The sequence below is a fragment of the Peromyscus leucopus genome, chromosome 6 (assembly GCF_004664715.2).
Source record: "Peromyscus leucopus breed LL Stock chromosome 6, UCI_PerLeu_2.1, whole genome shotgun sequence".
NCBI classification, from domain to species: domain Eukaryota; kingdom Metazoa; phylum Chordata; class Mammalia; order Rodentia; family Cricetidae; genus Peromyscus; species Peromyscus leucopus.
The window spans coordinates 117,817,302-117,939,197 of record NC_051068.1 but is presented as its reverse complement, the minus strand read 5'-3'; the positions used below and the strand labels follow the sequence as shown (position 1 = coordinate 117,939,197).

At 39.5% G+C, this 121,896-nt stretch overlaps 1 protein-coding gene across 4 annotated transcripts; it reads left to right on the top strand.

The window, feature by feature from the left end:
• Positions 1-3,782: 3,782 nt before the first annotated feature.
• Prkacb (protein kinase cAMP-activated catalytic subunit beta) lies at positions 3,783-103,202 on the top strand. 4 transcript variants are annotated; one of them, XM_028876854.2, is made up of 10 exons: positions 3,783-4,359; positions 71,971-72,032; positions 73,355-73,483; positions 77,408-77,506; positions 78,508-78,590; positions 81,502-81,628; positions 82,834-82,929; positions 85,545-85,667; positions 94,999-95,163; positions 100,044-103,202. In XM_028876854.2, the coding sequence occupies exons 1-10, from the start codon at positions 3,798-3,800 to the stop codon at positions 100,167-100,169; spliced, it is 1,572 nt and encodes a 523-aa protein (XP_028732687.2). In that variant the 5' UTR covers positions 3,783-3,797; the 3' UTR covers positions 100,170-103,202. The 4 variants fall into 4 exon arrangements, with proteins under 4 accessions (XP_028732687.2, XP_028732688.1, XP_028732689.1 ...); XM_028876855.2 differs by lacking the exon at positions 3,783-4,359 and adding an exon at positions 43,813-44,087; XM_028876856.2 differs by lacking the exon at positions 3,783-4,359 and adding an exon at positions 57,594-57,767.
• Positions 103,203-121,896: the final 18,694 nt, after the last annotated feature.

Here is a 121,896-nt window from a genome sequence, read left to right as displayed (position 1 = left end):
TCCTTTTCAGCATCTATTTATTTGAAAAAAATTCAAGTAATATGTATTGTATTATATATGTATTTTATATATAAATAAGCTCCTTTGCTTTGGTAGGCTTTGTTGTGATGATACAAAAATGACAAAAATGATTTTACAAAGAATTTAAAAAACAAGGAAAACAATTTCCAAAGCAGTTCCCTACTACACAGCACTGCATGCTCACAGGTTAGTAAAAATATGATATGGATAGAAGTAGTCTTTCTCTGCACAACCCATTTCCTACTGTGATGGCCCATAGAGAAACAAAGTACAGGTTTACCCCATGCTTGACTATGGTATAGCAAAGTGATTGGTAGCCAAAGACAGTATTCCATTCTTCAACCATCCAAAGACAGCTGGACTGCTAAAGATTTTTGCCATTTGTAGAATTCATAAAAATATGATTATGACATAGCACATGAATAATGGATTCCCATAGAGAATGCTTTTCTAATAATCAAAAGCAACATGTATGCAATTATAAGTGATCATTAATATTAACTAGCAAGTAACCATACTTTACTTGTAAAGCCTATTTACCTAGAATACTCCACTGTCCCTATAAAATATGTATATACATCCATTGACTAGCTGGAATGATAAAAGTAACTATGTATAATTTGACAATTTCTTTACCATTATTTCCAATCATGGGTCTCTCATAATAGGGCAGACAACTATTTATTAAATCATGATAACTAAATGAGCAGTGTAAACAAACAATGATGATAAAGAAATATGACAAAACATTCAAAATTGCTCATCATATTTTTTGTATTACGAACAAATAATTTACTATTAAAATGGACAGAAAAAAGGGAGATGTCGCCGGGCGGTGGTGGCACACGCCTTTAATCCCAGCACTCGGGAGGCAGAGCCAGGCGGATCTCTGTGAGTTCGAGGCCAGCCTGGGCTACCAAGTGAGTCCCAGGAAAGGCGCAAAGCTACACAGAGAAACCCTGTCTCGAAAAAAAACCAAAAAAAAAAAAAAAAAAAAAAAAGGGAGATGTCTTTTTTTTGTAAAGCTCAATCTTTTTGATTTACTTAGGGTATGCATAACTTCATTTTATGTATGTGTGTATGCATATTCACATGTATGGGACACACCTGTGTGTGAAAGTGTGTGCACATGCGTGCATGTGCAGATTCAAGATGGACGTCAGATGTCTCCCTCCATCATTTCCCTCTTATTATAGTTCATAGTTTCCACCCTCTGGCTACCCTAGTCTGGCTAGTGAGCTTGCTCTCAGGATTCCATCCCTACCTCCAGCACTGGTAGCTAGCACACCCTCCTGACTTTACTTATATTTTAAAAAACACATTTTTTAATTATTTATTTTTGTTCATGTGCACTCATGTTTTTGCTTGCATGTCTATCTGTGTGAAGATGTCAGATCACCTGAAACTGGAACTACAGTTATGAGCTGCCATATGGGTGCTGGGAATTGAACCCAGGTCCTCTGGAAGAACAGCCAGTGTTTTTAACCGCTGAGCCATCTCTCCAGCCCTTCATCCAACTTTTAAGCATTCTCTAGAAATTGAAATCTGCTTCTCAAGCTTGCCAAGTAAAAGCTTTACCTGATGAGCCATCTTTTAAGATCCTACGTTTCTAAGAGGTGTCAATGGTCTCCTTTCCAAATGAATGCTTTCCAAATGGATGCCTTCTCTCTTATTAGACTCATGACTGAAAATAATGTTAAGGAAAGAGACAAATTGCATACACTTTTATCATTTAATTTAGCCTTAAGACATGAACACATTTTAAAAGTCAGCATGAGTATTCTAGGAGTCTAGGAAAGTCCTCAGAATAACATGCATAAAATTTGATGTGTGTGTGGTTTGTTACTGCATTTTTAAAGTATACAAAACAAAACATCATACCCACAAAGCTAAATGTAGCTGGAAAAGGGTGTGAGATCTCTGCATGCTAACACCAAACCTCACATCACATTGTCTACTTGCCTCTTGCGCCCCCCTCCCCCTCCTCTCCAGACCCTTTCTCTCTGAGACAGGGGCTGGGTAGCCTTGGTTGTGCTGGAACTCACTATGTAGATCAGGCTGACCTCAAACTCACAGAGATCTCTTTCTGCTTCCTTAGTGTGGGACACCATGTCTGGTCCACTTCCTTCCTTATTATTGTTATTTTATTTGTATTTAATGGAAACTCAGGAAACAATAGTAAATATTCTCAAGTAAACTTGTTAACTATCTACCGTTTCAAGTCAGTGGGATTTCATATGGAGGGAATGTAATTCACCACAACATCCAGTGTCTGACTTACAGTATAGATAACAAGTCACACCATGGAGCCCAGCTGTCTAGCAAAGGGACAGGACACTCTTGCCTACCCCACCTCAGATCTGTGTGGCTTCTTTGGTTGGACCTAGGACTATAACAGAGCTGACTGACAAGAGAAACTGGAAAGTTATTAACTTTACAAGTACATGAGGATCATTGCAGAAAGTGAAGTCTAAAGAAGTGACGGATATAGTGCTTTCATACTTCTTAGACAAATACAAAATTTGGGAAGGTCTAATTGGACTAACGTATAAGTTGATGATAGTGCAGTAAGTTCCAGGGATGTCCTTCAAAGATACATCTGTGGGAGTATGTTTGAGAGTTATGTCAGAGTACATTTATTCCAGTTCATTGTGGCCCCAATTAGTAGTGTCAGTGATTAACATTACTTCTTGTTCTTGGTATACAAAGGATGTCTTCCCAAAACAGTATGGCTTGCTATAATGAAAGGGGACAAATGGTCTGTTCTGAGGGTATAACTCTTCAATTTATTTTCAATTGAAATAATCAATATGCCAATCTGGCATTTCTGATATGGTATGTTTTTAACCTTCTTCATTTCAAAAGCTTCTAACTAGGCAATAGTTGTGCAACCTAGGATAAGTCCTTTAACGTCTCTGGGCCTCAGTTGGATTGTAAGTAAAACAATAACGGTAATACACTTTCATAGGGACCTTATGAGGATAAACTAGTTATTATTTGTGTAACTCTTAGAATGCAACATACCTGGTGTGCATGTTTGGTAATTTAACATAATTGACAGAAAAAACATAGAATGAATTTGTTTAGAATCTTCCAGTCACCGCTGCCTTTTTTTTTCAGTAACAAAACTTAAAAAACACTGAGAAATCTCCTCAGCTTACTTTCAAGTCAACAGCCATCCACCCATTAAAGCCACCCCACAACTGTGCTTGTGCCCCGAAGACAAAAAATACATTTACATGTTTTCTGCCCTTTCAGAAGTTAATCTTTCTGTTCTAAATTTGGAATGTGTGCTTACATAGAAAAGCTCAAAAGAATACAGAACAAAAACGACTAGAGGGGTATGTAATTACCTAATAGGCTCAAGTATTCTAAGATGCATACAAGCACAACAAACAATTGGGAATGTGTTTATTTTGAAATCTGCACATGAAGTTGGTAACTGCGATGATGCACAGAACAGTACTTGAGTAAAATTAGTAACATTTCCACTTAGGAAATCGGTGGGACCATGGAGTGGGAAAGGAATAACCTGTCAAGAAGTAAGTGGACCTGGTGTGCTGGGAGAATAGCTTTAAGAGCGAAGGAAGAAGCTCCAGTGACAGTTGGGAGCTGATGCTGACCTGAGATCAGCAGGGTCTGCAGGACGCAGAGGGGCGCATGCAGGTTCCTCCTGCTACCTAGAAGAAGCTCTCTCGTGCGGAACCCATGCCACCCGGAAGCAGGAGCAGGTCGAGCCCGGGCTCTGTGCCCCCCGCCCGGCTCTAGGGCACCGGATGCCACGCCGAGGAAGGATTCGCGGTTCTTCCAAGCTAACGGTTTCCATGTCTCCCCGCTACCTCGGGATTGGCCTCGGAGCTCAAGTCAAGCAACCGCGGAGATCGATCGGTCACCGCAGCAGCCGAGCAGAGAGGGACTCGGGCCCGCCGGAGGGTGGGTGGGCTCGCGCCGACGTCACTTCCGGCGCGCCCGCCGGCCCGCGAAGAGGCGCCGGGCTCGAGGTCGCGCTGCGAGTGTGCGGCTGCCGAGGACGCGCGGTGCCGGGGGCGCGCCTGGAGGGCGGGCTCGGGAAGGGGGAGTGTCTGCGCGCCGCCGCCGCCGCCACAGTCTCTGTCGCTGCCGGCGAGCTCTCCGCCGCTCTCTTCCCGACACCCGGCTGCTCCGTGCACCCTGCCGCCGTGCTCCAGGGTCTGTGGGAGCCGAACAGAAGCGGGAGCTGCTGCAGACTGCGGGGCGGCGGGACGGCCCCGGTCCCCTCCCCTCCGTCACCCCTGCTTGCCGTCTCCCGGGTCATGGGGAACACCGCGATCGCCAAGAAAGGCAGCGAGGTGGAGAGCGGTGAGTGGAGTTGAAGACCGGGGCTGGGTTCCCGCCGGATGGGCTGCGGTGCAGCGCCCCGGGCCAGAGTCCTCCAAGGCCTCGAGGCACCGGCCAGGCCTCGCAGCGGCGCCCCTAGCAGTTCCAGGGGCCCCGGAGACCGGCCGCCTTCTTCTCTGTCCCCTCCCCCACTAAGGCCTGGGGGTGAGGGCCAAGCGCCGGGGCTCACTGGAAAGAGGGAGGGCGGACAGAGCGGTCCCAGTGATTCCCTTTCTTACTAGAGCGTGGAGAACTGCCGCGGTCTGGAACGCTTCCCCAAATATGGTCCTTGGAAAGAAGTCCCTTTTGTGATCGCACCCTTTGGCTCTTTCTCCCTTCTCCCAGCGCCCCCAACACCCTGCCCTCTTTTAGGGAGCTACAGGTAGTGCTTTTGGGTTGAGTTGGCTCTTTTTCCTCCATCTCCTGGATCCATCCCAATCTTACCACAAGGTGAGTGCTGGTGTAGGTCTCCAAAGGTGATGTTAACTCTCGATGTTGAAGGATCTTTCTTAAATCCTGTTGATTGGAGCTGACAGCCATAAACACAAGCAGCAACTTTATTCATTTGAGAAAAAAAAAAGTTAGGTTTGCTTTTACTCTAGACATCCAGGAAGGAATGTGTCAGGGTGCCTGGAAAACTTAAAGGTCTTTCGGAGTTGAAATGCTTCCAGACAGGGTTGGTTGGTTTCTTTTGAGAGCAAGCATTCAATGCAAGCATTTAATACTTTACAACAAATCTCAAGAAAAAGATTGTGGAAATTGAATTTCTGTTTGGCAATATGGTTTTATATATAAACACACACACACACACACACACACACACACACACATATATATATATGTATAGTGTAATAGGTTGTGAAGGAAAAATTGTGTGCCATTATAGGGTTCAATTCGATTTTATAATTCAGAATAATTAAAGGTACTTGCTGTTTGTTACATTGCCATAGGTAAATGGCGTCTCAGCACTTGAAGTAAGCCTGACAATTAGTTCATGTTTATGTAAATAATATCTTCCATTGTGTCTGTGTTTATAACAGAAGAATGAAGCTAACCTTATAATTATCTTGAAGCAAGCAGCTTTTGGTCTATATGAATAAAGCAGAATTGAATTGACTGAAGAGGGTCTAGCTATTCGTTTCGTGTAATGTAAAAAACAAAGTCAGATTTTATGGTTTATATTTCATCAATAAGGTTTGTTCCAGAAAAGTTACATGAACAGTGTACAAACTGTTAGTGTACATGTGACACGGAGACTTTGAAAAGCCAATGTAGAAGTAGGACTTCCATGTTCTTTATTAATTGTGCAAATGTAGTGCCTAATTGTACTGATTCACAAAGGATGATGACAAAGTTTTATACCCACTTGACATTGCTATTTCCCTATTTATCTTTTGTACAATGTGTATAATTGTGTTATGAAAATGTGCTTGATAGTTGAATCAGCCCAATGATTTGCTTAGCAAGTGCTTATACGGTTCTTGTCTTTTTAATGGTAGTGCTCTCTCCTGTTGTCTATACATTTCTGCTATTCAGCTTCCAAACCAGTTTTCCCCTAGACAGTGTTAATTTAAACTGGTAGCTATGACAAAATCTTGTGTAAGTTTATAGAAACTAAAGATCATTATACTAGTTTGAAAAAAATGTGGAGTGTCAAACTAAGATAGCAAATATTATCTCATAGGAAGATCATATGAGACTTGTGGATTGGCTTTTGTGGTTTCCTTTGGAGCAACATTAGCTGATGTGTGTTGGTGTTCTTGTGTAGCGAAGAAATTGTGTTACGTTTTAAAGCTTAATGACAGAACATGTCTGATCATTATGTACCTCACTGTTCTGTGTATTTTTCAAATGAATTACTCTTACAATTCTGTGGCTCAAAATTTGAATGTAATTATTTAAATTTCTCTTGATACACAGAATAAACTTTTAGAAATATACATGATCTTAAGAGTTCAGTCTATGCATTCTTCCCGTCTTAAGGCTCAAGTGCTAGACCTTGAGGAAGGTAGGGTTATGGTCCTGTTATTAACAGTAAAGCACAGCTCTGATGCTCTGACTACATCCTGCATCCCTAAATAATTAATCCATCTTCTTTCAGAATATTTACCAGGTGTTTGGAGTTTAGTTTTGGACCCTGTGCATAAAACATTAAAATTTTACTATCTAGTGTCAGCTGAAAGGTAAAATGTAAGCACTAACATTCTGAAAGTAAAATTAGAACTCAGAAAATTATCAGTAGGGAAGTATTTGATTTGAAGAGCTAATTAAAGATATGAAGGTAAGATTTTCAGTTTGATGAGGAATAAGCCTCCCACAGACAGGTAATTCTAGAGCTTAGTTCTAAAAATACTCCCAAAGAATGAAGCTGGGCATAAAGATAAATGAGAAGGGATTATTTTGGTGTTTCGTTTTGTTGGCTTTTTTGTTTGTTTGCTTGTTTGTGTTGGTCTGGGGGCCTGTGTTGCACTCATTAAAATCTTCCCCCTATACTCACAAAATTAAAGGACTCCATTCTGATCTCTACAACTTCTACAGATAAATTAATTTGAGTTCCTCAGGGAATTGGGGTGTTTCAAAGAACAACTTTTGCCATTATATATTTCTCCTATGTGATTTTAAAATTACTCTTGAAATAAATGTCTTTCAGAATTTGAGTGTAGTTATTTAAACATCCATTAATACACAGAACCATAAACGTTTAGAAACAAGGCCTAGAGTCTCAGAGATGTTTTCAGTCCTTGTAATTCAAGACTGTTTTAATTTGAATTAAGTATATTACTCACATAGCCTTAACATTACAAAACCACACATGCTTTTCTTTTAATCTGGGAGGTGTTTCTTTTAATCTGGGAGGCGTAGAAAGTTTAGGTGAGCAGTAGTGCCATTGTGAGACTTTGCCTCAAAAGAAAGAAGAAGAGAAAAAAGACCTTGAAAGTCAATAGAAATTGATCAAAGAAAGTCATTAAAGGAAGAGGTTCAGCAAATGCAAACTTCCTAACATTTTTTGAGAACTAGTGAGTGTCTATTTCTCTAGGTGCTTTGCACTGTCATACATATCTTTTCAAATCCTATGGAGTGGTTCAGTATTTTGTCATTTTCAAAATTGCATAAAGAAGTGATGTATAACTTGTTTAAGGCTGCATAGTAGCTGATAAAGGAGTGACATTTGAACTTAGGCAAGCTGATCTCAGAACCTTGATCCCAAGGGGTTATGCTGAGCAATCTGAGTATCCAGTGCAAAGTGAAGTTCAGGACCCACAGAACAGCTCACACTTTGTTTCAATTTATCAGTTACATCACATTGTGGCTGCTTTCAATAATGACTTTATTTGGATCTTCTCACTGTCTGAAATAAGAGAGATGATCTTCCCTGCCCCATTCTCTGGACTCATGTCATCATCTGTAAAATGAAGGGCTAAATTACCTTGCAGGTATTTCATTTGCCATGTGGTAAAAATTCTGAATTAACCATATATAACTTTATACCCTTAGATCATTGCTGTATGTTTGTTTATTACTCATTTCTAAATGTGTACCTTACATTCCTGTTAGGTAGCAAGCCAAAAAGTCATTTGAAGTTACATTGGTATTATTAATGTGTTTAGAATTTTGCATCTTACTATGATTTCAAATAGTTCTATCTAATCCAGCTCCTATAATGATAGGCATGCTCTCCACTTACAATGCTAAGTGAAGTGGTTTCTACCCAGATGTAGCTACTGAGAACTTAAAATGCAGCTGCTGCCTCTGAAGAACTGAGATTTTACCTTGTACCTATCTAGTTGGTGTTTGGTGTATTGACAGGCCATGCTTTTGACAGAGAGCTGTCTTTACATATAATAAAAATGCTATCCCTTCTTTCTCTAATTTGGTAATTTGGTAATCATGAGTGTATTTAGAGGAACAAAATTCTAGACTTATGTTTTCCTCAAAACTGTCAACATTTCTTCTAAGTAACAATTTATAAAGTTGGTGAACATAATAGGGTTTAGTAATTTGTATATACTCATGAAATTCCTTGAAATTCCTTTTGTTGGTACTTAGTAATGAATATAAGAAAGTATACTTAAGTTGAAAAATTTGTCTAGGATCAAATGTTGACAAGAAATGAATTTAGTGTTCTCTTGTATTTTGCTTATGTCTTAGAATTTTTTATTTATCAGATCAATTTTTAAAGAATAATTAGAAGCAGATTCTCAGTATATTGTCAGAGGTATTTGGGAATAGTCTTGGGGTTGAAGAAAAAGTCAAAATATTGAACTCAGTTTTGATTGATAACACATATCATCTCATTTAGTTCTTGATTTTTAATTTTGCATGGATTACTGTTCAACACTACCTCCTGTTTGGGAATCATTTTTCCTGTTCTGTGAAGGCTCCTCATACAGGACATAGATTGTTGTTGCCTTTGCTGGCAGCAGGATAATTGGGAAGCATGAAAGCCAGCTTAGAAAAGTCAGCCATCGCGAAGAGGCAGAGGCAGAGGCAGCCCTGGAGAAGAGTGTAGGTAAGCCAGAGTAGCTGTTAAGATCCTCACAGGCAGTTACAAGTTAACCACAGTTAATTCTGATACTTAATTAACAAAATAAAGTAATTATTATAATTTATATGATTAAGAACATAGGCAGAGACTAATAAATGCTAGCATAGATTTGTGGCCAAATTTCCTCAGGTAAATATATCATAAATTTCATTGAAAACTTATTTTAAATAGAAAAATATAGAATTTATAGAAGATAAATATATGTATATCAGTACTGTATTATTTACAGCACTTAATCTTTCTTTAAAAACATACTTTTTCTAGGGCTGGAGAGTCAGCTCAGCGGATGAAATGTTTAGTCAAGCAAGCATGAGGACCTGAGTTCACATCCCCAGACCTCATGGGAAGCCAGGCACAGTAGTATAATTGCAGTTCTTTATGGTGAGAGGGGAGGGGGGCAAGACAGGAAAAACCCTGGAAGCTTCAGCTTATCTGGTGCACTCTGCTGCAAACAATAGAGACTCTAGGTCCAACAAGGTTGCTGAAGACTAACAGCTGAGGTTTTCCTTTGATCTTTATATGTGTAGCCATACTCACATACATATCACATTCATGTACATTCCTCCAACAGAAGTGGTGGCACACACCTGTAATACAGTAATAGATAGACTGGGGCAGGAGAATCATGAATTACAGGCTAGCCTGCCTCATATCATGAGAAACCTGAACACAGACATAAAGCCCTGTATATAATACTTTCCCTTATCCTTCCATTCATTTATTCAGTACACAGAGGTGAGCCAATATGTGTTAAAGTGTATGTGAGACTGTAAGTAAAAGGCTTGGTTCTATTCTCAAAAAGAAAGACATAAAGCAATAACAATATTATTTCATAAAAGATTAGTAGGGGAGCCAAGAGAAGGAATGGTCTCTTCCACTGGGATGAGGTAGATGAGATTCAAAAAAGACTTTCAAAGAGATGGACCTATAGTGGGATACTGAAAATGAGAAACATCCACCAGAGGGATTATAGGGGAAATTCAAAGGAGAGGAAGAGCATAATGTCAAGCTTAGGAAGTAAATTGTTATAACTAAATGGTAGTTTATGTATGGGCTTGGTGATAGAGGTTGTCTAAGGAAAGAACTGAAGATAGGGCAGAGGCCCCTCATGGGAAGACTCAGAATGGGAGCCTAAAAACAACTGTTATAGACTTTGAAGTCAAGGAGGGAGAGAGGTGTGATACAATGTGGGTTTTCAAAATAAATCGTTGGCCTTGACTTGGTCATTTAGCTCCAGTGTCCTGTAGTGTGTTTTAGTGTATGGGGTTCAGGCAATGAGTTGCTTTATGAAAGACAGTATTTTGTCATAAATTAGATTGATTGTTCTGTGTTTAAGCAAATGGTTTTGGGAGTTAGATTTGGGATTCTTTTAAAAACAGAAAAGCACCAGTTGAATTTACTGCACTAGCTTAGTTGAAATGAGTTCTGCCTTAGAAATCCAATATAGATGCCATGTCTTACTGGGCTTGTTACAGCAAGCTAGGAATGTCACACTTTATGGTCATTTCCAGATTCACATGCTGATTCTTTTGGTGACTTCTGAAATTTTTGTTTTCTTTTAAGGCATTTGTTGAATTTCAGTCTGAAAGTTTATGGTAAACCTGACTTTTCTTTTTCATTTTTTTATTATTAAGAGATTTTTCTATTCATGTTACCTACCAATCACAGATCCCCTCTCCTCCTTCCTCCTACCCCTCCCAGCTTTCCCCCACAGCCCACCTTCCATTCCTACCTCCTTCAAGGCAAGGTCTCCCATGGAGAGTCAGCAGAGCCTGGTACAACCAGTTGAGGCAGGTCCAGGCCCATTCTCCCTGCACCGAGGCTGCGCAAAGTGGCCCACCATAGGCACTAGGCTCCAAAAAAGCAGTTCATGCATCAGGGACAGTCCTGATCCCACTGCCTTGGCGGTCCTCTAAACAGTTCAAGCTAAACATCTGTCTCGCCTATCGAGAGGGCCTAGTCTAATACCATGGGGGATCCTCATCTATTGGTCTGCATTTCATGCGTTTGCAGTAGTTTGGCTGGAAAAACAAAAAAAACTCAGGATAGCTAAAAGAATCCTGTACAATAAAGCAACCTCTGGAGGCATCATGATCCCTGACTTCAAGCTCTACTATAGAGCTATAGTAATAAAAACAGCTTGGTACTAGCATAAAAACTGACATGTGGACCAATGGAATTGAATTGAAGACCTTGACATTAATCCACACACCTATGAACATATGTTTTTGACAAAAAAGCCAAAACTGTACAATGGAAAAAAAGAAAGGTTCTTCAACAGATGGTGCTGGCATAATTGGATGTCAACATGGAGAAGATTGCAAATAGATCCATCTCTATTACCGTGCACAAAACTCAAGTCCAAGTGGATCAAAGACCTCAACATAAATCACGTTACACTAAACCTGAGAGAAGAGAAAGTAGGAAGTAGTCTTGAAAGCATTAGCACAGGAGATCACTTCCTAAATATACCACCAATAGCATAAATACTGAGAGCAACAATTAGTAAATGGGACCTCTTAAAACTGAGACTCTCTTGTAGGGCAAAGGACACAGTCAATAAGACAAAATGACAGCCTACAGAATGGTAAAAGATCTCCACCAACCCCACATCTGGCAGAGGGCTGATCTCCAAAATATATAAAGAACTCAAGAAACTAGACATCAAAATACCTAACAGTCCAATTAAAAAATGGGCTACAGAGCTAAACAAAGAATTCTCAACAGAAGAATCTCTAATGGCCAAAAGACATTTAAGGAATTGCTCAACATCCTTAGTCATCAGGGAAATGCAAATCAAAATGATTCTGAGATAATATTTTACACCTGTCAGAATGGCTAAGATCAAAAACATTGAAGACAGCTTCTGTTGGAGAGGATGTGGAGCAAGGGGAACCCTCCTCCACTGTTGATGAGAGTGCAAACTTGTACAGCCACTTTGGAAATCAGTATGGCAGTTTCTCAGAAAATTGGGAATCAGTCTTCCTCAAGACCCAGCTATACCACTCCTGGGCATATACCCAAGGAATGTTCAACTATGTTCATAGCAGCATTATTTATAATAGACAGAACCTGGAAACAATCTAAATGCCCCTCAACTGAAGAGTGGATTAAAAAAAATGTGGTACATATACACAGTGGAGTACTGTTCAGCAAACCTGTCTTTTCTATGTAGATTTCATCCTTAAAAATTAAGACAGTGTTTGAGGTTTGACTATTTTATGGTCTCACTTTGTCAAATTTGTCGTTATTTTTTAGTAGGTGCCCAGAGAGGAGCAGGAGACTGTGTAAGCCACAGATTTGAAAGAGTGTGCTAGTCCAGGTAGTCCATAGCTCCTTTACAGGGGCTGTCTCTGCTGGTAATGTAGCTCCTCGAATACCAGTTCAGCTTCCCTGTAGATCAGGCGTCATGTGTGTTCATAGGGGAGATTATGTTGCATCTTCAGCTGTAGTTCTGAGATAAATTACCCTGCAACTCAGACTTCGACAAAAAATACTCATATATCTGTCATTCATTCAGCCCTTTGATCATTCTCAGTCAGTTCTTACTGTCTGTTTCATACCAGGCACTGTGCAAAGCATAGATGCCCAAAAAAGTGAGACTTGATTCTTGTTCACAACTGTTTATGGTAAGGTGTAGGACACACGGGCCTGGCATTGGTACTAGGGCAGAAATGAAGCCTGGAAATTTATATAGGAAGAGTGCAGAATTCCTGAGTAGTCTACAGATGTCTGTTGAGTTCTGTAGCACTCCAGCTACCTTGTTTTCCCAGTTGTTTTCTTTACTGGACAATGTGATCTGTGGGACATAGACAGTATCTGTCAGTAAGTATGCTTTTAAATACAAATCTATTTTATTTTAAATAAAAAGACTTACACAGCTTTCCCTTACAAGCAAACTAATTAACTGGATTGCTGAGCAAAAGCAAAGCTGAAGCAAGACTCCATTCTGTTTTGATTTGTATTTGAGGGCACATGGAAAGACATTACTTAAAACAACAGCAGCAACAACAAAAACTTGACCTTCCCTGAGGCCTATTATAGAAGTGTAAGCAGTGTAAATGAAGCCATCATTACCGGGTTGTTATAGGTCATACCATGCTACCTGTACATTCTGAGATTACACACATACCTACCAATATACTTGGGAAGGTTGCTATAACATAGTTGCATGTGAGCCTGTGACAGGCAGGTTGATGGAGGAAGAGTAATTTAGAATGAGTTTTACAGCCAGTTTAGAAGAAAGCACTAGCATCCATTAAATTACCGTGTTATGATCGAAAGACACTGCCCAGGAGTCCTCCTTTTCACTTTGGTTCATTTCAGCTTTGTGAGTGCATAGCTGTTTGATCCATCTGCTTATAGAGCAACCCTACCAGAGAGCATTAACGCACAGATACCCATCCCTTCAACGTCTGCATTATCTACACCATATTTTGAATATTGAATAGAAACACAAATGGGCAAAAGTCTTCTGAAACTGCCACCATCTGTAACTATAGTAGAACTAGATGGGAAGAGACAGCGAGAGAATGAAAGTAAGCAAATATCCATGTGCAAGGGATGTAGTTCAAGCCTCTGGACTTAAAAACAAGTCCCCACAAAAGCTGCTGCCATGGAATTTCCAGGAAACTTACTGTGCATCCCAAAAAGTCCTAATCCAAATATCTGAAAACTGCAGTTATGGGATACTATAAATCAACGGTTCTCAACCTTCCTAATGCTGTGATCCTTTAATACAGTTCCTCATGTTGTGGTGACCCCCAACCATAAAATTTCATTGCTACTTCATAACTGTATTTGCTTCTGTGAGGAATCGTAATGTAAATATCTGATATGCAGGATACCTGGTATGCTACCCCCAACATGGTCTGGACCTACAGGTTGAAAGCTGCTGCTGTCAATGCTCACAGCAGTCAGAAGGAGAAGGAGGAGTGTCATCCTCTACACAAACTAGTTTGTAGTGTAGTCTCCTTTAGCAGCTAAGGGATCAGTAAAAGCCACGGAAGTGCCAGAAGTGCTAAAAAGTGCTAAACAGATGCTGTGTACAAAACAGTTACAGAACTTCATGGCCAGGAAACTTTCTAGATAATAAAATGACTTAATAGATTGGTTTAACATTACATGTAGCAGATTTTTTTTAATATTTACACGTATTTATCACATACAGTGATAACAAAATTACAAGGCAGAGAACAAACACAAAGTCAAGACTTCACTGTAGTTTCAACAGTATCTATCCTACAACACTAAAAGATGTTAACTTTTCTTTAAATGGCTCTCTTCAGTTTATTGCATGATAGACTAGCCCATGTTAAAAGTAGACTCCAAATGGTTACATTACACAAGCTGTGAGAGTTTTAAACCCATGGCAAGTGACAGAAGGGAAGATTTACTCATTACAGGAAAATCCTCACTTAAGCATCAGAGTGCTACAGGCACGTGAAACCCGTGTACATCCAGCTGGGCATTCTTAGCCTGCCCAATCTATCAGGAGCTGACATATGTTCTTAATCTGGTAACCCCAAAGTTGATTTACATTTCTGGAGATGCTCAATCACAGTACCATTGCAGGCAAATTTCCTCTTAAACGCCTTCACTAGTTTCTTTTTATTGTAATCATCATCAATTCCTTGGTCAGTATCGAGGTCTTCCTGATGTTTCTCTGTTGAATTCTTACATGGACATAATCCTCAGTGCCAGCAGGAAGCAGGACATCACCCTTACTTGCATCAACAAAGGCATTGAAAGAAGAGCTTCTTTATAGTGGATGTACCACATGATTCCTTTTCGTTGGTGGAAACAGCCTGCAGAAGGCTGCTGTGGAGAAGGGGGTGGGCACAGCATCAGCAAGCACGTGGACTCAAGTGGAAGGCAGCTGAGTTCTAGGAAACATAGACCTGTTAATTTCGTTAACTAGGAAACTGTCACTCATTGTTTAGAAGTCACTTACTCATTGTATGATCATACCATGTTGAATTCTCTTCTTTTACATACTGGAGATACCTACATAGTCAGCTTTCTGCACTCTGATTTTAAAAAGCTCCTTGGTAGTTTGGACTTCATTAAAATCACTTATTGAATCCCATACCTCTATATGACTAAAATTGCCATCTTCATCATATAGAACCAGAATCCAGCTACCAGAGCTGTAGATAGTATAAGTGATGAACTTCCACTCTGACCATAAAAGTAAGAAGCTTTATGCTGAAACTTGTGGCTTTTAGTCGCTGCTCTAGTAGTCTGCATCCTGTTCATTTTAGAATAATTAGTAGAGGAGCCATTGATGTAAATCTTTCACATGGCTCTTAAAGCACTGTCACAAATCCTGTCTGAGAATCATGGCCCCATCTACATCCTCTGGCTTGCTCACTTGCTTCCTTCTGTAAGTGATCAAACTTAAAGGAGGTTTTGTTTTATAGAGGTAAAACTCTGAGATCGCACACATCACTATGCTCTGTCATCCAAGCCTGCTCTGCATTTTCCCTCTATCTTCATGGGTGTTAACTGACCCATGTTATACTAGGCATGTGTGCCCTTTTCAGGGGGAGATTGTCATGATTAAGTAGGAGCTAGACATTGACTACTTCACATTTCATTAAACTCTGGGAGTGCATGGGTGATGAGGCTAGCAGCTGTGCCTAAGGTTCCTGAGGGATGGAGTCCATCATGGTGGGAAAGGAATGGTATGGTTGGAGGTCCAGAAAAATGGCTGATGGCAATTTCATCCATACAGGAAGCGGAGAGCCTGTTTAGTGTTTTGACTCCAGGGTGTGCTAGGGTTGTTAGCTCATGTTATGGTGAAAACTAAAATCATGCATGGTTTAATGGGTAATAGAAATATGAAATTCAGGGACTGGAGAGATTGCTCAGTGGTTAAGAGCACTTGTGCTCTTGCGGAGTACTTGAGTTCAATTCCTAGCACCCACATGCTGTCTTAGAAACATTTATAACTCCATTTCCAGAGGGTCTGTCATCCTCATCTAGCCTCCACAGGCATGAGGCATGCCTATGGTGCACAGACATTCATGCATGCGAAACACCCATGTACATACAACTTTTAAATTAAATTCTATTTTGGAAATGTTTATAACTCCCACCTGTTACCCCCCACCCCCATTGGGGGGTACTCTACTACATTGACCATTTGGGGATAATAGCTACTTTACCTGATGTGATTGCCTTTCTTTGATACAGAACAGTTTAATGTATCAAAGCCATATCACTTCTTTTAAAGGTGTGTGTGTGCCTGTGATACCCAAAAAATGTCAGATCCCTCTGAACTGGAGTTACAGGCAGTCTTGAAATGGATGCTAGAAACCTAACTCGTACAAACTCTTAACCACTAAGCCATCTCACCAGACCCCAAATTAACAACACTTGAATTGGGAGAAGAAAATTGGTCTTAGGGAGGTAGGTAGATACTGGATTAGAACAATTGTTGCCTTTTGAAAACCCCTTCATTTTAGGCATCCATCACCCATCTGTACTACTGCTTGTGGTGGTATTGTGTTCCCCAAAATATTTTGTACCTTAATAAACTTATTTGGGGTCAGAGAACAGAAAAGCCACTAGTCATGCAGTGATAGCACACGCCTTTAATCCTAGCATTCCAGAGGCAGAAATCCATCTGGGATCTCTGTGAGTTCAAGGCCACATTGGAAACCGCCAGGCATGGTGACTCACGCCTTTAATCCCAGAAAGTGAGCCTTTAATCCTAGTGAGTGATGGTAGAAAGCAGAAAGGTATATAAGGCGTGAGGACCAGAAACTAGTAGTATTTGGCTGGTTAAACATGTGGCTGGTTAAGCATTCAGGCTTTTAAGCAGCAGTTCAGCTGAGAGCCATTGGGATGAGGACACAGAAGCCTCCAGTCTGAGGAAACAGGACCAGCTGAGGAATTGGCAAGGTGAGATAGCTGTGGCTTGTTCTGTCTCTCTGACCTACCAGCATTGACCCCGATAACTGGCCTCGGGTTTGATTTTATTAATAAGAACTTTTAAGATTCCTGCTACAACTGCTACCTCTTGTTGCTGTTATTTTACCCTTTGTCTTGCTTGCTTCTCATTTACCAAAAGCACAGACATCTCACTTAGAATCTCTTCATTTCTTAAGGCCTGCATTCATTTGAGTGGTTTCAAAATCTGTGTGGATAACCATCCATCATCATTGGTCTCACAAATCTGGCTTTGTTATCTGTAACCTCCTTCTTTGTCATAATTTGGATACCTCATCTCATCAAGAACCTTGTCATATTCATGAACTCCATGGTTGCCTGTCTGTGTAGCTATCATTCTCTGAACGCAGTGCCTTTTTTCTGATTGCCTTTAAAAGGTTCTTACCTACTCATCCACTAGGCCTCTCACTTCATTTTCCTTCTTAACCAGTCTCGATAACAGAGTACCCAAAAGCCTTTGCCATTCTTTTTATCAGCTAGCCTCCTTCTCCATGCTGTCAGCCAAGAGTTGAGCACTTGAGAAAGCCATGCAGAAGGGTGCTGTAAATCCATTGTCATCTTCAAGTGTGCTGTCAGCATAATGACAGTTTACCACAGTCCCTGAACTACTCTCTCATTCTTAATGGTTTCTGTTTCAGTCTTCTGTCTGCCTTTTTCACTGTCTCCCTCTTCTAGTAATAATCATGTTTCGTATGTCACAGTGGAAATCAGATACCAGATGGGAAGTCATGTATGTTCATAAGGGAGAATATGTTTCATCTTCTGCTTGAAGTTCTGAGATATTTTATACTGACCTATCTAGGAATCTTGGTAATTCTGTTAATTATAAGTTGCATATGTGTGTGTGTGTGAGAGAGAGAGAAATCAGATTAATTTTTATTGTTACTGTTGCTGTGACAGAATACCTGAGAACTTACAAGGAGGAAAGATTTGTTTTGGGTCATGGTATCAGATGTGGTAGGACAAAACTTCACCTTGTGATAGCCGGAAAGCAGAAGGCTATAGGAAGGCTCAGGATCTCAATGTCCTTTCAAGAGTGCTCCTCTAATGACACCTTTATCTGATTAAAGAAGGTCTGTTCTTTGTCTGACCCACACAGATTGTATATTGTGTATCTATCATGTACATAATATATGTATATAATCTCATGTACACATGTGAGTATACAATATTATTACTTATATGTATAAGAATCTGTACATATATAATAGAGAATGGGTGTCCTAGTTAGCTTCAGCTGTCAGACATAGCCATTGGGGGTTGCCCAGATCTGATTGTCTTGTGGCTTATTTGTAGAAGATTGTCTTGATAGATGATTGATAGCTGTGAGGGTGCAGCCTACTGAAGGCGGCAGCGTCCCTGAGCAGATGGGGCGGCGCTATAAGAAAGCTGGCTGTGCACAGCCAGAGAGCAAGCTTGCAAGTAGTAGTCCTCCATGATTCTTCCTGAGGAGCCATGCCTTGAGTTCCCTCGGCCTGCGCCCTGCCAGTGTAAGCCTGGAAGCCATTGCTTTCCAAGTCGCCTTTGGTCACGGTGTTTACATAGCAACAGAAAACAAATTAGAACACTGGAGAATCTATTCAAAGTTACTTTTACAGCTATGAGTTTTGAATGTTAAACCAATATTTCACATCTAGGAAAAGCTCAGCTTAGTTGGGAAATGCCATTTTGCATCCTTTATGTAGAAGTGAGTTTAGTTTGCTGAAGTTTTCCTATATATTTAGATTTTTATGACATTTTCTTTGACTAATGTCTTCCAATATTTTGTTTTCAAATGTTTGTGTGTGTATGTGTGTGTTTTAGTTTAATTTCATTGAGATGAGAATGTATTTTGAAAGACTTTCATTCTTAAAATTTTTGGACTTGACATATGAGCCACTCTATAGGGTATAATTATTTCTGGTAAATATCCTGTTGATTTTGAAGAATGTATTTGCTGTACTTACTGCTTACATTCTTCTCTCAATCCTCAAACATTGCACAGTTTTAGACAAAGTTGGTCACTATGTGGGTCAGTATTATTTATTTTTATTGATTATCTTTTAATCTGTTAGTTATAGCTAAACATTTAAAGTATCTCACTGGGTCTGTGTATTTCCTGCCAGTCTACCACATTTCATTTTAAATACATAAATTCTGTACTTTAACATGGTGATTTTAGGATTTTTTTTCCTATGGCAGTTATTTGGTGTCTTTATAAATTTCCTTCTTGAGTTTGTCAGGCATTAGTTTTGTTCATCCCTTAATTCTTACTAGCATATATATGACATACTTTTCCTAATAATCTTAAGCATCTCCATACTTATATATAAGGACTTTGCTAGAATAATTGAGGTTTTGCTAATCAACTCTAACAATTTTGTTTTCTGCTGTAGTTTCTTTATAGACTGAGGTATCCGCTGATATATTTGGTTTTCTGTTTGTCACTTGTTTCTGTGGTTTTTGTCACACAGATCATTTTCTCACTTTGTTTCAGATCTTCCTGGTCAACACTTTGTGTTCACTTGTTGGTTTGAAGTTGTGCTCTTCTCAGTTTCTCTAGTCATTATATTTGTCCATGACTTAATACACTATAATGTAAGACTATTACTTTATAAATTCCAATAAGTATTGGAATATGTCATACTGTTGGTCACCCATTTCTAGACTCTTAGCTGTATTTTTAAATGTATTTTAATTCTACATATAATCAGAATTCCATCATTATTATGGTTATTCTTTGCCGTTAACTGTTTGGATACTGAGGATAAAACCTGTAATAACAAACGTTGGTCCCTCAGGTCCGTTTCCCGAGCAGCAGCTGTCTGTCAAGGTCACGGAGCAGCAGAAGATACTGGCAGTGACCACAGCAGGAAGATCCGGGACTCTGCCGGACAGATCTTAGGGTCCCTGTGTTTTATCAGTAGGGTGCAATGTCAGTGGTCTTGAGTCTAACACTAGTTTGCAGCCATTTTTGACACCTTTGCCGCCCTCTTTTGTTCATTATTCACAACGTGATCTGTTAAGTTTGCTCATGAGTGATTTCAAACCATCCATAATACACATTTCTTTGATTGGAGAAAGTGACGTAGGCTTTTTTCCCCTCATGACTTAAAAATAAACTTATAAACAGAAAGCAGTTAATACATATAAAAGTAGAATAATGTAAATTATTCTTGGTTTTGGAATTAGGGTTTTGTTGTTACTGTTTTTCATTTCAAGTTGCAAAAGCTTACTCAAAGGACTGAAGCAGATGGTGTAATTCTGTCACTAGGGAGACAGGAGGCAGGGGGACCACAAGTTCAAGGTCAAGTGAAGTTACATAATAAGATCTTGTCTCAAAAAAAAAAAAAAAGAGAAAAGAAAAGAAAGAAAAAATAATTCTCAGAAATTTGAGAGCAAAAGTAGTAAGATTGACTTTAGGCATTACAGTGTCCAGAATCTCAAATACTGTAATTATACTTTGTCTGTCTGTCCCTGCCTCTGTCCTCTGTCACCTTTGTCTGAAGATACTAATGTGACCTTTTCCGTTACTCAGAAGGTGCAGCTAAAGTAACTCACATACTGTGCTAACCGAGTTCAACAGACAGTATAGAAGTGCTCGTAGTAGGTGGCTTAATTTGTATCTCAAACTTTAGCAATAGAGTCCAGGAAATGTACTATATAGCTTTCCCTCTTCTACCATCACAGGAGAAGGGAAAGGTGTGGGGCATTCACTGTATGCTCCACCTCAGGCATGCTACCATTGTTCATATAAATGAAAACACAGCTTTGAACCCAAAAGAGACACCCCAGATACCATCCGACCCTTTTGTCAGTCTCTAGAGTTGTTCATGTCATTTCCTCATGATACTCACCATGATTTCTTGAGTTCTGGTAAGTTGAAGCTTCCATAATCATACCTTATGTAAAATTATTGAGGAAAGCAGAAAAGGACCTTGGTATTTATATAAATAAGCAAATAAGTACATACACACAAAACTGAGAAAGTACTATTTATAGGTAGCTAATATAGTCATCTTGTTTGGGAATTGCTGTTATATTTATAACTTAATCATTGAGCCTATGTTCCCACCAACAGTGTATAAGATAGAATGGGTGCCTGAGGGGCCCCAACTGGATCAGGCCCCCTGAACGGGTGAGACAGTCATTTGGCTTGATCTGTTTGGGAGGCAGCTGTGTGTTGGTGCCGGGTCCTGGGCTTGTTGCATGAGTTGGCTGTGTGAATCCTGGGACCTATGCAGGGACACTTGGCTCGGTCTGGGAGGTGGGGACTGGACCTGGCTGGACTGAGTCTACCAAGTCGATCCTGGTCCTCGGGGGAGACCTTGATCTGGAGGAGGTGGGAATGGGGGGTGGGTGGGGGGAGGGGGAGGGGGGGGCGAGAGTGGGAGAACAGGGGAATCTGTGGCTATTATGTTGAACTAAATGATGTTGTAAAATAAATTTACTTAAATAAAAAAAAAGAAAAAAAAGATAGAATGGGTGCTTTGTCATAGTAGTAGTTCAGACGGCTACTCTTAAATCATCAAGAACTTGGTAGTGTTTCCTGATAAATCCATCTTAACCTGAAAATATTTTAAGTAAGAATGTGTTGAGCACTGTGATCACTTAGCAACACAATGTATGAGTATCATGTGGTGGATTGGAAGCAGGACCTCACTTCCATTACCCAGTATCTCAAGAACGTATCTTAATGCATATTGCCAGCCTGGGAAACAATGAAAATTCAAAATGTAAAGTATCAGTTTCTACTGAGTGTGTGTTACTTTTACACCCTTATAATTTGTACCTTGGTAAATCAAGGATCATCCTATTGGACTGCTGAATTCATCTGTTTTTGTCATCAATATGGATACCCTCAAGGTTGCATGGATCTACAGCATGCTGCACACCTCCTGCGTCTTATAGCAGGAGATGGTGCCTCACTTCTGAGTTACCCAAAGATAGGACCTCCTCTAGCCTACTATTTCAGTGAAGTGAGGCATCCAGAACACCCAGGTGGCACTCTCAACTTTGTGTCAAGGAATTTATTATATCTCCATGATAGAAGCCATCTCTTCGGAGGACTCAGCTTTATAAAACATCAGAGCGTATAATTACAGGGCAGAAAACACTTTTTTCAGTAGATAAGTGTATTTGGTGCTATATTCCAGTGACTCTAACATGCATTTTTTTTAGCCTTAGGTGTTTTGGTATTAGACTGCTTTCTAAACCTCAGTTTCATAGATATGGTCAACCAGGCATCTGTGACAGACTTGTCATTGTTGTATACACAGATACTGAATCAGTATCCACAGCTAGGAAGAAAACATAGGAAGTGCTAATAAAGCCGTGCAAGAAAAACTTCAGCAGAAAAAAAAAGAAAGAAAAGAAAAGAAAAGAAAAACTTTAACACTGAATGTTTATAATAGTTTCATGTCATAAAAGATAATAAATGATGTAAAAACTTAGTAATGACTGAGTCACAGAGTGATTCAAAAATTAGATTTTGAATGTAAAGGGATTTGGTGAGTTCTTGAGTATTTTTGTTGAATGTTTTTTCATTGTATATTCTAGAGCAATATAAAAGTTATATCAAAGTCTAAAGAGTTCTCAGTAACTGGCTATAAAATTGGAATTAATAAATCACACCATGGTTAAATCACTAGACTCTGTTTTCTCTTAGCAGTGCATGAAGTAATAATTCTTAGAATTTCCAATCTTAACTTTAGTGATAGAGTATCTGCCATTTCCATCTCCACCCTGTAGTCCCCAGATGTATTTTTGCATTTGAAGAAACATCACTATTTTCTGGTCTTTGGTAAGTTTCTTTCTTAAGTGAGTTTCAAGATTTCAGAGCATGTCAGGATTTTTTGGTAATAACATGTTTTAAATTAATTTTGAATTATAGTGTTCATTAATCCTTATCTTTGTTGTTCTACTGACCATTGAGGTTTGTGTATCTTTGTCATTGTTAATCATCTGTGTCTGTTATCAAAAAATATAAAGATGAGTCCCGGTGGCAGCCGACAGGGACATTCAGGCCCAGCAGCGGCCCGCTGAGGTAGACAAGCCCAGCGGCGGAGACAAGCAGACGCAGGTAGGCCTGCGGGGCGGCCCGCAGAGGTAGCCAGCCCAGCGGCGGCCCGCAGAGGTAGACGGCCCCGTAGCGGAGACAAGCAGACGCAGGTAGGCCTGCGGAGGCGGCCCGCAGTGGTAGCTGGCCCAGTGGCGGCAGCCGACAGGGACATTCAGTCCTGGCGGCAGCCGGCAGAGACATTCAGTCCCGGCGACAGCCAGCAGAGACATTCAGGCCCAGCGGCGGCCCACAGAGATAGACAGGCCCGGCGGCAGCAGCCGACAGGGACATTCAGGCCAGGCGGCAGCTGGCAGAGACATTCAGGCCCAGCAGCAGCCCACAGAGGTAGACGGGCCCAGCGGCGGCAGCCAACAGGGACATTCAGGCCCAGTGGCGGCCCACAGAGGAAGACAAGCAGGCGCAGCTTGGAACAGGGAAGCCCCTAACCCCAACACCTGGGGAAGAAGCTATCTCCGTGGGTCGGAACCAGAACGAATCTGAACACTCCGTCTGAGGACAACCCAGGGCCCAGCTGCTGATCCTGTGAAACCCAACAACTTGGAGGTGTTGGTGAGACTACCCTGCTCAGCTGAAACCCATCTGGGAGAGGATTCAGATGCCTACAGTTTAAAGTCTGAAGAAACAAGATCAGCTGAGGAGTTGACAAATGAACAAAACGTGACCTGGGAACACAGAAGAAGGCGCTACCCAGCCACCAAACCAGATCACCAGAATCATAAGTATATAATTCACCGATTGAAATCAGCTGCCCCTGAAGAAATAGCCCAATAGCACCAATTTAACCAAGAACCCCTACTAAACCAAGACTAAAAATTAGAACAAGAGAGGCACTCTCAGACACAGACACCACCTGCACCGCACAGAGAAGAGATGAGTAGACGCCAGTGCAAAAATACAGGCAACAACTATAAAGACCTATATGGCAACATCAGAACCTAGTGATTCTACACCTGCAAGATCTAAACATACCATGACAGAAGAAACAGAAGAAATCAACCCTAAAAATGACTTTAAGAAGATGATAGAGGCCCTTAAAGAAGAAATAAAACATTCCCTCAATGAGGAAATAAAAACTTTCCTTAAAGAGGAATTGAAAAACTACCTTAAAGAGGAAATAAAAACTTTCCTTAAAGAGGAAATAAAAAACTCCCTTAAAGAGGAAATAAAAACTTCCCTTAAAGAGGAAATGAAAAACTCCATTAAAGAGGAAATAAAAAACTCCCTTAAAAAAATGGAAGAAACAACGAACAAAAAATGGGAAGAAATCAAATAAAGCCCAGAAAAAGCAATTAAACAGATGAAAGAAACATTCCAAGATCTGAAAAATGAATTTGAGACAATAAAGAAAACACATGCTGAGGGAATGCTGGAAATAGATATCCTGACAAAACAAACAGAAACTACAGAAACGAGCATAACCAACCGATTGCAAGAGATGGAACAGAGAATCTCTGACACTGAAGATATGATAGAGAAAATAGATTCGTCAGTCAAAGAAAACACTAAGGACAAAAAAGTCATAACACAAAATGTCCAGGAAATTTGGGACACCATGAAAAGACCAAACCTAAGAATAATAGGGATAGAAGAAGGAGAAGAATACCAACTCAAAGGCACAGAAAATATATTCAACAAAATCATAGAAGAAAACTTTCCTAACCTAAAGAAAGAAATACCTATGAAGATACAAGAAGCTTACAGAACACCGAATAGGCTGGATCCAAAAAAAAAAGTCCCCTCGCCACATAATAATCAAAACACTAAACACACAGAACAAAGAAAAAATATTAAGAGCCGCAAAGGAAAAAGAACAAGTAAAATATAAAGGCAAACCCATCAGAATAACACCAGACTACTCAATAGAGACTATGAAATCTAGAAGATCATGGACAAACCTCATGCAGACACTAAGAGACCACGGATGCCAACCCAGACTATTATACCCAGCAAAACTTTCAGTCACCATAGGCGGAGTAAACAAAATATTCCAGGATAAAACCAGATTTAATCAATACCTGTCCACAAACCCAGCCCTACAGAAAGCACTAGAAGGGAAAATTCAACCCAAAGAAGCTAAACACATCCATGAAAAATCAAGCAATAGATAATCCCACACCAACATACACCACAGAAGGACAACACAACACAACCACAAAAAATGACAGGAATTAACAACCACTGGTCATTAATATCCATCAATATCAATGGTCTCAACTCACCTATAAAAAGACACAGGCTAACAGAATGGATAAGAAAACAGGACCCATCCATTTGCTGCATACAAGAAACACACCTTAACTCCAAAGACAGACACTACCTCCGAGTAAAGGGCTGGGAAAAGGCTTTCCAAGCAAATGGACCTAAGAAACAAGCTGGTGTAGCTATCCTAATATCTAATAAAATAGACTTCAAACTAAAATCAATCAAAGAGACCAGGATGGACATTACATATTTATCACGGGAAAAATCTACCAAGATGAAGTCTCGATTCTAAACATTTATGCTCCAAATACAAAAGCACCCACATTCATAAAAGAAACACTACTAAAGTTTAAAACACACATCAAACCCCACACATTAGTAGTGGGAGATTTTAACACACCACTCTCACCAAAAGATAGATCTACCAGACTGAAACTTAACAAAGAAATAAAGGACCTAACAGATGTTATGACTCAAATGGACCTAATAGATATCTACAGAATATTCCATCCTAACACAAAAGAATATACCTTCTTCTCAGTACCCCATGGAACCTTCTCAAAAATTGACCGTATGCTTGGACACAAAACAAATCTCAACAGATACAAAAAAATTGGAATAACCTCCTGTATCTTATCAGACCACCATGCCTTAAAGTTAGACCTCAATAACAACAAAAATTATAGAAAACCCACAAACTCATGGAAACTGAATAATGCCCACCAGAAACATCAATGGGTCAAGGAAGAAATAAAGACAGAAATTAAAGAGTTCCTAGAATTCAATGAAAATGGAAGTACAACATACCCAAACTTATGGGACACTATGAAAGCAGTGCTAAGAGGAAAATTCATAGCTCTAAATGCACACATAAAGAAGATGGAGCAATCCCATACCAATGAATTAACAGCACAACTGAAAGCTCTAGAACAAAAAGAAACAAACTCACCCAGGAGAAATAGACGTCAGGAAATAATTAAATTGAGGGCTGAAATCAACGAAACAGAAAACAAAAGAACAATACAAAAAAATCAATGAAACAAAGAGTTGGTTCTTTGAAAAAATCAACAAGATAGACAAACCAAATTAACCAAAAGACAAAGAGAGAGCACCCAAATTCACAAAATCAGAAATGAAAAGGGAGACATAACAACAGACAACGAGGAAATCCAGAGAATCATCAGATCATACTTCAAAAACCTGTACTCCACAAAAATGGAAAACCAGGAAGAAATGGACAATTTTCTGGATAAATACCACATACCAAAATTAAATCAAGACCAGATAAACCATTTAAATAGACCAATAACCCCTAAAGAAATAGAAACAGTCATCAAAAGTCTCCCAACCAAAAAAAGCCCAGGACCAGATGGTTTCAGTGCAGAATTCTACCAGACTTTCAAAGAAGAACTAATACCAATCCTCTTCAAAGTGTTCCACACAATAGAAACAGAAGGAACACTACCAAACTCTTTTTATGAGGCTACAATTACCCTGATACCCAAACCACACAAAGATGCAACAAAGAAAGAGAACTACAGACCAATCTCCCTCATGAACATTGATGCAAAAATACTCAACAAAATACTGGCAAACCGAATCCAAGAATACATCAAAACAATCATCCATCACAACCAAGTAGGATTCATCCCAGGGATGCAAGGATGGTTCAACATACGAAAATCAGTCAATGTAATACACCATATAAACAAACTGAAAGAAAAAAACGATATGATCATCTCCTTATATGCTGAAAAAGCCTTTGACAAAATCCAACACCCCTTCATGATAAAGGTCTTAGAAAGATTAGGAATACAAGGAACATTCCTAAACATAATAAAAGCAATTTATAGAAAGCCTACAGCAAACATCAAATTAAATGGAGAGAAACTCAAAGCGATACCACTAAATTCAGGAACAAGACAAGGCTGTCCACTCTCCCCATATTTATTCAATATAGTACTAGAAGTTCTAGCTAGAGCAATAAGACAACAAAAGGAGATCAAAGGGATACAAATTGGCAAGGAAGAAGTCAAACTTTCACTATTTGCAGATAATATGATAGTATACATAAGTGACCCCAAAAACTCTACCAGGGAACTCCTACAGCTGATAAACTCCTTCAGTAAAGTGGCAGGATACAAGATCAACTCAAAAAAATCAGTAGCCCTCCTATACACAAATGATAAAAGGGCCGAGAAAGAAGTCAGAGAAACATCACCCTTTACAATAGCCACAAATAATATAAAGTACCTTGGGATAACACTAACTAAACAAGTGAAGGACCTTTTTGATAAGAACTTTAAATCTCTAAAGAAAGAAATTGAAGAAGATATCAGAAAATGGAAGGATCTCCCATGCTCATGGATAGGTAGGATTAACATAGTAAAAATGGCAATCTTACCAAAAGCAATCTACAGATTCAATGCAATCCCCATCAAAATCCCAACACAATTCTTCACAGACTTGGAAAGAAAAATACTCAACTTTATATGGGAAAACAAAGGACCCAGGATAGCTAAAAGAATCCTATACGATAAAGCAACCCTTGGAGGCATCACCATCCCTGACCTCAAACTCTACTATAGAGCTATAGTAATAAAAACAGCTTGGTACTGGTATAAAAACCGACATACGGACCAATGGAATCGAATTGAAGACCCTGACATTAATCCATGCACATATGAACACCTGGTTTTGGACAAAGGAGCCAAAACTATACAATGGAACAAAGAAAGTATCTTCAACAAATGGTGCTGGCATAACTGGATGTCAATATGTAAAAGATTACAAATAGATCCATATCTGTCACCATGCACAAAACTCAAGTCCAAGTGGATCAAAGACCGAAACATAAATCCAGTTACACTAAACTTAATAGAAAAGAAAATAGGAAGCACTCTTGAACGCATTGGCACTGGAGACCATTTCCTAAATAAAACACCAACAGCACAGACCCTGAGCACAACAATTAATAAATGGGACCTCTAGAAACTGAGAAGCTTTTGCAGGGCAAAAGACACAGTCAATAAGACAAAAAGACAGCCAACAGATTGGGAAAAGATCTTCACCAACCCCACATCTGACAGAGGATTGATCTCCACAATATATTAAGAACTCAAGAAACTAGACATCAAAGTACTGAACAGTCCAATTAAAAAATGGACTAAAGAGCTAAACAGAGAATTCACAAAACAAGAACTACAAATGGCTGAAAGACATTTAAAGAAATGCTCAACATCCTTAATCATCAGAGAAATGCAAATCAAAACGACTCTGAGATACCACCTTACACCTGTTAGAATGGCTATGATCAAAAACACCAATGACAACCAATGTTGGAGAGGATGTGGAGCAAAGGGAACACTCCTCCACTGTTGGTGGGAATGTAAACTTGTACAACCACTGTGGAAATCAGTATGGCGGTTTCTCAGAAAATTAGGAATCGAACTACCTCAAGACCCAGCCATCCCACTCTTGGGCATATACCCAAGGAATGCTGATTCATACCATAAAGATACATGCTCAGCTATGTTCATAGCAGCACTATTTGTAATAGCCAGAACCTGGAAACAACCTAGATGCCCATCAACGGAAGAATGGATGGAAAAAATGTGGTACATATACACAATGGAGTACTACTCAGCAGAGAAAAACAATGAAAGCATGAAATTTGCAGGCAAATGGATGGAACTAGAAAAAATCATCCTGATTGAGGTAACCCAAACACAGAAAGACAGTTATGGTATGTACTCACTCATAGGTGGATTCTAGATATAAAATAAAGAACAATCAGACCACAACCCATAGAACCATAGAGGCTATATATATATAAAAAAAAAAAATATATATATATAGCATGGAGGTCCCTAGGACGACTGTGGCATATAATAAATTTCAGTTTTACTCAGTTATTGAAAAAAAATAGCCAAATGAATGGAAACACATGAACTATGAACCAAAGGCTGAGGGGCCCCCAGCTGGATCAGGCCCTCTGAATAGGTGAGACAGTTGATTGGCTTGATCAGTTTGGGAGGCAACTAGGCAGTGGGACCAAGTCCTGTGCTCATTGCATGAGTTGGCTGTTTGAAACCTGGAGCTTATGCAGGGACACTTGGCTCAGTCTGGGAGGAAGGGACTTGACCTCCCTGGACTGAGTCTACCAGGTTGATAGCAGTCCTCGGGGGACGACTTGTCCTGGAAGAGATGGGAATGGAGGGTAGGCTGGGGGTAAGGGGAGGGCGTGGGAGGGGTGAGAATAGGGGAACCAATGGCTGATATGTAGAACTGAATGGTATTGTAAAATTATATATATATATATATATATATATATATATATATAAAGTAATATAAAAAAAAAGAAAAGAAAATGATGGAAAAAAAAAACAAAACCAAAAAACAGAAAACAACAAATAAACCTTAGCTATATTGACATTAAAAAAAATATATATATATAAAGATGTTGTTCTAACATGTTCATATTATTTTTCTAAAATTGAATATGTAACCAAGTGTGTATTCTGTTTGGAATTTTGCCCTACTTAATACTTTGATATGATCTGCAAACTTCTTATGATTAGCTTTTCTGTGTAAGAATATTGATGGTTTATTGATCTGTGGCTCATCTTTAATAATCTGACATTTCATTATGTTTTTAATTTAAACTTTTATTTGAGTGTTTTAATATGTAAATTATACCCATGCACATTCAAATCAGCAGTTCCAAAGAATCTTCTCAGTTAGAGCTCAAATAACCTCTTCCATATCAGTTCCCTGCAGAATGCTTTAGCTCTTCCCTTTGTACCTGAAAGAATGGACAGTGGGAAGCAAAGAAGTCCAGTTAAGTATTGTGTGTTACCAGGAACTACTTTGAACACAGTGCTAGAGTTAGAGGAGACCTGAAGTTTCTTCTTGAGTTGTCTCTGCACCAGTGTTTCTGTCTTCCTTGTAGAGGCAGCCTCTCCTCTGGCTGCCCTCCCTCTATCTCCACATGACACACTTGTCTCTCCCTGTGACTGCAAGTGGGCCCTACCAGCTCTTTGATTCCACCACTAGGTAGAGACTGCTTTGCCCTCCATGTAGTGCTTAAGTCTGATAGATTTGGTGAATCCCCTAACACAGGCCCTGGCTCCTGTGGCTCTGGAGGTCACCATTGCCCTTTGGAGCCCTCATGTGAGACCTGTTGAAGCACCTGCTCCCCTAAATACTGCTGCAGACCTCACAACCACCCCTGTCTAGTTAAGGTTTCTATTGCTGTAAAAAGACACCCATGACCACAGCACCTCTTGTAAAGGAAAACATTTAATGGGGGTGGCTTACTTACAAGTAAGAGGTTTAGTTCATTCTCATCATGATGGGACATGGTAGCATGCAGGCAGACATGGTGCTGGGGAAGGAGCACATCTTGATCCCACAGGCAGCAGGAAGTGGTCTGAAACACTAGGTGTGGCTTGAGCATATATGAGACCTCAAAGCCCACCCCCATAGTGACATACTTCCTCCAAAAAGGCCATACCTACTCCAAAAAGGCCACACCTTCTAGTAGTGCCGCTCCCTATGAGCTTATGGGGTCCAGTTACATTCAAACTACCACAACCCCCCACTAGCTGTTTCCTTCTGGACCCTTCAGTCTGGCCTTCTTATATAAACTAACTGCTGTTGGCAGGTCTAGTTTTAAATTCTCCCAGTTTGTCTCTAGGTGGTTCCATCCCTACCTGAGAGCTGTTAGCACCCGTGTTTTATTTTCCGATGAAAAAATTCCGTGAACTACTTTAATACACACTAGTGTCTTAGGTATCTGTTCATTGATTTTCAGTCTTAGTTTTCACCTTGATGTTGTTTGCTATTGATCAAAAGCGTCTAGTGTTTGTGTGTTCTAGGCCCTGTAGTAGGAATCAGCATGCAAAGACAGATAGTCAAGTGGTATTTGAAGAAAAATACAGTTAACCTTATTAAAACACTCAATATAAAATCAACTTTTCTTAATAGGAAATTTTATAAAGGATTTCACCTTGCTCTTGCTCATACCCACTGTCGGCCTTACCAGGTACAATATGTTAAATGGCATAGCCTTTGTAGTAATTCGCCAAGGAGTTTTTAGTGAGTTCAAATGCCATGTTGGAATGATATGAAGGATGTGAGAGGGCCTTATTTTTCTTAGCATTGTGTAAATAGGTTTCTGGGAGCAGGAAAATGGAGATTAGCCTTTTGATAGGATGCTCTGTGTGAGAGTTTTATAACCTGATTTGTGTATATCAAATAATGTTCTTGTGTATTCCTAGCATATCATCTGGATAAGGGTCTAAAATTTGTGTTTTTCATCTGTTGTTCAAATCTACAGAAATGACAAAAGAATTTTTGTGGATTTGAATTTCAGTTCTTCATAGCCCCATTCTGCCACCTTCTGGTTGACTCCATTTCTTTTAGTGCTGTGAGCTAAGTGTCATCTAATTATTCCTATCATGGTACCAGGTTTTTTATTTGGGGGCTGAGATACTTCAGATGGGGTCAGTTTAAGGTATAACCTCGTTCTCACTGTGAGCCTCAGAGCCTCAGACTCACTTATTTCTTGGTTGTAAAATGTGCCAGAGGTTTTGGGAAGAGAATATATGGTAACATGTGGGGCTGTTTAGAGTATAGTATATACTCATAACTACTTTTGATGTTTCCATAAACCCAAAGTTCCTTCAGGTGTCACCTGATATGAAAACCATGTCAAGTTGGTAGCCATTTATCACAGTCTCAATAACAAAATAACTTGGAAATAATATAGAAATGAAAATTAGTAAAGTCATTATAGCCTTCTCCTAGAGAAACTAACATGGTCATTTCTTGTTCGAACTTTAAAATAAAATGAGAATAAACTTAGAAAATCTTAGTGCTTTTTATCCCTAGTTTCATGGCATGTTAATGTGTTTTCACATTTCCAAAGTATTTCCAAGTTACTAAAACATTTGGGGAAAGAAAAGCTGGGGGCTTAGCTTTGTGATTAAAGAACCTACCTAGCAAGTGGGTGACATAGATAGACTTTGTGAGTAGAGTACTTACCTCGCAAGTGGGTGACATAGACTCAGTCTTCAGTCTCCAACCAAAAAGAAAAGAAAACTTTTGAAAATGTTATTTAAAATAAATTGAAAATAGTGGAATTACTAGAACCCTAAAGTAGTTGAAAATATATATGCTATAGTAAGGACTAATAAATGTCCTTTGGGAGCTGAACAGATAGTTCACTCTATCAAGTTTGAGGACATGATTTCAATCCCCAGAATGAATTAAAAAATAAAAAATAAAAAAATAAAAACAGGACGTGGTGATACATGCTTGTAATCCTAGCCCTGGAGAGATGGTTGTATCCCTGAGACTTAGTGGCTGGCCAGTCAACCTAGCCTGCTTAGATAGTTCCAGGCCACTGAAAGACCTTCCTGTGAGTGACACTGGAGATTATTTCTTGACCATCACATGTACACACACATATGTGTACACGTACACACACATATGTGTACACACATACAAACTTGCACTACCAGTCAAATACCTAAGTCTAAAGCTCGCCCTTAGGCACATTGTCAGGAGCTCTCCTCTGCTGCCTTGTTTCACTAGTGCTACAGGGGTTTGGGGAGAGAAATTTTCCTTTCACTTCTGTTTCGGGTATTTAGAGAACCCCTCCATGGTGCTCCCTGGCCATAGTCTTGGCTGTTGAGTAGGTAAATGAGTTATAGAAGTTTCTCACCAATGTGAAGGGCTTTAAAATGTTTGATGAAGATAATCCTGTGTCTGCCATAATCTGGAGTTTCAACTTTCCATACTTTATTGTTCTGATGCTAGAATCTCGTTTTCCCAACTCCTCTCACTTCATTGCATTCTTGATTGTTCCCAGGCTTGGAAATGACTTCTTGCCATGTAATTGCTCTTCTGCTTCCAATGAAGAACATTTTCCAGTTAAAAGCCAATGTGATCAGCTCAGGGCATCTGAATAATCCGTCTGTTTTAGGGTCACTTGTCAGTCACCTTAATTTCATCTGCAAAAGCTTTTTGCCAAGCACTGTAACATACTGACAGGTTCCAGGGGGTTGGTGGAACTAGTGGAAGAACAGAATATCCTACTTTCCAGAAGTGTGCTGTTTAAATCCCAAGTATGACTTTGAATCAAAGCAAGAAATTGAATTTACAAACATTAAGAAAGGACATGTTCAGATATGGCAGATCTGTTCATACTGTTGTTTTAAGATATGAGTAGGTAAATTGGACTAGATGGAGGCCTGCTGGAGGTTGGTGACAATGCTTGATTATTGTGCTTGGATTTTGGAGGCCATTGGAAGTCACTTGAGTCTTCCCTTGGAATGAAAGAATATTAAACAAGATTATAAACTGTTTTTAGACTACTGTACTTCGAGATTTATTGTTGTCTGTTATGCTAGGCATTAGGGAGATGAAAACTATAGAGTGATCGTGAAAATTTGTTTAGTTGAAAAGTCTCTTGCATGTTAAATAGTAATTCTTCACTAGTAGCAGCATTACCTTTGTTCAGAGTGGTTGCAATAGAATTTATATAAAATTACATTTTGAAAGGAATATATTTGTGTAACTTTTTTAAAAAGAGATTTTGTTGCGTATGTGTGAATATTTATATGCATGAGTACCATGTGTGTGCCTAATTCCCACAGAGGCCAGAAGAGGGCATCAGAGTTACAGGCATTTGTGAGCTGCCCTTGAGTTCTAGAAGCCAAACCTGGGTCATTTGCAAGTACTTTTAACCACCTGCCCTCTCCAAGCCTGTGTGTGCAACTTCCTGTACATAGCCTGTGACAAAAACACTGCCACTTGATTGGGTTTATTTTCAAAAGTATGTATGTTAATTCTACACGGAAATCATGCTGAAAGTTGAGAATTTTTAATTTTTTTATTTCTAAATCAGTTACCAATTTACTAAAAGAAAAGATGAGATTGGCTTCTAGTGTTGATTAATAAGATGAAGTAAGTTCACATCATCCTGTGTCTCCCACCAGAATATATATAGTAGCTATGGAAACACTTTGAAGAGTAAATGACAGCAGGCAATTGGGCAGGGAAATGAAACATGCCTGGAAAGAGACAGGTATGGTGGTGAATTTCGTGGTTTTAAAATCTTCCCACCCCCAAACACACCTTCCAGTTTATACTCTAGGCAACTTGGTCCCAGCACTGTGCAGCGGGTTTCTACAGAATCCACTCCAGAAAAAAGGGAAGGATAGGGTGAGTGAAGTATTGTATGGTAGTTTTCTTCTGATCTCACCTCAAGCAAGGCGCACACTGAAACACATGATTGAAACTTCTGTCTGGAGTAGCAGTGCACAAGTGTGTAAAACAAAGAGAATGGAGTTAACACAGGACTCAGTGCAGTAGAGGACATTTGTTATTGCCAGTAATGGAAAAATAGTGCAAACAGGGAGAGACTCTTAAGAACTGTGATTCATTGTAAAAAGTTGTAGCATATTTGGGCGCCAGTGTCTGCAAGGGAAGATGGCTAAGCACGGGTCCAAGTTTGTGCTGTCCATATGTCTGGTTAAGATCTGAAATATATGCCTTACGTTCATGTGTTAAAGGCTTGTTTTCAATGTCACCATATTGGGAGGTGAGTGGATCATGAGGGCTACGACCTCATCAATGGATTGATGAGTTCATAATTTAGTAGGCTGTTGGGAAGTGATGAAAACTTTAAGAGTTGGACTTTAGGAACTAAGAAATTAGGGGATTGCTTTTAAAGGGTATATTTTCCCCAGCCCCACTACACCCCTCGAATCTTTCTTTCCTTCCTGGCTACTGTAAGTTGGCTTTGCTCCACCATGTCCCCCACCTAGATGTTCTCCCTGACCTCAGGCATAAAAGCACTGAACCCAACTGTCTATAATTGAACCCCCCTGAAACCATGAATCTGTATATGTTCCTTTTTTATATAATATATTCCATATATGTATACACATACACATACATACACTTATTCCTTTACATTGCTTATCTCAGTAATCACTGTGGTTTCTGTGACCTCTTTATATCTGATCATTTTTAACACCTTTAGTGATGGAATATGGACTAACATAGCACCTTACTAAAAGAGAGCGATATGATGTTTTTGAAACTGAACTTAGATTAGTTAAAGATGTAAATTGAGAAATCTAAATCAGCCAGTGTGAAATCTTTCTAAAAATTGGAGAAATCGTGTTGAGAGGATAATGAATAAAATTATGTGAAATTAAAGTTAAAACAAAAAGAGGCTGAAAAGGAGGGGGGAAACAAGGTAAATGCACTAAAATAGAAATAGTTACAAATAATAAATATGAATCTATGTCAAGGGTCACTTTTAAGAATGAGTCAATACATCAATTACAGGACAGAACATTATCAGGATAGATTAAGGTGAGACTCAAATACAAAAGCAAAACCAAAATCCAACTATGTATTTTAACTAGGAAACCCACACTAAATAGAGTCAGATGGCTACAAGGGGAACAGAAAACCTGCCTTACAATCACTAACATAAAGGAAGTATTAGCTTCAGAAGTTAACCTCAGAACATGAGATTGAGAATGATCAAGGGCAAAGGGGATGTTATATACTTATTATCAGTCAGCTTTCTGAAAAATAATTCTAAGCATTTGCATTTCTAAGAGAACTGAAAGGAGCATCACAAATCCTTGATCACAGTCAGGGAACTCCAGCACTGCTCTTAAAAATCTCTCAGGCAGGTTGAAATCACTCAGTGTATTGATCACCTGAATAGTGATGACGGTCAGCTCTATTCAGTTGACGTGTATAGACTGACTTAGTAACAATGGAATATCAGCCCACCCCAACCCACTATGTGGAATGTTCACCAAAAGACCACATTTTACGCCAGAAATCAGTTTAGCAAACTACAAACGAAGGTTACACAAACTATTTCATCACACTACAGTGGACTTTAACTAGAAATCAATACTAAAAAGCCTCTAAATATTTGGAACTTAAAGAGCAAACCCCAGTAATAATGAGCATACCCATTTCCCTGTCTTGGTTTCAAATACTGTAGTCCAGTAATAGGGAAACATGGGCCTTCGAGAAAGTGTTGAATCTAGGACTCGAGCAGGGGTGAACATGGGACAACTGAGTGCTTGGGAAAGTGAGGAGGTGTTCAGACACATGTGCATGCTTAAGCATACATACACAAGATGAGGGATATGACAGGGACACAGAGGCAATCAAAAGAGCGTCCAGTGGCAGAGTATGAATAAATAACATGGTGTTGAATTAGAGCCCAAAATGTAAATATACAAGTTAATGACTTAGTACATTAATGGGGGCAAAGACTCGCATTGTCCACGCAGGAGAATTGTATTTAGCACGTAGGGAGGTAGAGTGTAGCTTCTTAAGTGTGTTGTGCACAGTGACTTCCTTGTAGAAGAGTACAGTATAGAAAGCATGGGTGAGAGAAGTATTCTAACTGTTTATTACTAGCTGCATCCGATGGTCAAAGCTTCTGAAGTGCTAAGTTATATTGATGCATAAACTTGATATGATATAAATAGCTGAGTGTCTTAGCCATCACTACAGACTAATCACAAAAACAAGAAAATTCTGATGAGGGACATTTTACAGTATAGGTGATAAATGCTTCCTAAATTTGTGATGGAAAAAAAAAATCTCAAGATTGTTACAGCCAAGAGAAGCATAAAGAGACATGAGAACTAAGTATAGTGTGGCATCCTGGGTAGAATCCTGGAGGAGAAAAAGATACTATGTAAATCAATGAACTTTAATTAACTGGTTATCTTTAGTGTGTCATTATTGATTGACTAATATAAAAATACACTGTAAACGGATGATTCTCTCTGTCCACCAGTTCCCAAATAACCACGCTTGGTACTTTTTCTCAGAAGGGCATTATCATCTTGCTTCCTGTGCATCTGGCTGGTGATTCCATGACTCCACCCTTCCCATCATTCTCAGTTTGGCTTTCCCACCTAACTTCCTGCCTAGTTACTGGCCAATCAGCGTTTTATTAAACCAATTTGAGTGACAAATCTTTACAGTGTCCAAGAGGATTATTCCACAGCAATCCGCTACATAAAAGCAAAATGTCAGTAAAACTGGAGAGTGAGAATTTATGCAACATTATACATTTCAATCTGTTATAAAAATAAAATCCTACTTTAAAGAAAGAAACTCTGTTTATGTAAAAGTCTGTAAAATGCAGATTATCTGTATTGTATAAAGCACTGCTTGCCTGGGGATTTTGAATGGCATGAGAGAGAAATAGTGAAGAAGCGTGAAAAAAAGTTATGGAGGTGATGGATACACTCTTCTTTGTTGTGGATCTGATCTCACTGTTCTATGTGTATATCAAGACAATTGAAAGTAATGCATTAACCTCAAAGATGGGTAATTTCCAGCATGTCAACTCTATTCATTAAAGTTTAAGGGGTAAAACAGAACAGAAATTTTAGATCTAATTCCAGTTATGCCAATAATTACATTAAATGTAACTGGTCCATATAAGATCCAGCATTGTGCTGTTTTTTTCTCCATTAAAAATATATATATATATATATATATATATATATATATATATATATTTGGTTTTTCGAGACAGGGTTTCTCTGTGTAGCTTTGTGCCTTTCCTGGAACTCACTTGGTAGCCCAGGCTGGCCTCGAACTCAGAGATCCGCCTGGCTCTGCCTCCCGAGTGCTGGGATTAAAGGCGTGCGCCACCACCGCCCGGCTTCCATTAAATATTTTGAAGATGATTGTTTAAAATTAGGAGAACTTGGGAGAATATACTGTATAAACACTGGCATGGTTAACCATAACTTGAAAGAATCTAGCATTACTTAGGTAACAAGTCTTTTGTCATGTTTTTGAGGAAGGCTCTAGTTGATTCTATGCAATCCCCATCAAAATTCCAATGGCATTCTTCACAAAACTAGAAAAAATAATATAGAAATTTATATGAAACAAGAACAGGGAATAGCCAAAATGCTCCCTAGAAGAATATCTACACGCTGGAATTGACTTCAGCTCTAAAACAATCAGATATGTGGAAAAATATATGCATCTAGAAACTATCAAGGTCTCAGACAAATATTGTATGTTCTCATAAGGATCCTAGCTTCCAACGTCTCAATGTATATTTGTAAGTAGGGATGAGTGTGGGTATAGGCTACGAAACTAGAGAGGCGACCAGGAGATGTGGGAAATGGTGAGAGAGTGAGGAAGAACAGAATGTGACAGGAAAGCATGGAGGTGAAAGGGAAAGGAGATGTAAGATGGGGTGGTGGGTGTAGAGGAGGGAGGAGAATCAGGAGAGCAACCTTTGTTTGAAAGTGCCATAATGAAATCTAACTGGACATGCTGATTCATTTTAAAATTAAAACAAAGACCAAATAATTAAACAAAATCCAGGCTATAGATGATACTAAACAGCACTCTTTCATTAGTGCTCCCTAGAAGAACAGAACCAATACAATGTGTATATATACTTTAAAGGATATGTGTTTGATTGGCTTACATGAGAGGGACTGAATCAACGACCATCTGCACTGAAGAAAAACAGCCAGATTCACTGTCCAGAAAGCCCTAGGTCTCAGCCACCCCACTCCAGGGCTGGAAGCAGAAAGCTGCCTGAAAGTCAGCGGTATTAAGTCCACACTAAATGGCTACAGAAATAGGCATCTGATGTGAGCCAGTAGGTGCGCTCAAAAGGAACTTTGCTGGTCTGTGCTCTTCCTGCAACTCCTTTCTCATCTGGCTGTCAGCTTGTGGGAAGGCACTGCCCTATCCCCTGAAGATCTTCCTGCCAGGCACTATTCCACATCATTTCTGTAGAAATTCCTTCATAAATGCACAGGGGACTTCAGTAGTGTTAGACATCTCTTAATTAATCCAGGTGTGTACACGTACACAGAGAAATAGACAGTTCAGTTGTACTATAGCTATTTAAGAAGTTGTATTGGTATTTGTAATCTTTACATGAAAACAAAACTTTCCTTGCCTGTATAGAAGCTTTCACAGGAAAGCTTCTCCAACTTTTAAGGGGAAACATGAGTTTTTTTCAGAATCTTTTCTTGAAAATGGAAGACATACATCTCAACTTACTTTATGAAGTCACATCATCCTGCTTCCAAAAACATAGACAAAACTGAAAATAAAACTTAAGCAGCGTTGGTTATAAACATAGACACAAAAATCCCTAAAGAATTATTAGTAAATTAAATCCAGTAGTATATATAAAGAATAGGGGTTGTTTCTCCTAGGCTGGTTCAGACAAAAGAATTGAAATCATGTGATCACATGAAATAGTTTATCTTCAAGTCATCCTTAAAAACAGGAGGAAATTTATTAGCTCAATAAGGAACAGCTACCAAAATTATATCTAGAGTTAACATAGTAAATGAAGAAAAACTTTTTTCCTAAGACATGAAGGAAGACAGAGTTATCCTGTGCGCTCCTCTCTTGTTGAGCATTGCCTTCAATATGGCAAGGAATGCAACGGTTCAGAAATCTTAGGGGAGTGCCATCCAAAAGTGAGTAAATCTATATGGAAAATTCCAAGAAATCTACAAAAAGAAAAAAAGGAACTGGGAAGGTTAGCACAGGTCAACTATTTTGTGTCAATATATAAAAGCCAGCAATGAACAATTATAAAATATTTGAAAGTATCACAAAAACATTCAAAATTGATATATTATGTTCTATTTTAATACACCATAGTGTAATTCCATGTTTTTATACACCAGTTAAAAGCAAATTTAAACCTTAATAAAGGCTTGAGTATAAATCTACCAAATTATGTGTAAGTTCTCCGTATAGAAAACTGATTTCAAAAAAAAAAAAATTATACACCCAGGTTAGTGCCAGGAAACTCTGGGATCACAGACTGATTTTACAGAGTTAAGATGTTATTTCTCTCATTGAGCAAAATTTCAATAAAACCTTAGCATGATTACGTTTCTAAAGATGAGTAAATTGATTTAGCCCAGGGTTTACACACACACACACACACACACACACACACACACACACACACACACAAAAGGTGTAGAAACAGGGGATGATGGGCTGGGAGGTGGGAGATTTACACTGTACGGTTTTTCGGTTGACTAGTAGTTCTGCAGCCTCCACGTCAGCGTGACACAGGTGAAGGACCCGGCACGGGTAAGTCGGGTCACAGACCGGGGCCCAGAGGTCGATGTGCACAGAGGTGACCACTTGGTTTTGACAGGTGCAAATGCAGTTTAGTTGTTAGTGGAGGTGTAAACTGTGGTCAGTCCACACAGTGGAATACTTACTCATTGAAGGTGACATATTCAGATGATATGGATATATGTCAGTTACTATGCTATGCTAAATGAATTTCACAATGCGCTGCATAAAGCCACTTAGATAACATGGTAGAAAAGACAGCTGTACTCTCAAACTTTCATTTGAGGAACAAGATCACAGTCATGTCCTTTGTCCTCCATGTGAAGGCAACGTCATTACATATTAAGTATGATTCCATGTCTTCCTTAACCTTCAAACTTCTGTGCATACTTTTGCTTGGCCCCAGCATGGCTGTAAACATAGATATGGACAACAAAACTGAAGGGCTACAAGGTGACCATCTGAAGGAAAACATGCCCATGGCAGAGTCTCGGATCCCTGACAGGAGATCCAGCAACCTGCCATGTCTGCTACTCTCTTCTCCCCTTCCTACCCATGAGAGACTGCAGCTGACTTGAAAGGTGTTTCTGGAGAATCATGCTCATGCCACCCAGCACCTCAGAAGTGAGGCTTAAAACATTTGGGTGACTGGGCAAGTTGCTAAGGTTTGTATGTTTGTTTCCATCTTGAAATGGGTGTTGGCAGCTGAGCACAGTGCCATAGTGCTGCAGCCCCAGCACTCGGGAGTCGGAGATAAGGGATCTCAAATTCCAGGCCAGCTTGAGCAACATGGCAAGGTCCTGTCTAAAAATACAGTTTTTGAAATATCTGCGAATATGTCTCAGATGGTACAGTACTTGTTTGGAATAAGTGAGACCCCAGGTTGAATCCCCTGTTTAGGGCACTGGGGTGGGTAGTGGGAATCACATAATATTGGTGCTATTACTCATTTGTAAAGATTTAATGGACCTTAATGTCACAATGCAGATCTTGTGTATGGTAAAGTGCTTAGCAAATATATCATTAATATTTGATAGTAAATATAAGAAACATGTGTGTGTGTGTGTGCGCGCGTGCGCGTGCACGTGTGCATGCGTGCTTGTGTGTATTGCATCTCACAGCAATCAGAGCAAGTTCACCTCTGAAAACTGTTGTTGTTTCTTGTGGTTCCATTTTGGTTGGAGCTGCAGTTGTTTCTTTCAGGCAGTAGATGCCAGTAGAGTTCTTTTTCAATAAAAAGCAAATCCTCTGAGCAACCCCATAGCAATAGCTTCCTGGGCACATTACCAAGAGAAATAGTTCAAAAATTGAATATTCTACATTCTGCATGGTTTTTCAAACAAAAGGAAACAGTTTTATTTAAGTAAAAGAAGAGAAAAGCTTTCAAACAGCATTTTCAAGATTCTTAGTTTGTGAATTTTACTTTTTTGCTATAATAATTTTATATCTTATGTGTTTTAGTTAAATGAATCTTAGTGTTCTTGTTTGAAATGTAGGACTTCTGTATTTAATCAGCATCAACCGTAAGTCTGGCTAGTTGTCTGTTAAAAATGAATATGGGCCAGCTGAAATGTTATACTTAGTTGTGTTCGACAAGGAAACACCATGGGTAGTATCTAGGGAGGCCAGAGAAGCCGAGATGAGTAATTGTTGGTGCTGATTGAAAGCAGGGACAACAGGAGGATTTGGAAATCTGCGTTTGCACTTAATAAGCACAAAAGCATGAGGACAAACTTTGATTGTACAAAACTATGAGGAGTCCAATAAGTCACTTCCGTTGTTATCTCTACATAAGCTACTTAGTGCTTGCTAGTTTATTTACAAATATAGTCCTATTGTAAATAATATTCTCTAGTATCCAGTGATTTTACTTGGACCTTTAGAATGCTAACAGTGAATACTGCAGCTACATGTTTATTGATCTTGTAATAATGTGCATTGCACTTCACAAATCCAGGTAAGACAGCAGGGACGTGGGTTGATAAACGGCAAATATTAATATGAAATGATAAGGGCAGTGGAAACAGGAGAACAGTTTACTTTTCTAAGAGTTGTGTAGAAATGCTATGCTGACAAGGTGACATTGGTGGTGAGCTGATAATGAATACAATTCTGTTAGGAGAGCAAGTCAAAGGAAGTCAGAGTTTTTATCCATGTTTTGCCTACTAGTCACTGTGTGCTCTCGACACTTTTAAACTCTGCAGGCTCCCAGCCGTCTGTTTTGTGTAAGACGTTACCAGGTGTCAATAAGTCACTGATTATACACATTTGATGATTTTTAGAGAAAGATACACGTGTTAAGGTTAATCCTATGGCCCTATCTATCCTGATTCTATTACACTAAACCCAGCCACTGCTGAGCTTTCCATGGCAGAGTTCTTAGCTCAGTTTCCCCAGCAGACCTGCTTGTGAGCCTGCATGTGTGTTGCCATAGTTTAGTTCCATTATTTTTTCTGCTTATTTGATTTACCTTTTTGGTTCCTATTCATTGTGTTAAAACAATTAATGGGAAATATGGACTAAGTTATTTTCAGAAAGATTTTTTTTAAGTCTTTCCCTTTATTTTCCCTCTTTCCTGTATTTGAACTTCCAAAGGGAAAAAACCACACATCCCTGACACAGATGTTATCAAAAGGCAAACACTCCAAATCCTTTTTAAATGCCATTGAGTACCCGCTATCCTGCAGACTGGAGAGTTAAAATTTTCTTTGTTGTAGGTGATGTTTCTAAGAGATCATTGAATCAGAAGATGAAGGAAGCAGCAGTTTAGTAGGAGTTTAACACTCATTAAACAATTGGAAGGAGTTCTTTTTCTCTGAATGAAAATTGCTTGATATGGCTAACAGCCTATAAAATTATAACTTATAGTTGCTATATATCTTACATAATTTAAATCTGATTTTTCCCCAAATGTTAGAATGTTTTGAAATTTACTATTTATAGACAGGCACATATCCATAAATAAATTTGATAAGCAAAACTGGTATGCTAAATTTCTGTAATTCCCATATGTATTAAACTTAAGTGCATAAATTAGCAACTTTGAGTTCTTTGAAATTAGTTCAGGTTTTTTTCTTAGTTATGACATGTTATCAGTTGTTTTTTGAAAGAATCTTGTCACATCTATTCATACCAATTTTGATGGAAAGTCAACTGCTTATGAAGATTCATAAAGTGTGTATACCAGCTGACTTCCTGTAAGCTAATTCTAGCATGTTAATATTTGGCCTTTGGTTACATGGGGTTGTAATACATGTTTAACTAGTTTCCCATATTTTGAAAAATACTTTTTACCCTGCTCTATATGTAAACCTTTATAGTTACTATGCTCATTCTTATGCATATTACTATCAGAATAGTAAAAACCTAGAGCCTTTTAGCAGATATTGTAAGTTTTAAAGTGGGCATCTCTAGCTGAGATGAGAAGTTTCGCAAAGGAAGGCTCGGTACTGTGCTGTTTTATATTAACAGGAAGCAGCAGCAGTAGTGGTTTGTAAACCCTGCAGACAGGAAGTTTAACACATGCATAGCTCTTAGCTTCTTGATAGGAAGTTGAGCTCCTTCTGGAAACATTTGCAGTTACTTTAAAGTGTAAATGCACGTGAATGGCAGCTTACAAAGAACTGTCCTGTAGCCAGCACACGGGCACATCCACCGCCCTCCAGAAACTGGAAGGTTTTGCTAGCCGACTGTTTCACAGGCACTCCAAAGGCGCGGCACATGACCAGAGGGCAGCTTTGGAGAATGACAGCCTCCGGGGCTCTGAGCAAACTGCCTTATGGGACAGATCAAGTAAGTGGTTTTTAACTGATACGCAATAATTAGCAGCTAAAGTACTTGAAGTTTCAGGATGAAGCACCCGGACCCAGTTTTGTCTATTGTTTTATGATTTGCAGAAGGACATTTTTCAAGGTGGTGAGAAATTCCATAAAAAATTAGTAAGTTGTGCTGAATCATGTGTAGTTCATTTTTTAAAAATTTTATATGACTACCTAGGTCAAATATCAATGATAAAATTGTCAGTGATATTCTTATATAATTTCTAATATATGTCACTGTGTTTTTTACTTTTTATTCTAAGATTAAAAACAAATATAAACAATAATCTGCTTACTTTTCAATTTTTTTATTTATAACTTTATATTTTGAATGTGACAAAAATTTGCTTACAGTTATATTTTATTGGGTTTGTTGCCTGTTTTTTAATGCATATGTGAAAGTTATTTCAGTTGTTACAGACAAACCTTCTAAAATAAAAGTAAATTATTAATCTATGTAAAATTTTACATTTGTTACATGATAGACATTAAAATCTTTCATATTTGCATTTTACATCATGCATAAATATGACTATAGATTAAACAAGTTGTGTATTGTATTACATTTCTTCAGGACCTGTTAAAATGCTCAGAGTTACTGTTTTGCTAAAATGATTTAGCAGCTTTGATGGCATGAAGTTTAAAGGCTGAGTTTCACATATACACAGCACTGGTACCTCCATTTCCCATGTTAGCTAGGGCCCTTCCCAAGGAAAACGAAAACCGCCCTGTGGTTAAGGACAGAGGCAGTTGCCCTTGGCATTACAGCCTTTTCTGGTGTCATCAAATAGAACTAGAATTTGCCTCTTTGTATTCTTGGATTCCAAAGCAGTTAAGGAAGAAAACTCATTTTTAAAATAAAAATATACATGTAGATGGCTGTGGAGAAGCTTAGGCTATGTTTTACTGCATCAGCATTTTTTTTAACTCCTTGAAGCTACTCTAGGGAGAAAATGAAAAAGCATGTTTTTGTACAAAACTACCTTCATTCAACATATTCTCATTCTCTCTCTCCCTCTCTCTCTCCCCCGCCCCATGTGTGTGTGTCTATGTCTGTCTATCTGTCTGTCTGTGTGTGTGTATGTGTGTTTTCACACAAGATCTCCTGCCTCAACTTCCTGAATGCTATGATTATAAACCTGTACCATCATGCCCAACTTCTCAAAAGATCTCACTACTTCGAATTAATCTTCACTACATAGGAAGTTAGCAGGTGTAAAGTCTCCTATGTGTCTAAGTTCATGAACTGCTAAGAACTGGAATAACAGCACAGGATTACAACCTTCTTTGTGACAAAATCTTGATGGCCCTGCTGCCTGCTCTGTAAATTACAGTCTTCTAAACCCTTTTGGAGATAATTTTTGTTCTTTAAAGGTATTTTTAATTTCAAACAAGGAACAGGGGCAGAGTTGATTTTCTGCTTTTGGAACAAATACAAGGGGATTTAAGCATTGGAAGTTATGTTTGAACTGAAGGGCTGTAAATGTACAAGACCTGTATACTTTCTGTAACGTTTTTAAATGCAACAATAGAATACAGTATTGTGACATGATTTCTTGTAGAAAAAAAAAGACTCAAAATGCTGTTTTTTTTCTCTATTGAGAAGAAAAAACAAAGAAGGTGGTAGGATCATGGCATACAAATGCAGTTATGACCAAACATTGTAGCTCTGAATAATGAGCTTGGGTAAGAAATGGTTAAGAAGCAACTGAAGTTCAGTACATGTTCCTCCACCCTCTTCTCCTTTTCATATCCTCAAAATATTCTAATAGTCCCCGTGATTTTATGTGTAAGAAGGAACACAGTAAGCATGCACTCTTGTCTGTCGATGTAGATGAGAAAATTCAGAGACTAGAAACTGTAATCCTGTCATTTCTGTACTCTGCATTTATTTATTTTGTGTGATGAACACATTTTTTATTCATTTGTGTGTGTGCTAACAGAGCTTTAAAAAAAAAAAACTTGTTTCGGGGTGTGGGTGGAAACGCGAACGTGCAGAAGTCGGGGGACAGCTTGAAGGAGTTGGTTCTTTCCTTCCGTCATGTGGGTCCTGAGATTCAGCTCAGGTCAGCAGGTTCAGGGACAAATACCTTGTTCCCCCTGGAGCCGTCTCACCCGGCAAAGGAGGAGCTTTGGACAAGAAAGAGTTCAGGCAAAAAGCACTGTTGGCAGCTGCTTCTATGGAGTTCACTTGAGCGGCTAGTTTGAGCAGAAAAGGGAAACCTGGGTCTCCTGATACCCCAGGAGAGCCTTACCCCATTGTGCTCTAGTAAGAAACAACCAAGTGTGGAAATCACACTTGAAGAATTAGGTTCATGGACTATTGGGTCAAGATTGAAGGCTAATTTAGGCAAATATGGTTTTGGTTTTTGAAACAGGTTTTTTGTTTGTTTATTGGTTGTTGGTTTTTTGGGTTTGTTTTGTTTTGTTTGTTTTGTTTTAATGTGGCGGCTCAGGTTGGCTTATAGGACTCACTATGTAGCCTAGGCTGGCCTCAAATGTGCTGAGATCCTGCTTCAACCTGAGGATAATAGTCACGTCCCTTTCATTAGATGGCAGATATAAAATGTGATAAACTTTAATCAGAGTTTCTCTCTTCTCCAGGAACATAATCTGTGGAAGTAAATAGAGAACATAGGCTACATAGTCATTTCTACAAGTTTCAGTTTTAACTACCAAATTAACATTAATTCCTGATTAGTAACTTAAAATATAGAACAGCTATTTCCGTGCACACTTAAGTACATCAAGTTCAAAGTAACAATGCAGAGGAATTCTTCTTTCTGTCCTGACTCAGAATAAATGGGGTTATTGACATTCATTGACTTGTCTTCCTAGAAAATTTACTGTATTTCCTTTTAAATCTTTTTTTTTTTTTTTTTTTTTTTGGTTTTTCGAGACAGGGTTTCTCTGTGTAGCTTTGCATCTTTCCTGGAACTCACTTTGGAGACCAGGCTGGCCTCGAACTCACAGAGATCCTCCTGCCTCTGCCTCCCGAGTGCTGGGATTAAAGGCGTGCGCCACCACCGCCCGGCTAAATCATTTTTATTATAATTGCAGTTACATAAAATTGAAAGTAAGTGAAGGTTTGCATATTGTGAGCATTGATTTTCACACTTAACAATGTTTAAGCTGCAGCATTTTTAAAGAGCAAATGTGTTGATACCATCCAGCTTATTACCTGTCCTTCCTTCCCAAGAAATGCTTGTCAATTTCTATGATGTCTACAAGTTCATTTTAATAAGTGTATATTTAAATACTGTAGTGAATAAGTAAATGATTTAGGATATGAATTTCCTCAAAACTAGATAGCTGGAGTGACTGTAATAGACTAATATATCACTTTTACTTTTTTTTTTTTTCTGTAACAGGGTTTCTCTGTGTAGCCCTAACTGTCCTGGATCTCACTCTGTAGACCAGGCTGGCCTCAAACTCACAGAGATCTGCCTGGCCCTGTCTACTGTGTGCTGGGATTAAAGGCATGCACCACCACCACCAGGCTTCTTCTGAAGTTCTTTAAACTCAATATGTTAGTTCTTTGAATTTGTATAATTGTAACTTCTAAATTGCTTTTTATCTCTTTTTCATTCAGCAACTATTTTATGAGCTGACTGATTATAATCAATTTCTACTCATATGAAAAATCTTTTTGAATATTTATGTTATCATTGTTTGTAAGCTTTGATTATAGGGGTCATAGATACTGCTCCGGGTTAAGAGCACTTGCTGTCCTTGCAGAGCCTTCAGTTCCCAGCAGCCACATGAAAGCTCACAACTGCCTGTAATTCCAGTTCCAGAAGATCCAAAGACCTCTTCTGGCCGTCTTAGGCACTAGACACACATGTGGTGCTCATACATATATGCAGGAAAGCATTCATACACATAATATAAAAATAAATCGTTTTTAAAACTATGAATATAAAGATTTTGGGGGAAATTAGATGATTTTTATCCTCAGAAACAACAGTAAGAATAGCAGCCAGAAGCAATGTAATATTTAAGGCACACAAATATGTAGAATGTTGGTCTGTAATAAAAGGAAGCCAATACAGAGTCTCTATTTCTCACCCCGCCCCATGTCTGTGTATGTGATGCTGAGCATATAACTCAGGGAAATGAGCATGGTAGGTAGGCAAGCGATATTTCCAGCCCATTTACATCACTTTTTTAAATGGAAAATCAGAATATAATGACACCTTAAGATAATAGAAGAATTTGAAACATGCAATTCAAAAGTTGATTTGCTTATTCTTCTAAAAGGAAGTGCATATAGCTAGCATAGTTTTCTGTTTTCTATAATGATGTTTGTAACATCATTACAACGGTGAGTAATAGCCAGATAGTGAATTTATTCTCTCTCTCTCTCTCTCTCTCTCTCTCTCTCTCTCTCTCTCTCTCTCTCTCTCTCTCTCTCTCTCTTTCTCTCTCTCTCTCCCTTCCTCCCTCCCTCCTCCCTCCCTCCTCCTCCCTCCCTCTCTCCCTTCCTCCCTCCCTCCCTCCCTCCTCCCTCCCCCTCTCCCTCCCTCCCCCCTCCTTCCCTCACCCCTTCCCCCACAAAACCAGGTTTCTCTGTGTAGCCCTGGCTGTCATAAAACTAGCTTTGTAGACCAAACTGGCCTGGAACTCACAGAGATCCTCCTGCCTCTGCCTCCTGTGTGCTGGGATTAAAGACGTGCCCCACCACTGTCCAGCTGTGAATCTTCTTAACAGTATTTGTTCACAATACTCTGATGAGAATTTCCTTTTAGATTTCTTCCAGTGGTAAGATTTGTTCATATTAATGTTTCTTTCAGATAACAGCTCGTAACAAGACTTCCAGGGCACCATGTTCCTCCATCTTTCATTCTTACTAGCATTTACGATTCCTTTCTTCATATTCTCTTCATCATCCTCTCTCACTTTTAGTAAGACTTGGAGTTTTAGGAGTTGGAGTTGTGTGTCTGTTCATCCTTGTATTATGTCTGTCTGTACAGTTTGATTTTTAACTCCCTGGAGGCATAAAGAATGTGGGTTTATTCTGACATTGCTACCCTGTTCTCAATAAATGCTTTATTTGTTATCTTAACATTTTATAGTCTTTAGACTTGTGCTAATGGATTCTTTCTTTGTTCTATTATGATTTTTGCACTGTCTTTGAAAGGTTTATGGTTATTCACTAAAAATATGAAAATACTCACCCGACCCTAGCAAATACTGTATTTCAGAGCCCAGGCACTTTCTGCTGTTACCTGTGTGTTTATATTATGATTTGTAATAAGAGTTCAAGTAATCAACAATTTCATCACATCTCTTTGTGTCTAATCTCCCACTCTTCCCTCAAACTCATAAATACTCAGGTACTTCCTCTTTCTATTAATTTCTTTTCCTAGATGTTTTTGTATCACTGGACTTATATAGCATTTAGCATACTGCTTCTGATGTCTTTCATTTATATGCAGAATGTATCAATAGTTGCTTCCTGTTTGTTGTAGAATCTACTGTGTTGTGTGACTCTGTGATTGACTAACCCAAGCGTTGTTTCTTGATTTTTGGCTATTTGGATAATATCATAAACATTTTTTAAAAAGTTTGTGCAGACAATTCTTTTTGTTTTTGTTTTTGTTTTGGAGTAGATATATAGGAGTAGACTAGGTATAAAATAGTTGTCATGCATTTTTATGTTTTTAAGAAATAGCCAGCATCCTTTCCCAAAGTAGCTGTGCTATTTATTACTTCACTTGTAGTGTAAGAAGAGTCCAGTTTCTTCATATGTTCATCAGGACTTGGTATGGCCAGTCTCTTGGAGGTTTGAACTGGTATTTTACAGGGTGGTTTGAACTGGTATTTCACAGGGTGATTTCATTTTCTGTATGCATAATAACTAGTGGTATTGGTTTATTTTTATAGTCTCAGAAGCCATTTATGTATCTTGTTTGGATACCTGTATATTTAAATATATTTTTCACTTTCAAAATTAAATTGCCTTTTCTTTATAAGTCTTAAGAATCCATTATATATTCTGAATCCAGATTCTTTTGAAGACTTGTAATTTGCAGATATTTGCTCTCAGCTTCTGACATGTCTCGTCCTTTCTTAAAATGATGTAGTTGAGGAGGAAAAGTTTGTCCCTTTAATGAAGCCAGTTTTATCTATTCCTTTCCTTTGTGTATTGTACCTTTTGTGCCAGGCCTTATGAAGTCTTTGTCTTACCAAAAGTTATTCATATTTTAATCTGTGCTTTCTCCTACAAATCTGTCTTCAGTTTTATATTTGATGTGAAATATTGGTTGTATATGTGTCTGGTTTTTATTACTTCATTTGTTACAAAAACTATTTACTCCATTGAACTATTTCAATTCCTTTGTCAAAACTCATTGACTCTCAAAGTATAAGTTCCTCTGTGAATCCTTAGCTCTGGGCCAGTGAACTATGTATGTTTGTTTTTATGCTAGCCACATTGATTTGCTCACTATGAGTTTAAAGTAAGTTTTGAAATTAAGTAGTATAATTCCTCTAATTTTGTTATTTTACTAAAATTATTTTAGCTACTCATGGGCTTTGTCTTCCCATATAAATTTCTGGATTAGCCTGTCAGTTTCTAAAGAAAAGCCTGCTGAAGTTTCTGTAGATACTGTGTGGAATCTACAGGTTAAATTGCGGAAAATTGTCGTCATAACAGTAACATGCCTCTCCATCTCTTTAAATGGTCTTTATCTTCTGTGGTCCACTGTAGCTAGAGTTTCCCTGCCTTGCCCACAATCAGGACAAATCTTTGTCACCCGCCAGTCCCACAGCCGCTCAGACCCAACCAAGTAAACACAGAGACTTATATTGCTTACAAACTGTATGGCCGTGGCAGGCTTCTTGTTAAATGTTCTTATCGCTTAAATTAATCCATTTCCATAAGTCTATACCTTGCCACGTGCCTGGTGGCTTGCTGGCGTCTTCACATGCTGCTGGTCATGGCGGCGGCTGCAGTGTCTCTCTGCCTCAGCCTTCCGCTTCCCAGAATTCTCCTCTCTCCTTGTCCCACCTACTTCCTGCCTGGCCACTGGCCAACCAGTGTTTTATTTATTGACCAATCAGAGCAATTTGACATATAGACCGTCCCACAGCAGTCCACACGTCTCTGTGAGTTCATATCTAAGCACTTTAGTTCTACTAATGCTATTGTGAATGAGAAATTATTAATTTCAATTTTGGATTCTTTCCTGTTCTTTAAGTTATTTTTATAGTTTCCGTTTAAAATTCTCTTTGGGTCATGTTGTCTTCACGTAAAGCTTCTTACATATGTGAATGTCCTTTCCTTCATTAGTATTTTCCTTCAATTTTGTGGCTAGCCATAGTCTATGCAGACAAGTGCTTTGTGCCCAGTCTTACAGGGAAAGACTCCATCTCTCCCTGTCAGGTGTGATAGGAATCATTGCATTCTTCTCTCCACCATCAGTCTGAGAAAGTCCCTTCTAGTCTGGCTTGTTGAGAGGATTTTATGAGTGCTGAAGTTCATGGAATGCTGCTACTGCACACGCTCGTGGTCATGTGGTCCTTTGTTCTATTAATGTATTTTAGTAATTGATTTTCAGTTTGGAACTATGTTACTTCCTGAGATGAGCATACATGGTCATGGAGTATAATTCCTTCAACAGACTTGCAGGCCTGTGGGTAGAGATCTTTGTGTCAGTGGAGGATGCTGATCTGTAGTTATGCTTAGGTCTTTGCCCAGCTTTGCTTTCAGCCCTTATAACATGAGTCACAAGTGCTCTTTGCTCTGAATTCTGTATATTCTGAATATTCTGTGCTTGTTAAAATTGGTATTATATTTGATAACTTCATGGTATTCATTCTTGAACCCATTTGAATTTCAGCTTTAAGTTATGGGAGAAAAACTTAACTATTTTAATACTTTTATGTGTCTATTCGTGATTTCTACTTCTTTCTGGGTTAGTTTTTGATAATTTGTAACTTTTAAATATTTTATCCATTCATTCAACTTAGTTCTGGTAATACATACTTTTTACTAATTTATCTAAGTCATCTTATATGCTTGGCACGTATCTTAGTTATGGTTTCTGTTGCTGTGAAGAGACACCATAACCATGGCAACTCTTATAAAGAAGACATTTAATTTTAGAGGTTCAGGCCATTATCATCATGGTGGAACATGGTGGCATACAGGCAGACATGGTCCTGGAGAAGCTGAGAGTTTTACATATCAATATGAGGGCGACAGGAAGTAGTCTGAGACACTGGGCATGACTTGAGGGTATGTGAGACCTCAGAGTGACATACTTCCTCCAACAAGACCATACCTACTCTAAAAAAGCCACACCTCCTAATAGTGCCACTCCCTTTGGGGGCCCTTTTCTTTTAAACCACCAGAGAATGAAATTGCGATAATGTTTTCTTATCTTCTTGTTTCTCTAGGCTTTGTGATGATATTGTTTTTTATTCTTTAATTCAATAATTAATATTTATGTCATATTTAAATGTTACTCAGTCTAGCATTACTGTAGTTCCATATTGTTGGTGAGACCTGCATTTTTAATCACTTTTGTATTTTCAATTTTATTAATCATTTCTTCCATTTTTGTTAGTTTCCCACTTAAAAAGCAACAAAATGGAAGAAATTACCACTTTGGGACCTGTTAGTCAACCCATGATCTTATATTATCACAGTTGGTTCACAGCTGGCAACAGAGTTCTCTGAGGTTGTGGGACCTCTTAAACATAGGAAGCATGTGGCCAGCATGGATCCCCAGGAGCATCTCAGAAATGGTTGTAGGTTGTTTCCTTGCTGTGCAGAATGTTTACTCATTTCCCTTGGGAGTTCTTTGTGATTTGAGGATTTCCAAAATCTTTCTGTTGTTGATTCTTTAATTATGCTCTTAAAAATTATTAACTGTATGCATTTATGGTATGCACGTGCGTGCGTGTATGGTATGTGCATACTGTTGCACAGATATGGAAGTCAGAGAACCAACCAGTTACAGGGAGTTGGTTTTCTCTGTCCACCTTGTGGAGCTTGGGGATAGAACTCAGGTCACCAGACTTGGTACCAGGTGCCTTACCCACTCAGCTATCACGTGAGCCCTTAATTATACTTGGTAAAAGAATGTATTTTAAAAAATTGACTAAGCCTTTTGAATTAACTCACTTACTGTATTGTCTTACATATGAATACAGAGCATTTCCATCTACATGGTAAAAGAATCACATTCTGCTGACTTTGGATGCTGAATTTTATGGATTGTGCAAATTTGGTTTGTCCTTCTTCACCTTCTCTAGGTTTTCTATGATTTATTAAGAAGAGAGTTTTGAAATCACCAACTCTAGTCATGCTTTGCATTGCTGAGTTTCAGTGACTAGTGACCTACCTCTGTGGTACTATCTCCATTAGATCATAATGGAACTGAAACATTCGTATTGCTTAGTGATGCTATAGCTGTCCTAATTCCATAGTCCACTGCATTGTTCCTGTGTTTATAGAAATGCTGCCATCAACAAATCTCCTGCTCCGACAGTTGTATAAAGGGGCAACACATATAATTGTAGACCTACACAATGCTTGGTCATGGGAGTAAACTGACTTGTTGCTGGCTTATGTGATTTTGGTGCTATGCGGTTTATCATTATTTTAGAACATACCCTCTGTTTATGTATTAAAAGAGTCTATTCTGGAGCAGTAAACCAGGTTATATGAAAAGCAACCTCATATGGCTCACACTGCATTTCTGCAGCTTTTTTCTCTCATGTTTGATTCAATCTCGTATCACTGTGCTCATCAAGTGCCTTAAACATATGGAATATGGAATACCTTGCCATGTTGCCAGTAAGAGACCACATCAACTGACCTGGGAGTGAACGAAGCAACTCAGGACTACATATGTGGAAAATCAGTGAGAGTCATTGCTTGTTTGTTGGGCGTGTTCCATTCTGTTAAGACTCTGCTCTTGAAGAACAAGAGCAGAGACAAAAACTATGGAAGGATGTGCTTCGTTGAAAGAGATTCCAGAAAGAACTATCTCACTAATATTTATTTCCCTCTCAGCACCATAAGGTTAATAACAATCATATTTGCGATGTAGAAAGGAAAGCCTGATTTTACAATGATGTTAGATTGTCTAGTAGTTCTGGGTGTTTACATAATTAAGAATCATTATTCATTAGAAAATTAAAAGTGAGTGGTCTGTGGGTATAGACATGAAGACAACTGAAGCATTGGGGAACCCCACAATGAGCTAATTGGAGAGGGAAACTGCTTGCCAGATGTCTGGGAGAGCAAATCTGGCAGAGCAATAGGCTGCCCCAGTGGCTTAGGTGTGTCAGCGGCGGAGGAGGGGCATCTGCTGTCTAGGTGTATGAGCACACTCTGATGTTTGCACAGCACAATTGCCTCCAGACACATTCTGTGTACTGTATCCTTGCTATGAACAGCACACGGTTGTACAGTTAGTAAATGACCTAATTCTCCTTTCAGTTCTGCCAGTGTCTGTTTTCATATTGTAGGGGCTCATCTGTTCCATCAGATGTGTGCTCAGTGGTTACTTCCCTAGTTGTGTTGGATTTATAGTGAATGGCCTTTTGTTTCTTTAATAGTTATCAGTGAAGTGTTTTGCCCAATATCAGTGTAGGCACTCCAGTGTCTTCTGGCTGTTGGGGTGAGGGCCTTTCCCCCTTTTCCTTTTTTCCTGTTTGTGTTTACAGATTCAGAGTGTCTCTTACAGGTGCCATTTATTTGGACCTTGCTTTTTAATCTGGTTGATAATTACTGCTTTTCATTTGTGTTTATTTCATTACATTTGATGTAATTGTTGACATGGTGGGTTTATATCTTGTTTTATTGGTTTCTATTTCATAGATTTTGTTCTTTGTTGATCCTGTCTCCCCTTTATAATGCCTTCATATTTATTGAGCAAACACAACTTACACTATTTGAAAGCCTCTGTTTTTTTTAACATAAATATTTTTTTTTTTTTTTTTTTTTTTTTGAAAGTTCTCTTTCTTGTTTTTTTTAACATAAAATATTTTTTATGCTTAATAGACATTATTTTTTTTTTTTTTTGTTTTTAATGTTTATCTGATAACAATCTACTTTAGGATATAATTGACATAATTTCTAGTAAATTAGAACTTCTTTGCACTAATATAATAAATTTATTGTCTTAATATGATGTTTTCATATATATTGCATTTGTACATTTTGTAAACTCATACCTAGCAGGTTTAAAATTGGATACTCAGCACCACACATACTCACATATGTAAGACTCACATAACCATGATGTATATCTATGCACATATGTATATATATATATATATTTCCTTACTGGTTTGTCATTTCCTGTCCTTAGTTTCTTCCTGTCAGCTTACCCTGTAGTGGCATTTCACTGCCATCTGAAGACTCCATGTGCATTTGCACTACGGCTCATGTCCTCTGCTGTAGTTTTCACTGCCATCTGAAGACTCCATGTGCATTTGCACTACGGCTCATGTCCTCTGCTGTAGTTTTCACTGCCATCTGAAGACTCCATGTGCATTTGCACTATGGCTTGTGTCCTCTGCTGTAGTTTTCTCTGGGAATGTTCTGGTTTACTTTGTGGAAAGTAGTTTTCCTTGATATACAGTTCTTAGCTGACAGTTCTGTTTCTTATTTCTTCTAGCATTTTCTATGTATCACTTTACTGTTTCCTGGTCAATCTTACTTCTAAAGAGAAGTTAACACTCATTGTATTGCTTCCCCCTTGTACATGAGCACTGATTTTTCTCTTCCTGTTTTTAAAATTGTTTACTTTATCTTTATTTTTCACTTGAATATGAAGTGTCTAGATGTGAGTCTTTTTGCTTGTCCTAGTTAGCATTAGCCTAACTCTTTGCTTCTCTTGGTTCATGGACTGTAAGTTACTCTTTTTTCAAATTAGGGCATTTTTAGTCGTTATTCCTTTCAACGTTTTTCCATTCTTTCCTCCTGGCTCCTGTTAGATGTGTGTTGGGCCTTCAGTATTAAGTACATTTCTAAGACTGTTCATTTTTCTTGGTATTGTTCATATTTACAGTCTGTCTTCAACTCACATTTACAGGTTAGATCTTTTTCTTTCTGAAATGTGATGTTAGCATTATAGTGAGTTTAAATTTTTTGTATTGACTTGTCAGATCTCTACTTTCTATTTTTCATATTTCTCTTTCTGTATTGAAATTTCCATCTGTTGTATCGTTCTCATCAAGTCTTTAAACAGTTCCCCTTCATTTCATACAACATTTCACTAAATGTTTGCAAATATTTTCTAAATTGTACATAAATCCCATTTCTGGGACACTTTCTGTTGACTGCTTATTCTTCTCATTATGAAGCATATGGGTTTGGGCAAAAATCAAGTCCTTAAAATGAGATATTTGAAGTAGCTTGTATTTGGCTTAATTTTTTTTTCTCCAAGAATTGGTTTTTCGTTTTTTTTTTTTTTTTTTTTCTACATCTTTAGCCCAGTTTGTGGATTTAATGTCCTTCATAGTTTGTGTCCTGAGTCCCAGAACTCAGTTGATTTATACTATCAGAGGTCATACTGGTGGGACAGTGTATAGATGAGAAAGTACACGTTTGACCCACAGAAGCTTCAAGTTTTGGATCTCAAATGGGGTTATGATGTCCTGTGCATCCGGGGACTTTGAGAACATTTAGCTCCTTTCTGTCTTGTTGCCATTTCCTTCCTAAACCTCTTGCTGGACCCTCAGTCTGCTGTCCATCCTGCATGGCATCAAGCTAAGGGAGCTGGCAGTTTCCCCCACCAGTTCCTCACAGTTTGCTTTTTTACTGATAGTGTGACATTGTGGAACTTTGGCTTCCTCTGACAGTGCAGCCCCTAAGCCTTCCAGACCTAACTGGAGGGATCTGAGTGGACAAGGAGAGCACAGATTTCAGTGTTCTCACCCAGAGCCTTGTGGTGTCTCCGGATACCTCTCAACATGTCTGTGCTTGATCTGTACCAGAGCAGTGAACCTCCTTCCAACAGTTCTGTCCAGCTTGCTAGTTGTGTCTTGGGGAAAGTCCCTAACTGGATGTCCATCACCGCAAGTCCTGCAACTTTAAAGGAGCAGATTCATCTGCTAAAGTTCTGCCACACAGACATGGTTCTCTAGGCCCTTTGTGTCATTAGTGGTACAAATCTTAGGTCTGTTGAGAATAGAACCCACTCATCATGCTATCCAGCCTAGCCACTTTACCGTACAATCTATCCTCAGAGTCCTGTTTAATAGGAGGAATGTCACAAGTTGCCAGTAAATGTTACAATGGTTGCCAGCAAATTTGTTGTGTTGTCTTTAAAAAAAAAAATACCTGGTTAATATCAGATACTTAATGCTGAATTTAATGGAAATTTGCAAGTGTTATTCCCTGATTTTCCTTTATAAAAGCAGGTTATGTATGGCATTATATTATGCCTCTCCCAGATACAGAATGTTGAAATGGTTAACATTTGTGCTGCAGTATAGCTTTTGGCTCATGAAAAATGAAAGCTGTCAGCGATCTGGGCAATAAGATTCATCGCCAATAGTCACTAGCAACAGCACACAGCACTTTAGTCTCAGTGAGGTCCGCAGCTAGCACTAGGAGCTGCTGTAATGAAAGGCGTTTAGGTGCAATCATTCTGCTGTTTGTTCCTCACCGGATTCAACATGGGATTGTGTGAGTATTTAAAGAAAAAAGCATTTTAAAAATATCTTTAAGAGGTGTATAAAAGGGCTAGTTCAGTGCTTAAGTGTATAGAATGTCGTCATTTGGAGATCATGTTGCCCTAGAATAAAAAGGCATTTTGTTTTGGTTCATTAAAGCTTTAGGAAAGCTACCTCCTGGTTAGAAGGAAACTGATAATGCTGGTCTAATGTTGCCGTGGTAACAACTTGTGCTGTTACAGTTGAGAATATCGTATACATCCTGGTTCACATTTTCTCCCTGCCATTTTGAGTTATTCTGGAGGTATAGGAAGGAAGCTAGGATAGCTAGCCTAGAGGGGGAAAAAAAAACCTAAACCTGGTTACATAAACATCTTTGGCATTACTCTGTTGTCTAGGGGTACCGCCTACTGGGCATTAGGCTTTGCTTCTGGGGGCTTTTCTTTTTAAAACAAAAGAGAGCTCTTGATTGTCTGCTCCTGCTCCAGCATATGTGTTTACACCATCGGCTCTGCCTCCAGAGATTAGCATAACTCCCTTTGCTGCTGGGCTGTTGTTCTGAGCAATATGCTCTGGAGAGGTTGGCTGTCATCATGAATGGTGAGTATGGTCTCGGAGACTCTTCAGCTATATATGTATATATTTTTTAAATATTTAACTCGGAAGGAAAAGGTATTTGTGTAGAGGTGGTTATAAAAGTCAAAGCTGTGGTAAATGGCATTTGTGTTGATGTTTTTAAAGCAGGCATTATTGTAAAATGCCTTTAAAAGCCATTATGAACTATAAACAATAACAGTATTGATAGCACCAGCATTCCATTTCTGATTTTCTTTATGGTTTGATTTCTTGTATTCACTACCAATGTTGTTGTTGACTGTGTTGTAAATTAATAAGTAGAAGACCCATACACTACAAAGAGGTTTTTATTTTAGTATATGATGCTCGAGATAATTATATTTAACTTGACTTTAATTAGTTTTGTCATCTAAATACTATTTTTTGTTGGCTTCTTTTGGGCTCTATTTTTAAAATACTTATCCTGAAAATAAGATGCTGCCAAAATTTTATTGATTTTTTGGGGGGTGTTGCTTTTAATTATAATTGGTTTAGAATAGTGAATTAAGGATGAAATAAATATATGTATTTTGGCTTTGGTCTTTGTTAGTATTATTTTGGGAAAATGATTTATGAGACTAAATACATTTGTGAAAATTAATCTTTTGCTATGATTATTCATTTTTCAAGCATGTCCAAAAGTGCTTTTATTTATTTTTTCGTGAAAATCTGCTGTAGTATGTACTGCAGCTTATCACAGAACAAGAGCTGTTCACTTCAAGCAAACCTACAGCTAAAAATAGACATGCTGCTGTCAGAGTGAGTGTTTGCTCAGAGCATCACTCATTAGCATCTCTGCTGAGGCAGAAAGGGCTGGTCCAGGTGTCACTTATAGGGAGCCTTATGTGCCCTGTGATAACAAGGTTCACACTTAAGACCTTTGGGATTAGACTCTGTGTCAGAAAGATGTGAGATTTTATGGTATAGTGAAGAAATTCAAAGCCAAGGAACCCTTCTTCCATAAGTAGTGATGACTTCATTATAATTAGGAAATGCTCCTTACCCTGTTGCAATAAAGCTGTTCACATTCTAGAGTGGCATTTGACACACAAGGGGCTGTTTTATATGCAAAATGTTAAAAATTGACTGGACAATTATGTTCTTGTTTCCAGAGTAGATATTTATGATCTAGCCCTTGAAATTTGGGCTGATACTGTAAAATCAGTATGTTGACATTTCTTAGGATTTCTACAGATATGAAACTGCATAGACCTGGTTATCTTGCTTTTTATTTAGTTAAATAAAGCTGTTTCCTTGGAAAGCTTGCGTATAACCTTAGAATCTTTAGCAGCCCCTGTAGTGTTGTGGGGATCTTAGAGTCTGATATGTTTAACTGGAGACATTGCTGCTGTTTCTTGCTTGTTTTCTTTTTCTTTCAAGAAAGCTATGGGTTAAAGAGTAGTTCATGGACTTAATCGTAGCTGCCTTCCCTTCCAGCCTTTCCTGCCGCACTAAGTGTGGTAAAACAAATAGATGTTGGCTTTTTCAAGAATGTTCAACCTCAAATGATTTCACTCATGCTGTGACTGAATTATCTAGCTATTTCAAAATATGAAAAATTACAAGAGAATGTGGCTTCATTAGTAAGGCTAATCAAATGTTGGGCCTTTTTTATCTGAATCTGAAATTACAGTGTATTTATGTCTGTTGTACACACACAGCTATGTTTATGGAAATAGCTGTAAATCTGTCCCTTTCTACTTCCTGATAATTAGATAGCCATCTTCTCTGGAGATCTGGCTTTGGTCCTCTCAGTGCTGCGTTCTCTGAGTGATCTCATCCATGCCCACGCCTCAGTCACTACCTGAAACGTCCATTTCAAGAGACAGTTTTCTCTTTCTCTCTTAACATCTGTTCGTTCCTTCATCTTGGGTGCGTATTTCTGTTAATGACCCCATGATTCATACGGGAAATAAAAGCCAGAATCTTAGGGTTGTTTTCAACTTGTCACCCCTAGTTGTATATTGAATCATTTAGTTCTATTGATTGTACATCAGTTGTCTCCTCCAGACCCGGTATCACCGCGAACACCTTTGGAGCTAGTCACTCTGTCTTCTCTCCTCAGCACCATTTTCTGACTGGTTAGCTGTTCTCCTCCCAAGCCTCCAGCGTCATGTCTCTTCAGATGACTTTCCACACAGATTCTTAAATTGAAATAAGTCCATTTCTTAACCCACTGTGAAACTTGAAATTCTGTAATTGCCACTGAACTAAAGATTGAATTCCTTAGCAGGCCAGAAGAGATCCACAGTCTTCCTTCCTGGCCTGTGAATCAGGGATGAGTAATGATCTTCCATATTTATATTCTTTGTAGAAATCATGATAATCCCCATAGCTTTCAGTACATCCATTACAAACTCTGAAGGTGCAAATGTGTGATATCTAACAGTATTTTATTAGACGTGAGTTTCTGATCTCTAGATCTGGAACTCCCAAGTGAAAACCTTCATTTGGCCATATGTATGCTTCTAATAGTTACTCCAGTATCCCAAGTGAAGCAAGGAAGCCAAGTTAGAAGGCTAAGTGAATGACCAAGTAATATTCATTTGTTATGAGTCTGAACACTTTGCTTACATTACCAGTGAAAAATATCAGCTGTATGAGCTGTTTCAGAAAATACATCATCACAGTGTTCACATGTCCATCTTGAAACATAAAGACAAAAATGATCAAGAAGCTATAATGACCTCATCTACTCTTTCATCTTTCTAGCATTTAAAAACTGCTTGTAAATGTAAAAAGAGTCTTTACTGCCCCTTCTAAATTTTTTCATTTGGTGAAGATTTTCTCTTACTAAGCAAGTTTTGTGAACAAATTCTAAAGGAATTTTCCCAAAATTCTGTTGAGTTCCATAAGGCCCTTTGACCAGAAGACATAGGAGCCTATTCAGACAGACAGAAACATACAAGACACAGGTGTTGTCAGAATGCTGAGCTGTTGAGTTCCTAGGCAAAGGTGGAACTAAGCTTTGATGAGGCCCAGCATTTGGGCTGGTGAAGGAGCCTGGAATCATAACACCTTTCTTAGTTTTGCTAAGATCACATGACTTTTTCATTTTCTCTGTCTGAAATGCTGTCATCACAGCATATAGTGTAGGTTTCTGTGCTGTTCGTGCAAGATGGAGCTCATCTGCCACAGCCAGTTACTGCGCACCCTTGGTTCACATACCTGTCAACTGAAGCAGCGTCACACTTTTAGAATCCCATGTGAAGAACAGGGCATGAGGAGCATGCAGAAGTGAGCTAACAGGTGCTTGGTTACAGCTACATAAGGGAAGCAAGAGCTGGTGTTCTCTTCCCAGGAGGGTGGCAAGAGATGATGATTCCGTATTATGTTAGTTCAGTGTGAGAAGATTCCTTATGTTCTCATTGCAAAAAGTAAGCCAATGAGGAGACAGATATGCTCACCCTGACTTGCACATTATACATTGTATCCATAGCAACATCACATGGCACACTGTAAATATGTACAAATTTTACGTTTCAGTTTAGAAAGGTGTTCTAGGTGAGCTTGCTCCTTAGTCCAGCTTAATTGAGGGTGAATCTGAAGAAGAAATCTTGATCTTCTATGGCTCCCAGAAATGCTGCAGACCTGGACAGGAATAAGCAGCTGGTTAATTTCCTTTACTTATGTTTGACTGAAAATGTAAGAACAAAATTATGAAAGCAATGTAGCAGCCCTCCAGTTGAGGAAGGGCATTTTCTCAGAATGTACTAGACCAGATGATGACCACGCTCTAAGTCTGTTTTACTCTGGATTACTTGCCTTCAAGAAAGAGAAACAGCCATTCACCCTTACCAACTTCCCAGGATGAGGCTTGTGGGAAAGAATACCCTTTGCTTTTGTACTCAAGCAGCTCTGTTGGGATGACCAAGAATTTGTTAGGTCATTGCAAATTGGAAAGATGGCCTTTTGTTTTCCTCATAGGACAGGGCTCTCCCTTGATGTGCCTGGCATCAGTACAGCAGGTACCCTGTAGTCCTGAATACTTACACATTTTTATGTTGTTGTTGTATGAGTGTTTAGCCTTATGCATGTGCACTATGTGCATACAGCGACCAGAGACCAGAAGAAGGCATTGGATCCCTGGAAGCTGGAGTTTAGATGGTTGTGAGCCTTCATGGGGGTGCTGAGAACTGAACCTGGATCCTCTGCGAGAGCAGCCAGTGCTCTTAACTGCTGAGCCATCTCTCCAGCTCCTACAAATTGCTGGATTATTTGATAATGTGTGTGCATACAGACAAAAATATGAACTTAATTCTAATAGCACCTACAATAGAAGGTGGGAGGTCAAAAGAAAAATCAGCTACCTTATTTTAGATCATGTGTGAAGAAATTAAAAGCTTCCTATAGTTTATGGATAAACAAGCAAAACAACAATGTGGAGCCTATAAAAGGGGGGGAGGGTTATATAGTATTAAAGGATAAAGTCACCGCCTTCAAGAGAAAAAAATGAACTTATATTTAGAAATATTTGTTTAAAAAAATACAGAGATTGTCTGAACTAATTCTTCAATATTTCAAGTGAATACAAAAAAAGGACAGAGGAAATCAAATAAACACCGAAGGACTGGAGAGATGGTTCAGCAGTTATGAGCCTTTGCTGCTCAGTCATAAGTACCTGAGTTCAAGTCCCAGCACCCATATCAGGGCATATGATTTCACCTGTGACTCCAGCTCCCAAAGCACACTTATGTGTACATGTACTCATACATACACATTTGCATACACATTCATAAATAAAATGAATCTTTAAGAAAACAACAGAAGACTAGGATGAAAAGAAGGGGCTGTTGGTGCAGTGGGAAGGGCCTTGGACCTGCCTAGGCTCTGTGCTGGGCTCTGCTGACTCCCCATGGGAGACCTCGATTTGGGGGATATGGGGATGCAGGGTGGGAGGAGGGAAGAGGGGGAATCTGTGGATAGTATATGGAGTGAGTAGAAAATTTCTTAATAAAGAAAAATGAAAAGAAAGTAAAAGTAAAATACAGCAGCAGTACCTATTGCTAAAGGTAAAAAAAAAAGAAGAAAGGAAAAATAAAAGAAAAGAAGGGGCTGAAAATCAGGCAAGAATAGAAAATAAGCATAGTGTTGTGATAAGGAAAGATTATAAGAAAACGCACCTGGTGCTTGCAAAGTAACAAACAGGCTGCATTAGATCAGGGGATCCCACAACTGGTCGTGGTCGGAAAATAAATTAACTAGTCTGATAAGCCCTTCCAGGATATGGAGGAAATGAGCAAGATCAAACATTTTTGGTGTACAGGCTGAGGGGTTGTTCTGTGAGTTAAGAGACCTTGTGCAAGCATGAGGGCCTGATCCAGGACCCACATCAAAGCTCAGCATGGCATCGCGTGCCTGTAACCCCAAAACTGAGAGCAGAGACAGGTGGCCAGCCATTATAGCCAAAGCAGCTTCCTTGTGGTTCGGAGAGTGACTCTGTCTCAAAGCAGTAAGGTAAGGCTGACAGCCTCCACATGCACCTGCATTCAAACTCACACACATACGCATTCACCACACACATAGACATCTCTCACAAATAAATAACAAATACGTGAAATTATGAGGTGGGGAGCCAGGTGTGGTGGTGCAGTCTGCAACCTAGGCTCAGACTCTACAGCCAGAAACTGCCTCAAAATGTGCAGAACAGCAGCTGTGCAGCCAAGTGAGATTGTCTCTGAAGACAAACAAGGAAGCCTGTGAAGTGAGTGCTATGTTACATACGAGTAGGTCGGTCGGTCTACAGATTCACTGAGCAGTGTCCACACAGGACAGTCGTGATGATAGAACAGTTTCTGTTGTTGTTTATCTGTTTTTAATTAATGGAGAAAACAAACTTTTTGTTTTGGTGCCAGGGACCTCCAGCACTCACTACTACCACCATGCTAATAAATCTAGCACATAAAACTTAAAAGCCTGAATGTACCAATCAGGAGCAGTCATTGTGCTTTGACAAAATTAACTAAGATACCAGCACCATGTGCTTACTGGTGGCAGTTTTGAATTTTAAGGGAAACAAATCAATCTTCAAATACCTAGGTCTGTACATCTTAAAATCTCTTGTGAAGCTTTTCTGATGAGGAAAAACAAACAAACAAAACAACAACAAAAACTTAGAATTGGAGGCCACACAACTTAGAGCTCCTTCTAAGGGAGGAAAAATGAAGATCCAGTACTTTAGAATGCTGAAGACTGTAGCAAGCATCCCTTAAGTCAATTCTAAATTGACAAGAATTAAAAGAAATTCCCAAGGTGGAGGAAAAAAGGTGGGAAATGGAAACAAGATTTTCATACCTTGTGGTCCAAAGAGCTTTCTTTCCTTATTTCATTCTTTCTTTTTGGGGGGTTTGGGAGGATGAGTGGTGAGGCAGTCTCATTATGTAGGTCTGGCTGTCCTGGAACTGACTGTGTAGACCAGGCTGGCCTCGAACTCACAGAAATCCATTCCTGAGTGCAGGGATTAAAAGTGTGCACCACTATGGCCAGCTGGGGACATTCATGTTAAATGTCCTCACAAAAGAGAAGCCAAGTCCTTCCATCTGTGCAGCCTGGGATTGTGCAGTTAGGACCCTGGAAGGGTCTTCCCAGTGTAGTATGAGGTAGGAAACCCAACTCAGCTCACATCTCTCGGCTTGAGTGCCTGGGTCAGGGCTGGGATATGTGTGTGCGTTCATTCATACGGGATGCCTCTTCTGAGAAGTCATCATCAACCCCTTCCCCTGAAGGAGGCTTCAGGATTTAATGTATGTTAATTTTGTGGTCTAAGGACTGCTAATAAAACACAGAGTGCAGAGCCTCTGCTAGGAAGCGTGCTCCTTCACGTTTCCTCCAGGTAAAGCAAGAGTCAAGCTTTTGTTCACCACCTTAGAACAAAATGCCCACACATGTGAGAATCTGGGCCTTCACGAGAGTATCACATGGTAAAATCTCAGAGATTAGAGTCATTGTGTGGATCACCATTTACCATTGATGACAAGGAGAAATGAAAATCATATATGCCTGAGTCTCAAAATGCATAAAACAAAACTGGCCTATTTGGGAGGAATTATAAAATATAAAATTTATAGATTATACAGAGACTTCTTACCTAGTAAATCACAGAATAAATATAAAGAATGATTATAAAATTGATTCTATACTTAAGCATATTCAACAAATTCCAAAGACATGAGATATATTTATTTACTTACTTACTTACTTACTTGTAGTCTTGGACATGAAGTAATTGAGTTCAGACAATAAAGGCTCATTCATAAACACAAATGTGTTTGCTTATGGATTTACAAAATTCTGATAACTCCTGGACCAAGAAGTAACTTAAATAAATTAAAATTTAACTATATATTGATATTTATGAAGTGTGGCTGAAGTGGATTTTGAGATACATTTTAAGATAGATTGTGAAGCGTTCAGGAGAAGAGCTACAGAAGCAAGTGAGTCTGTGCAAGTCCAGCACAGGTAACGAGCACAGGAGAAGGAACGACAGTCATGAGTGAAAGGCAGTAGAACAGAAATACAGAGAAGAGCTACATCTTCCGATGGGAAGCAATCTTACTTATTTAATTTACATCCCAACTGAAGTTTCCCCTCCCTCTTCTCCTCCCTTTGTCTCCCCCTTCTTCCCCTCCCACCTCAACCCCCTTCTTCTCTGTTTCTGTTCAGAAAGGGGCAGGCCTCCCGTGGGTATGAACAAAGCATGGCATATCAAGTTGTGGTATGACTAAGCTCCTCCCCTTATATTTAAGTTGGGCAAGGCAATCCAGTATGAGGAGTAGATTCCCAAGAGCCAGCCAAAGCATCAGCCCCTGCTGATGGAAAGCAGTTTTAAAGAAGAGATTAAAACCATATTCATTTATTTAAGCCGAGATTGTGGATTCTAAGATCACAGTGAGAGTCTTGAATTTTCTGTGTAAACAACTGTACATCCCTATGCATAAGGAGAGTTCTGGCCTTAACCTTCTCCTTGTCCCACTGCTGTAACTAAGAGTGCAATGGTGTAGAGAAGCAGTGGGAGTGGGAGCCTTTCCCCTGTTGTCACTGAAGGAAGGATGCTCCCAGGTTCATTCTCCTTGCTTTCTCTCAAAGACACTGGACAAGTGAATTTCATGCCTTTTATACAAGATCACCTCGGCCTGGAATGTCCTCTCTTCCAACCTCGCCTGTCAGAGTAACTCTGTCCTTGGAGATTGAGCGCAAGATGTCTCCTCCACGGTACTTCACCTCTGTCCAAGAACCTCTGGCAAACTCTAACAGAACTGGATTTTTTTCCAAGACAGTTTCTCTGTCTAACAGCCCTGGCTGTCTTGGAACTCGCTCTGTAGACCAGGCTGGCCTCCAACTCACAGAGATCAACCTGCCTCTTCCTCTGCCTCCTGAGTGCTAGAATCAAAGGAGTGTGCCATCATGCCCAGCTAACACTTATAATGTTAGGAAAATTAACATGAAACAAATTTTGGCGTCAAATAGTAATTGTTAGTTTTATTTCTTGATACTTTAAAGTGTATTATTTGAATATGTGCAGTCAAATAAATGAGTTTTTGCATTAACTTTTTATTTCTACAAATATTGTTTTAGAAATGTATTTCAGAAAATGTTTCAGAAAATATATAGACATGACTTTATTCTAACACACTACTTTATGAGGGTATTTTAATCATTTATTTTATTTTTTTGTACACAAGCTTCCTCTTCTTCAGACATACCTGGTAGGCAACTCCTTTTTAATAAAACAAATGTCTACTTTAAAACTTTCTGTTCAGTTGTTTGTAAATTTTTATTATTCTCATAGTTTGATCTTATTATTTTGGCCTAATAAAAATTTTTGTAAGGAATGATTTAATTTTATGTTGGATTTTTATAAGATCATACAGGTATTGTAGTCTTTGTATGGTACTTTATAGACAATAAATAGAACACCATGAAACAGAGAAGGTTGTAGTCAAGACCAGAAGACATGAATGTGTATCACTTAAGATTATCAAGGTTGATGAGTGGCTTTTGTAAAGATACAATGTTACAAATTTGAGTGAAACAATATTGTAGTTGTACATTGGTCCAGGAAGTGTATTTTCTGTTGGTTCTGTTTTCTAATATATTTGGACTGAAAGTGGTCCTTTAGTTGTACAGGTGTGATGGGGGAGATGAGATGCATCTACTTAGAGACTCCAGAGTTCAACATCTATAGCAGTGTTGTTGCATTTTCAGTAATAAAGCTACACATTCTGCACATGAGATGCACTTGATAACATCTGGCAGTTAGACCTTGGCATAGTGTGACTCACAGTGTGTCACAATAGATAAGCAGCTATCAAGTCTATCTAACAACGCCTTGTGGGTTTGTTCAGTGTCGTCACTGAAACATTCTTGTTCATTGTAGAGCTATGTGAATTGCATGAATAAAATGGCTCCGTACTTGAAGTTTTAGTTAAATTTCCTCTTTAAAATGAGCTTTAATCTGACTTTCAAGTTGTGGCTTGCTTTCAAGTAATGTACAAAAACATCAGTGTGGGAGAAAAGAGTGATAAGAAATGAGTATATTTTTCTGTATTTGTGGAAATGCATGATTTTCCTTGGTTATGATAAAAGATAAATTAGATATGAAACTTTAGACTCAAAAATATAGGATAGATAGAATATTTTCTTTAATTTTGCCAAATACAAATAGACTAGATATTATACCTGTAATTCTTGCTTGATAATTGTTTTGTTATATGTAATTTTACTATATTAAAGTTAAACCCTGCCTTTTTGATTGTAGACAGAAAAGAGGAGGTACTGTGGGATGTTCTGTATGCTGTGAATGTGTTGCTCTGATTGATTGATAAATAAAACACTGGCCAGTAGCCAGGCAGGAAGTATAGGTGGGGCAAGGGGATGAGGAGAATTCTGGGAAGAGGAAGACTGAGTCAGGAGATGCCAGCCTGCAGTCCAGGGAGTAGCATGTAATGGCACAAGGTAAAGCCACGGAACACATGGCAACATATAGATGAACAGAAATAAGCTGAGTTTAAGTGTAAGGGCTAGTCCATAGTAAGCCTGAGTTAATGGCCAAACAGTTTTAATTAATATAAGCGTCTGTGTGTTTTACTTGGGGGACGTGAGTAGGAGAGATTTGTCCTGACCGCCATCTGGCTGGGGCACAGGAAATTTTCCAGCTATAGACTTGCTTTCAAGTAATGTACAAAAACACCAGTATGGGAGGAAAGAGTGATAAGAAATGAGTATATTTTTCTGTATTTGTGGAAATGCATGAGACCTGTCTCTTGTTGCGTCTTTCTTCATCCCTTGGAAAGGCGAATGATGAGAACAAAGTCTGAGTGAACATATAGATTCCTTTGGTATGCTCTTCTAGAGTGTAACACGATAGACTCTAGATGACAAAAATTGAAGAGAAAATCATTTCATTTGGGTGATAAGTGAAATTGTAAATGAATAAATTGAGGTTTAGGTGTGCTCTCTTTTCTACCTAGTTTGCTCCATTATTAAACACTACAGAACAAAATACACTCGCAGAAAACCCTTCCTTGAAGTGTTTTTCCTAAGGGTAACTGTTAGACACTGTTTGAAGTTTTGCTGAAGGTTCCTGTGATCACACAGCTAGAGCTGCTAGTCTTGTTATGTACCAAGTTCCAAAAACTATCAGCCTATTGCTCTGGTTCGAATGGTTAAATTTCTGTATGGATTATATAGTGCACAGAAGAAAACTGAAGATTGAGAACCCCACAGTCAGTGCTCTATGACATGTTGGATTGAGTGGGGTACAGTGTGTGAGTCTGCCTGTCTCCCCACCTCTTGTTTTGTTACCTATTAATATGTCAGCAGGTAGCAATGTTGAAAATAACCATAGAAAAACAGAACTTAAATCCACCCATATCTGAAAATAATAAAATCCAAGACAAATACATGCAGTTCTGGATTTTCTATTGCTTAAAAGATATAAAATATTTTATTTTGTCATTTTTAATTTGTAATATATATGTATATGGCAGCTGTTTTATCAAGAGCTGATTATATTTGTCTTTGTATCTAAGTAGTGCACGTATATACTAGTGATTCCATATTTGTACATATTGTGTATGACAAAAGCATGTTTCAGGAACAGAGTCTTCCTCATGGTACTATACTAATAATACCATGTTATAACTAATGCATCCCTAATTCCAAAGGGAAATGCCTTTCTATGTTAAAATGTTACTGAAACTTACTATTTTTAATCAGTATGTATTGTACATATTGGTAATGGTTTTCCCACACAACTTTTCTGAGCTGTTTGCTTCCTCCAGTATGACTTGTCAGTGAACTCAAAATACTGATGAATATTTCCAATCACTTCAATTATCAGATTATCAAGAATACTGAGTAGCATCAGAGGTCTTTCTCCTAGCTCATCACCAAGAAAGGAGTTGTTTTTCAGCTCTGATCTTTGTCCTGTACTCTCACTTCGCCTGCTGACCGATCAGTGCTGTTTACCTTCAGATCTGCTCACTGTAACATGGCTGGAGCTGCTGGGCCAGGACACTCGAGGGCCACTCTCCAGTTCTCTCCTTTCCCCAGTCAGTCTGAACTCAGGCAGGGATCGGGAGAGTTTACACCATAACTTGCACAAGTTCTATATATAAATGAGAACTAAAATATTTTTCAGAAGAAATGAGAGATGTATTTTCAGAATCACCAGTGTAGTTTCTCAGAAGTCACAGTTGTATGTTCCAACTTATTTTGTTTTTCATTTAACTTACAGCCATCATTTCCAAGTCATGGCCATGTGCAGACATCTCTATTCCATGCAAAAATAAAATAAATAAATAAATCTTACTTATAAAACCAGCTTTCCTGAGCCTCGGATGAAGCTCAGTGGAGACCTGCCAGTTATATGCTCCTGGTTGGAGTCCTGGGGCACGCACAACAAACCACCCCTCCTCAGGTGCAGCCAGTATATTCACTTCCTTAAGATCATACTGCATCCCAAACCAGGATCCAAAACCTTTTGACTTTTCCAGTCCTGGAATGAATTAGGTCCCATGCTGATAATTAGGTGCAACAGTTGATTTACTGTTGTGGTACATGAGGATCCTAACTTTGAAAGTTAATTTTCTCTAATTTTTTTAAATAGATTATTTTAGAAATACTATATAATACAATTCTTAAAACCTAATAAAGTAATATTCCCAGAAATGCATAAGCCAGTATTCTTTTTAAACAACCGTCTACCATTGATGCTTGTCATCATCGTATTGAAATAGCAAAACAGTTAGAATGCCAAGCACCATTTTGGTTTTTGCTGGGCCACAGGCATACTATAGAAAAAGTGAGAAAGAATAATGCATACCACAAGATGCCTCAGTTTCCCACTGCTCATTCTAAATCTGTTTTGTTTTATTTTGGGTTTTGTTATGGTAGTTTTGTTGTTTGTTTGCTTGAGACAGAGTCCTCTCCCTGTAGACTAGATATGCCTGGGACTCACCGTGTAGCTCAAGCTGGTCTGAACGTACTACAGTGCACCTGCCTCAGCCTTCCCATGCTGGGATTGTAGACCTAATCAACCGTGTCTAGCATAACTATGGCTTTAGTCCAGGCCATTCATTGTTTCTAGAGTCTTCCCCAGCATCTTACTGTTCCCGTGGCTTTCAGTCCTGTTCTCTAGCTGTTGCTGCTCCATTGAGTCAGACAGGGAAATATCAGGAATCTATTGAACAAAGAGAAATAGGAAAGGGATCTTGTAGGATCCAATTGTATTTTCATTTTTCACAGAAAACATAAGACTATATCAAACTCTTTAAAATGTTTACAATTATTTGTTTCTAAAACATGGAAATTTGTTTTAAAAACAAAAGCCCTTGTTAGTAGATTTGTGGGAGGAGTGTATAAACAGGGCATACTCTGAAATGACTCATCTTTAGTTAACAAATTTAACAATATAAACCACAGTGCTGTACAAATACAGCTATTACTAACCATTATGTTAACACCAGCTTTTGTTGGGCTTTATTTTCATGTAAATTTTAAATGAGACATTCAGATAATTTTCGATACAAGTTCAGAGCTAGTTTTTAAGTAGTTTGGATTGTTAGTGGTGTTTTGTTCCATTTGGGTTTTAGGGGTTTGTGGATCCTGTAGCTGTTAGTCTGTGCTTTCTCCTTTGCTCTCTGCTGGTAGAGACCACAGATGTAAAGCATAAATCCTGTATCGGGAACTGCCCTTCACCACAGCCAACTGTTCTCGAAACCCATAAACCAAGACATGTGAATATCCTCAGCTTGTGTTTCAGTCTCCGTTAATACCACTTCCAGCTTATTAACACTCACGATTTTGTCCTTGATTGATATCTTTTAAACGACTTTCGGATATGTTTCCTGGGGCATGGTGTTATTAGGTTTGAAGTTAGCAGAGTAGTCCCTATGTAGAGTGGTATTTGAGACTCTTGAGGTTGGAGACACTCAGTAGCTCCCTGTGCACGACATTGATGGACACACTTGTCCTTGCTTGTCCTGCGGTTGCTCACATAAGGATATATAGCCATATAACCACATGTCATGTGTCTTTTTTAACTTGATACAACTGTTCTTACCAGACACCATCTATATTCTTTTTCTTTTTTTTTCCAGTGAAAGAATTTCTAGCCAAAGCCAAAGAAGACTTTCTGAGGAAATGGGAGAACCCTCCCCCGGTAAGGAAACTGTGTTTTCTATGATTGGCAATACCTGTGTTAAGTGAAATCACAATTCTTGTTTACTTATGCTACTCCAGAAAGCTTAGTTTTTAAGTGTTGTTAGCAACGATAATTCAATCAGAATTATGAAGACTTTTTCTTCTTTGAGTTCCCACAAATGTGAAAAGAACAATGTCATAACAATTTTGTAAGCAAAATCTACTGTTCTTTTCCTTCTGTAATGACGCAACTAGAAACTAGGCTGTATCTCTAAAGCACCATTTCCTTTGCTGTGGAGACTCAGTTACTGTGGTGCACTCCTGCAGCTGTCCAGATCTGTCACTGTAGACGAGCCACACCACATCAGGTTTGCTCAAGCTAAACACTGCAGATGGAGCCTCGAAAATACTTTTCCGAGGTTTTCATGAGTGTCTTCATAGTGAAACTATTAAATAGATGGGTCAGCAATTACTACTTGTTGCTAGCACATAATTTGTTCCTGGTAATTTTCGTTTTATTGTGGCAGCAACAAATTGAATGGATTGATGCCTCTAATTTTTTGCTTCTATGCACTAGTCACAGCCAAACAAAATGTTTGCTTATAACAAAACAACTGTTCAAGGAGGAGAAGGATCTGGTTACTGTTCTGAGACTTTAGCTTTGCTTCTTTGTGGGATGAAGACTCCTCTCCTTCCTGATGCAGGTGGTGCTAGGTTATTCCAGCATCAGGAGAAAGCCTGGGACTGCACAGTTCTGAGGATATTGCCTGGTTCTGTGACTCTTCCCTCAGGCTGTTATCTAGCTTTACAGCTGCTCTATAGTTCACTGGCTCTTATTTCTGTGGCTGATGTCTGGTTGTTGGGCTAGCATCTCATTCTGTAACTACATATAAAGATACAAAGAATACCACTTTCCCTGAGGCATGAAAACTGATCTCTCAGTTTGCATTTTATACAACTATTTCCAGTGTTCTGTGACCATATTCATTGTTTGACTGTGGGTTTGTAATTCTTAAAATGTACAAGTAGTTCATTAGATGTGTTAGGAAATTACAGTGGAATTGAAATATGAACATTTATGTTTTAGTCAAGGCTTTTATTTACTTCATTATTTTTATACTCCATTTTAAAAAATTATTCTCCTATTATTGGACTTTTGTTATTCCAAGAAGAATATAGAATGAATAACCTGAAATATGAAGAGTGTGTATATGTGTTATTTCTACATGGATAAGCTACAAATTAAATTATCCACTACGATTATATGACACTGAGTGATAATAATTGTAGTCCTGTGGAATTTCTAACTTAAAAGTTTATTGTTTTTTTATGCTTGTATAGAGTAATGCCGGCCTTGAAGATTTTGAGAGGAAAAAAACTCTTGGGACGGGCTCCTTTGGAAGAGTCATGCTCGTGAAGCACAAAGCCACTGAGCAGTACTACGCCATGAAGATCCTGGACAAGCAGAAGGTGAGCGTCCTGAGCCTAGTTGCTGTTTGCACCACAGATGACACCGAGCTTGCTATTTGCATTTTATTACTTCCTGTGACTGTGTGATGTGTGGTCCCTGGAGGCTTTAGTCTAGGGAACATGTCATTGCTGTGTCCATTGAGAACACATATCATGCCCCTAACAAAATAGAGACTTCCATGTGTGCAGAGCAAACACCTCTTACACTGCATCCACAGACCGATGAACAGAGATGTGGTGACTTCAGTTCATGTCCCATTTTAGTTTATAGCAGAAGCTTCCATGCTTGACATAACTGGGTTTGGTCAATGTAAAATATCACTAAGTCATGGAAAAACTATAAAGCCTATGTTCTGTATAAAATGACTTCTAATTGTTTCTCTATCAACAGAATAAACCAGGGTATCTGAAGTATTTAATACATTAAATAGTAAGCATTTTTTTGTTTGCCTAGCAATCACTAACAATTTAAGGAAAGACATGGGTAGATGTTGCTCCATGTTACTTAGTTGTTAGCTGACAGAGACTGGCTTCTTGGTCTCCTGGGATCCAGGAAACTGATGGCAGCATCGTGGGGCAGTAGCAGGAGACAGACGGGATGGAGTAACTGTCCTGTGGGACCAGATTGCCAGGGGACAGATGTGGCAAGGTAACTTGCTCTTAATAGGCTCCTAATAAAGAAGCTGGACTTGTAACTCTACATTACCTAATAGCCACATTTTAAGAAATAAAAAGTAGTTGAAATTAATTTTTGAAGTCTAATTTATTTAATAGCCCAGTGTTTAGTGCTTAACAAATATAAAATTATTGTGGTTCATACTAAGTCTTCAAAATCTGTTCTTTTACATTTCGATTAGCCACATTTTAAATGTTAAATAACCACACTTTGGGCACCATAGCACCAGGCTGTTCCAACCTTCATTTTACTGGAAACCCAGTAAATCTTTCACACGAAAAGGAGATGATGGCTTAAGTGCCTCTAAAATTAAAGATCCTAATACATACTTTTATTTGACATCTCTGGCAGCTGTCCTCATTCACGATTTTCTAACCATTCTTCTTGAAGCAATAGTTTCACTAACTCCCTTCCTGTTGATTCTAACCCCACGGTTTCACTGTTCCTTAGCCATCCCCTGCCTCTCACTGCTCTTACTGCATGTTTCTGACAAGGGTCACTCATCCGATAACCACATCACCAACTCCAGTGGACTCTGCTCCTCTTATTTTTTTGTTTGTTTGTTTGTTTGTTTGTTTGTTTGTTTTTTGAGCGTGTGACTGGGATAGCCTTTCCTTCTAGCATGGCCGTGCCTCAAGCATCTGAAAATCCCACTCTCCTGACCCTTCCCTATTTCCGTGGGTCTTCCTTTTGTTTCTTTCCTGTTTCATTTTGTTTCTCTATGATCTTTAAGGACTCCTTGTCTCTAAGCTCTAGGCTCTGGCTCACTCACTCTCTCACTTACCTTCCAACCCACCCCCATTGGTTCTTTCAGATTTTCTCCACATTGGTTCTTATCCACCAACCTCAACTCTTTCTCAGGCTGTTCCTGTGCTGAACGGTCTGAGCATTGAGCTTTTCCACATCATTTAATCCCTGTCTTCATTCGGTAGATGAGGTAAATGGATCTGGAAGGGGGTTAGCAACTCACTTGCTCATGCTGGCAACAAAAAGACCAAGGCTTCGGTTTCCTCTTGTATTTGTAAACCTGCCATTACAATGTTTATTAAATGCTGTCAGGATAGCTTCTAAGATTATGTCATCTTTCTGAAGAATTTATGAAGTTCTTTACTTCAAAAATATCGAGAAGATGGTGATATTTACCATCTTAAAATATTTGGAAAGACATTTTTAGCTTCCAGAAACCTGTTAAGTAATTACCAAGGTGGCTACCTCATGGATAAGTCATGGTAATGGATATTTCACAGAAGAATAACTTAGAGTTTGATGTACTTTCTGTTACTATAGAATACTGGGTGTTACATAAATTGGAGTGAAAGATGGTATATTCTGATTTTTTTATTTAATTTGCTTGAAATAGGTAATAAAATAGCAGACCATAATAACTCGTTTTGTCAGTAAGTTCATACAAATCATTCAGTTAGGCAAGCTTAGCTTCTCCAGTCTTAGTGTACAAGGCAGGGGGAATCAATACAGAAACTAAAGAGATCCCATTACTACAGTGTATCAGATATTGCTAGGATATATATAAACATGAGCACAAGCAAACATACATACAGATATGCAAATATATATATATATATATGCACATATACACACAAGTAACAGCTATGCACCTGTTGTATCAGCGAGTCTTCACAACTCCCTAGCCCATCTCAATTTCTCCAGTATCTGACAACTAGTAAGTTAAGCTGATATGTTGGCCAGGGTTTGTCTGACTTCTGTGCCTGTGCCTGTGTATATTCCTTATACATTTTCCCTTCAAAACACACCTTGTCCCCAGGATCTTTTCTTCCAGTCCCTTCTTTGATGCTCAGTTAACGTTAGCCAGTCTTTAGAGTAACACCATGATTTCCATGATACCAGACTTTGACTTCTACTCTTCTTCCTCTAACCACAGCTTTCTTACTGTCCCATAGCATTTCTCTGACTCATCTGAAAGGTTTTGACATTCATTAAAGGCAGACAGAGCTCAGCTTGTCCCTCCTCCTTCCTGACCTGTCAGAATTGAGTCTCTTTCCTCATGCTGTCCATACATGATCTATACCTGCATCTCTGGCTTGAAGCTGACTCTGAAAAGGATACAGTGATTTCCGGGGCGGTGAGGGGCTCTACAGCCTGTCTCGTTTATTACTAACTCCTCTAATGTTTTACTGGAGAGCCAGCTGGTGATCTGCCAGTGCTTTTACACCAATGTATTTAAGCTAACATATATATTAAAAGTAAATATAAATTTTATATGAATTTTGAAGATAAAATGTGATTTATTGTGATAATTATGCACTACCTGATTCTATAACTAGTTAATACGTGAACAGTAATTACCAAACAGCTTCATTGTATGGACTTTAAAGAGTTGAACTAGCATTCCAAGAAGCCCAAAGCTACTTGAAGGTCTAGGCTGGAACACAGATCTTGGGATTCCCAGTCAGTTATTCTTTGCTTGGTAGTCCATTCTTACAGAGGGTGTCAGTCTCTGTATGGTGTCAGTACCTTCTTCTTCAAGTCCAGGTGACTGATGTCTGTGACCGCCTCACCATGGTAGTAGAAATCCCTGCCACTGATATACTCATTCATTCTGTCTACCTCCCTAAGACCATCTGTTGTATGGCCAATCTGGAGTGTTTGATGAATCCCAAGTAGTGTTTGTTATAAAGATCATATTTCTTCCATATTCTGATCTATGGCTATGTAAATTGAATTTTTAGATTTTAACTCTATTTCTTCAAGTACAGTTTGAACAGCTTATCTTCTTTTGCCCATTGTTACTTTTGCAGTTTTTTTACTTTTCATTCATCTTTAATTTCCTGCTACTGACTGAGGTGATAAGTGATTTGATCATGTCATTAGCAGCAAACATCTTCACATAGTAACATTTAAAGCAGTCTTATAGGTCTATTTCCATTCCCATTTAAATTTTGTTTCTTAACTTGATTTATAGCTGACTTTTTGGGGAGGGGCAGTAGTATCTCACTGTATAGCCTAGGCTAGCCTTGAACTTAATGGTAGTCTTGATATTGGGATAACGGACATGCATCACTGCAACTGGAACACTGACCTTCTGAAGACCAAGGCTAGAATTCTCTGTTAGGCTGTAAATGTTTGACTCTTATTAGCCTGATTGATTAATTTGTTTATTGAAGTCTAGTAATTCTGCTTATCCATTATAAGTAGACTTTTTCTTTAAAATGATAATAGCTTTTAAAATTGTTTGAATACACTAAAGTGTATCTGTTTTTCACTCGCAGGTGGTTAAGCTGAAGCAGATAGAGCATACTTTGAATGAGAAACGAATACTGCAGGCGGTGGAGTTTCCGTTTCTTGTCCGTCTGGAGTATTCTTTTAAGGTTAGTTGCACTGCTGTCTAAGGAAGATATTTTCAATCAAATATGTACCTTTTGACATAAGAAACTGTAATAGAATTCTAGTTAAATGATAAAACTAGACAGTGAAAATGAACAGAAAAGAAATGCCATTAGGTGTTTTGTTATTAGTCCCATTGTGCTCATTGTGGACACTGGGGGAGTTCTGCTTCTCCCTGGAGCAGCTGTTGATGACGACCTGTGTGATTTTTCATGGGAAGGCAACCAAAGCAGATATTACAGTGATGCAGAAACAGACATCTTACTAGTCAGTCTTATACTCCACTCAAATGAAGATACTGAACACACTTTCTACATCGCTGAGACCCTTCCTGTTATGACCTGAATGTTTTTCTTCACCTAGTAATTTGTATTCTGGACTTCGGTGGGTTTGGTTTTTTGCTATTGTTATTTTGCAACAGGGAGGGCAGCCTCCGTGTAGTGCTCATGAGTCAGATAAAGTGGAAAGGTTGATCCTTAAAATCCAAGCCTCCTTGGTTCTTTGGAATGATGGATAGCTTGACATCTCTGCACTGCTGAATCATAGGCAGCATTTTGGTTTTGCTTAGTCTTTTGTTCTATAAATCTAATAAAGCCCTATATGCTTAAAATATTAAAACCATCCATCTTGCAAATGTAAGATGTCAATATTCTTATTAGCTTTTCCAAATTGTTTTTTAACTTTGTTATTCCTTTGCATGTACTTTGCTAGTCTCTCATTGCTACAGTAGTCCATTGTTCAAAAGGTAAATGTTCTCTGCAAGAGCAGGAACAGCCAAAGTCTTGGGCTTTCTTGTGACTGGAATACTAAGGGAGTAGAGATGGGTGTGGAAAACCCAGAGCACATTTTATTTAGTACCTTTCCCCTCAGTTTTTTTGGTCTGTCAATGGACTTGACTTTGCCCTTTCTAATTTAACATGGTGTCATCTCAAAATGTTTTTTACCCAGATTTTACAATTGTTGCTAATTTGTTATTTGTTCATAGGATAATTCTAATTTATACATGGTTATGGAATATGTCCCTGGGGGTGAAATGTTTTCTCATCTAAGAAGAATTGGAAGGTTCAGGTAACTGCTGCTCCTGTCTTCTTTCCTTGAGTCTTCACTTGCTTGTGTTTACTTTAAATCAGAATACACTTGATCTCATTAACCCCTGTTTTATCCATAGAAAGTTTTAGGTAGAAACAATAGGAGGCCATACCACATATGAGCTTTAAAACCAAATGAGAACACTATGAAACCAATTTAAATATTCTACCACTGGTAACTATTATGAGATGGTTTGAAGAATTTCCAAAAAAATACAAATATTAAATTTTAAAATACCAGCATGTATTGAACAAATAATAGTATTTGAGACATAATAACAATATATGCCATATGATTTAATTATTTAATGACAGTATCATTTACTGGAGAAATTTGAATAAAAGTGAATATGAGGAAGGAGATGTAAAAATAATAGTGATAAGGCACTCAGGAGGCAGAGGCAGATGAATTTCTATGAGTTCGAGGCCAGCCTAGTCTACAGAGTGAGTTTCAGGACAGCCAGGGCTACACAGAGAAACCCTGTCTCAAAAAACCTAAACAAACAAACAAACAAATAAATGTTGCATCCTGATATATTATAAAGTCTTTTATAATATAATTAAAGCTTTTTTATGTTGAGTTTCTTAAATATATACACAATTTAAGGGGTTTGCCATGTACTAGGTTATTACTAACACAGCTTTTCTGGGATTGTACAAGGCTCATAGCTACTAGTATACATTAGTAATCCTTCATAAAATGAATCTAAAATTAAGACCATAACCAGTTTCACTCAGTATTCAGAATTCAGTGAAAACTTAGGTGTGAGTTCCCCTTGGACTGATGACTCATAATAAGATTATCATAGAGTTGGGTTATCACAAGAGAATAACAGATAGACAGCCAATCTTTGAGTTGCCTGAGGCCTAAGCCAAGATTTCATTTATTGATCTTTAGTGTAAGGTGAACCTAATATGTATAGAGACTGTGTAATGAAAAGTGGCTTCTATTTGTTTTTGATAATTTCATTTTACTTCCTGTTTCATCTCTTTCCTATCCCCCGTCTAAGTAGGCCCAGAGTCCTCATGTTCCCCTGTACATATCCCATGCTTACACTAAAATGTCTTACCCAAACCTATCCTCAAACACATTGCCTCCTTTTCTGCAACCACTTATATCTTTGACTGCAGCTACCCACATCTGTTCCTTTAACACCCCCACATAATGCTGTAAAGAAAGCAAGTTGATCGAAATAATTCAGTGGGATGTTATCTTTCCTGAACTCTCACAGTTGCTGTATGTGAACTCTAAGACCCAGGGAATGCCAGAGGATTTAAGTAATTGCTCAGTGTGGCTTTTCATCAGTCTAGTCGATCACTTGAGTCTTAACTTCACTGATGTCTACACTAAAGCTGCTTTAATTTTAGATTACAGATCAATATACTCTATTTCTTCTACCAAACGTCAGCTTGGGTAAACAATTAAATGGGATACTAAGCAGATCTCATATTTACACATGAGGAGAAAAATATAAAGGGCCTTCCAGATGAAATTCTCATAGCTTCTGAGGTTACATGCCCTCAGACCAGGAGGAATCTCCTATATCTGCTCCAGAGCCTCCCTCATTCTTTAATACAGTGTTTGGACCTGGCTGAAACTGAAGGGGATTATAAAATATGCTGCTAAGAGTGGTTTATCATCTTCCTGAAGTCAACAGTACTTACTGAGCTTCTGAAGTGAATGAGGCATGGACCTGGGGAATGTGATGATGGCCATAAAGAGCAGCATGTGTCAAATTCTTTCTAGATAGTTTTGGTTCTGGCCATCCATTGAGGGAAATAATATTAATAGTTGAGGTTGTTCATCAGAGACCCAAATTTGAAAGTCATTAAAGTCAAGCAAATTAGCAAACATTCAATGAATGTACTAAAAAAGTAACTAGAAATCCAGATTAGAAATTGGTACACCATTTTCAAATAATACTAAGATTATAGCATGAAAATTACACAAATTTGTCAAAGTTAGAGCAGTTTATAGATATATGGCCTGTGTATAAGAACCTCACCTGGTTTTTACAAACATATAGATCGTATGTATGTGACTATAAACATACCTAGTACAAGATTTGGAAATACACTTGACAAGATGGCCTATGGATTTCTAGATGTGATTGTGTGTGCTCCTCTTAATCTGTACTTTTATATCATGCCTTTTCTCTGGTGAGTGTATGTCAGCCATTTTTATAGCAGGAACTACTTCAGAATAGATGAAACAATTTTCATCTTTGATAAATACAATTAAGAGATTCTATATAATGAAATTCTTTTTTGTTTGTTTTTTGTTTTGTTTTTTTGAGGCAGAGTTTCTCTATGTAGTTTTGGTCCCTGTCCTGGATCTCACTCTGTAGACTAGGCTGGCCTCAAACTCACAGACATCCACCTGGCTCTGCCTCCTGAGTGCTGGGATTAAAGGCCTGCGCCACCACCACCATTAGGTCCTTGAAATGTCTGAGAAAGAAAATGAAGCCTATGAGCTGGTAACTATAGTGGTGGCTCTTACAGACTGTGGAATGGGCACATTTGCTTTTCCATCCCTCTCAGGCCAGCTATAATTATACTGGCATTACCAACTCAGTGTGGGCAGTGATGATTTGCAATGAGATGACCATTTTAAGGTTATATTTTCCTCAGTGTGAAGTAAGATCTGAATGTATCCTGTATTTACTATTATATAAAGGAAGTGTGTCCTGTAAATGTGCAGCAATGTTATTTGAAGGCATAGATATTTTGTAAAATGATGAGTTAGTTCTTCACCAACATTTGATTGAAAAACACCTCGCCCCAAATGCCTCCACCCCATTCGCATTTAGCGTACAATCTACTAGCATTGGTAGCATTTAGTGAGCATTCGTTACCGTTTTACAGAAAACCATGGTTTTTCTCTTTTCCAGTGAACCCCATGCTCGTTTCTATGCAGCTCAGATTGTGCTAACGTTTGAGTACCTCCACTCCCTTGACCTCATCTACAGAGATCTCAAGCCTGAAAACCTCTTAATTGACCACCAGGGTTACATCCAGGTAGGATTTGAATAGATCGCTTGTGCGTATTTGGGAAGGAAGCACTGGGAACAGCCTCACACATTTTGCCTCAGTTGTCAATGTTTAATATTTTTTGTTGTTGTTTGAGGGAAAAAATTGTCTCTATCTAAAATGCTTAACGTATTCATAATTCTGCCATTGTGGAGAAGTAATTATCACGTCATGGAGGAGCCTGTTTATATCTCCTAAAATCAGATTCCTGCTAAAAGAAACAATAATAGCTAAACGTGGGAGTAGTAATGAATGCCAGGAAGCCCTATATGTACAGACAGGTTGAGCAACCCTCACTCAGAAAATCCAAATAAAGAGGATTGCAGTGTGAACCCTTCCTCCGGTGACTTCACGTTCCGAGTACAGTCAAAGCGCATGTGCACTGAAGACAGTGTTTGGAGTCCCTTCTGGCAGGGACTAAAGTGCTTCAGAAAGGTCAAGTTTTGTGTCTGGATTCTCACCAGCATCTCACTGGACATTTGGAAATATTAAAAAACCTGGAAAAACGCAAACCCTTTTGGTCCCAAGTATTTTGGATAAGGGATACACAAGCTGTATTGCCTCTTTTAATACTACCCTTTAAATTATAAATACTCTTGTTGTCATGATTTTAAAGCTAAAAAGACTCAGTCATGGCCAGGTACACAGCCGGAAATGGAAGAATTAGAATTTTAACCCAGACAGTTGAGTTCCGAGTCCAGGCCCTTTTACCACTCACATCTGTTGCAGGATGAGACCTAACTGCAGAATGCAGTTGGTGGCTGTGTCTCCTCCAGTCTTTCGATAGCACAGGCCCCCAGCTGTCCGTGGCTTCCATGGCAGAGGAGTGCTGCAGAGCCCTCCCCGATGATACACTGCCGGGCCGGAAACACGTTGGACTTGAGGGATATTTTCATCAGCGCTTACTTTGTAGTAAAACTGTTGCTTTTACCCTTCATTTTCACTTTTTAAATTACATACATTTAGGATCTGTCACCCAAGATTTGTTTATTTGTTTTGAGAAGGGTTTCTAGCTTCACTGTTCTGATCTTCATTCACTAAATAGTTGCCTTCATGAGTTACTGTCAATCACACTGACTCTTTTTTTTTTCGTGGTATTTATTTTAATTCTGAAATTTTAACTTTGAATTTCAGTATAGGTTCTCTCTTCTCTGTCCAGTGATCACTTAACATGATTCTGTTTCCTGTTATAGGTCACAGACTTCGGGTTCGCCAAAAGAGTCAAGGGCAGGACTTGGACACTGTGCGGCACCCCAGAGTACCTGGCCCCAGAGATCATCCTGAGCAAGGTACTGGGTGCTGTTGGCATACACAGAGGCAGAGCTCTGTGGACTTCTGATAAAACAATTCCTTGGCAGGAGCTGGAGGTCTTTTACGTTACGAATTTAAGTCTACCAGTGCGTGATTCCTAGACAGCAATCCATCTAGAGCTTATCATAGATTCTTATTTGTGTTAGTTTTGACTCTGGGTCCTAGAGAAGCAGAGGAATGACCTAACCTTCAGACTCTGGCTTTGAAGCCCCCAGTTAGGACCCTTCCCGAGCAGGCCAGTGCGGGAGGCTTTTCCCAGGTTCCTCCAAGACAGGTCAGCTGTCAGCTCTTCATTTCAACTCACCACCTAAGTGAAGGGAATGCTGTTTCTAATTTTAGTGTAATAGTAGTAATTCAGCGATTAAACCCTACTAGCCTTGCTGAAGCCTGGCCTACTTTCCAAGTGGTAGACAGTGGTGCTAGTACATTTACATTTAAAGTAAAAAATGTAGCCACACTTAATGGAATGTTTCCATTTTTCCCTTTCTTCTCTGCATGGAGAAAGTGTGAAAAGACTGGGCCCAGAAAGGAGGGGTGAGGAGAGAGTGGCCCAGGCCTAAAGGCCAGCAGAGACTATATGAAGTCAAATGAGGAATTAAAAACAGCCTCCTTGCTCTCGTTCCTAAATTTACCTCCTAGTCCCCCACAGTCTAATTCATCTTTAAAAATTAAATATCATTGCTGGTAACTTTACACATCTCTTCCTTTCCTGCACTTACAAATAATATGACCACAAAATAAGTGTGAGAACTTGTACAGGTGACATAGTAAACTGTGAAATGCTCATTGCACAAAATTTGGAGATTATAGGAAAATGAAGAAACACCAAAATCCTGTAATCCTACCACCCCCAAGGCAGTCTTTAAGGAAAGGTGTTTTGTATGTTTTTCTAAGCAGGTGTCCTAGTTGAAATCATGGTGAATGTATAGTTTGTGTATGGGTTTTTTACACTAACACACATGGGCATGTGTGCAAATGTACCATAAAGTAGTCACTCTTCTGTTGTTGACAATTTACAGACCTGTTGTTTGGTTGTTTGCAGAGTTTTCTGAGATTTTGTATATAGTAGAGTTTTTCTGTATTTTCAGAAGAGGAATTGCTGAGTCAGAGGGTATGAATGTGTTTAAGCCTCTTGATAGACTTTTCCAAGTTGCTTTCTGAAAAGATTGCAGCATTTTATACACTTACCAGGAGTATGTGGTAGTACCTGTTTTGCCATATTCTTTCCAGGACTTAAGAGTATTTGCTAATTTAAAAGACAATAAATGATATTGTTTTATTTGATTATGAGTTATATTTTTAAATATGTAATTACCTCTTAGTATTTCTTTGTATATGTATATAAGTTAAATTTCAAGTATATATCCTTGCCTGTTATCTATGTATAGTGTTTTACTTAATGATTTTTAAATTCTCTGTCCCAAGAGTGTTACCTTGTAGCTGAGGGATGTGTTTACTGTAAACACTCTATAGAATGTAAAACAGAAGTGAAAGTGAGCAGTTGATCCCATTCCTGTTAGGAAGATGCCGTCCGCTTATAACAGATCTCCTTTCAAATATATAATCAGAGGAAAGAAGGAAGTCTCCCTGTTGTATTGCATTATATTTTCCTGATGTACTTTACCTGATGATTAGAAAGCTAAATGATTTGGAAAGCTAGCTTCTTGACAAAACACTGGAACGTGGACTCGTTGTGCGTCACCCCCCCCCACCCCCCCCCACCCCCCCCCCCGCATAACCTTTAGTTGATGCAGACCATGACTGACAGCAAACTTTATATAAATGGATTGATGCAGACATTATCAATAGGTATCCTCTTACAAAGTGTTTTGCTTGATATAAAAAATACCAGATGAAGTAGATCAGAACCTTTGAGTTGTATTTGGCTTACCATGTACTTTTAAACACGCCTTTTCTTTTGGTTTCTCACAAAACCCTCTGCATGTGTTTTCCTTCCTGTACCTTCAGGAGAGGAGACACAGACACACAAAGAGCAAACTTCACATACACTTGAGGTTAATACTGATTAGAGGGCACTGAAATGTTCAGTTTTCGAAAGATACTGAAGTAGACATGATTATCTCAAGTATTTTCACCTTTCCAGATCCAAGAATACAAGCTGCTCTGAAGTCAGCTTCATCATTTATTGTTCCCATAATCCAAGTGTGTCTTAGAATTGTTTATCTTTCTAGCTCTGCTGTTACAAACCTAATGCATAGGTCATGGCGGCCTAGGATGGGCCTCCAGAGGTAACTTGGTCTACTTCCCTTTCTGCTGTTGAATTGCAGCAAACGTCTCCCACTGGAACAGAAGAGGTTTTACTTGAAAGTAAAGTGTTATTCTCAGTGATTTTAGGAATAAAATTGAATAGTCCTTCCCAATATCAGACTCCAGTATCTGGAAATTGTTTGCTTCATTTAATTAAACCTGTCCTGGTAGGTTTTGTTCATTTCTGATTTTCCATTTTTCACAGCTGCTAACAACTGCTGCAATTGTGTTCATACATTTCCTGATCATTTGGAAAGTACTTGTCTCCTCTGTTTGCCCCTGGGTAACTTATGTGGTGATTAGCCCTGCTACTGCTTTGTTTCAGGGCTACAATAAGGCGGTGGACTGGTGGGCCTTGGGAGTGCTGATCTATGAGATGGCTGCTGGCTACCCCCCATTCTTTGCAGACCAACCAATTCAGATTTATGAGAAGATCGTTTCTGGAAAGGTAAGTGATAGGTCTAATTCTTCCGATCTTCCTCATTATTTGTGTGTAGTTTAAAGGTGGCAGACTAGAACCATAGCATGCTGTATGACCCTAAACCAGGGGACTAGAAATACTCAGTACTGCTGCTCTAGATGATGAGCTGCTCTACAAACACATCAACAAGGTCATGTACAGCAGCTTCCATTTTCAGAATGTTGGTTTTGTTGATTAAAAAAAACAGTGTGATATTCCTGTAAATCAGAATTATGATCTACTGTGGATTAGTACTTGGAAAGCAGTTTTAGGGACTGGTTTTATGTAACTATTCCAAAAACAGACTTCTTATTTGAATTCCATCAAAATTAGGAGTAAAAATAAAATGGGTGCCCTTTTCCAAGAATTCACAGAATTGATTTTAACAGAATTGCTTATGCTTAATGTGATTATAATTGAGACTTTTAGCAAATAGGAAATAACAATTATCATTGACCATGAGTGGACTGAGCATGTTACACTGTGGTAAATTATTCCATAAATTCTACCTTTGCATTTTCAGTCTCTAGTTTTTCTTCCAAGTGTCTTGCTTAGTCACTTTCACCTTAGCTCATGCTTGAGAGCTTTCCTGAAATTGCAGCTGTTGATCTCAGTAGAGAAGAAAAGCGCAGCTCTTGAACTTTGGGAGCTAGAGAGATAGCTCGGCAGGGAAAGGTGTCTTCTCTAAGCCTGGGACAACAAGAGAAAGGAGAAGGTCAGCTCCTGCAGTTTGTCCTCCAAGCAGCACCCATGCACCCCTCCCCACATATAACTTGCTATTAATGTTTAAACATTCACAGGAGGAGGCTTTCTGTGCATTGCAATGGCAGTGTGTAAGGAAGGGGTCTTGCCCTTCTTGCTCATAATTGCTTATACCACATCCTTTACCCTGTCCTTCTGTTTTTTGAAGAATGGACCATAGAATGGACTGTTGGCTTTAAGTAACATTGTCTTGAGAAGGATGCACTTACGTTTTTGGTTGTTGTGCATTATAACCTTAGGTAGAGACAAGTTTAACCGCCTTTAGACTAGAAGGAGCTAGAATTGAAGTTCTCCATTTATTTCTACCTCAACCAGATTCATACTCTGGATTTTTGTTAAGCTGAGTTCAGCATCCATAAATTTAAATTTTATAGTGTTAAATATTCATAAGGTACCATGAATATCCAATAACATAATAATTTAGCCTTTATGCTAGGACTCAGATTTAAATTGTAGGTGCTCCACAGTGAGGTTGCTGGGAAAAACACTTATAAGTAACTGTCTATCCAACTATTGAGGATTCCTGCCTCCAAATCTCACAGTGTGTGTGCCATCTACAGGGGTCATGAGATTTTTTTCCCTTGTATTTTATTACATTTTCTGGGGAGGTTTTGATACTAGATTAGTATTCACAAATTAAGGGGCTAGCCATAGACATTAATCCTAACTTTGTCACAGGTGAAAAGCAAATGCCTCTTGCAGGTAAATCAACTGAGTGTGATGTTCAGGGGTGGACACTGAGGAAGGCAATACAGGGCATGGAATGCAGTATTTATTCTTAGTGACGAAACTCTTTGCTGGTCTTGTTACATGTGTAGGGCTATACTTCAGCTTCCTTACCTTTGTAATGGTTTTCTCTAGGAGACTTTGATAAAAGAACTTTTGATGTGCACAAAATAAAACATGGCAAAAAAAAAAATTAGTAGAGAAGGGAGTGCTTTTGTTTTTAAGAATGTGGGGCTGCTCTTACTGAGGTCCAGGGTTTGGTTCTCAGCATCCACACGGCAGTTCATAGCCTCTGGGAACTCAAGTTCTGGGGGGATCTGATGCCCTCTTCTGGCCTCCACAGGCTTCTGCTCACACAGGGTACACATAAACTCGTGCAGGCACACACACACACATATGCACAAAAATATAATTCTTTAAAAAGAAAGAATGTGAGAAATGAATACTTAAATTTCAGAAGAAACTAAGAGCCAGGGGTCATGTGAGGCCTGATAAGAAAAGGGAAACACATTAAAGCCAAAGGGGGAGTGTTTTATTAATGCAGAGGAGAGACGTAGGCTGGACACAGTGTAGATGTTAAAGGAGTGTTTCACATAATCTAACTAGAGCTAATTAGAAAGTTCCTGAACCTTGACTGTACTACTTTTATACTTCTTCATAAGAGAAATCAAATTATGACAAAGATGCTGTATAAACTAAATTTGTGTTTACCTGGAACAACTGCTTTAGTTAAAATGAGTGCATCTATCTTGGTATCAGTTGACCTCAGCTTGACGGTCATTCTCCCTAGGGCAACATTTTTTCAGCTGTTTGTGAATTTTTTTCTCTTCATTTCAAATTTTCATATTTTGTATCCAATAACTGAATATGTTCTAAAACTGTGACCATTTAAAATGTAATCACACTTTAAAAAGCTAACCTGTCACATCATGATGGAAATGATTTTCATCATTTATTTGGAACTCTAACAGCTGTTCGGTGCTTTTGTATTTAGGTGAAGGTGTCAGATTTGCTCTCCGTGTTGGATAGGTTTCTACCCTTTAGCCATTGAAAGCAAAATTCATGACATGGAAAGTTGCCACTGTGTCATCACTGATTCTCACAGTGCTGAGAAGTGCCAGAATCTGTCTTATGTGAAATACAAGTCACATTCACCAATTCCTCCATAAAACTGTTTCAGTATTCGGATACAACAGAAGGGGTCTCTGTCCTGACTGTGAGACTGTCACTGCCTCCGTTAGTGGATAAAGCCAAATTGGAAGTTGACTGGCTTTTAATGTTTTAATAGTCAATGTTATTAAAACCCAATTTTAGTCTTATATTTGGGGAGTCTGTATCTATAGTTTTCATTTTTTTTTTTATTCAAGGTTTTTTTTCCCCCCTTCTGGGAGAGATGGCACATCCCTATATGCTTAGCACTTGGGAGGTAGAGGCAAGAGGTTCATGAGTTCAGGACCAAACTGGGCTACATGGGACCATCTTAACAACAAAAAGAAACAAATAGAATAGCTTTGTCTGATCTTTTCAAAAGCATATTACATAATGCAATAATATCTCATGTTGATTCTGTTCTGAAACCATGTTATAAAATAGGTGCAGTGTCAAAGTTAAAACAAAAGTTATTATGTGATTAATTCACTTAAATGCTTGCATTTGAACATTAAACTATTAAGTAATTTCTCTACTACAATGTTTTAACCCAAACTGGTATTTTTCAATGCACATAAAGATGATCAGTCGGCTTTTAGATTCTCTTCTGCACATATTTAGCCTTTGAACAAACAGAGGAGGTGGCATTGAAATGTCAGATTATTCATGACTATTAAGGTTGGGGTTTGGAAATGCATTTGACAGAAAGGATTTACAGCCCTGTAGTACTGTGCCCCACCCTAGCAATGCATGCACTGTGTTTCTGTATATAGTCTTTGCATTTCATGTCTGAGTGCCAGGAGTCTATAATAAGAATCAGGTATGGTTTCCACAGCAACTAGAGCTCACTGTGTTACCCATGGGAATGTAAAAATCAATATTGTGTTGAAAAAATGGTATGTGAAGACAGAGTAATCAAGTAACAGCTGTTACAGAAAACAATTTTAGAGCCTTAAATAATTTGAAAAAAGTCTTAGCTTCACTATATATAATGTAAATATTATTCTGCTCTCAGTGAGCAACAGGAGGAGGATACTGCAGGAAATATTAAGACATGAACCTCACTAGACACTGATCAGAGAGTTCACTAATTTGCTAAAGAGAAATCAGCATTTACACGAAGGGTAATTGATTATTAGCCCAAAGGTCAATTCCCTTCTGGGTAAGGATCCCAAAGTCTTTCTCCAGGTTTGGGGACTCTGGGAGGACTCAGAAAGCCCAGTCTACACTGGTAGTTGGACTTCGATTTTTTACAGCCAAAGGATACAGAGCCAGGTGAGCACAGGAAAAAGGCAGTCCAGGCAAGTCCAGAGGAGATCAGGCACAGATCTTCAGGAGCCTCTCCAGAGAGCCACAGGGACACATTTAACTACTCCAGCATCAGCTTACTAAACACATGTGTGCAGAATGTCACATGTCAGTGGCAGCCATGAGAGACTCAGTATCCAGCATTTTTATTGGCAGCTTATCACTCAGACACCCTCTCCTTACCATGCAGCAAAGGACTGGACTCTCAGAATGAAAGCACACATTCAGATTATGTTATCTATAGTAGATCTGTGCGCAGTGAGCCATACTTGTTCAGGGAAAGTTTCTTACAGTGTCAGGAACTGGCCCCCCTCAAGGTCCCAGATCTCTGACAGACACGGAACTTGGAAGCAGCTGTCTGTAAGGCTCAGGCCTACTATGCTGTCCTCTCTACATATGTCTGTATCCTAAACAATAAACACGCATGCAAATACACGGCTACATTTTTTAAGGTATCCTTGTGACTGCTTTTTAGGAAACGTAAATGTCATTTTCTGCCTGGCTTTGGCTATCGTTAAATTGACCTAAAAGTATTCAAATGTTATCTTCCTTTACTAGGCCTCGTGTTTTGAAGCTAGCCTCCAGCTCGCTGTGTAGCCAAACAAGACTCTGAACTTCTGATCCTCCTCTCTCCGCCTCCCAAGTGCTTGTACCAGGAAGACCAGTTTTATGCTGTGGTGCTAGGACAAGACCTAGGGCTTCCTGCATTCTAGACAAGCACATGGCTAACTGAGCTGTATCCCCAGGCCCCAAGTGCCGTGTTCATGAAACACAAAAGCAGTTGTGCTATTTCCATAAATCCAGGGCCATTTTTAACACTTTGTCCTGGTGATTGAATAATCCTATCGACACCTGCTTCCAGATAGTCTGACTGGCCTGGGGAACGGTGGATTCCAACAGTGCTGGGAAGAAAGTGAATGTAGTCCTCTGCACCCATCTGCATGTGTCATAGTCCCCTTAGAGACTGTCTTTATAAATGTGTTAGTGCCCCAGCTCTCTTCACTTACAGCATGCAGGCTGATGGGTGTTCCCGAGGACTGGTGTGAATGTCGACACATCTGTAGATGGCCTAGTCAATGAAAATGGTTTATCTTTAGAAAATGTAATTAACATACAGCTTTTTTTTGCTAGATAAATGTTTTACTGAAATTGCAATATTTCATTTAGAGACATGGTTTCTTGAAATGTATTCCATTATGCTGTGACCAGAAGTTAATAGAGTATCAATTGATGCAGCATGCAAACTCTTTTTTGAGTCATTTAAACCTAGTAAGTTTATTCCGGTGCATAAAAATTGTTACTAGGTACATAATCTTTCCCCCATGACAGTAACTGCAGAATATTAGCCAGAAATCAATTTTATAACTTCTGTAATTAAGCTTGGTGAAGACAAATTTGATACAGTCTTATTTTATTGCTAAATGAGGGAGGGGGTCAATAGAACCAGTTAATGAATTTAAATAATGGATACCATAACAACATGCATTGGTTTACTTTTTTAATGTAACTTTACTTTTGAGAAATAGTTGTATGCATTAAAATATGTAGAAAATAATAGTTATTCCAAAATTGAAATGCACGAGCCTGTAACTGGTACTGATAACAGAGTAGTGTATCCCTCTGATCAGCTCAGACTGAGTTTCACATGTTATATAATATAATTTGATAAAGCCATTTAGGATATCATTTGTATGTACAGTGCTGCTCCTATAAAACAAGGCTAGAGTCATCCATTCTATCAGAATTTCAATAAAGACTATATTTGGATATTTTGGAAACATAAATTATGGACTACCTTGCAAGTGCCTTCCTTGATTAAAATTTTTTCAGCCTCAGAACATTCAAGTGGTATTCTAATAGGCTGAAAAGATGGTAAATACATTACTATTAGGCATAATAAAATAAAAGCCCTAACATTTTCATAAATATTGTGTAAATTTTCATACTATCAAATAAAATACCTTCCCTCGATTACAGTTAGATAAACTGAGATTGAAAAGGTAGAAGGGTTCTCCGTAGGTCACAGAATATGTGGTTAATTCAAGTTGAGGTTGAAAGTTGGGAATTCTTTCTGCTGAGGAGATTTAACAAGGTGTCTGTCATCCTCGAGGCTCAAGAGATTGAGGCAAGATGATCACTGGCCCCCAGGAGTTTGAGTCCAGTCTGGACAACATTTCAAGAAACTGCCTTTTGGGGTCAGGGGTTGAGAGTATAAAATAAGTAGCGTGACAGCATTTTTACTCCTGATGCCACATCCAATACACAGGAAGGCATTTTGGCTCTGCCTCTGGTTCTGCTTCTCCCCGTCTCCACTGCCAGCCTTCTCATCCCACCCGGGTCACGAGTGTTCCTTGAACAAGCCCATCCTGCCACTCCTATAAAACCTTGCATGGATGGCCTAAGCTGCAGACAGTGGCTACACTCAGGCTCAGTGTGCTTGAGGCCCTGGGTTCAATCTCCAGAACCAAAAACAAAATTTTTTTTTTTTAAAGTAAAAGCTTTTCATTGATTCCCCATATTCTTCAGAGTAAAAATCAAAGATCTCACAATGTTGTTTTGTGAGGAGCAATGTCACATTTTTAGAAGGTCCCTCTAGTTTTTCTCATTATTTATCATCTGTCTGTCTCAGAATAGAAATTCCATAAAGGCAGGTCTGTGTCCTACTTTGTTTTCTGTATGTCCCGAGCACATCAGTGCCTAACACACAGTAGATTTACATCAAGAGTGGATTCAAATTCATGCATTTATTAAGGTCAGTGCCCATGGTCAGGCCAGGTCTACCTGTTGGAGACGGCTTATCAATTGTAATCTCTGCCCAAATGATGTGATTTCTTTCTTTAGTGCCCCACCCACCCTACAGGCACTAAATAGTTCTGTGTATTTTAACTTTGCAGATAATTCTGATGCTCATCAGCTACTGTGAGCTTGTTCTACGAATCTGTAGTTCATTCAAGAAACAGATCCCACCTGAGCAATGCAGGATTAGGAAACTCATAATTAACATGGTCTCAAGGTTGGAAAAGAATCACAGAAAATTAAGGAAAATATTACGGAGGCATATGTCACATTCTAGATGCCTTTTCCAGGCCAACCACACTGGTTATCAGTAACCTCATCTCACCCTGATGGGCTGGTGAATTTAGACTTCCTCACTTCAACATCTGCCTTTCTCCAACTCCTCCAGTGTGATCTGCCCTCTTGCAGACTGGCAGAAAGCTCATAAATAGGCACGTCAGAGGACTGGCTTATTCCCCCAGTAGTCCCAGGGCCTCACTGTGGCCTCACTGGAGTTCACCAGCTCCAGTATTCCGAATGTGGGATTTTCCTTTCTGAAGTGTTTTGAACTAATAATAATGACAAAAATAATTCGCTTCTTGATATAATTTTGAAGGAAAAATTCGGCATTCTTCTCTTCATAGAAACTGTTGTTGAATCCAGGTTATTGTGCCACTGCTAGCATGGACCATAGAAGATGTGGGTACCTGTCAACATCTTTAGAGAAGAGGGTGTGATGTGGCAGTGGGGGTACATCTATACTGTGAAAAGTTCCCAATTAAATATGGCTCAGTTTCTCAAACTGCCGCCACTGCCCATTTGAGAGTCACTGTTAAGAAATTTAAACACACACACTCATTTGCCCATATTGACTAATCAGGACTGTCGCTCTGTTTGAATTGCAGAATAAAGAACTGCTTTATTTGGGTGCTTATTTGTTCATGCATTATACTGCAAATTACCTGAATTCAGGGAGTGATTTATGTGCAATACATTACTGTCTGCAATTGTGAGCATCATGGATGGGATCACTGGCACATTACCACTATACACGTTATGAAAATTCCAATCTAAGCCAAGTCAGAGCTACTTGAAATAAGTCATAGATTCACCACAGGAAAAGCCTTATCCACTGAAACCACAGGGAGGAAATGTCCTTCATTTTTAATGGCAAATATTTATTGTACAGAGTGATGAAGACAGGTGCCATGTTCTTTAACCACATTCACACCCTCATACGTCTTCTCATAGTGTCCTTCTTAACTTCAGGCTTATTTTTCTCATCTCATATATATACATACATATATGTAGTTTATGTGCCTATATGAAAATATGGGATTCACAGAGAGAAAACATATTTTTGAGTGGTGCTTATGGATCACATTTTCCTTATCCATTCATCTGTTGATGGATACCTAGGCAATTGTGGCTAGTGCTCAGCAAATACGGAGGTACAAGGATCTCAGTGATAAAGTCTTGTCTTGAGCTGTTTGGTCACATACCCAAGGATGATAAAGCTGGGCTATACAGCGACTCCCATTTTGTTGTTGCAGAGTCTCCTTAGTGGTTCTGTGGTGGCTGGCGAATTGACATTCCCAGCAGCAGTGTGGGGTTCTCTGTTTGCCATCCTCACCAGCGTTTCTTGTCTGTTGTCATGACTGCCCTCCTTCCCTTTGCATTTCCCTTTGAGACGGTCCTGTTGGTTTCATAAGCCCCTTATTGCTGACTTGCTGTTTTCAGTAGAGAGTAGATACTCATATTTTGTAGTAGTTGTTTTTAGTAGGAAAGATGGAAGTTACAGAAGAATTTTCAGCTTAAACTGTCAGCCATCTAGATGATTCTAAGCACCGTTTTTAGTCTGTTAGTCAGGGAGTGGTGGAGAACAATGCAAAGGGTGTGTGCTGTGCTGAAATCCAGATGTCTGTTTGGAGCTTCTGCACCCTGCAGTCTTAAGCAAGCCATTTGGTTAGTATACATCTCAGTTGCCTCACCCATGCCTGTAAAGTGGGCGCAGCAACATACCTAAGCCCCCCAAATCTGCATTTTATTATTTAATTAAATATTTAATATTTCATACCTCCTGAGTTACTCTTGGCATATCTGTGTTATTTCTCAATAGCAGAATTCGACTTTAAAGTTTTTCTCTAACAAATGTAATGGATTCCCATGCCGGGAAAGGCAGTGTGAGTGTTTACAGCCTTGCTTTTCAGAATGCAGTTACTGGTATTTTTCATATGGTACTTGTTCCACTTAGATCACAAGTTTAAGTTGATATCTCTGGGAGGTTTATAATGAGGCATAAAGAAAGGGTTCTCTCCTGAAGATGGCTGAGCCTTCTGATAATGTTCAGTCTCTGGAGACCACTCTATGTTCTTAAAGGGAGTTCACACTGAAGCAAGGCTCTCAGAGAAGTTTAGCTCTTTACCTAAATCGCATTCATCCTTTAAGACTGTGGTATGTCGTGAAAAATGTCTGAGAGGTCGCGTCTACCTTCTTTTGTTGACATAATGATCTATAACCTGAGTAAAGCCTCTATGAGATCAAAACAGAGGTATCCAGCCATTCGTAATGTTCTTCACCACCTGCTGTGTTTGTACAGGTCCGATTCCCATCCCACTTCAGTTCTGATCTCAAGGACCTTCTACGGAACTTGCTGCAGGTGGATCTGACCAAGCGCTTCGGGAACCTGAAGAATGGCGTGAGTGACATCAAGACCCACAAGTGGTTCGCCACCACCGACTGGATTGCTATTTACCAGAGGAAGGTGTGGCTCTGCTCTTTACTAAAGCTTTTGAAAAGTTGTGGTTGAAGTCGTATAGCAGAGAAGCTTCATCTTCAGCACAGTTATAATTATTTTACCTTCTAAACTAATCCTCCACAGGATCTATCTCAGAGAGTGTTCTCTTATGTAAAAGAAAAAACCTGTTTATGGTTTCCCTCATAAATTTTCCCTGTCCATGCTAACTCTTGACAACACTGTGGAATTGGATTTCAGGCAATATTTAGAGGTTTGCATTTCAAAACTGATTAAAAAAAAAAAAGGTCACATTAAAAGGCTGATGTATAGATGAATACACTCCAGAATCGGTCCGTAGCCAGACAGAGCACTGCATCAGCTTAAGTTCTGGGAGTGTTTTCAGCTGTATTTGGCCTTGCTGTGGACATGGACCAGGGCTGCAGCTTGAGATCTCCCTCTTTCCCAGGGAGATCCAGCTTTTCTCACATTGAGTCCTCTTGCCTGTCTGCCTCTCAGCTCCCATGCAGTTTGTTCACCCTGCATGTTCCGATGACTCCTCAGAAGTGAAATGATTGCCTCACTGTGGGATTTTCTCTGAAGCATGTCCCTCCTTCTACTTCATATGCCCACTCCCATTTTAGAATAGTTCATGAGTACAGGAACTTTTTCTTCCTTGTTTCATAGCCTGTCTCTGGCAAGAGCCACTGACACGTGTAGCCAAATTCCTAACCGAGCACCCATCTTTCTACAGATGCAACTATCCCTTGTCCATTTGAAAACTTCATTAGAGAGATTAAATTCATACTCTGGGAAAAGTCAAAACAAATTATCTGACAGTACTGTATTTTGTCTTTTAGGAATCATTGATTTATTTAGCATTCCTCCAAATAGTGACTGGGTCCCTGTGCTGGCCCTGGGCACTCTTCAGGGTGCTGAGGGTAGGGTGAGATTAGGGAAGTGGGCCTTACTCCTCCAGTTCAAACTCAGAGTTAAAGGTCAGCGGCAAATCGGCCTGCTGTGCTAATAAACGGCGAAGGAATCCAGAGAGAACTTTGCCCCAGAGCCTACATGGGGGCATCGTGAACACTAGTTGTAAATCCAAGTTTAGCTCACCGTTAGCAGTAGTGCAGTACATGATGAAGTAGAGGACACCTCTAGCTGACCAATGGTGGACTTAGCAGAGACTAGCTCTATTTCCCAGGAAATCAGTGGGAGCTGCCCCGATAACAACAGTATATTACTTAATAGTAGTTGCTTGACTGTGGCAATAGATTGGGAAACTTGAGAAAAGATTTTGCTCTGTTAATTTCTCCTTTCCCTCTTGAATACTGAGTTAAAAATAGCTCACATGAAGTGTATATATTTAGCTCCTCCTCCCAACCCCACAAAACCACAGCCTCTGATGGTTCCGAAGCTTGCCACATTTCATGATGAACAACCGCAGAGCACATTTCCTGAGGGAAGAGAATTTAATGCTCTATTTCAGATTAAAAGCAGTCTTTCTAATTCATTAAAATTTTAAAAGATTATAAAAACAAAGCTACAGAAGAATTGTAAGAGTCGGCTAACAGAAAGCATAGCAAGGCTGAGGCAGGGTGAGAGCGATCCGGCCGCCTTGCCTCACAGGGTGCCAGCGCTCGGAGCCAGGCTCAGAGTGTGTCTTCGGGCAGCCTCAGCTCCCCCTGTGCTGTGTGCTCACAGATAAGGACCCTGGTGGTGAAAATAGACGCTCCAGCTCCAGTGTAGACACTTCTTTATGGTTAATAAGACAAATTCTCATCAGTTTGGCTGTTTCCTGTGAAAAAGAGAATACGTGGTTTTGGGGATTTCTGTTTTGTTTGTTTGTTTTTGTTTTTGTTTTTGTTTTTATTTTACTGATAAACAAATTAGCCTGGCTAGGATATCAGTGCTCCCACACAGCTTCTGAATTTGATCCCAGGTTCACCAGGTTCATATCTCAGCATGTTAACATTTTAAAATCTGTCTACTCTTTCTGGATTTTGTATGGTGTTTGTTTGTTTGTTTGTTGTTTAAGATAGAGTCTCACTCTATAACTCAAGTGAGTTTGGGACTATGTAGGTTATCCTTAAACCTGGGGAGGGAGGGGGTGTTCTCTTGGTGTGGCTTCCCAGGTGCTGGGAGTATAAGTATGAGCCATAATACGGGCTTTAAAGTTCCTTCTAACATTATTATTAAAGGGAAGGTACACAATGTTGAATAGCACATTGTTTCATAAAACATTCAGATTTTGCACACTACCTGTTTAACTTGTAGCTTTGAGCCTTTATGAGAAGGGAAGGCTGATTGAACAGGAAGGAGAGACGGGAAAGAGGGGGTTGGGGTGGAGAAAGAGCCCTGAACTCTGGACCTAGGTAGACGTGAGCCTGAGTCAGATCAACTCTTCACTATGGTGCGATCTTGAGCACATTGCTCCAACTATGTAAACGTAAGCTTTATCGCTCTTCAAAGTGTGGGTTAAGATAGAGACTACAAGGGGAAGCCCAGCGTGTTGAGAAAGACTAGATAAGTAATCCAGGCTCCTTCTCTACTCAGGGACCTGGTGAGCAAACAAACGTGGAGTCCTTCTGCCCCAACCCCAGCCATGACTTCTGTTGACACTGTTTCCATGTCCTTCCTCACTGCGTCTCTGGAGTTCCCATCTTCAGGCTTAGGTCACAGTTCCTGCTTAGTCCACATTCCACTGGGGTGACTTACTAGCACTCCACAGAACCATCGTTTTAAAAAAAAAAAAAGTCTGCTTGATTCCTGTTCCCTTCCAGCATGTAGAGATCTAAGTTCCTGTTTATTGCTGTACAGTCATTAGCTGTTGTTACATTAGCGTTGGTGAGTGACCTTGATTAAACCTTGTTAAGTACCCCTTATCATTGCTAAGCTAGTATACATTTGACTCTTTTTCTGAACATTACAGGCTTCTGTATTTATTCAACTATTTTCTGGCCCAATATAGTTGCAACTTTTCTTATACAGAATGATCTGTATTTATCCCTTGTAAATTTTAGCAGAAAAACTTCTTTACTCTTATCTAGCCATTTTTAGAAATTGACATTTTTCTGTAAAATTATCCCTACTGTTTATCATTGCTATTTCTATCATCTTTATTATTATATTTTTTGTTAGTCAGTGTTATACTTAAGTGTCTATTTCTGTGATGTGTTTGTGATTTCTTAGTATTTTAATGAGTTCTGATGTATAAAGCTGGGCATAGTGGTGCATGTCTTTAATCCCAGTAGGTGGGAAGCAGAGGCAGGCAGATCTCTTGAGTTCAAGGCCAGCTTGGTCAACAGCCAGGGCTACATAGAGAAACCCTGTCTTGAAAAAACAAAACCAAAAAAAGAAGTTCTGATGTAGTTTGAATCTATCTATGTTACACAGGAATTAATAATCTTTCTAAAATAGTGATAGAACTGAATTGCTACTGATACTGCTCATCTAGACTTCAAGTATTTCAGAAAAGGCTTGACTCATCCCAAATAGTAAACGGCTGACTAAGGTCACCCCGTGAACTATTTTGATGGACAGTATTTTGAGTCTCATTTATCAGTCAAGCAGGGCTAAGGAAGGGCAGTAGTCACAAAGAATAATCAATACCTTAATGTGGACATTGGTTTCAATATCTTTCTGGTTGCACATTTAACAGTGCAGAAATAAGAGAGTAAATTTAAGTAGCTCACAGCCATTTGTTCCCTGGCTAGTGTTTATGAGCACTGAAATAGCCAAATGCACCTAGCAGGAAAAAAGTGTGTGTGTGTGTGTGTGTGTGTGTGTGTGTGTGTGTGTGTGTGTGTGTGTGTTAAAGAAGCGGCCTGGACAACTCAGACTACACAACCATCTCTAGAGATGGTCTGATTCTAAACACCATCTGGCTAGAATGAAGCAGTTGCCTTGCCTGGCTTGTTCTATATAGGATAAAATGTGGTCCCAAGCACAGCATGCCAGGCAACCAACTGGGGAACAGAAGATAATATTGAAATCTCAACTTATACTTACTTCTTACCTTGTTCTTTTCAAGTATCTTTATATTTTCATGTGTATATCTTGTCTGTGACCTATAATATACTGATATAGTCATGCATGGAAATAATTTATAAATAGCTATACATGTAATGATGAGGTATACTGGAAAATAGTTCATGAGAGAACTGCTATACGAAGAAAAAAGATCCCTAGAGAGTGTGGTGCCTGCTTCAGTCATTGGTGATATAAATGTGGCTAACACTGTTGTGTCATATTTAAAATAGGAGAGAGAAGGCCTGTCTTGCAGAGTGTGTTGAAGTGGAGGTTGAGGGATGAAACAACAGCTATGTGTGGTTATAAATCCAATAGCTGCCATATAAATTGCAGCATCATTTTCAGATCTTTTCCTCACACATACTAAGCACACTAAAATTATATGGAAAGACTTTTTATTTTCAGAGTCAAGATAAAGAAAATGTTTGAAATTTGACAGTTCTGTGATTCCATGAGATAATTTCAGTTTGGACTTTTGATAGTCAGAGAGAGGTTTTAAGTACACTTGGGAATTAGAAAAGGAAAGTTTAAATGCATAAAATTTATTAGTTAACCTCAGGAGAAAAGAATTTGAAAAAAAATAGTAACGGCTTTGGAAATAAATTGATAAAAATTTTAAAAAAATGCTAAGTAATTTTCTAAGCTCCGAGCCAGTGTTTTGATAGCGATTGCTGATTAAGCTGGAAACCTCGTTAGTGTTTTGTTGCCGTTCTCAAGTGACAGTGGGAGAGTCTAGCTAACTTGAAGTGTATTGCATATCAAGGACTTACTTATTTAAAGATGCCAGAGTGAGTGCATGCTGGGAGTCGGTGTTCTTAGTGTTTACAAGTCTCTGAGGACTTGTTCTTTGTCTTCTCTCCTCTTGATGTCAATTATAGGTTGAGGCTCCATTCATACCAAAGTTCAGAGGCTCTGGAGATACCAGCAACTTCGATGACTATGAAGAAGAAGAAATCCGTGTCTCTATAACAGAAAAATGTGGAAAAGAATTTTGTGAATTTTAGGGAGGAGGAAGATTGCCTCGCGCTCACACTCAGTCTTTGCACGCTGTGGAGGTGGAAAGTGGAGCCGAGCCCTCTTGGTGAAGCAGTCACCAAGTCCCTTCATTCCAGCAGCTGAGTGAGGTCTTATTGTGTCATCCGTGTGCGCTCTGCAACCACCTGTGTACCAGGCACCGCTCCTCCGCAAGCATTGTCTGTGCCATAACACGGTGTACACCACTTCCCACTGTTCGGTTGTTTTTCTCCACCCTCGACCTCCTTCCCATTAACTTCTCTGACCAGTGCTCCATTTATTTTCTTGGTGTTTCAGATGGCAGTGTTATGGCTGTGTGATATTTAAAAGGAAAGCTACGTGTTGCTTTTTATAGTTTTGAGCGATTATTTTTGCTGACCAGTGGCTTGAAGATAAACTCTCTAATAATTATTTTTATTTTGAGTAGCTCGGACTCAGTTTTGCCAAAACTCTTAATAATTTTTGAGATGGAATGTCTTATCACCAAGGGAATTTGCATAAGTGAAGATAATAACTTTTCAGGAGTCACTGATGTGGCAGTACATTCAGAGTGGCTAGCCTAGCAGTTTGGATTCCTGGACCAGAGGCTTCATTTCCCTTTGCCTTTTAATATTCTTCTCTCCGTGAGAAGTTAAGTGACCAGGCAGATGCTTCATTTGTCAGGAAAAGCGAGGGACGTGGCTCCTTGCCGGGCTATCTTCCTTGGTACCAACATCTCTGTGGGTCGGAAGACTTGGAAGGTTTCTAAGCCTTCCCTCTTCCATGAGGGTTTTAGCCAGTATTTTAGGAAGGCATGACTGATAAAGTGACACATTGTGAAATTGCTCAGATAGTCCTCATTGTCAGTTTCTTCAGGGAAACTTGCAAACTAACAGGAACATGGATTTGGATAAATACTAAGTCAACGAAAGCCTGATCCCTCTTCCAGCTTAGAGGCACTCCCTTTAAGTGAGGTTTTCTCTTTGCTTTGGTTCCTAACAGGTAAGACTACAGAAGCCGCTGTTGCTTCCTGTTCTGATGTTGAGATGAGGGCACTGTGGTAACTTGGACTTTCATCCCCTGCAGTGGGGAAGGAGACAAAGCTTAAGAAACTGCCACATTTGTATTTTCATTTTGAGGTGTGATATCTTTAGATACATCAGAATTTCTAACCTCTTTTTCTTTGTAGACAGAGTATATGATCATGCAGATACAGTTTTAATATTTGCGTTTCCTTGATTTTTTTATACTTTTTGCCAATTGACTTCACAATGTTGCCATCATGAGGAAATTTCAAGCACTCTTGCACATTTAGTTCAGTGTTCCTTTGTGAATAAATGGCTTAACTTTCCTTTACTATTTTTTCATTGCTTTAATTTTCCATCTCATTTTCTCTCTGTATCAGTGACCTACCTTAAATGATCAACTCACCCAAATGGTTTAAAACATGCCATTTCCTGAGCAGTCTACAAGCAAATACGATTGTTTTAGTCAAACAGACCCTATGTGTATATATAGATAACCTCTATCTGCGTCCTCACTGGTGCAGGTAGGTCATTGACACCACCCCTGTTCATACGCACCTACCCTCACGAAACCCCTGAAGACATTGAAAAGTCCTATTGAGACGTTCTTGCCACCTATCTGCATGTCTTTTGGTTGTCAAGTGTTTCTGCATGGTAATGTCCCACAAAGACAAAATGATTTCAGTCGGTTCACCTGTATTTAAAATGTGCAAGAAAAATTGAAATACTCTGCTGTAGCAAGTTTTATGTAACAAAGATATATCATCGTGTTAATAAATTAAAAGCATCATTTGTACAAAATACTTTATTTAGTTTTTTGTGTTTCATTTAAACCCAAGAACATGCTAATCATTGTGGTTTATGTATGCTACAAATTCTCTGGTAGCATTGTTGTATATTATTGTAAAATTATTTCAATAAATCATGGGGATGACAATTTGATTATTACAATTTAGTTTTCAAAAATTGAAGAGATTTCTATGAATCCTAAAAATATTTTTTTCTATGAAATTATTAGTAGCCAACTAGAGTCTACCCAGGTAGATGACCCCTAGACATACATTGGTTTCTGAGGGCTTCTCAGCCATTCCATTTTACTGTCTGTTTGAAGTACATGAGCAAACTGTCGGATGTGTCAAAGGGGTCTATTTCTGATTAATCAAGTACACTAAATTGGAATATTTTTAACATACCTAAAATTTCCATTTTTAGCGACAGTGTAGCCCAAAAGATTTTCTTTAAAACTTGAAATAATAAGTCAGTGGCAAAACCCAGTATTTTCCACAAATTATATTACACAAAACAGAAGAAATGATGTTTTTGCCCAGAAAATAAAGAAATAGCATTGTGCAGGAAGGAGCCGTGGATTGACAGTGAAACCATACTGGAGTGATGTCAGCTGCAGACAAAAGAACTGGACAGGCATTTTCTGGGGTCCCTTCCAATTCCCCGTGTTAGGTCAAGGTTCCCTCTTTATCTAATACTCTTAAGGGACATCATACTTTGAAGTAAGTTTCTGTACAGTGATACATTTCTGTGTGCCCTTCCTCTTTCCTCTGACAATGTTCTGAAAACCCTTTGACTATCATAAGACCTTTGTCTGTCCCATTCCTTACCCCCCGCCCACTGATGCTAAAATACACTTGATATCAAACTGTCAGCCTACCAAAAAGATACTACCGTGGCTTATGGGTATTGCTGTCTTGTTCTTGGTATGTTCCTGTACTGATTGCCCCTTGGTCTGAAGAACCTGCTCATTGTAAGCCTGAGACTAGATGATTATCCTTCCCAACTGACTGTTTTTCTTTCCTTCTGCTTGTTGTAAGAATCCAATGAAATAATGTATGTCAAAGCACCTTGGAAACTGTAAGCTTTCGGTGTAAGATGTAAGGTGTGTTGTTATTTCATTAATTACTTCTCTGTTTAGAGTGGAATTTCCTATGCACTACTATAGCTAGGAAATGCTGAAAATGTGTTTTTTAATTCATCAATAACCGCAAAATTAAAGTTATCTTCAAAGAATAAAAGCTGTTGAGTCTTGAATTCTATCCAAAGCCCTTCAGCCTAGACCTCTTTTCTGCTGATGGTATAGGTTCCTACTTTTCAGGTATTTGGGGTGATATTTGGGGCGGAGAGCTCAGCACTAAAAGAGTGAATATTGGCGATTCTATTCAAATCAGACCTTTCCTGCGACACTGCTGGGTGTAACCCAGGCTTGCTATGAAGTGGTTCCACTTCCTCCTTTGCTTCAGATTCCTCCTACAATGGAAATACATTTGTGGGATTGGTGCCGAGAGCCCTGTTCTCATTATGCAGTGAACTAGGAGCTTGTGCTTTGTTCTTTGGGGCCATGTCAGAGCTTGCCTCTACCCTTATGGTTAGACCAGTGTTTGTGGCTACAGCAGCAGTTTGCCTTGAGAAATCAACAGTTTTAGGTAATTATTTTAATACCTTGCAATTTTATTTGATTTGATTTGTCATTGCAAACAGTTAGAAATATTATTGCATTTTCTAACATGCTTCTTATTATTTCTAGTGCTAATTTTTCAGTCATTATCAGGGCTTAATATAAATCCTAGTTTTCTCATTTTCTTATAAAACTCTGGGCATGTCTTTATCCTATAACTATTATTATTTGAGATCCAGTTAACAGTAAAATTTCCCTTGTGCACAAATGTTGGATGTGAAGATAAATATTTGTTTTCATTTTAGCTTTCCTGAATATGTGCTTAGTAGTCTTTGTGCTCAGAGAGGCTCAATTTAAATTTTGCCATGAACAAATTGACGTGTTATCCAAGTATGGTGACGCACATGTGAAATCCCAGCAGTCAAGAGGCTGAAGCAGGAGGATCATGATTTTGAGGCTAGCCTAGGCTATGAAAGAGAGGCCTCATCTCAAAAAAAAAAAAAAAGTGTGTATTACATATATATGAATCCTGATTCCTAATACCTCAGAATATAATTATAGTTCAGAGAAAGATTTTGAGGGTGATTAATGTAAAAACTAGGTTGTATGGATGGTGCCCAGTCAGGTACAGCTGGTGGCTTTCTGGGAAGTTAGGGCAGCAAAATACCAAAGATCAGCTGAAGATAGCATGGGCAGAAGACAGCACTGTGAGCCATGAAGAGGCGTCTCTGCAGAAGTCAGTTTTGTCAGATCCAGATCTTAAACTTCAAGACTCCAGGACTGCAAGAAGTGTAAGCCAACAGCCTGCAATGCTCTGTTAGGACAGGCTAGCAAAGTAAAGCACCCGCAGAACTGCACATGCCCACACTCTGAGAGCTTTTTACTGACCTCCCAGATGGTCAGCACTTAGCCACAATTGAACTGATGTTTTTAAAGGTTGGGAACAGAAGTTCACTGTACTCATGAAGCTCATGGTACCTTCTCTCCTGTTTCTAATCTTGTTGGAATACAGAATAGCTGTTGGGACACTAAGAGTTAGAGAAAACACGTCTCACTCAAATCACTACTGACTCCCAGACAGGTTTTCTCTGAGCATTAAGCTAATCTCTTAGCGTAGTTCAAATTAAGTATGAAAAGGCACAGCAGTTCATTCCATGGAACTTACAGTTGGCTCACCTGTTAACGGTGATGCTGGCAGTAACTCACTGGATCATCTCCTGCTTTCTTTGGGAGAAGGCCAGCCTTATGGTTTTCTGTTGCTGTTCTAACAGATCTTCAAAAGTTGAGTGACTTAAACGAAGAGGCGTATTACCTTGTAGCTTCGAATGCCTAAGATCCACAGTGAAGTTCATTGGGCTAAATCTGGGACAGAAGCAAGGCTGCTTTTCTTTCTGGGGCCTCAGAGGATTCTGTTTCCTGGCCTTTCTCCACCTTCCTATAGGTCACCTACTTCCCTTGACTTACAAGACCATTTCTCTGTCTTCAAAACCAGTGACATTGGGTCATGTCCTCATACTACATTAACTGGACCCTTCTGTTTTCCTGTCTTTTGTAAAGGCTTATGTGATAGGGCTGGTGGTCCAGGTCAGGGATGTTCTTTCCTGTGTGTACAAGGCCCAAGGTTTGATCTCCAGCACCAAGAGAGAACACTGTTGTGATCATCTGAGGTCCATCTAACTAACCCAGGATCATGCCACTTTGAGACCAGCTGATGAACATCCTTAAGTTCATCCACTATCTTAATTCTCTTTAAAAGGGTAAATCTAGAAAATCAGTCAGTTTTTTCAAGATTTTTTTATTTGACTTTGAATCGTGTCTAAGTGTGCCTGTGGAGGTCACAGGCAAGCATTGGGTCCCATGGAACTGGAGTTACAGGTGCTTGGAGGCTGCCATATGAGTGCTTGGGACCAAATTTGCATCCTTTGCAAGAGCAGCAAGTGCCCCCTAGGATGAATATTTCAAAGGAAAAAATATGAATAAATATGAGAATTTCACTACAGGACATAGTTATCTAATTGTTCTAAAGGAGGAGATACAGTGGCAATAAAGCACCTACAGAAGAAACGCCCTCAAGATAAAGGCTCAACTCTGACAGATGGCCCATAAACCATGTCTGTATTTCTAGCAGGCTTTCTAAACTTCTTAGGGAACTTGTACTCATTTTTTGTCATACAAAGTACAATTGTTTGACTGTGTAATCTGTCTCTTCCATTCATAAATCTCTCTTTTAAATAGCTAGAGTAACTTCTGTTTTCCTGACTGTTCATATGGTCACAATTTCTATTATACATTGTACTTGATCAGACATCATTGTGAAGGGAAAACTTGTGGTTTAAAAAAAAATGACTGTTCCAGATGAAAGAGTTTTCTGTGAACAGACCTTTATTAGAGACCTAAAACTGTATTTCAGGAAAAAGAGTCTCTGAGAAGTATGAATGGAAAACAAAAAGAGACAAATGCCCAAATACGTTTCTGTGTTCATTAGGAGTGGGACAAGAGATAGATACAGAACTGCTTTTCAAACCTACAGGAGAATACATGTTGGGCAGATGCATGAAGTTGTTCAAACCTTTCTTGTTTTCTTCTGCTGTCTCTCCTGAAACACATGATGATGATAGCGCATGTTTTAAACATTTTTAAGTTCATAAATCACAATGAAAACAAACATCTCCCCAGACCATAGCTGAAGGACAGACTCACTAACACGTAGAAACCATTCTGACTACATTGAGGTCTTTACAGAGAACAGAAGGAAAAGATAAGAGATGACGGAAATGGCCAATGACTCAGACAATGAAGATAATCTACTGTTGACATTCCTCAACTAAGAGACTAATGAATGGAAATAGAAAAGGTATTCAAATGTATTGTAGAAGCGTTTCTCTAAAATAAGGAAGAACTAAATTTACATATTGAAAGCACTGTTTTCCTCAGGGTAGATTGTCAGATCTTCCAACACTAAGTCATATCTTGAAGATTTTTAATTTTGACAATTAAAATTGTGTGCATAACAGTCAATCCACCGAAGCTAGCAATGTAGCTGAGTTGGTAGAGGGCTTCCTAGCACTCAGAAGGCCCTAAATCTGGTCCTCAGCACTGAATAAAACCAGGCATAGTGATACACAACTGTATTCCCTACACTTGAGCAGTGGGAAGGGAAGGATCAGATGTTTAAGGTGATCCACAGCTATTTAATAAGTTCATGGCCATCCTGGAATGCATAAGACCATCCCATACAAACAAAAAAGCAGTCAAGCTACTCCAAGACAAGAGGAGGAAGGAGGTTGTAGCTTAAGATGCCTCTTATTAATGCCCAAATTATAAAATGGCTGCAAAGGTCCAGGACAAAACGCATGAGCCAAGAGTATTCTACCCAGCCACATTTAAAGGCACAAGACAGGCTCCTTCCTGTAAGGGAGCAATGGAAGATCCTTCAGGCCCTTCTTTCAGTCCAAGAGGGCTCAAAAAGAGCCTGGCAGAAGCAGTGATGGAAGCCAGGGTCAACGTGAACCTGAGAAAAGAAAGCACTCATTAAAGCAGCTCTGGTCACTAATTACAGAGCCCATGTGTTTCAAACCTTGGCAAACAGACTAATACAACTAAACAGAAAATTTGAAGGTCACACAGGGAGGAAGTGAGAAATGATAGGAGTCTTCCCGTTTCTCCACTTAACTGTGGGAGGCGGGCAGCTGCCAGTCTAAATTTGAAATGACACTAACCCCACAAGTTTTTGTTATGATCTTGTAAATCTTTTGTGAAGAAAGGAGCGTCATCAGTTTTGATTTCCACTTCAGCTTTTTACTTGTGTTAAACTCTGTTACAGTGCTAGCAAGAAGGCTCTGTAAATAGAGACACTTGCCTCATGACCTGAGTTCGATTCCCAAGAGCCACACAGTGGAAAAAGAACCGACTCCTGCAAGTTGACTTCTGACCTCCACATGTGTGTCATGGTACATATGTGACACACCACACACACACACACCACACATCACACACACACACACACACACCATACACAGACAAAATACATAAAGTAGCTTTAAAATTCCGCTACAATTTTCATTTCAGTTTCTTGTGGCAAACTGTCTTTTATAGTATTAGAATATATAGAATAGTATACGTAGAAGGAAGTTGAATTCTTTCTAATCTACTTTCTAATATGTACATTTTGTAGCATTGCTATTCTCTGCTTATTCTTCAGCTCTCTCTTCAGCCCACTCTCCATGTGTTCAAAGAGAAGGCTACATACAGCAAGGTCACGAGTAATCTGAAATCTGAGGCTATTTGATAGTTTCTCCTTCAAACTTGGCTGGATTGTTTGCATTCCTTATAATTTTTGCTACAAAGAGGGGGACTCTTGAGGCTCATTGGTATTTAGGGAGTTGGTGGTAGTCCAGAGTGCTCACTGGTTAGTGACAGACCAACCAGTCTGTGCAGGGCAGCCTTTGTAAAGGAAGGGAGGCAGCTGATGCATCATCCCCAGTCCACTTGCTGTGTTCTCTCCAGTGAGCTCTAGATCAATCAGAGCATGCCCCCAGCACTGTGCCTCTGCCTGCCTCTGCCCTCTCCTCAGAACTGACTGATCTCCAGCAGACTTTCTACTAGGCAAACTAAAGCAGAGGCCACACTGCAGGCTTGCATTTCAGAAGGGGGAGTAGAAGGTGGTCTCTTCTGCACAGGAGTAAGCCCCAGCAGGGACTCTAATTGTCTTCCAGCATCCAAGCCTCCTGTGGCTGGGAAGAGAAAAGACATGAATGACAGCCTGGAAGAACTATGGATGGAGAAAGAGGGAAACAGGGAAATAACTGATGCTCACTAACACTTCTGCATCTTTAGAAACAGCCTCCAGTGATCCGTGCAGTGAGGCATGCCTAGAATCCCAAAACTTAGGAGATTGAGGAAGACATGATTTCCGAGCCAGCCTGGCCTATATATTCCATCCCAGGGAAGCCTAGGCTACAAGACAGATCCTATCTCAAAATAATAATTTTGCACAAAAGTAACTATGTTCTGGGGAGAGATTGTGGTTTTGCCTATTTTCAAACTAAAGAGGTATCACATCATTAATTGTTCCAAGCACCGTTATGGGCAAGAGGATCAAAGAAATGTTCATTCCTCCTAAATCCTTTTTGGGGGCTTTCTGGTTTTTCTTCCTTCCCTCTTTTACTTTTCTTCTGGGAAATCATCAAACTCTGAGAAAAAAGGGTCATGAGAGCAAATAATAATATATAAAGACTCAGAAAATACAAATATAAATGAGTGACAAAATGTATCTTATACTAAATTAGTCATGGATCTCACAAAGCTGAGAGAGAGAGAGAGAGAGAGAGAGAGAGAGAGAGAGAGAGACAGAGAGAGAGAGACAGAGAGAGACAGAGAGAGAGACAGAGAGAGAGAGAGATCATATATCGAGAGATCACACACGTGTGTGTATGTGATTTATTAGAGCAGCTTATGGGCTGTGGTCCAGTTAACAAAACAATAGGTGTCTCCTGACAGAAAGACCAAAAAGCAAGTAGTTGTTGAATCCACAACACTGGGTGTCTCTGCAGTGCCAATCTGGTGCTGGAGTCCTGGGGGACTCCTAGAGAGCTGCTGGTCTTCAGTCTATTTGGACTCCTGAAGAAGTAGGTTCTAATACTGGCAAAGGAATACCACAGCAACAGGAGAAAGGCACTTGCCCTGGAGAGTAAAGGCAAGAGGGCAGAGCTAAGCTTCCTTCTTCTATGTCCTTTCATGTGGGCAGCTCTGGAAGGCAAAGCCTGCATTTAGCATGGGTCTTCCACCTAAAATGATACAATCAAGAAAATCCCTCACAGACATACCCAGCCGCTTGGGTTTGGGTTGATTTTAGGTGCAGTCAAGTTGACAACCAGGATTAGCCCAGCCACATACCTGACTCAGGACAGAGAAAATGGAGTCTACCTTTATTAATCTTCTCCATCCCCAAATACTCCCAACTGTTTGGTCAAGGGAAGAAGTAGTTTGCTTTTATGCTGTTCATTTTCAACCACAGTCTGATACGCTGAAGTTACTTTAGAAAACAGTCTCTCAGAGATCATCCATAAGACTGAGGCAAGCAAGGTACTACAGATCTTCAGATAAAAAGAGGGGAAGAAGTTCCCACCATGTCCCACCATGTCCTTATTGTGACTGGACTTAAGGAGTAACTGGCCTGCAGCTCTTTGGCATGAGGCCCTAGCATGCTTTGAGTTTCTCAGTTTATTTCCACTATGTCAGGCATCATGTTAGTGTAGACACTGGTCTAGGTTGCATGAGACACCCGAGTTTCCCCAGCCTAGCCTCCAGCATCCCCTTCCCTCACAACTTTGTCCACACTAAGCTTCTGTCCCATGCAGTGATTCTCAGTCATGATAAGTCTGAACACATGGGTGTGTAGCATCATCTGTTGTAATGGTAGCAGCTGGTATTTAGTCACAAATAATTCAGACACCAAAGATACTGATGGATATATTTTGATTTAACATTACAGCATATTTGAGTGGTGCAAGAGTCTTCCGATCACTTGCACTCTAATACAGTGTTGTTAGTGATCAAAGAGTGATGCCTCTGAACTCAGATACCCAGGGGTATGCGTCACACACAAGATCAGCCCCATCAAGTGAATCACGCCAGGCATCAGGCATTGCTGATGTGATTGCCTGAGGCAGCTCCTGTGTTGTCCTGTGTGTCTCCTTGCTGGCTTCCTCTCTTTAGACAGAATGTGGTCCTGGTAGGTAGGGGTTGATCTCAGGCCCCTTTGTATCAGCCTGCCAATACCTTCCCCTAATGTGTTGATTGATTGTTCAATTGTTGAACTGAGAATACTCTGGACACATTGGCCCAATGAGGTGTCATAAGAGGATGAGCTAAGAGAAGCTATTGGTTACGACACAACCATTTTCTGCAACAGAAGCAGCATAAATAAAATGAGCATAGATATAAAAGTCGTAGTTCCCCAGAATTGCAGTCTTGACCCTACCTTCTGCTGAGTCTGTCGAGTTGAGTGAGTGGCCAAGATTGCTGATCTTGTCAAAAATACAATTCATAATTCAATATGTTTCCTTTCAAAGCAGCCAAAGCATCAAATGCACATCATGGGTCAAGGTTGGATGTTTCGTTCTTCCCTTCCTTCAGAAGGATGTATAGATAATGTTCCTATGAAAACGAGAGGAAAGCTCAGATATTTTAAAAATATACTATCTGATAACTGGGTCTAGCTACATTGGGTTGTTTTGTTTACCTGATGTCTGCCTGCCCTCTGGTTGGGACGACCGTGAATCAGCTCTTCTCTCTTAGCTGGTCTACTAGCTTTGTGGGTTCAGCTCCCTGTGAAGACAAATATCCCTTTGTGCTGTGGCTTCTATCTTTGGAAAAATGACCAATCTGCTCTCAGCCTGAGAGCAATGCTTTGTGATTTGTGTCCCATGTCCAGATCTGGGACAATACTGCAGAAGCCTGCAACTTTGGCAGGGTGCTGGCACTCCTTGGAACTATGTAATGAGAAGCCTGCCCTTGGGTGCCTTTTGCCTGTGCACTCTGAACAAGGGGATAGCTTGGGGACACCTGTGGAACACCAAGGGAGTAAGCAAACTTCGTTTGTTCCTGTTAACTCCCCTCCGTCCTTGAAAAAAATCCCCTTAGCCAGAACTGGTGCTTTCCCTGGGTCACAGGAAAAATCACATTACTCTAGAAAGGAGATGAGGTGGCATTTCTTGGCAGCCAATTTTGAATCCCACATCTGAAATCATTCAAAGAGCTCTGCAGCTGGCGGAAAGGCAGCAACTGATTTGGAAAGAGGGACGAGAAACACGTCAAAGAGTGGCACCTCCCTGGGAGTAATTTTGATCGTAAATAGGACAGATACCATCTGCCTAGATGGCTTCTTATTCATTCACTTGTTCATTTGGAGATATCACTGTGTGTATGTGTGTGTGTGTGTTCTGTGCTGAGAAGTTGTGACACAAAATTGATGCAAAACAAAGCTGAGAACAAATAAAATCATATGAGACAGAGGTGTAAAAACATAAAAATCACATCAGGGGAGCTCATAGCTGCTGTGGAAAAGCACAGGGGCAAAGCTGAAGAACAGTTTCCTGCACACAGGCACCTTCTGCTTTACTTTAAAGATGCAGAGGGCTCCAGTTTCGATGGGGAATGCCAGTTGCAGAGAGAGTGGTCAGCACTGTTGCTACAGTTACTGTTCTGCCAGAGCAGCAAGCAATGACTAAGTGATAAGAACTGTAATGGAACGGATATTCAGGGTCCTGTCATGAGAGCCAGCCAGCATATGATACAGTATGGTTTGAGCTGCATCCTGTAGATGACTGGACACCACTGGAGGGTGGTAAATAGGAAGGAAGCATAAAGGCTTCTGAGATGGCTCAGTAGGTAAAGGGCAGTGCCTCCAAGTCTGATGACAGAGTTCAGTCCCAGCGATACACATGGAGAGAACCAATTCACAAAAGTTGTTCTTTGATCTCCCCACTTACACCACAGCACAACAGTGCAAGCACTGTGGTTTCAGACATCTGGCCTCCAGAATCATAAGAAAGAAATCTTAGAGGTTTGTTTTTGTTTTGTGTGTGTGTTGTTCTTGCTGCTGCTGCTGCTGCTGCTGCTGCTGTTGATAGCATCTTGTAGGAGCAGCCTGATCAGGGAGTAACATGTATCCTAAGAGATGCACTAAGAGTGTTATAAATAATCTAGTAGGAAGACAATTCAGACTGGAAGCAAGGGCTCTGTTAGGGAAGGAATGACTACTCCTTTCAGCTTGGGAAACAGATCTGGGTTTATAGAGCTGTTCAACAAGCAGCTGAGGATATTCTCAGCTCATTACAGATGTCTGGTTGGACAGACAGACTTGCAGGTTGCCAGGCATAGTACATGTTAATAGTTGAATCATTGACCATGATGAGATCATTTCCATGAGGAAAAAAAAACAGAGGGGAGGCTCTAAATGGACCTCCCAAGGCCAGATGTAGGAGTAGATGCAGGTGTATTAGCATATATAATGTGTTGATATATTCAAGTCCATTGTTAAAATTTTGACATTGAAGGATGTGGTAAAGAGTGAAAATTTGAAGTCCTTGCTTCTCACAAAGAGAAAGACCTGGGAAAACTGGGTTCCCATTCTAGCATTACAGTACTTAGTCAGGCTTAATCAACTGTTGCCCCTTTAAAGGGGACATCCAGCACCACACCCCTATCCTCTCTCCTGCCTCACTGTTGGCCTCTCTGTCCCCACATAGCCTAAATTTACAAAGACAGGGCAAGAAAGAAACAACAGTAATAAGGCCCACCATAATAGAATGGCTTCCAAGGATGCCCATGTGCAATTCCTGTAACCTGGGATTTAGCTGATGATAAATAACAAGGGAAAGTAAGCAGACAGAAGATTAAGATTGTTCATCAGCCATCCTTAAAATAGAATATCTGGGATTCTCCAGGTGAACCCAATATTATCTTTGAAGTCTTAAACTATGGAGATAGAGGAGATTGACACAGCTTGGGAGGACTTGGCCCAATATTGCTGCCTTTGAAGACAGAGGAGTAGAAGAATGTTTGAAAATGGCAGAGGAAGACAGGAAAAGAGGACCCATGGAAGTCAGAAGCATTGTGAGACCAGTATGTTGTGAGAAATACCTGACCAGTGATTACTGTGAAAGTAGAGCAGAGCCGGGCCTTCGCTGGAGGCTGGTAGAGATCCCCTGGAGCCCACAGAACAGAACTCTGTCCACCATCTTCACTTTAGCCAATGCAGCCTTCTAGACAAAGCTAAGACAACAGGTTTGTTTCATTTCAAGCCACTACATATGAGGTGATTTGTTCCAACTCTCAAAGCTTACAGAATAGCCATGGGAAGAGATTGAGAAAAACCAAGTGGTAACCTCAGATAATATGTGTAAGCAATCAAGACATGGCTAATTTATGTGTGAATGTGTGTAAGTGTGTGTGTATGTATGTTCAAATAGAAGTGAGAGGTCAACCTTCTCCAGTGTCTTTCCTCAAGAGTTGTCTACCTTATTTTTTGAGACAAGATTCCTCACTGGACTGGAAATTGCTGATTGGATGACCAGTGAGTCCTAGGTTCTGTTTGTCTCTCCTTCCCCAACACTGGGAATACAAGTGTGTGCCACCACACCCAGCTAATTTACATGAGTTCTGGAGATCAAATTCAGGTCCTCAAGCTTGCATGGTGTGCATATAGCAAGCACTTTACACTAAGCCACCCCCCACTTGATGCCATCAATAGACAGTGTTTTTTATGTCCAGTTATGAAAGCAAACTGTAGCAGTATCCGTGATTAAACCAATGGCACATCATTGGAGAGGAGTCCCCAAGGGTCACACCAAACTACTGCACAAGATTCTGATATGCAGCCAGGTTTGGCCACTGGTGAATAAAATGGCCTGGTGGTTTATAAGTTAAATGCACACCTCATACCTGTTCCCTTAACTCTTACACCTAAGGCTCCATGGAGCTATTTTAGAGGAGAAAACCCATTTGGTTTTTCTATTAAGCAATACATCCTATTAAAACTATTTTTCTACACGAGTTTTTGCCTCTGTGTAGATAATAAACTCTTTGTGGGATGGAGGTGCTTGCTAAATATTTTCTGGCCAGATAGATTAAATGAACAATGCCACTGGAGAGCTGTAATGTTTCCCAACGCTAGCAGCATGAGCAGATTAATTTAAGCCTCTGTAAATTAAATAACTTGAGTTCTTTATGCACATTCATTTGTCATACAGCTGGGGCCCCTCTAAGATGTCTGGAGTCTTCTGTGGCTTCTCAGATTATCAGAAACAGCAAGGATTAGCATGCAGAGGGATTCTTGAATCAGTGTGACAAACTATCTCCTTCCATAACTCCTCTCCTGAAACTACTGAAAAGTGGTCCACTAGCCTAGCTCAAATGAAATCCATCTCACTCTTAATTGTGCTACTGAAGACAATATCCCCAGTTCTGAGCTAACCTCTGAGCCTGGCCTCTGGTACTAGCTGGGCACTAATCAAGGAAAAAGACTGAGCCAGCAACCATAATTCTCAAAGTCATAATGTGATATCTTCTGGGCCCTGGACATAGTGTATGATGGAGGACTGGTGTGTTTTGGCACCTGAGGCAAATCACTGAGGCCTCCACAGTCCAGAGCAAGCAAAAAACCTCCAAATATATGTTAACATGTGGCTGGAATCCTAAGCTGAACTTTCAGACACACAAAAGAGCCTGGAACTAAGATCTGGAAAGCTGAGAAGTGTCCTACTGCCTAAGGGGAAGGGGGTCAGTTGACCATGGAGGAAGTAAGAAGAGTAGCTGGCAGAACATGCCACATAACTCCCATGCCAGTTATGTCACAACTACTAGAACAGGGCCTGAAGAGCTGCAACTGAAGCCAGGCTGCAGTGGGTTAATAAAATGCCTTAGAAAATCTCAGACAAGATGGAAAAGTAGGTCAAGAAGCTAGAAACAACCAAGATAATGAAGGAAGTTTTTTTATGTTGTCATTTGCTTGTTTCTATTTTCAGGATAAAAGAGAAATGAGCAATTACCTTATCCAAGAAAAGAAGAAACCTGAAACACAAAACAAAATAATAACAATAATGGAAGACAGGATGAGGTGAAGCAATGTGATCAATGCCAAGCCCAGGTGAGATTAATTCATAAATATTACCAAGCACTTACCCTGTGCCAGACATTCTTCTATAGGCCACACAGACATAGTCTTTTCCTGATGATATATAAAGTCCAGGTGTCAGTATGAATTTTAAACTCCTTAGTTGTGAATAACAGAAAAATCAACCAGCCAAAGAGAAAAAGAGAACTGGTCAACCCACACATCTGAAAACTTCCAGGCATGGCTTCCTCTAACAGAAACAGTCAAGATTCTCTGTTTCTATTTACCTTTCTCTCTCCTTCTCTCCTTCCCTCCCTTCCTCTCTTCTTTTCCTTCTCCCTCTCATTCTCTCTTTCTTCTTTATCTTCTCTCTGTTGGCTTTGTAATCAGGCAGTTTTGTTTGTGCATGGACTTGCAAGGCTCCCAGGAAAGGTGCTGAAGAGGAATAAAGAGTGGGCCTTTTTGACAGAGGGTTTAGGTGACACCACCTGTTCACGTCTCAAGTAGCCACACACAGTGGACAGGAAACCCATTGGTGATGCAAGAATGCCTGCTCTGTGGCACTTCAGTGATGAAGTGTAGGCTGCACCTCTGGGAAAAGTTTCATAGCCCAGTTCCTTGTGGCTGTCTCCATGTTCTGTAGCTCATAGAACTGTCTTGTGGGGTTCCTACAGAACAGGGGATGTTATACTTGACAACCCACTTAATGCTTTCATTACATTGATATATGAGTATCTTGACTCCCATGTCACAAAGAAGGATGAGGACACTTAAGATGTTGATAAATGTGCCTGGAGTGACCACAACATGGGGGCTGATATGTCAAGGCTTTGCCCTAAGACTATATTATCTCCTGAAAACCCTTACTACAGTCATAGGATGAATATCATGACTCCAATTAAGATCTAAAGATTCCTAGAGGTCTTCAAATATATCACCAAGGTCTGTGAGAATGTTTTTCTGCGTTAAAGACCCTATACTCACACTTCAGACACTTGGGCCTGGATACCACTCAGGGAACAGTGCCTGCATCCAGCTCTGAGCCTAGAGAAAGAAACTTTGAAAAATAAGTCTGAGCTCAGTGTGGATCCCAAGGGATAGAGTCCTTCTGGCTCATTTCTGCATCACCTCTTTCAGAGGCACACTGAAGACCCAGAAGGAGGCACTCAAGCAGCCCAGTGGAGGCCAAGGATTACAGAGAAGGAAAAATGTCATTCAGCTTCAAAGGGCAAGACCCAGGGCTCAGAGTCTCATTAGGACACTAGAGAGGCTCAGACTCAATTCTGTTGCAAATGTCACCCACTCCCTTCCTTGCCCCTGCAACTGAGAACCTGCAAAAATGGGGTCTCAGCAGGGCTGCAAAGAACAATTTCACTTAAAAAAAAAAAAAAAAACTTAGTTGCCCCTGTCATAAGCCCTTCCAGGGTGATGTTATTTTTCCTATTTTGTAGAGAAAAAATTAATTTACAGTAATCTGTAGCAGGAATTTTAAAAGTTCTTATTCATAAAATCAAACCTGAGGCCAGTTATTGGGGTGAATACTGGAAGGTCAGAGAGACAGAATAAGCCACAGCTATCTCACCTTGCCAGTTCCTCAGCTGGTCCTGTTTCCTCAGACTGGAAGCTGCTGTGTCCTCATCCCAATAGCTCTCAGCTGAACTGCTGCTCCAAAGCCTGAATGCTTAACCAGCCCAAAACTTAACCAGCCAAAAGCTTAACCAGCCAAATGCTTCTAGTTTCTTGCCCTCACGCCTTATATATCTTCCTGCTTTCTACCACCACTCCCTGGGATTAAAGGCTGGCTTTCTGGGATTAAAGGCGTGTGTCACCATGCTTGGCTATTTCCAATGTGGCCTTGAACTCACAGAGATCCAGAGGGATTTCTATCTCTGAAATGCTAGGATTAAAGGTGTGAGTGCCACCATTTTCTAGCCTTTGTATCTAGTGGCTGTCTGTTCTCTGACCCAGATAAATTTATTAGAATACACAATACCACCACATCTCCTCTCTTTTTGTCTAAAATTAAAGAAAGCTTATAACTAATACAAGAAAAACTATCTTCAATAAGTATATGCAATATACAGTCAAGATTACATTAACAATGTCTAGTCCATTAACATTTGACAGATCCAGACAAAAAAACTCCATTATATATATTAACAATGTCCAGTCCAGTAACATCTGATAAACTCAGACCAAAAAATTTTCATTACTTATCTTATTTAAAGCAAGTAGTTCCTTTTTAAAAGTAGATTCCATAATCCCCCTTTTTATCTTATATCCATATTTTCTCCTTTTTCTTTTCATAATAGATTCAGTAGTTTACCTTTTGTCATTTTTATATCTTCCCCTTTTTCTTCAGTGTAGATTCAGTGATCTACCTATTTATCCTATTATTTCTTTATCTTTTTTCTCAGAGTAGATTCGATGATCTATCTCATATCTATATTCTCTTTTTCTTTTTGCTTTCTAGGGGTGAAGATATCTTTAGGGAATCTTGAAAAGAAAATTTTGGGGTTAATCATCAAGTCCTGTATCGTTTGTCCAGTCTCTGCATAATAGGAAAGTTCAGGGCTTGTTTCAAGTCCTTGTTGAGTAGTCTGTCAGGCTGGATCATCTCAACTAGTCCTCTCGAAATTGTTCTGACCAGTTTGTAGTCCAAAGTCGATTTTTCCATGGTGTTAATTGGCTTAATGGCTTTATCATAGTCCATGTGGAATCATCGTTGTAGGATCCTGTCATCTTTTTGAAGATTTCAAAGTCACTGTTAGGCATGGTCATGGTTTCCTGCAGACTTTTTTTTTTTTTTTGCCTCCTCTGTGGTTTGGAGCAATCACAGTCTGATAAATGTCTGTATCTCGGAACCATGAACATTCTTTCCTAGAAGAGAAAATCTTCACAACAATTTCTCCCCACCATTTGTCTTGCCAAACTTTTCCAAACTGACCTTTGCCGATGCTTTCTTGTAACACGATGGTCCTGGCAATTCTTCTCTGAACCAGCAGCAGTAAACCCTTCGTCCCAGGTAGCAGCATAACCGCAGTCACCAACACGATGAGAAGGAGCTGGCAACGTGGAGCAATAGCCACTGCTTCCATGGTCCCACCACTGTTTGTGGCTCAGTCTGGGCCAAAGCTTCTCCCAAGCCTCCTAGGCCGGCCTCAAACTTGGGATCCTCCTGCCTCTGTCTCCTTCAGCAAATCCTACCAGCGTGAGCCACCACAACCGGCTGAGTGTAGCTTGGGCCTGAGCTGGGGCTCACAAGGCCACAGGCAAACAGCTTTTTCATGAATTCGTAACATGAACGTTGGGCGCCAGATGTAGCAGGAATTTTAAAAGTTCTTATTCATAAAATCAAACCTGAGGCCAGTTATTGGGGTGAATACTGGAAGGTCAGAGAGACAGAATAAGCCACAGCTATCTCACCTTGCCAGTTCCTCAGCTGGTCCTGTTTCCTCAGACTGGAAGCTGCTGTGTCCTCATCCCAATAGCTCTCAGCTGAACTGCTGCTCCAAAGCCTGAATGCTTAACCAGCCCAAAACTTAACCAGCCAAAAGCTTAACCAGCCAAATGCTTCTAGTTTCTTGCCCTCACGCCTTATATATCTTCCTGCTTTCTACCACCACTCCCTGGGATTAAAGGCTGGCTTTCTGGGATTAAAGGCGTGTGTCACCATGCTTGGCTATTTCCAATGTGGCCTTGAACTCACAGAGATCCAGAGGGATTTCTATCTCTGAAATGCTAGGATTAAAGGTGTGAGTGCCACCATTTTCTAGCCTTTGTATCTAGTGGCTGTCTGTTCTCTGACCCCAGATAAATTTATTAGAATACACAATACCACCACAGTAATCACTAGGCATGGCCATATAGTTGAGGAACCAGAAATCACCCCAGACCCTTTCTGGGAGGGCACTTTCACTGAGCCACTTGAAGCTCATTTCCAGGCAAAACGGGAAGAGATTAGTGCAGGGGTCACTGCTATCTTGAGGTAACTGCATGTTTCACATCTGCATCTGCTGTCTTCTCCTTCTCTGAAGAATCAGTCAGCAGATGTCTTACAAAGGAATTTTTGTGTGTGTGTGTGAACGTTGTGTAGTAAGGCAAAGGGTTCAACATCTTTCCATGATGAGAAATTTTCTCCAGTCCCCTACCACCAGAGGAGGCCCCCCCTTAAATGAAGGCAAATATGTCACTTGCTTCCTGATTAAGTTCATGCCAGGCCTGTGCATTTGGCTTTGGTGATAAAGGGTGGGAGATGGGACTTGGAAGAACATCAGATGCATCATGGTGAAGGTCATAATGCAAATGCCCATTATTAGGTCTTTCTCACTGCCCTCTTGTTTTCTGGACCACACTTCTGTCTCAGGGGGAGGGGAAGAGTGGAGACTGGAGCCCTTGAGATGATAGAGCCCCCTGGACACTGTGACTGAGCAGACCTCCCCTGGTGTTTCCCCACTACAGAATTTTTTAAATGTTAAATTTCTAGTAATTAACACTTGGGAAAGAATTTAAAAGTTGAATTTTTATATATTCAAATAAAAAAAATGGATTTCTGAACCAACTCTGCCACAAAAGACCCAATTAAGAAACAGGCAAGAACATGGACTATGGTGCCAAGTTTTAAAATCCTCTATTCAAAGAGGCCAGAACAAATTAAATTATAACCTCTTAGAAGTCAATCACTTAATAGCAATTTAAAATCCTGAGTAATGTGTACTTAGAGTATCTATATTTGACCACAAAAAATCAACGAATAGTCAAAATTTTATGTTTCTGAAAAATAGCATAGAACTGTAGAACAATCAGTGTCTCAATTAGCCTGTCCAATTTTCTAAGCAACGAGCTTCCTTCCCGTATAGGTATGCTCTCCTGGGCCTCTCTGGCCAGGTGGCCCTCCACTTACCATCCATCCTGTGTCTCATCCAGTGCCTCGTAATCAGAAGTGCCACGGATTCCTTCAGGTAGAGCTAAGGACTCCCTGCAATGTTGGGTGGTTCCCGCATGGCAGCGGGGCTCCCAGGGGCATTTTGTGGGGTGGATCACAGACTGCAGAACAGGCCAGTTACCAAGGCTGGTTTTTGAAACAAGCGGCCAGATCGAAGAGCAGAAGACGAAGCAATCAGCAGCATAGAGGGCGGAGCCGACTAGTGGAAAAGAGTTCTCTACACGTCTGCAAGTTGGGGGAGAAGATTGGAGCCAAACTGGAGCAAACAGAATGAATTCTAGATTTCTGTGGCCACTTCCATTTGGACCTCAGACATAGAGTGCCAGCTGAATACTCCTGCCATCCATGAGTATAGGAAGCATCTTCTCCAGGGCTAGCTGTGCCCTGAATAGAGGAAAAATAGCAAACATTCCAAAGATTCTACCCTGAAATGCATTTATATAATTTCAGTTCTCTGAAAACCTTTCATAAAATATCTCTTTCACTAATGTCATCAAAAGAATTTTAAGCAGTCAAAGTCAATATGAAATGTGGACAAGTTTAGCAAATAGAAAATTGTTCCTAAGATTGCTAAATCAACATTTGGTAATGAGAAGGAAGTGCTGGCCTTTGGGAGCCTGAAAGAATGAATCTCTTGATTATGGCAGATGGATGAGTTTCAAAGTGAAGGCTGAATTTGCCCACCAAATTCCTTCTGGCCCTCGGCTGTTTTGCCATGGTTGAATTAGTAATTGAATCTGTGTGGATTATTTACTGGGCTTGTATACTGTGGGTCTTCTGAAATGAGGATTAGTTTCCAGTTAATCACCTTCTTCACATTTTTTTGTTATCTTTATTCTATCTGTAGGCCTAAGACTGCAAGACAGGTTGTGTAGTGTGCTGCCAATGGCATCTCTGGAGAGATGGGGCTACCCAGAAAATCACTGGTGCGTCCAGATATTGGACACTGACCCATTTACACTATGGGATTTGGGGTTTGCTTTGATCTGATTGTAAGTAGCATTCCTCCATGGTCTCTATTTCAGTTCCTGCCTCCATGTTTCTGACTTATTTTCCTGACTTCCTTCAATGATAGGCTGTTGACCTGGGAGTTGTAAGCCAAAATAAACCCTTTCTTTCCAAGTTGCTTTTTGTCATGGTGTTTATCACATCAAGAGAAGCTAACTGAGAGATGAAGCTGTGTGCTTTTGCATTAGCACTAATAAGTACACCAATGGGCACCTAAGCACCTATTGACTACAGTCAGACGAGAAGTTTCACAAGCTTCTTTCTTTCATTTAATTTACAGTTCATCTAGCTGAAAAAATTAGAGCAATAAAAAGTACTATGTGTTAAAATTAGTTGAGAAACTTAGTTGCTGATTTTGGATTAAATTCATTTTAACTAAGTCCTATTATTTTGAACCCCCAAACAAGAAACAGTAATTATGTTAAGGTTCATGCTTTAAATAGCAAAGAGCTTTATATCCCCCAAGTTGAAGGATGACCCGTGCTCAGAGTCTCCCAATCTGCTTCATTAACCTGGATAACACATGGCACAGGAGGTTAGAACGTGACCTACTTTCCCTACTAAGTTATATGGCAACTGGATAACCAAAGGGACCTCAATCCTAAAGGTCATTCATTAATAGTATTTTGAATAAAGCTTTTGGGAGATGATTGGGCCACAAAGATATCTGCTCTCAAATGTAATAGATTAATGAATTCATGGGTCATTGCTCTTGGGCTGGCAAGGTGGCTCAGTG

Coding starts and splice junctions, on each gene's coding strand:
- Prkacb (XM_028876854.2), top strand. CDS start 3,798: ATGCCACGCCGAGGAAGGATTCGCGGTTCTTCCAAGCTAACGGTTTCC. Junction 73,484..77,407: donor AGATCCTGGACAAGCAGAAG/GTGAGCGTCCTG, acceptor TTTCACTCGCAG/GTGGTTAAGCTGAAGCAGAT. Junction 77,507..78,507: donor GTCTGGAGTATTCTTTTAAG/GTTAGTTGCACT, acceptor ATTTGTTCATAG/GATAATTCTAATTTATACAT.